At 45.0% G+C, this 144,179-nt stretch overlaps 1 long non-coding RNA gene across 1 annotated transcript; it reads right to left on the bottom strand.

Annotated features, from left to right (window-relative positions):
• Positions 1-60,757: 60,757 nt before the first annotated feature.
• On the bottom strand, positions 60,758-117,901 carry LOC130308297 (uncharacterized). The gene is made up of 3 exons (XR_008857288.1): positions 117,766-117,901; positions 114,716-114,783; positions 60,758-61,084 (listed from the first exon to the last, which is right to left on the bottom strand). It is a non-coding gene; the product is annotated as an uncharacterized LOC130308297 (long non-coding RNA).
• Between the last annotated feature and the right edge of the window lie 26,278 nt (positions 117,902-144,179).

Below are 144,179 nucleotides of genomic sequence, written 5' to 3'. Positions count from 1 at the left end.
AAATTACGCATTGCCCTGTAATGATTTCAGGGTCTGACTGTCACACACAGCTTTCAGGTGTCCGGGAAAGCTGTGTGTGACAGTCAGACCCTGTAATCATTGCAGAGCCATGAGTCATTACAGAGTCACACACAACTTTCCTCTGTTTCTGAATGGCAAGAAACATGTCAGTGCTATTCAGATCATGTGCCATTCAGAAGCCTGGAAAAACTGTGTGTGACAGACAGACCCTGTAATCATTACAGGACAATGAGTCATTAGAAAGGGTCTGAAAGTCACACAGCTTTCCCAGGCTTCTGAATGGCACATGATCTTAATAGCAACGACACATTCCTTGCCATTCAGAAGCCTAGGAAAGTTGTGTGCGACAGTCAGACCCTGTAATGACTCATGCCTTTGTAATGATTACAGTGTCTGACTGTCACACACAGCTTTTTGGGGTACCTAAATGTCAAGAAATTAGTCAGTGCTAAGCAGATCATGTGCCATTCAGAAGCCTTTGAAAGCTGTGTGTGACAGTCAAACCCTGAAATCATTACAAAGCCTTGAGTTATTAGATAGGGTCTGAATGTCACACACAGCTTTCCTAGGCTTCTGAATGGCACATGATCTGACTACCACTGACACATGCAGTGCTAAGCAGATCATGTGCCATTCAGAAGACTAGGAAAGTTTTGTGTGACAGTGAGACTTTGTAATGACTTAAGGCTTTGTAATGATTACAGGGTCTATCCTACACAACTTTCCTAGGCTTCTGAATGTGCTATTAAGATTGTGTGCCATTCAGAAGCCTGGGAAAGTTGTGTGTGACATTCAGACCCTATCTAATGACTCATTGCTCGTGATTACAGGGTCTTACTGTCACACACAGCTTTTCCAAGCTTCTGAATTACACATGATCTGACTAGCACGGACACATTTCCAGTCACCTCCAGAGCTGCATTCATTATTCTGCTGTTATATAACCTCTTATCCTCCAGTCACATCCAAAGATGTGCTTACTATTCTGCTCTTATATAAAGTCTTATTCTCCAGTCACCTCCAAAGCTGCACTCACTATTCTGCTGTTATATAATGTCTTATCCTCCATTCATCTCCAAAGCTGCAGTCAGTATTCTACTGTTTTATCACGTCTTATCCTCCAGTCACCTCCAAAACTGTACTCGCTATTCTGCTGTTACATAAGGTCTTATCCTCCAGTCACCTCCAAAGCTGTGTTATACACTGCTCAAAAAAATAAAGGGAACACTAAGATAACAGATCCTAGATCTGAATGAATGAACTAAGCGTATGAAATACTTTCTGTTTCTGACCGTTTGAGTGGACACATGCACATTTGCGGCCTGCTGGAGATCATTTTGCAAGGCTCTGGCTGTGTTCCTCCTTGCACAAAAGCGGAGGTAGCGGTCTTACTGCTGGGTTGTTGCCCTCCTACGGCCTCCTCCACATCTCCTGAAGTACTGGCCTTTCTCCTGGTAGAACCTCCATGTTCTGGACACTACGCTGATAGACACAGCAAACCTTCTTGCCACAGCTCGCATTGATGTGCCATCCTGGATGAGCTGCACTACCTGAGCCACTTATGTGGGTTGTAGACTCCGTCTCATGCTACCACTAGAGTGAAAGCACCGTCAGCATTAGAAAGTGACCAAAACATCAGCCAGGAAGCATAGGAAATGAGAAGTGGTCTGTGGTCAACACCTGCAGAACCACTCCTTTATTGGGGGTGTCTTGCTAATTGCCTATAATTTCTACCTGTTGTCTGTTCCATTTGCACAACAGCATGTGAAATTGATTGTTAATCAGTGTTGCTTCCTGAGTGGACAGTGTGATTTCACAGAAGTGTGATTGACTTGGAGTTACATTGTGTTGTTTAAGTGTTCCCTTTTTTGAGCAGTGTATATGACATCAGAGTTGTACTTACTATTCTACTTTTACATAATGGCCCTGATTTACTAAAATCCGAGAGTTCTTTCTGGAGTGTTTAAGATTTCACTCCTCTTTTTCTGGGAGCTGATTTACTAATGTGTGTCGGTTCATTTTGCATGTGTCGGTTCATTTTCTGTATGTTTTTTTTTTTGTGTCACACAGGAAAATGTTTTGCCCATACTCCGGGTTAAAAGAAAAAGACTAAAAAACAGGGGCAGAAGCAGGGGGGTTTGAATGAAAGCAGGGGCAGAAGCAGGGGGGTTTGAAAGAAAGCAGGGGCAGAAGCAGGGGGGGGGGGTTGAATGAAAGCAGGGGCAGAAGCAGGGGGGGTTTGAATGAAAGCAGGGGCAGAAGCAGGGGGGGTTTAATGAAAGCAGGGGCAGAAGTGGGGGCAGGGTTTAAATGAAAGCAGGGGCAGATGCGGGGCGGGGGTTGAATGGAAGCAGGGGCAGAAGCAGGGGGGTGAATGGAAGCAGGGGTGCGTGGTTGGGTGGCTGCGGGTGAATGGAAACAGTGGCTGGGGTGGATGGGTGGCTGCAGGGTGAATGGAAGCAGTGGGTGGCTGAGGGGTGAATGGAACCAATGGCAGGGAGAATGACAGCAATGGCGCTAGGAGGCTGGAAGCAACGTGGGTGGGTGGCTGCAGGCAAACGGTGAGAAGGTGGGTGGCTGGAGGCACTGTGTGTGTGTGGCTGCTGAGGACATTGTGGCTGCTAGGGGCATTGTGTGCATGTGTTAGGGCTGCTGGTGGCATTGTGCGCATGTGTGAAGCTGCTGGGGGCATTGTGTGCATGTGTCAGGCTGCTGGGGGCATTGTGTGTGTGGGAGGCAGCTGGGGGCATTGTGCGCATGTGTAAGGGCTGCTGGGGGCATTGTGCGCATGTGTGAAGCTGCTGGGGGTATTGTGTGCATGTGTAAGGCTGCTGGGGGCACTGTGTGCATGTGTGAGGCTGCTGGGGGCATTGTGTGCATGTGTGAAGCTGCTGGGGGTATTGTGTGCATGTGTAAGGCTGCTGGGGGTATTGTGTGAGGCTGCTGGGGGCACTGTGTGCATGTGTGAGGCTGCTGGGGGCATTGTGTGCATGTGTGAGGCTGCTGGGGGCATTGTGTGCATGTGTGAGGCTGCTGGGGGCATTGTGCGCATGTGTGAGGCTGATGGGGGCATTGTGTGTGTGTGTCAGGCTGCTGGGCACATTATACGCATGTGTAAGGGCTGCTGGGGGCATTGTGTGCATGTGTGAGGCTGCTGGGGGTATTGTGTGAGGCTGCTGGGGGCACTGTGTGCATGTGTGAGGCTGCTGGGGGCATTGTGTGCATGTGTGAGGCTGATGGGGGCATTGTGCGCACGTGTGAGGCTGATGGGGGCATTGTGTGTGTGTGTCAGGCTGCTGGGCACATTGTGCGCATGTGTAAGGGCTGCTGGGGGCATTGTGTGCATGTGTGAGGCTGCTGGGGGTATTGTGTGAGGCTGCTAGGGGCACTGTGTGGATGTGTGAGGCTGCTGGGGGCATTGTGTGCATGTGTGAGGCTGATGGGGGCATTGTGTGTGTGTGTCAGGCTGCTGGGCACATTGTGCGCATGTGTAAGGGCTGCTGGGGGCATTGTGTGCATGTGTGAGGCTGCTGGGGGCATTGTGTGCATGTGTCAGGCTGCTGGGGGCATTGTGTGCATGTGTGAGGCTGCTGGGGGCATTGTGTGCATGTGTCAGGCTGCTGGGGGCATTGTGTGTGTGTCAGGCTGATGGGGGCATTGTGCGCATGTGTGAGGCTGATGGGGGCATTGTGTGTGTGTGTCAGGCTGCTGGGGGCATTGTGCGCATGTGTAAGGGCTGCTGGGGGCATTGTGTGCATGTGTCAGGCTGCTGGGGGCATTGTGCGCATGTGTAAGGGCTGCTGGGGGCATTGCGTGCATGTGTCAGGCTGCTGGGGGTATTGTGTGTATGAGGCTGCTGGGGGCATTGTGTGTGTGTGACGCTGCTGGGGGCATTGTGTGAGGCTGCTGGGGGCATTTTGTGTGTGAGGCTGCTGGGGGTATTGTGTGTGTGAGGCTGCTGGGGGTATTGTGTGTGTGTGTGTGTGAGGCTGCTGGGGGCATTGTGTGCATGTGTGAGACTTATGGGGGTATTGTGTGCATGTGTGAGGTTGCTGGGGGCATTGTGTGTGAGGCTGCTGGGGGCATTGTGTGTGTGAGGCTGCTGGGGGCATTGTGTGTGAGGCTGCTGGGGGCATTGTGTGCATGTGTCAGGCTGCTAGGGGCATTGTGTGCATGCGTGAGGCTGCTAGGGGCATTGTGTGCATGCGTGAGGCTGCTGGGGACATTGTGTGTGAGGCTGCTGGAGGTATTGTGTGTGAGGCTGCTGGGGGCATTGTGTGCATGTGTGAGACTTATGGGGGTATTGTGTGCATGTGTGAGGTTGCTGGGGGCATTGTGTGCATGCGTGAGGCTGCTGGGGACATTGTGTGTGCGGCTGCTGGGGGCACTGTGTGTGAGACTGAAGGTATTTGTGTGTGTGTGTGTGTGTGTGTGTGTGAGGCTGTTGGAGGTATTGTATGTGTGAGACTGAAGGTATTTGTGTGTGTGTGTGTGTGTGTGTGTGTGTGTGTGTGAGGCTGTTGGAGGTATTGTATGTGTGAGACTGAAGGTATTTGTGGGAAAAAAGATAGGATGATGCTGGAAAAGTATGGAGCTTAATTGTTTTTTTTAAAAGGCTCTGTGGTGAATAGTTGTGACTAGAAGGAACCATCATGGCGGTCTGGGCCAGATGGAAAAGAAAAGTGAATGACTCCGATCAGAGAAGACATCACCTGTGAGTCCTGCATATAGCAACACTGTAATTTACATAGCTAACGGATATATATTCCTTCTTTTTAGCCATTTTTTCTTGCGCGTCAAATATTTTTCAGTAGGGGTGTTTTTTTTGCGAGGGGTGCACTGAGCCGCAAAAGGTTGGGAACCACTGCTCTAACATATCTTTAGATAAACACAATTGCTATATTTTGGGCCTAGAGACATCACTTTTCACTGAACCAGACCTGCAAACATCTCTATAGAATACAACAAATATTTTTGTGAACCATTACAGACTGGACATCAGAAAAGCTAGAAAAGAACCCTATGGTCTAGTGGTGTTACAGCGGCCATTTTCGGATGGTCCCTAACATACATTATGAGTCTAATACTCACAACTATCACCTCTGCTGTGCATATAGCCTCTTGACTGGGTGACATGCTAGATCAACCATCAATTTAAACATTTAAACTCCCTCCTGGGGAAAGGAGGAGGGGTGGATGGCTGGAGAGGGTGCCTTTCCCTCAAAGTAGCATACAACAAAAAACACAAATAGCCAGCACAACTACATGATATACGAGTGCATGCTGCTGTGGCAAATGCAAAGTATACAAACACAAAAATTTGTGTGCCGCTGCAATTTTTGTGTTTGTATACTTTGCATTTGCCACAGCAGCATGCACTCGTATATCATGTAGTTGTGCTGGCTATTTGTGTTTTTTGTTGTATGCTACTTTGAGGCTTGCTTTTTTACGCAGTACATTTTTCGGTAAAAATTGACACATTACCTTTATTCTGTAGGTCCATACAACTAATGTCACGATTCGGCTTACAGGTTGTGGATCCACTGTGTCAGCGAGGGATAGGCGTGGACCGTGCTGGTGGACCAGTTCTAAGAGGCTACTGGTGTTCACCAGAGCCCGCCGCAAAGCGGGATGGTCTTGCTGCGGCAGTAGCAACCAGGTCGTATCCACTAGCAACGGCTCAACCTCGCTGACTGCTGAGAAGGCGTGGGACAGAAGGACTAGGCAGAGGCAAGGTCAGACGTAGCAGAAGGTCGGGGCAGGCGGCAAGGTTCGTAGTCAAGGTGGATAGCAGGAGTTCAGGTAACACAGGCTTTGGACAACACTAAACGCTTTCACTGGCACAAGGCAACAAGATCCGGCCAGGGAGTGCAGGGGAAGTGATGTGATATAGCCAGGGAGCAGGTGGAAGCTAATCAGGCTAATTGGGCCAGGCACCAATCATTGGTGCACTGGCCCTTTAAGTCTCAGAGAGCTGGCGCGCGCGCGCCCTAGAGAGCGGAGCCGCGCGCGCCAGCACATGACACCCGGGGACCGGGACGGGTAAGTGACTTGGGATGCGATTCGCGAGCGGGTGCGTCCCGCTGTGCGAATCGCATCCCCGCCGGCAATGTCAGTGCAGCTCTCCCGGTCAGCGGGTCTAACCGGGGCGCTGCAGGGAGAGAGACGCCGTGAGCGCTCCGGGGAGGAGCAGGGACCCGGAGCGCTCGGCGTAACAACTAAAAAGATACCCTACATATACTGGCTTGATTTTGTCTTACTTCTGGAAAAAATCATAACTACATGCACGAAAATTTATATGTTTAAAATTTTAATCTTCTGACCCCTATAACGTTTTTATTTTTCTGCGAATGTGGTGGTACGAGGGCTCATTTTTTGTGCCGTGATCTGATGTTTTTAGCGGTACCATTGTTGTATTGATCGGACTATATATATATATATATATATATATATATATATATATCATGATATAAAAAGTGACCAAAAAATACGCTACTGGATTTTGGAATTTTTTTGCACATACGCCATTGATCGTGTGGTTTAATTAGCTATATATTTTTATAGTTTGGACATTTACATACGCGGTGATAACACATGTTTATTTTTATTTACACTGGTATTTTTTTAAATGGGAAAAGGGGGGGGGGGGGGTGATTCAAACTCTTATTAGGGAAGGGGTTATAGGAGACTATAACATACAGTACATCGATCTCTCATACTGTTCAATGTTATGCCATAGTATAGCATTGATCAGTGTTTCTGCCGCTTGACTTCTCCTACCTGGATCTCAGGCAAGGAGCAGTCATTCAGCGATCTGACAGCGAGGAGGCAGGTAAGGATCCTTCTCACATCCTGCAAGCTGTTCGGGACACCGCAATTTCACTGTGGTGGTCCCGAACAGCACCACTGAGCTAACCAGCAATGTTTACTTTTGTTTTAGACAGGGCAATCAAGTTTGATCGCAGTGTCTAAAGGGTTAATGCCGGACATCAACCCGATCGGCGATGTCCGACATTAGCCGTGGGTCCTGGTTGCTTATAGCAATCAGGACCGTCATACCTCGGGAGCCGCAGATGGACATTAATGAACGTCCATTTGCAGCAAGGGGTTAATGACTTTGCAAACAACTATGAGTTAAGAGACAGGTATCTTTTGTTTTATCTCCTATCTTTATCAGCTATCTGCTCATGTCTGTGGCTCTGAGAAGGATATAGAGCTGACAGAATCTCTGTAAGTTTTAACCCCTTTATTACGTATGTGTGGTGAGGGAGTGATGAGGGCAGATGGAATTACCCCAGGGGCAGATGGCATTAACCCCTTATGTTTGTGACGCCAGGGCGTGGTTTATCCTCTTCACCACCCGAAGGAATACCAATGGCTCCTGGGCTAGGTACATCGGGCAAATAATGACTCTGACGTCAAGTTGCGGAACAATGGCAGCTTTACTGAGTCAGATGTAACAGTCTATAAAGCTTGGCTGGGCCCAAGGAGGTGACCAGTGACTTCAGAGACCACAGGGCCTGATGGGACTTATAGTGGACTGGGACAATTTGCTGCAGAGCCACTCTGACTGAAGACAGATTGACTTGGACTGACTTGACTATGGCAGTTCACACTGAGGAATTCACGAGGAATGATTTTGGTCAGGAAATTGTTGCTTTCTCCATCAAGCGGAATTCAAGCGCAATTCAAGCGCAATTCAAGCAGAATTTCCATGAGGAAATGAAGAGGAATGAAGGAGGAGGCTATTTAATCTACTTTTCTGAATTCCACTTGAATTCCGCTCGAATTCCGCTTGAAAACGATGTCGGGCAGATTGGGCAGAATGGGCAGAATTTTTTTTACCATTGACTTTTATTGGATTCTGCTCCTGGATTCCGCTTGAAGAATGAACATGTTCTTTCTTCAAGCGGAGAGGAATTGAGCGTCGGAATTCTGCTAGCAGAATTTCCGCAGTGTGCACAGGACACCGGAAACAACATTAAAGGAGAACTCCAGACCATAAAAATTGTCCCCCATAGTGCCGGCAGTAGAAAAATAAAGATGTACATACCTTCCTGCGCTCCCCCGGGGCCTCCAGTAACCGGCTCCGGTCTCCGCCGTGATCCACTTCCTGGTTGCCGGTGGTCGGAGGAATCAGCCAATCACCAGCCGCAGCGCAGTCCGACTCGACCGGCGATAGGCTGAGCGGCAGTGTAACGTTTTCGGTGCCGGTGTAGTGAAGAATTTTGTGTCCTGAAGCGTTTTCACACTGCTGCTCAGCCTATCGCCGGCCGAGTCGGACTGCGCTGTGGCTGGTGATTGGCTGATTCATCCGACCACTGGCAGCCAGGAAGTGGATCGCGGGGAGACCGGAGCCGGTTACCGGAGGCCCCAGGGGAGCGGGGGAAGGTATGTACATCTTTATTTTTTTTTTTACTGCCGGCAGTATGGGCAACAATTTTTATATTCCGGAGTTCTCCTTTAAAGTCAATGGGCAGAGGGGATGTGCATTCATTTGGAGTGGAGAATTCAAGAGGAATAACTCGAGTAAATTCCTCTTGAATTACTCAGTGTAAACGCACCCTTAGACTGACTTCACCCCTTCTGTAGCTTACCAGGTTTTGACTTGACCTGTGGGGTACTGGACTTTAGGATCTGTGGCTGCGTGGTAGACGTTAGGCCTCTTTAAGACTCCAGACCCATACCTAGGACTTGACCTTGCTGCACTCAGCTAAGCAGGAACTAAGAGAGTGAGCTAGCTCCACCCAGGGCTTATATGGGGGAGACTAGGAGGGGTCCCATAGGTCACCCTTAGGTCACATGGTCACTGGTACCTTCCCTGGTTACCATCACATAACACATAACTTAACCCCTTAAGGACTCATGACGTACCGCTACGTCATGAGTCCGCTCCCGATCTATAACGCGGGGCCACGGCTAATAGGGCGCGGCATTGATCGCGCTGCCGCACACTATTAACCCTTCAGACTATTAACCCTCTAAAGTGAAAGTGAAAACATGCTGGCTAGCTCAGGGAGCTGTTCGGGATAGCCGCGGTGAAATCGCGGCATCCCGAACAGCTTACAGGACAGCAGGAGGGTCCCTACCTGCCTCCTTGCTGTCCGATCGCCGAATGACTGCTCAGTGCCTGAGATCCAGGCATGAGCAGTCAAGCGGCAGAATCATCGATCAGGGTTTTCTTATGAGAAACCAGTGATCAATGTAAAAGATCAGTGTGTGCAGTGTTATAGGTCCCTATGGGAGCTATAACATTGCAAAAAAAAAAGTGAATAAAGATCATTTAACCCCTTCCCTATTAAAAGTTTGAATCACCCCCCTTTTTCCCCTAAAAAAAACCAGTGTAAATAAAAATAAACATATGTGGTATCGCCGTGTGCGGAAATGTCCGAATTATAAAAATTTATCGTTAATTAAACCGCATGGTCAATGGCGTGCGCGCAAAAAAATTCCAAAGTCCAAAATAGTGCATTTTTGGTCACTTTTTATATCAAGAAAAAATGAATAAAAAGCGATCAAAACGTCCGATCAATGCAAAAAGGGTACTGCTAAAAACTTCAGATCACGGCGCAAAAAATTAGCCCTCACACCGCTCCATACGCAGAAAAATAAAAAGTTATATGGGTCAGAAGAGGACAATTTTAAACGTATACATTTTCCTGCATGTAGTTATGATTTTTTCCAGAAGTGCGACAAAATCAAACCTATATAAGTAGGGTATCATTTTAATCATATGGACCTACAGAATAAAGATAAGGTGTCATTTTTAACGAAAAATTTACTGTGTAGAAACGGAAGCCCCCAAAATTTACAAAATGGCGTTTTTTTTTCAATTTTGTCTAACAATGGTTTTTTTCCGTTTCCCCATAGATTTTCGGGTAAAATGACTGATGTAATTACAAAGTAGAATTGGTGGCGCAAAAAATAAGCCATCATATGGATTTATAGGTGCAAAATTGAAAGAGTTATGATTTTTCAAATGTAAGGAGGGAAAAACAAAAATGCAAAAACAGAAAAACTCTGAATCCTTAGGGGGTTAAAGGTATAACACATTTTATATACAATACTCTATATAACAAGCATAGATGCAGATATAGAAAGGAAAAGGTGGAGGGGGGGGGGCAAGGGGTCACTGTATGGAGGCTGCCTGACAGGGCAGTAAGGGTACAGGGGTGCAACTCCTGTACAGGGCCACCTCATATGTGTGTGCTTTACCCAGATTATTTGCACTAGAGGTTGTACTGGATTTATGTATAGGTTAAAATGGTTCAGATGAAGAAGTGTGATAAATAGGAGTGGTCCTATCCCAGCCCCCACCCCACTCTATTTTCTTTTTAAATGCTGCTTTACAAACACCTCGCCTAGTCCTTGTAGACTTTATGATACAGAGATAATCAATTCCCAATGTGATTTGCAGAAAAATGTCTTTATTCTCCTTCAGTCTTCGTGAAACCTGATATTTTGTCTAGTTGCCTTCCTGATGGCGGACGAATAAATCACTGAGCTTTGTGCAATAAAATACTTTGTGTTTTGTGGAAAACTCTTAACCGCCCTTCCTTTTCTAATCATTATGCAATACATGTCTGCGTTCTGTATCTGCATTGTTCATCAGAAATGATTCAGCATCTGGATTGTTTTACACAATAGGGGGAATTTACTATTACCTGGGTTTTTCTTTGAAACGACTACCGAGTAGTAATCCTTGTTTAGACAATATCCCACTGTATTTACTATGTATGTTGATGAATTTGAGCTTGTACAATGTGTTTTGCTGTTTTAACATGTTTTTGTTACACCATGTTTAGCGAAGTGTAATTTGTGCCTAAAAAATGTGTCATGTAAATGAATCAAGTTTTACTTTTTTGCTTTTTATAAAAATAAAAAAAAAACACAAAAATAAACAAAGCTTGTAAAAGTGTCACATTTTTAAGCCACCTACATCAGAAATGTTGGCATTTCAACATGCGCTAGATTTTGGTGCAGCATGGAACAGAATTATGGCGCAGCAGCCTTAGTAAATCCGGGCAAATGTGTTTCTTTTGACAAAGGCCACAGAGTACTTAATGTTAAATCAAACAACATTTGTTCTAGAATGTTTCCCCTCATGCTTCCTCTGCCACTCATCAGCATTTCTACACTATTATTCTGTTGCCATCGCTTCAATGTTAAAAGTAGTGTTTACAAGATGTTCTGGTCACATACACAATACAGTGATGATTAGGCCTTTTCTTCCTCCGAGGTGTACGTGAGACTGTAAGTGTAGGCAGCTTATTATCCATCTACGCTTCATATATGACATCACTGTGGCTGTACTGGAATAAAGAAACCTATACTTATATATACAGTCAAGTCCTTATTACCCCATCATTTATGTACTGAACACTGACCGATAGAAGGGAAAATGCCTGTGAGTGAGATATTTCCCCATGTATGGCTGGTTTAAGAAACATCTCTATAGACTATAGATCCTGAAACACTGGGTCCTTTGTGTACTATTGCCAAAGTAGATGCCATTGCAATTCTTCAAGATCTTGTTCTTAGGAATAGCCAGTGTTAACAATGCATGCAAAGCCTTTCAGTCTGGAACACTACTTTAATCTGATATATCAGATAACCTAACTAGCTTATGCAAAACTATAGCGCTGCTTACTGACCTGGTCATGCTGAAATGTAGGACAACACACTATAGCGTATACGTATGGATACATTTAATGTTGTGCTGTCACATGCTACTGACATTTTATTCATTCGTGTTTATAACTATATATACAGATGTATAGTAGCTCAATTTAAAATTATACATTTGCATTACAACCAAATCCATCTATTTGCAGACAGATAAGGCTGAACCTGATACTGTATATTGATGTTGCATTAAAAGTATATGGCAGAGGCCACGGCCACTTCTACCTCCAAACTGCAGGGAGCTGCAAAAAGGGAAACTATTAGCTGGAAATTCTGTCCCAGTGGCTCATAGGCTGCAGGCCTGAAAAGAGTGAGAGAGAAATAGCCACTCCATTTTTTCATGGGAACTGGGCTAGGTGATTATTATTAATGTATACTGTATATACTCGAGTATAAGCCGAGTTTTTCAGCACGATTTTTCGTGCTGAAAACACCCCCCTCGGCTTATACTCGAGTGAACTCTCTGCCCTCAGTGGTCTTCAACCTGCGGACCTCCAGAGGTTTCAAAACTACAACTTCCTGCAAGCCCGGGCCGCCATCGGCTGTCTGGGCTTGCTGGGAGTTGTAGTTTTGAAACCTCTGGAGGTCCCCAGGTTGAAGACCACTGCGGCCTTCGACATCATCCAGCCCCCCTCTCACCCCCTTTAGTTCTGTACTCACCTCCGCTCGGCGGGACGGTGCTCCGCTGGTGCGGTGCTGCAGGACTGTCCGGTGGGGAGGTCGTCCGGTGGGATAGTGGTTCCGGGCTGCCATCTTCACCGGGGGGCCTCTTCTCTGTGCTTCGGGCCCGGAATAGTCACGTTGCCTTGACGACAACGCGGGGGGACGTTCATTACCAACGTCCGTCTGCGTCGTCGTCAAGGCAACGCCTCTATTTCGGGCCCGAAGCGCGGAGAAGAGGCCCCCCGTGAAGATGGCAGCCCGGAACCACTATCCCACCGGACGACCTCCCCACCGGACAGTCCTGCAGCACCAGACCAGCGGAGCACCGTCCCGCCGAGCGGAGGTGAGTACAGAACTAAAGGGGGTGAGAGGTGGGGGGGGGGGGTCTGGATGATGTCGAAGGCCGCAGTGGTCTTCAACCTGCATACCTCCAGAGGTTTCAAAACTACAACTCCCAGCCAGCCCGGACAGCCGATGGCTGCCCGGGCTTGCTGGAAGTTGTAGTTTTGAAACCTCTGGAGGTCCGCAGAAGACCACTGTATCAGACATTGACAAGCGGTAATGATGAAGGTGGGGGGGGGGGCTGATGACAAGGGAATGATGAAGGGGGGTGGGGATGATGACAAGGGGATGATGAAGGGGGGTGGGGATGATGACAAGGGGATGATGAAGGGGGGGTGATGACAGGCGGTGATGATGAAGGGGGGATGATGACAGGCGGTGATGATGAAGGGGGGATGATGACAGGGTGATGATGATGAGGGTGTTAATGATGGGGGTCTAGATGTTGACAGGGTGGATGATGTATTTCCCACCCTAGGCTTATACTCGAGTCAATAACTTTTCCTGGGATTTTGGGGTGAAATTAGGGGCCTCGACTTATATTCGGGTCGGCTTATACTCGAGTATATACGGTAGTAGGGGACACTAAGGGGGACATCAATACTCAGTGGGGGAATTAAGGGGGTTGTTATTACTAAGTAAGGGGAAATAACAGGGGTATAAGTTGGGCATATTACACTAAGGTGGGGCATAAATATTTAGAAGGGGCACTAAAGGCAACATTTTGGCTCAATCCAGGGCACTAAGTGTTGCAGTGGAAGACACAAAGGGAGGGGGGAAATATTACTGATTGGGGGCACTAACAGGCAATATTGCAGAGTGGGAGTACTAAAAGGCTTGATTAAAGGGCACTAAGGGGCATTATAATTGAGTGGGGTGGCAATAAGTGAAGTTCTTGCTATGTACTGTGTTCTGAGATGGGGGCATTGGGAGGGGCACAGATACCGAGAGGGCAAGCATTTTGGTGCAGAGTTATTGAGTGTGGCCATTAAATGACAGTGTTACTGATTAAGGGCACTTGGGGGCATAATTACTTAGTGGGGCACTAAGCAGTATAATAACTTAGCAGAAGACACTAAGGAAATAGTGGAGGCACAGTTATTGCAGAAAAGCACCAAAGGGGGCACTTCTCCTATGAGGGGCTGTAGGGAGCCTTTATTTCTGTGTAAGATGCTATGAAGGACAAAATTACCTTGTCAGGTAGGCACTAATCTGCAGAGATAAGTCATGATTGGAAGAAGTCTTCACAATGTTCTAGGCCAGATGCAGGTAAAATAGCACGTGAACAACTCAGATCAGAGAAGACATCACAGTATGTAGGTGCATTCATAGCCAATAAATTCCTACATCTGTGATTTCCTCTTCTAACCATGTTACCACATTGAAGAACATGAGGTGGTGAGAGTCTGATGGTTGGTTAATACCTTGAAGTAACACCTATATCATCCATTACTAATAAGTAGTGATTCATACTTGCTGAGACCTAATCACTTTACTTTTACTGTGTGCGTTGCGTACTACATTCCTGTTTTCACTCTATGAGAACATCTTTACTTTTATGTTTATTTGACCTTTAGACAGAGTTTATTTGTCATACTTACACGGAATTAATAACCTGTGGTACAATAGATGTTAGTGCTCAAATGTATCATGTGTCCTCTTAGAGCACATTCTGGTCTATAAGAAACTTTTAATAAGAGGGTCACTTTTTTTTTTTTTTTTGTAAATCCACACCATTATTAACATACAGTTACTGATCAAAAAGGCCACAAGTAATGGTTGTAAAAGGAAGTTCTGACTAAGCATGAACTACCACTCCAGCCTAAATATAGTTAACAGGACTTCTTCCCCCTGTGCCTACGTGCAGAGCCAGCAAGTCTTTCAGCTGTGATGACGAAATGCCATACATTTCTTCCTGGAATAGGACAGATGAAAGGCCTCTTGTTATGCTGAGGTTTCAGAGCTTACAAAACACAGTGTCAGAAATCTACTGGGTGTGTTTAGTCACTTCTTAGCAAGATTTTATGGAAAATAAAAAGCAGGAGATCAGAAGGAACAAAGAATCGCCCATAAAGTGTTTCAGACTCTAATGTTATTTGCTTTTCCTTCATTCAATGGAAGAGAAGCACGTTTTAATAAACTACAAGTCTCAGCGGCGCTCTCCAAATATACTGTAAAAGGACAGGAGGACAATTTCTTACATAGGGGAGAGGTCCCTGCCTACAATGTCCTGCATCAAGCAGGTTTTTTTCAATGCAGTTTGATCCTTTGTTGTTTTATTACACTGCTTTTTTTATTTGGCATTGGAGCTCCTTTAGAGCTTAGATGCCACATTCCAAATAATACAGAACTGGAAAATTTGGGAGGCAAGCTACCTCCATTAGCATCCATGTAGCTTTTTCTTGCAAAACCACAGAGTTCTAGCCACAAGGTTCTGTATACAGTAAAACTGCTTTGAGAAGACCACCCAAAATTGCATTTAAAAGTGGTCTGGAGTGGCCTTCTCAAGGAAATTGGGCACTATGAATAAAGCTTATCAGAATAAAAATCACAGCAAACCATGTCTTCTCAAAAGTTGATCTTTTAGACTAAATAAATAACTCAACACAACACACAGCCATTATTGTCTACACCTTGGCAACAAACTGAATACCTAAGTGAAAATGTTAAAATTGGCCCCGATTAGCCATTTTCCCTAGCCAATGTCATGTGACTTGTTAGTGTTAAAATGTATCAGGTGTGAATGGAGAGCATGTGTCTTAAATGTGGTGTTATCACTCTCACACTTTCTAGTAGTGGTCACTGTTATTTTAACATGGCACTTCGTGGCAATGAACTCTCTAAGGATTTGAAAAAAAGAATTGTTGCTCTACATAAAGATGGCCTATACTATCAAAAGATTGCCAAGACCCTGAAACTAAGCTGCAGCATGATGGGCAAGACCATACAACAGGGCAAGACCATACAGGGTTTAAAAATAATAATACTAGTCTAGTGCTGTGTGTGATGGGCACCATCCAAATTTGAGTGAACGCTTTGTGATAGCCCTTGGGGGGTGTATAGTAGTGGGAATGTTGTATCGGTATATGAGGGGTTAATGTTAACCCTATAGTTCGTGACGCCAGGCTGAGGGCTAGTATGCTGAGGTAATTCTCCGGCCTATCGCCGCCCTTCCCAGTAACGATAGGTGCATGAAATGACTGAAGGTCCACAAGGAGATTTAACTTGAACTTGAACAACTTTACTTAAGTGCTTGTTATACATCCAAGGCACAGTAACAGTCTAATATAACAGTCCTTATATTGCTCAGTGACTGACAGTTGTTGCGGACCTTGAGGTATTTAGAAAGTCTCTGAATTTAGGGAAGATATAGCAGTTCCGTCCGGATTTAGGGGTTAAATTAGGTCCGGTGATGCTGCAGAGTGTCTGGGGACTGATACACTCTCGATTTAGTATTGATCAGCCGTCGCCGCAAGGCTCAGGCCAAACTCACTGCAAGAATAGCTGCGCAGGTCCTTCTTGGTAGACAGCCCAGGAAAAAGAGGGATCCTTACTGCTTGGCTGCGCAGGAACAAGAGAGAGAATAATGGCCGCTGCTCCCTTATATGGGCAGGGGCAGGGTGAATCTGATTGGTCCGAATACCTGTCATTCACTCGTACACAGAATGATGGGATTGCATACGTCATAGGGACCTCCACAGGACCTCAAGCAGAAATACCATAAAGTTCACCTAGTCACGTGACCCGCAGGTCCTGGTACGCTACGCGCAGGTAATTAACTATTCATTTACATTTATATAACTATATTTACATAAACCTTGCATAAGTTACTGGTTTACTAGATGGAATAGAGGTGACAAGGGGTAGACTATACAACATGGACCCCTACGTCCTAGGGACTCTTGCTATGGGGACCCATACACATAAAGGGACCGCAAAGGATGCAGTACCGAGACACCACAGCTGTTTCATGTGGCACACTACCCTTTTTTGGATTATGATTTAGGACTATTATCCGTATCGGTTGAAAACATCAGTAGTCCCTATTTCTGAAGTGGTAAATAACTGTATATAACTGCCTTAAAGGAAAACTGTCAGTAAACTCCCACCGCACTAACCAGAGGTACTGGCTGGTAGTGCGGGGGACGCTGATCAATATACTGATCCATGCCCGGATCCGCCCCGTCGTTCACCTGTTATCTTCATTCTTCTGGATATGCAGATGAGCTGCTAACTGGCACGGGCAGGGTTACAAGGCTCCTTCTGGCACTCTGACGTCAGCGCAGCTCATACACAGCGTCGCCCGGCTTATGAATATTCATAAGCCGGGCGGCACTGCGGACGAGCGTCGCTGACGTCAGAGTGCCAGAAGGAGCCTTGTGACCCCGCCTGTGTCAGTTAGCAGCTCATTTGCATATCCAGAACAATGAAGACAACAGGCGAATGGCAGGGCGGATCCGGGCATGGATCAGCATATTGATCAGCGTCCCCCGCACTACCAGCCAGTACCTCTGGTTAGTGCGGGGGAGTTTACTGACAGTTTTCCTTTAAGTGCTATTCTCTGAAGGGATGTAGATTTCCAGTCATGATGATATAAGCAGCTTCTTTGGTAACCAGGCTGTGAGTCAGACATTTTAGAATTTCTTATTTCAGAAAACTAATAACGTCATTCAGTGTGCACTGAGATCTATGGGATCTTGGAGGCCAACGTGTCAGAACAGGACAGATTGTCTGTATAGTTTCCCAAGGAACATAGTCTTCATATCTATACTGTATATTAGGTCATTCTTCATAATACATTGTTAACAGACATGTCATCTAAACCTTATACCAACAGTGATCTTTTCTTTTAGAGTCATGAGTATATTGTGTAAGATAAACCTTTTAGATTTTTTACATAGAGATATGTTTATGGTAGTAAAAAAATTTTTCCCCACTTAATGTCACGGTCTGAAACCAATAACATTATACCATCACCCTGTCTAGATGGGTTAGAGATCATGAAGGAACTTTAGGGCCTATTAGATGTTATAAGACTTTAGGTAAAGCCTGGACCCTACATCTCTCATACCAGTTCAGTATATTGATTATATTGGGCACTAAATGGATGGATATCGATGCGTTGGGCTGTAATAGCTACCAAAATAACATTTTCAGTACAGACTCTGGATCATTTTACACCTGGAGAATTGCATAAACTGCAGCCCTCTAGAATGCTGCAAAACTACAATTTTCAGAATGCCCAGATGCTGGATATTGCAGTTTTGCAACATCTGGAGACACACATCTTTTCAAAGAAGACAGACACAACCGTGCTGTAACCCCCTCCCCGTAAATAGGCATTTTGAGAATAGAGTAGGGAGCCTTCTTTTCTAGAAACAGTGCCACTCTTGTTTATAGGCTGTGCCTAGTACTGCAGTTTAGCCTCATAAATAAACTCCAGTACCAAACATAGCCGGTGGATAAGAGTGGTGCTGTTTCTGAAAAAAAAAAGTACCCGTTTAAAAAATAATAATAGTTTTAGACAACTCCCTTTGTATCTCCTTGACCATATGAAATGGAAGGAGGTACGTGTATGATACATTAACACTTCACATTACTAGTTTTATGGACTATCCTGATATATAGACAACCCGGCATTAGTCATCAGACTTCCTGTCCACTTCACTGAATTGCTGTTTCCTGGTTGTACTTCATTTAGCTCCCACACTGCTTACACCTTTTTCTGTATAAAGGCATTCACAGCTTAAACACCTTTTTCTGAGAAATAAGAAGACATGCTCTCGATAGCTGGAAAGGGATTCATTGAAAAAAAAAACATAATTTCTGAGTGTTTCACATATTTAAAAGAAATTGCTGAGGCAGGTTATCTTCAGAGGTACAATTGTCTATATATATATATATATATATATATATATATATAGCAAAAAAAAAAATGGAAGAGAGCTGCACTCCAGCATTCAGTGAAAACCCAGAGTGGGTGTATTTATTCACACATCTGCAATACACGCGATGTTTCGGCCCGTCAATAGAGCCCTTCTCGTGCTTAAGAAAGGCTCTATTGACGGGCCGAAACATCGCGTGTATTGCAGATGTGTGAATAAATACACCCACTCTGGGTTTTCACTGAATGCTGGAGTGCCGCTCTCTTCCATTTTTTTGCTACATTTACTTGGGGCCTGGGTCTGACCCTGGAGCTGAGCACCCACGTGGATCTTAGAATCCTTGGTTACAGCCACGCATGGTGCTCCTTCCTCTCCATTTTTTTCTATATATATATATATATATATATATATATATATATATATATATATATATATATATATATATTTCCTTTTCTTCTGAATAGAAAGTTTTTTTTTATTGGATCCTTCATCAGTACTTCCCTAAAAAGAGTTACCTGTTGCTAACAAAAAACTTTTATATAATGCAGATAATACCATTATATGTATCTTTGTAATATACATTGATTAAAAATGTTTTAATTGAAAAAAGGCTGTTCTGCAGCTGTTGCATGTGGGTCTCTATGAGAAGTCCAAATACGGGAAGTGAGGGCAAGACAAGAAGGGCTCTGTGTAGGCTCCTCAGTGTACAGAGCCCTGCTTGTCCTCAGTGTACAGAGCCCTGCTTGTCCTTAGTGTACAGAGCCCTGCTTGTCCTTAGTGTACAGAGCCCTGCTTGTCCTCAGTGTGCAGAGCCCTGCTTGTCCTCCGTGTAAAGAGCCCTGCTTGTCCTCAGTGTACAGAGCCCTGCTTGTCCTCCGTGTACAGAGCCCTGCTTGTCCTCCGTGTACAAAGCCCTGCTTGTCCTCAGTGTACAGAGCCCTGCTTGTCCTTAGTGTACAGAGCCCTGGTTGTCCTCAGTGTACAGAGCCCTGCTTGTCCTCAGTGTACAGAGCCCTGCTTGTCCTCAGTGTACAGAGCCCTGCTTGTTCTTGCGTGTACAGAGCCCTGCTTGTCCTCAGTGTACAGAGCCCTGCTTGTCCTTAGTGTACAGAGCCCTGCTTGTCCTCCGTGTACAGAGCCCTGCTTGTCCTCAGTGTACAGAGCCCTGCTTGTCCTCAGTGCAGAGAGCCCTGCTTGTCCTCAGTGCACAGAGCCCTGCTTGTCCTCAGTGCACAGAGCCCTGCTTGTCCTCAGTGCACAGAGCCCTGCTTGTCCTCAGTGTACAGAGCCCTGCTTGTCCTCACTGCACAAAGTCCTGCTTGTCCTCAGTGCACAGAACTCTGCTTGTCCTCAGTGCACAGAGCCCTGCTTGTCCGCAGTGTACAGAGCCCTGCTTGTTCTCAGTGCACAGAGCCCTGCTTTTCCTCAGTGCACAGAGCCCTGCTTGTCCTCAGTGCACAGAGCCCTGCTTGTCCTCAGTGCACAGAGCCCTGCTTGTCCTCAGTGTACAGAGCCCTGCTTGTCCTCACTGCACAAATTCCTGCTTGTCCTCAGTGCACAGAACTCTGCTTGTCCTCAGTGCACAGAGCCCTGCTTGTCCTCAGTGTACAGAGCCCTGATTGTCCTATGTGCACAGAGCCCTGCTTGTCCTCCGTGTACAGAGCCCTACTTGCCCTCAGTGTACAGAGCCCTGCTTGTCCTCCGTGTACAGAGCCCTGCTTGTCCTCAGTGCACAGAGCCCTGCTTGTCCTGAGTGCACAGAGCCCTGCTTCTCCTCAGTGCACAGAGCCCTGCTTGTCCTTAGTGCACAGAGCCCTGCTTGTCCTCAGTGCAAAGAGCCCTGCTTTTCCTCAGTGCACAGAGCCCTGTTTGTCCTCAGTGCACAGAGCCCTGCTTGTCCTCAGTGCACAGAGCCCTGCTTGTCCTCAGTGTACAGAGCCCTGCTTGTCCTCACTGCACAGAGTCCTGCTTGTCCTCAGTGCACAGAACCTTTCTTGTCTTCAGTGCATTGAGCCCTGCTTGTCCTCAGTGTACAGAGCCCTGCTTGTCCTAAGTGCACAGAGCCCTGATTGTCCTATGTGCACAGAGACCTGCTTGTCCTCCGTGTACAGAGCCCTCCTTGTCCTCAGTGTACAGAGCCCTGCTTGTCCTCCGTGTACAGAGCCCTGCTTGTCCTCAGTGTACAGAGCCCTGCTTGTCCTAAGTGCACAGAGCCCTGATTGTCCTATGTGCACAGAGCCCTGCTTGTCCTCCGTGTACAGAGCCCTACTTGTCCTCAGTGTACAGAGCCCTGCTTGTCCTCCGTGTACAGAGCCCTGCTTGTCCTCAGTGTACAGAGCCCTGCTTGTCCTCAGTGCACAGAGCCCTGCTTCGTCTCACTGTACAGAGTCCTGCTTGTCCTCAGTGTACAGAGCCCTGCTTGTCCTCAGTACACAGAGCTCTACTTGTCCTCACTGCACAGAGCCCTGCTTGTCCTCAGTGCACAGAACCTTTCTTGTCTTCAGTGCATTGAGCCCTGCTTGTCCTCAGTGTACAGAGCCCTGCTTGTCCTAAGTGCACAGAGCCCTGATTGTCCTATGTGCACAGAGACCTGCTTGTCCTCCGTGTACAGAGCCCTACTTGTCCTCAGTGTACAGAGCCCTGCTTGTCCTCCGTGTACAGAGCCCTGCTTGTCCTTAGTGTACAGAGCCCTGCTTGTCCTAAGTGCACAGAGCCCTGATTGTTCTATGTGCACAGAGCCCTGCTTGTCCTCCGTGTACAGAGCCCTACTTGTCTTCAGTGTACAGAGCCCTGCTTGTCCTCCGTGTACAGAGCCCTGCTTGTCCTCAGTGTACAGAGCCCTGCTTGTCCTCAGTGCACAGAGCCCTGCTTCGTCTCACTGTACAGAGCCCTGCTTGTCCTAAGTGCACAGAGCCCTGATTGTCCTATGTGCACAGAGCCCTGCTTGTCCTCCGTGTACAGAGCCTTACTTGTCCTCAGTGTACAGAGCCCTGCTTGTCCTCCGTGTACAGAGCCCTGCTTGTCCTCAGTGCACAGAATCCTGCTTGTCCTCAGTGCACAGAGCCCTGCTTGTCCTCAGTGCACAGAGCCCTGCTTGTCTTAGTGCACAGAGCCCTGCTTGTCCTCAGTGCAAAGAGCCCTGCTTTTCCTCAGTGCACAGAGCCCTGTTTGTCCTCAGTGCACAGAGCCCTGCTTGTCCTCAGTGCACAGAGCCCTGCTTGTCCTCAGTGTACAGAGCCCTGCTTGTCCTCACTGCACAGAGTCCTGCTTGTCCTCAGTGCACAGAACCTTTCTTGTCTTCAGTGCATTGAGCCCTGCTTGTCCTCAGTGTACAGAGCCCTGCTTGTCCTAAGTGCACAGAGCCCTGATTGTCCTATGTGCACAGAGACCTGCTTGTCCTCCGTGTACAGAGCCCTCCTTGTCCTCAGTGTACAGAGCCCTGCTTGTCCTCCGTGTACAGAGCCCTGCTTGTCCTCAGTGTACAGCGCCCTGCTTGTCCTAAGTGCACAGAGCCCTGATTGTCCTTTGTGCACAGAGCCCTGCTTGTCCTCCGTGTACAGAGCCCTACTTGTCCTCAGTGTACAGAGCCCTGCTTGTCCTCAGTGTACAGAGCCATGCTTGTCCTCAGTGCACAGAGCCCTGCTTCGTCTCACTGTACAGAGTCCTGCTTGTCCTCAGTGTACAGAGCCCTGCTTGTCCTCAGTACACAGAGCTCTACTTGTCCTCACTGCACAGAGCCCTGCTTGTCCTCAGTGCACAGAACCTTACTAGTCTTCAATGCATTGAGCCCTGCTTGTCCTCAGTGTACAGAGCCCTGCTTGTCCTAAGTGCACAGAGCCCTGATTGTCCTATGTGCACAGAGACCTGCTTGTCCTCCGTGTACAGAGCCCTACTTGTCCTCAGTGTACAGAGCCCTGCTTGTCCTCCGTGTACAGAGCCCTGCTTGTCCTCAGTGTACAGAGCCCTGCTTGTCCTAAGTGCACAGAGCCCTGATTCTCCTATGTGTACAGAGCCCTGCTTGTCCTCCGTGTACAGAGCCCTACTTGTCCTCAGTGTACAGAGCCCTGCTTGTCCTCAGTGTACAGATCCCTGCTTGTCCTCAGTGTACAGAGCCCTGCTTGTCCTCAGTGCACAGAGCCCTGCTTCGTCTCACAGTACAGAGTCCTGCTTGTCCTCAGTGTACAGAGCCCTGCTTGTCCTCAGTACACAGAGCTCTACTTGTCCTCACTGCACAGAGCCCTGCTTCTCCTCAGTGCACAGAGCCCTGCTTGGTCTCACTGTACAGAGTCCTGCTTGTCCTCAGTGTACAGAGCCCTGCTTGTCCTCAGTACATAGAGCTCTACTTGTCCTCACTGCACAGAGCCCTGCTTTTTCTCAGTGTACAGAGCCCTGCTTGTCCTCAGTGTACAGAGCCCTGCTTGTCCTAAGTGCACAGAGCCCTGATTGTCCTATGTGCACAGAGCCCTGATTGTCCTCCGTGTACAGAGCCCTACTTGTTCTCAGTGTACAGAGCCCTGCTTGTCCTCCGTGTACAGAGCCCTGCTTGTCCTCAGTGTACAGAGCCCTGCTTGTCCTCAATGCACAGAGCCCTGCTTGGTCTCACTGTACAGAGTCCTGCTTGTCTTCAGTGTACAGAGCCCTGCTTGTCCTTAGTACACAGAGCTCTACTTGTCCTCACTGCACAGAGCCCTGCTTGTCCTCAGTGTACAGAGCCCTGCTTGTCCTAAGTGCACAGAGCCCTGATTGTCCTATGTGCACAGAGACCTGCTTGTCCTCCGTGTACAGAGCCCTCCTTGTCCTCAGTGTACAGAGCCCTGCTTGTCCTCCGTGTACAGAGCCCTGCTTGTCCTCAGTGTACAGCGCCCTGCTTGTCCTAAGTGCACAGAGCCCTAATTGTCCTATGTGCACAGAGCCCTGCTTGTCCTCCGTGTACAGAGCCCTACTTGTCCTCAGTGTACAGAGCCCTGCTTGTCCTCAGTGTACAGAGCCATGCTTGTCCTCAGTGCACAGAGCCCTGCTTCGTCTCACTGTACAGAGTCCTGCTTGTCCTCAGTGTACAGAGCCCTGCTTGTCCTCAGTACACAGAGCTCTACTTGTCCTCACTGCACAGAGCCCTGATTGTCCTCAGTGCACAGAACCTTACTAGTCTTCAATGCATTGAGCCCTGCTTGTCCTCAGTGTACAGAGCCCTGCTTGTCCTATGTGCACAGAGCCCTGATTGTCCTATGTGCACAGAGACCTGCTTGTCCTCCGTGTACAGAGCCCTACTTGTCCTCAGTGTACAGAGCCCTGCTTGTCCTCCGTGTACAGAGCCCTGCTTGTCCTCAGTGTACAGAGCCCTGCTTGTCCTAAGTGCACAGAGCCCTGATTCTCCTATGTGCACAGAGCCCTGCTTGTCCTCCGTGTACAGAGCCCTACTTGTCCTCAGTGTACAGAGCCCTGCTTGTCCTCAGTGTGCAGATCCCTGCTTGTCCTCAGTGTACAGAGCCCTGCTTGTCCTCAGTGCACAGAGCCCTGCTTCGTCTCACAGTACAGAGTCCTGCTTGTCCTCAGTGTACAGAGCCCTGCTTGTCCTCAGTACACAGAGCTCTACTTGTCCTCACTGCACAGAGCCCTGCTTCTCCTCAGTGCACAGAGCCCTGCTTGGTCTCACTGTACAGAGTCCTGCTTGTCCTCAGTGTACAGAGCCCTGCTTGTCCTCAGTACATAGAGCTCTACTTGTCCTCACTGCACAGAGCCCTGCTTGTCCTCAGTGTACAGAGCCCTGCTTGTCCTCAGTGTACAGAGCCCTGCTTGTCCTAAGTGCACAGAGCCCTGATTGTCCTATGTGCACAGAGCCCTGATTGTCCTCCGTGTACAGAGCCCTACTTGTTCTCAGTGTACAGAGCCCTGCTTGTCCTCCGTGTACAGAGCCCTGCTTGTCCTCAGTGTACAGAGCCCTGCTTGTCCTCAATGCACAGAGCCCTGCTTGGTCTCACTGTACAGAGTCCTGCTTGTCTTCAGTGTACAGAGCCCTGCTTGTCCTCAGTACACAGAGCTCTACTTGTCCTCACTGCACAGAGCCCTGCTTGTCCTCAGTGTACAGAGCCCTGCTTGTCCTAAGTGCACAGAGCCATGATTGTTCTATGTGCACAGAGCCCTGCTTGTCCTCCCCGTACAAAGCCCTACTTGTCCTCAGTGTACAGAGCCCTGCTTGTCCTCCGTGTACAGAGCCCTGCTTGTCCTCCGTGTACAGAGCCCTGCTTGTCCTCAGTGTACAGAGCCCTGCTTGTCCTCCGTGTACAGAGCCCTGCTTGTCCTCCGTGTACAGAGCCCTGCTTGTCCTCAGTGCACAGAGCCCTGCTTGTCCTCAGTGCACATAGCCCTGCTTGTCCTCAGTGTACAGAGCCCTGCTTGTCCTCACTGCACAAAGTCCTGCTTGTCCTCAGTGCACAGAACCCTGCTTGTCCTCAGTGCACAGAGCCCTGCTTGTCCTCAGTGTACAGAGCCCTGCTTGTCCTAAGTGCACAGAGCCCTGATTGTCCTATGTGCACAGAGCCCTGCTTGTCCTCCCCGTACAAAGCCCTACTTGTCCTCAGTGTACAGAGCCCTGCTTGTCCTCCGTGTACAGAGCCCTGCTTGTCCTCAGTGTACAGAGCCCTGCTTGTTCTTAGTGTACAGAGCCCTGCTTGTCCTTAGTGCACAGAGCCCTGCTTGTCCTGAGTGCACAGAGCCCTGCTTGTCCTCAGTGCACAGAGCCCTGTTTGTCCTCAGTGCACAGAACCTTTCTTGTCTTCAGTGCATTGAGCCCTGCTTGTCCTCAGTGTACAGAGCCCTGCTTGTCCTAAGTGCACGGAGCCCTGATTGTCCTATGTGCACAGAGCCCTGCTTGTCCTCCCCGTACAAAGCCCTACTTGTCCTCAGTGTACAGAGCCCTGCTTGTCCTCCGTGTACAGAGCCCTGCTTGTCCTCAGTGTACAGAGCCCTGCTTGTCCTAAGTGCACAGAGCCCTGATTGTCCTATGTGCACAGAGCCCTGCTTGTCCTCCGTGTACAGAGCCCTACTTGTCCTCAGTGTACAGAGCTCTGCTTGTCCTCCGTGTACAGAGCCCTGCTTGTCCTCAGTGTACAGAGCCCAGCTTGTCCTCAGTGCACAGAGCCCTGCTTGGTCTCACTGTACAGAGTCCTGCTTGTCCTCAGTGTACAGAGCCCTGCTTGTCCTCAGTACATAGAGCTCTACTTGTCCTCACTGCACAGAGCCCTGCTTGTCCTCAGTGTACAGAGCCCTGCTTGTCCTCAGTGTACAGAGCCCTGCTTGTCCTCAGTGCACAGAGCCCTGCTTGTCCTCAGTGCACAGAGCCCTGCTTGTCCTCAGTGCACAGAGCCCTGCTTGTCCTCAGTGTACAGAGCCCTGCTTGTCCTAAGTGCACAGAGCCCTGATTGTTCTATGTGCACAGAGCCCTGCTTGTCCTCCCTGTACAAAGCCCTACTTGTCCTCAGTGTACAGAGCCCTGCTTGTCCTCCGTGTACAGAGCCCTGCTTGTCCTCCGTGTACAGAGCCCTGCTTGTCCTCAGTGTATAGAGCCCTGCTTGTCCTCCGTGTACAGAGCCCTGCTTGTCCTCCGTGTACAGAGCCCTGCTTGTCCTCAGTGCACAGAGCCCTGCTTGTCCTCAGTGCACAGAGCCCTGCTTGTCCTCAGTGTACAGAGCCCTGCTTGTCCTCACTGCACAAAGTCCTGCTTGTCCTCAGTGCACAAAACCCTGCTTGTCCTCAGTGCACAGAGCCCTGCTTGTCCTCAGTGTACAGAGCCCTGCTTGTCCTAAGTGCACAGAGCCCTGATTGTCCTATGTGCAAAGAGCCCTGCTTGTCCTCCCCGTACAAAGCCCTACTTGTCCTCAGTGTACAGAGCCCTGCTTGTCCTCCGTGTACAGAGCCCTGCTTGTCCTCAGTGTACAGAGCCCTGCTTGTCCTTAGTGTACAGAGCCCTGCTTGTCCTTAGTGCACAGAGCTCTGCTTGTCCTGAGTGCACAGAGCCCTGCTTGTCCTCAGTGCACAGAGCCCTGTTTGTCCTCAGTGCACAGAGTCCTGCTTGTCCTCAGTGCACAGAACCTTTCTTGTCTTCAGTGCATTGAGCCCTGCTTGTCCTCAGTGTACAGAGCCCTGCTTGTCCTAAGTGCACGGAGCCCTGATTGTCCTATGCACACAGAGCCCTGCTTGTCCTCCCCGTACAAAGCCCTACTTGTCCTCAGTGTACAGAGCCCTGCTTGTCTTCCGTGTACAGAGCCCTGCTTGTCCTCAGTGTACAGAGCCCTGCTTGTCCTAAGTGCACAGAGCCCTGATTGTCCTATGTGCACAGAGCCCTGCTTGTCCTCCGTGTACAGAGCCCTACTTGTCCTCAGTGTACAGAGCCCTGCTTGTCCTCCGTGTACAGAGCCCTGCTTGTCCTCAGTGTACAGAGCCCAGCTTGTCCTCAGTGCACAGAGCCCTGCTTGGTCTCACTGTACAGAGTCCTGCTTGTCCTCAGTGTACAGAGCCCTGCTTGTCCTCAGTACATAGAGCTCTACTTGTCCTCACTGCACAGAGCCCTGCTTGTCCTCAGTGTACAGAGCCCTGCTTGTCCTCAGTGTACAGAGCCCTGCTTGTCCTAAGTGCACAGAGCCCTGATTGTCCTATGTGCACAGAGCCCTGCTTGTCCTCCGTGTACAGAGCCCTACTTGTCCTCAGTGTACAGAGCCCTGCTTGTCCTCCGTGTACAGAGCCCTGCTTGTCCTCAGTGTACAGAGCCCTGCTTGTCCTCAGTGCACAGAGCCCTGCTTCGTCTCACTGTACAGAGTCCTGCTTGTCCTCAGTGTACAGAACCCTGCTTGTCCTCAGTACACAGAGCTCTACTTGTCCTCACTGCACAGAGCCCTGCTTGTCCTCAGTGCACAGAACCTTTCTAGTCTTCAGTGCATTGAGCCCTGCTTGTCCTCAGTGTACAGAGCCCTGCTTGTCCTAAGTGCACAGAGCCCTGATTGTCCTATGTGCACAGAGACCTGCTTGTCCTCAGTGTACAGAGCCCTACTTGTCCTCAGTGTACAGAGCCCTGCTTGTCCTCCGTGTACAGAGCCCTGCTTGTCCTCAGTGTACAGAGCCCTGCTTGTCCTCAGTGCACAGAGCCCTGCTTCGTCTCACTGTACAGAGTCCTGCTTGTCCTCAGTGTACAGAGCCCTGCTTGTCCTCAGTACACAGAGCTCTACTTGTCCTCACTGCACAGAGCCCTGCTTGTCCTCAGTGCACAGAACCTTTCTAGTCTTCAGTGCATTGAGCCCTGCTTGTCCTCAGTGTACAGAGCCCTGTTTGTCCTAAGTGCACAGAGCCCTGATTGTCCTATGTGCACAGAGACCTGCTTGTCCTCCGTGTACAGAGCCCTACTTGTCCTCAGTGTACAGAGCCCTGCTTGTCCTCCGTGTACAGAGCCCTGCTTGTTCTCAGTGTACAGAGCCCTGCTTGTCCTAAGTGCACAGAGCCCTGATTCTCCTATGTGCACAGAGCCCTGCTTGTCCTCCGTGTACAGAGCCCTACTTGTCCTCAGTGTACAGAGCCCTGCTTGTCCTCCGTGTACAGATCCCTGCTTGTCCTCAGTGTACAGAGCCCTGCTTGTCCTCAGTGCACAGAGCCCTGCTTCGTCTCACAGTACAGAGCCCTGCTTGTCCTCACTGCACAGAGTCCTGCTTGTCCTCAGTGCACAGAATCTTTCTTGTCTTCAGTGCATTGAGCCCTGCTTGTCCTCAGTGTACAGAGCCCTGCTTGTCCTAAGTGCACAGAGCCCTGATTGTCCTATGTGCACAGAGACCTGCTTGTCCTCCGTGTACGGAGCCCTGCTTGTCCTCAGTACACAGAGCTCTACTTGTCCTCACTGCACAGAGCCCTGCTTGTCCTCAGTGCACAGAGCCCTACCTGTTCTCAGTGTACAGAGCCCTGCTTGTCCTCCGTGTACAGAGCCCTGCTTGTCCTCAGTGTACAGAGCCCTGCTTGTCCTCAATGCACAGAGCCCTGCTTGGTCTCACTGTACAGAGTCCTGCTTGTCCTCAGTGTACAGAGCCCTGCTTGTCCTCAGTACACAGAGCTCTACTTGTCCTCACTGCACAGAGCCCTGCTTGTCCTCAGTGTACAGAGCCCTACTTGTCTTCAGTGTACAGAGCCCTGCTTGTCCTCAGTGTACAGAGCCCTGCTTGTCCTCCGTGTACAGAGCCCTGCTTGTCCTCCGTGTACAGAGCCCTGCTTGTCCTCAGTGTACAGAGCCCTGCTTGTCCTCAGTGCACAGAGCCCTGCTTGTCCTCAGTGCACAGAGCCCTGCTTGTCCTCAGTGCACAGAGCCCTGCTTGTCCTCAGTGTACAGAGCCCTGCTTGTCCTAAGTGCACAGAGCCCTGATTGTTCTATGTGCACAGAGCCCTGCTTGTCCTCCCCGTACAAAGCCCTACTTGTCTTCAGTGTACAGAGCCCTGCTTGTCCTCCGTGTACAGAGCCCTGCTTGTCCTCCGTGTACAGAGCCCTGCTTGTCCTCCGTGTACAGAGCCCTGCTTGTCCTCCGTGTACAGAGCCCTGCTTGTCCTCCGTGTACAGAGCCCTGCTTGTCCTCAGTGCACAGAGCCCTGCTTGTCCTCAGTGCACAGAGCCCTGCTTGTCCTCAGTGTACAGAGCCCTGCTTGTCCTCACTGCACAAAGTCCTGCTTGTCCTCAGTGCACAGAACCCTGCTTGTCCTCAGTGCACAGAGCCCTGCTTGTCCTCAGTGTACAGAGCCCTGCTTGTCCTAAGTGCACAGAGCCCTGATTGTCCTATGTGCACAGAGCCCTACTTGTTCTCACCGTACAAAGCCCTACTTGTCCTCAGTGTACAGAGCCCTGCTTGTCCTCCGTGTACAGAGCCCTGCTTGTCCTCAGTGTACAGAGCCCTGCTTGTCCTTAGTGTACAGAGCCCTGCTTGTCCTTAGTGCACAGAGCCCTGCTTGTCCTGAGTGCACAGAGCCCTGCTTGTCCTCAGTGCACAGAGCCCTGTTTGTCCTCAGTGCACAGAGTCCTGCTTGTCCTCACTGCACAGAACCTTTCTTGTCTTCAGTGCATTGAGCCCTGCTTGTCCTCAGTGTACAGAGCCCTGCTTGTCCTAAGTGCACGGAGCCCTGATTGTCCTATGTGCACAGAGCCCTGCTTGTCCTCCCCGTACAAAGCCCTACTTGTCCTCAGTGTACAGAGCCCTGCTTGTCCTCCGTGTACAGAGCCCTGCTTGTCCTCAGTGTACAGAGCCCTGCTTGTCCTAAGTGCACAGAGCCCTGATTGTCCTATGTGCACAGAGCCCTGCTTGTCCTCCGTGTACAGAGCCCTACTTGTCCTCAGTGTACAGAGCCCTGCTTGTCCTCCGTGTACAGAGCCCTGCTTGTCCTCAGTGTACAGAGCCCAGCTTGTCCTCAGTGCACAGAGCCCTGCTTGGTCTCACTGTACAGAGTCCTGCTTGTCCTCAGTGTACAGAGCCCTGCTTGTCCTCAGTACATAGAGCTCTACTTGTCCTCACTGCACAGAGCCCTGCTTGTCCTCAGTGTACAGAGCCCTGCTTGTCCTCAGTGTACAGAGCCCTGCTTGTCCTAAGTGCACAGAGCCCTGATTGTCCTATGTGCACAGAGCCCTGCTTGTCCTCCGTGTACAGAGCCCTACTTGTTCTCAGTGTACAGAGCCCTGCTTGTCCTCCTTGTACAGAGCCCTGCTTGTCCTCAGTGTACAGAGCCCTGCTTGTCCTCAGTGCACAGAGCCCTGCTTGGTCTCAGTGTACAGAGTCCTGCTTGTCCTCAGTGTACAGAGCCCTGCTTGTCCTCAGCACACAGAGCTCTACTTGTCCTCACTGCACAGAGCCCTGCTTGTCCTCAGTGTACAGAGCCCTGCTTGTCCTCAGTGTACAGAGCCCTGCTTGTCCTCCGTGTACAGAGCCCTGCTTGTCCTCAGTGTACAGAGCCCTGCTTGTCCTTCGTGTACAGAGCCCTGCTTGTCCTTCGTGTACAGAGCCCTGCTTGTCCTCTGTGTACAGAGCCCTGCTTGTCCTCAGTGTACAGAGCCCTGCTTGTCCTCAGTGCACAGAGCCCTGCTTGTCCTCAGTGCACAGAGCCCTGCTTGTCCTCAGTGCACAGAGCCCTGCTTGTCCTCATTGTACAGAGCCCTGCTTGTTCTCACTGCACAAAGTCCTGCTTGTCCTCAGTGCACAGAACCCTGCTTGTCCTCAGTGCACAGAACCCTGCTTGTCCTCAGTGTACAGAGCCCTGCTTGTCCTCAGTGCACAGAGCCCTGATTGTCCTATGTGCACAGAGCCCTGCTTGTCCTCCCCGTACAAAGCCCTACTTGTCCTCAGTGTACAGAGGCCTGCTTGTCCTCCGTGTACAGAGCCCTGCTTGTCCTCAGTGTACAGAGCCCTGCTTGTCCTCCGTGTACAGAGCCCTGCTTGTCCTCCGTGTACAGAGCCCTGCTTGTCCTCAGTGCACAGAGCCCTGATTGTCCTCAGTGCACAGAGCCCTGCTTGTCCTCAGTGCACAGAGCCCTGCTTGTCCTCAGTGTACAGAGCCCTGCTTGTCCTCACTGCACAAAGTCCTGCTTGTCCTCAGTGCACAGAACCCTGCTTGTCCTCAGTGCACAGAGCCCTGCTTATCTTCCCCGTACAAAGCCCTACTTGTCCTCAGTGTACAGAGCCCTGCTTGTCCTCTGTGTTCAGAGCCCTGCTTGTCCTCTGTGTACAGAGCCCTGCTTGTCCTCAGTGTACAGAGCCCTGCTTGTCCTTAGTGTACAGAGCCCTGCTTGTCCTTAGTGCACAGAGCCCTGCTTGTCCTTAGTGTACAGAGCCCTGCTTGTCCTTAGTGCACAGAGCCCTGCTTGTCCTGAGTGCACAGAGCCCTGCTTGTCCTCAGTGCACAGAGCCCTGTTTGTCCTCAGTGCACAGAGTCCTGCTTGTCCTCAGTGCACAGAACCTTTCTTGTCTTCAGTGCATTGAGCCCTGCTTGTCCTCAGTGTACAGAGCCCTGCTTGTCCTAAGTGCACAGAGCCCTGATTGTCCTATGTGCACAGAGCCCTGCTTGTCCTCCGTGTACAGAGCCCTACTTGTCCTCAGTGTACAGAGCCCTGCTTGTCCTCCGTGTACAGAGCCCTGCTTGTCCTCAGTGTACAGAGCCCTGTTTGTCCTCAGTGCACAGAGCCCTGCTTGGTCTCACTGTACAGAGTCCTGCTTGTCCTCAGTGTACAGAGCCCTGCTTGTCCTCAGTACACAGAGCTCTACTTGTCCTCACTGCACAGAACCCTGCTTGTCCTCAGTGTACAGAGCCCTGCTTGTCCTCAGTACACAGAGCTCTGCTTGTCCTCACTGCACAGAGCCCTGCTTGTTCTCAGTGTACAGAGACCTGTTTGTCCTTAGTGTACAGAATCCTGCTTGTCCTCAGTGTACAGAGCCCCGCTTGTCCTCAGTGTACAGAGCCCTGCTTGTCCTTTGTGCATAGAGCCCCGCTTGTCCTCAGTGTACAGAGTTCTGCTTGTCCTCAGTGTACAGAGCCCTGCTTGTCCTAAGTGCACTGAGCCCTGATTGTTCTAAGTGCAAAGAGCCCTGCTTGTCCTCACTGCATAGAACCCTGATAGTCCTCAGTGTACAGAGTCCTGCTTGTCCTCAGTGTACAGAGTCCTGCTTATCCTCAGTGTACAGAGCCCAGTTTGTCCTCAGTGTACAGAGCCCTGCTTGTCCTCAGTGTACAGAGCCCTGCTTGTCCTCAGTGTACAGAGCCCTGCTTGTCCTCAGTACACAGAGCTCTACTTGTCCTCACTGCACAGAGCCCTGCTTGTCCTCAGTACACAGAGCTCTACTTGTCCTCACTGCACAGAGCCCTGCTTGTCCTCAGTGTACAGAGTCCTGTTTGTCCTCAGTGTACAGAGTCCTGTTTGTCCTCAGTGTACAGAGTCCTGCTTGTCCTCAGTGTACAGAGCCCTGCTTGTCCCCAGTGCACAGAGCCCTGCTTGTCTTCAGTGTACGGAGCCCTGTTTGTCCTCAGTGTACAGAGCCCTGCTTGTCCTTCGTGCATAGAGCCCCGCTTGTCCTCAGTGTACAGAGTTCTGCTTGTCCTCAGTGCACAGAACCCTGTGTGTCCTCAGTTCACAGAGCCCTGCTTGTCCTCAGTGTACAGAGCCCTGCTTGTCCTAAGTGACCAGAGCCCTGCTTGTCCTCTGAATACAGAGCCCTGCTTGTCCTCAGTGCACAGAGCCATGATTGTCCTCACTGCACAGAGCCATGCTTGTCCTCAGTGCACAGAGCCCTGCTTGTTCTCACTGTACAGAGTCCTGCTTGTTCTCAGTGTACAGAGCCCTGCTTGTCCTCAGTGTACAGAACCCTGCTTGTCCTCAGTGTACAGAGCCCTGCTGGTCCTCAGTGTACAGAGCCCTGCTTGTCCTCTGTACACAGAGTTCTATTCGGTTACCTCAAATGCGCACCCCGCTCAGGTGGGGAGAGAGCGCTGTGCATTTGAGGCAACTGCAATTCCCCAATGCTGTTGACTCTGTTTTCCATGACCCATTTTTTATGGGTAAAAAAAAATGTATCGGGGGTATTGGCAAAGAGGTTTTTTTTTTGGGGGGGGGGGGGGGGGGTTGTTTTGGTTTTAAATCCAAATTACTTTGGAGTCGAATTCTGGGGAATGAAAATCAAGTGAAAGGATTAAAAAAAACTCCATGGAAGTGTGATACTCCCTGAAGCAGTTTTTAATGCAGAGGCCCGGATGATCGGTGGTGTCCTTCCCAATCCCCCTCTTGCGACACACTGTATTTTTTCTGGGATCGTTCCTTCTTTCTAGTGTGAATGATTTTAGCAGGCATCCTGGTCCGCCGAAAATCGGTCTGCAGCTACCTCCCTACATTTTTCATCATTGAAAATCGGTCTGAATTGACAGGCGATTTCCGTCGATCGCCGACATGGGGGGTCTCAGGACCTCCTCGGCAATGTGCCGATATGCCTGCTGAATGATTTCAGCAGGTATCCCGGTCTGGTCCCCGACCGGTTAGCGTTGGGGACCGGATTTCCCATGGGCGTACCCATATGCCCTACATCCTTAAGGACTCAGGATGCAGGGCATCTGCATACACCCTGTGTCCTGAAAATGTTAAGTACTGTGTCTACCATGTGCAAGATCAGATCAGAAGCTATGTTACGTTGTGAAGTATTGCCTGTACCTGCAAGGGTTAAAGATGTGCCAGAGAAGCGCGCAACAATGTCCCGGGCTGGTCAACATCCCGCCCCTGGGTGTGGAAACCATGTTGCTGTATCGATGCCAAAATGGACCTTTAAAGATCCACCCCTTGTTGCCGGGGGGAGCGGAAGTCAGTGCTGCACCGCTGATGCACTTCCGGCCTGCGGCCATTTTCCCAAGACCTTGCATAAAAGGAGCATCGCTGCTGGATCCTCCCAGATTGCCAGAAGTCAGTAGTGGAGCAACGTGGCGGAACAGGCAAGCACACGTGCAGAGAGTCCCAAGATGGCACTGGAGGCCCGGAAAGTCGCCTGTTTCAAGAGTTATCTGACCGTCTCCAGAAGATCTCCATTGGGGCCAAAGAGGCCTGCTACTAAGTCCCGTTGCCCGAGGACAATGGAGACTGGCCACCAACCCCGGCAGAGGGAACGCCAGCATCTTCTCGTGCATCATCGCCAGTGAGGCTGTCTCCTCACCATGGGACCTGGGGATCCTTGGCCGAAATTCACACCGAGGAGTCAGAAGTGAGTCCCCCGGCTGCGGCCGCTTTCTCTACCCTCCTTCTACCCCTAGCCCAGGGCAAACCCCCCCAGGCCCAGAAGTCTGCCACACATTCCCGGTCACCACCATCACCTAAGTGGTAGTTTGGCGATGAGCCGCAAGTTATCCAATATCTGTGACAGTATTTGCTACCCTTACTGTCCCCTAAAGCCAAAGGCATCTGTCCAGAAGAAGATAAATATTTGCCCGAAGTGCCTGTTATAGTACCAAAGTATCTACCACAGTCGTCTGTGAATGTGCCCAGGCCTACTCCTGTGGTCAAGGAGGTTTGGCCTAACCAGCAGGAACCAACTGAAGTGCCTTGGCCTACTCCCGCAGAGGAGGTTTGGCCGACCCAACAGGTACCGACTGCTATTCCCCCAGTGACGCAAGCCGCTGCAGTACAAATGGTGGTCACCATCAGCCCCACCAATACAGAGTCTACTTTGTCCCGGGTGAACTGGAACACTGAGTCCATTAGTGGGGGGCACAGTCCCGCGGAGCCCGCTACATTTCCCAGCCTCGGAAGCAGTCTGACAGGCTAGGCTGGGATGGCAAGTTCCCAAGTTAAAGAAGCCTACCAGTGATAATTCTGCTATGTGTCACTAACTTTACTTTGTGAAGTACTTTTGCTGTCTACAGGTTAAGCAACGTTTAAGAAGAAGTGCCTGGCGAACTTGTCAAGTAGTTTATTTGTAACCATTTGTGTAAGTGTATGTGCCCGGCTTTTAGCCATGATTCTTTACTAAGAACTCTAAAGACTACCAGAACTGTGGAGCAGTACTAGGAACAAAAATAATAATATATGCACATGCCGTTAGAGCAATATGTTTTGCTATTAACTTTGTGCAAGTGAGTATTCGTGTAAGTGTACTATAATGTTTATGGTGTGCTGTAATAAAATGTATATAATATGTTTGTACAAAAATGTCAAGGTGTAAAGTGTCTTTTGTTCATGGCAATTTATATAGGAGGTATCCTGACCAGATCAGGAGAAGCGTAGCCACTACCTTACTGCCATGACAGTTACCCACTGTATATAGGGAGTAAAAATAGTATCACACATAGTTCAACTAATTTAGTAAGTCCATATAACGTGTATATGAGTTAGACAAAATGTCTAGTCAGGACTATATCTAACGTGTCCATTAACAGTCCATATTATCGAAATGTTTATATGTATCTAACATTTTTCCTGTCCCCGTGTACAGGGTGCTCTTCCTGGCCAGAAGGTTCCCCTGCAACTTAAGTAAAGCACGTAGAGTGACAGAAATGCTGTATATATAGAGATAACAATGGGGAGTTGTATAAAATATGTATAGAATTCAGCTACGGCATTAGGTAGATAGCCTCCGGCAGCCCAATCCGCAATGTATATGTTTCAGTGTATAAAGTGTAATGAATCCCGTGTGTCTACCAATTTATTTCCCAAAAGGAGCATGTATGGAAATTTCTAAAGTGCCACATGGACTCATACCCTGTTGTTATTAAAGGGGTACTCCCGTGGAAAACTTTATTTTTTTTTTAAATCAACTGGTGCCAGAAAGTTAAACAGATTAGTAAATTACTTCTATAAAAAAATTTTTAATCCTTCCAGTACTTTTTAGGGGCTGTATACTACAGAGGAAATGCTTTTCATTTTTTCATAGGAACTGTCCAGAGCAGGAGAAAATCACCATAGCAAACATATGCTGCTCTTGACAGTTCCTAAAATAGACAGCAGAGGTCAGCAGAGAGCACTGTGGTGGTGGTTACAGAAGAGAAATCCAAAAAGAAAAGCATTTCATCTGTAGTGTACAGCCCTTAAAACGTACTAGAAGGATTAAGATTTTTTTATCGAAGTATTTTACAAATCTGTTTAACTTTCTGGCACCAGTTTATTAAAAAAAAAAAGTTTTCCACGCGAGTACCCCTTTAACTATCCAGACCTGTGAAGGAAATTTTATACCAATATGCCCAAGGGACTGTCACTAGGCCCCATTGGCCACTTCTAGTCATCCTCCCTCCAGGACTGGGCACCGAGAACGGCTGTGCTTAAGAGGGGGAGTTTGTGGTGGCCCAGTACGGGAGGTGTTACCCCGTACTCTTGCTGCCCTGCCAGGCAGCCTCAGCAGAGGTCAGCAGAGAGCACTGTGGTCGTGAAAGAAGAGAAATCCAAAAAATAAATGCATTCCCTCTGATGTCATGACCACAATGCTCTCTGCTAACCTCTGCTGTCCATTTTAGGAACTGTCCAGAGTAGGAGAAAATCCCCATAGCAAACATAGGCTGCTCTGGACAGTTCCTAAAATGGACAGCAGAGGTAACAGCTGGATTAGGTAAGTATAGCTTGTGTTTTATTTTAACTTAATAACAAGAAGCATGTAATTTTATTTTTATTTTTGCAAGAATATCCCTTTAACCCCTTCCCGCAGAATGTCATATATAAACGCCGGGTTGTGCAGTGCGTTCGCGCATCCCGGCGTTTATAAATGACATGCAGTTAACCCGGCGATGCGCAGCATCGCACGGGTTAACTGGCAGAAGTCCCGCTGTTTCCAGCAGGGGACAACTTCTGCTTCACCCCCAGGACCATCAATTGATGGTCCTGGTCAGCGATCACTGTGATTGGTCCCTGTGGACCAATCACAGTGATCTGGGGTGAAAGTTCAGATCCCCCGCACTGCCCGCCCCTGGAAGTCGGGCAGAACGGGGGACGAAGACTGCAGGGGCTCGCGGGGACCTGCGGCATTCGGGGGGAACACGTGGGGACCGGCAGACTTACCTGATCCAGCGGCGGGACCGAGGAGCAGCGCGGGACCGGCCACGTGGACGAGCAGCGACAGGTAAGTATGTGGTCCTCAGAGGCAGCAGTGAAGATCTTCACTGCTGCTTCTAGGAGTCTGAAAACTACAACTCCCAGCATGCCTAGACAGCCTTTGGCTGTCCTCAGTACACAGAGCTCTACTTGTCCTCACTGCACAGAACCCTGCTTGTCCTCAGTGTACAGAGCCCTGCTTGTCCTCAGTACACAGAGCTCTGCTTGTCCTCACTGCACAGAGCCCTGCTTGTTCTCAGTGTACAGAGACCTGTTTGTCCTTAGTGTACAGAATCCTGCTTGTCCTCAGTGTACAGAGCCCCGCTTGTCCTCAGTGTACAGAGCCCTGCTTGTCCTTTGTGCATAGAGCCCCGCTTGTCCTCAGTGTACAGAGTTCTGCTTGTCCTCAGTGTACAGAGCCCTGCTTGTCCTAAGTGCACTGAGCCCTGATTGTTCTAAGTGCAAAGAGCCCTGCTTGTCCTCACTGCATAGAACCCTGATAGTCCTCAGTGTACAGAGTCCTGCTTGTCCTCAGTGTACAGAGTCCTGCTTATCCTCAGTGTACAGAGCCCAGTTTGTCCTCAGTGTACAGAGCCCTGCTTGTCCTCAGTGTACAGAGCCCTGCTTGTCCTCAGTGTACAGAGCCCTGCTTGTCCTCAGTACACAGAGCTCTACTTGTCCTCACTGCACAGAGCCCTGCTTGTCCTCAGTACACAGAGCTCTACTTGTCCTCACTGCACAGAGCCCTGCTTGTCCTCAGTGTACAGAGTCCTGTTTGTCCTCAGTGTACAGAGTCCTGTTTGTCCTCAGTGTACAGAGTCCTGCTTGTCCTCAGTGTACAGAGCCCTGCTTGTCCCCAGTGCACAGAGCCCTGCTTGTCTTCAGTGTACGGAGCCCTGTTTGTCCTCAGTGTACAGAGCCCTGCTTGTCCTTCGTGCATAGAGCCCCGCTTGTCCTCAGTGTACAGAGTTCTGCTTGTCCTCAGTGCACAGAACCCTGTGTGTCCTCAGTTCACAGAGCCCTGCTTGTCCTCAGTGTACAGAGCCCTGCTTGTCCTAAGTGACCAGAGCCCTGCTTGTCCTCTGAATACAGAGCCCTGCTTGTCCTCAGTGCACAGAGCCATGATTGTCCTCACTGCACAGAGCCATGCTTGTCCTCAGTGCACAGAGCCCTGCTTGTTCTCACTGTACAGAGTCCTGCTTGTTCTCAGTGTACAGAGCCCTGCTTGTCCTCAGTGTACAGAACCCTGCTTGTCCTCAGTGTACAGAGCCCTGCTGGTCCTCAGTGTACAGAGCCCTGCTTGTCCTCTGTACACAGAGTTCTATTCGGTTACCTCAAATGCGCACCCCGCTCAGGTGGGGAGAGAGCGCTGTGCATTTGAGGCAACTGCAATTCCCCAATGCTGTTGACTCTGTTTTCCATGACCCATTTTTTATGGGTAAAAAAAAATGTATCGGGGGTATTGGCAAAGAGGTTTTTTTTTTGGGGGGGGGGGGGGTTGTTTTGGTTTTAAATCCAAATTACTTTGGAGTCGAATTCTGGGGAATGAAAATCAAGTGAAAGGATTAAAAAAAACTCCATGGAAGTGTGATACTCCCTGAAGCAGTTTTTAATGCAGAGGCCCGGATGATCGGTGGTGTCCTTCCCAATCCCCCTCTTGCGACACACTGTATTTTTTCTGGGATCGTTCCTTCTTTCTAGTGTGAATGATTTTAGCAGGCATCCTGGTCCGCCGAAAATCGGTCTGCAGCTACCTCCCTACATTTTTCATCATTGAAAATCGGTCTGAATTGACAGGCGATTTCCGTCGATCGCCGACATGGGGGGTCTCAGGACCTCCTCGGCAATGTGCCGATATGCCTGCTGAATGATTTCAGCAGGTATCCCGGTCTGGTCCCCGACCGGTTAGCGTTGGGGACCGGATTTCCCATGGGCGTACCCATATGCCCTACATCCTTAAGGACTCAGGATGCAGGGCATCTGCATACACCCTGTGTCCTGAAAATGTTAAGTACTGTGTCTACCATGTGCAAGATCAGATCAGAAGCTATGTTACGTTGTGAAGTATTGCCTGTACCTGCAAGGGTTAAAGATGTGCCAGAGAAGCGCGCAACAATGTCCCGGGCTGGTCAACATCCCGCCCCTGGGTGTGGAAACCATGTTGCTGTATCGATGCCAAAATGGACCTTTAAAGATCCACCCCTTGTTGCCGGGGGGAGCGGAAGTCAGTGCTGCACCGCTGATGCACTTCCGGCCTGCGGCCATTTTCCCAAGACCTTGCATAAAAGGAGCATCGCTGCTGGATCCTCCCAGATTGCCAGAAGTCAGTAGTGGAGCAACGTGGCGGAACAGGCAAGCACACGTGCAGAGAGTCCCAAGATGGCACTGGAGGCCCGGAAAGTCGCCTGTTTCAAGAGTTATCTGACCGTCTCCAGAAGATCTCCATTGGGGCCAAAGAGGCCTGCTACTAAGTCCCGTTGCCCGAGGACAATGGAGACTGGCCACCAACCCCGGCAGAGGGAACGCCAGCATCTTCTCGTGCATCATCGCCAGTGAGGCTGTCTCCTCACCATGGGACCTGGGGATCCTTGGCCGAAATTCACACCGAGGAGTCAGAAGTGAGTCCCCCGGCTGCGGCCACTTTCTCTACCCTCCTTCTACCCCTAGCCCAGGGCAAACCCCCCCAGGCCCAGAAGTCTGCCACACATTCCCGGTCACCACCATCACCTAAGTGGTAGTTTGGCGATGAGCCGCAAGTTATCCAATATCTGTGACAGTATTTGCTACCCTTACTGTCCCCTAAAGCCAAAGGCATCTGTCCAGAAGAAGATAAATATTTGCCCGAAGTGCCTGTTATAGTACCAAAGTATCTACCACAGTCGTCTGTGAATGTGCCCAGGCCTACTCCTGTGGTCAAGGAGGTTTGGCCTAACCAGCAGGAACCAACTGAAGTGCCTTGGCCTACTCCCGCAGAGGAGGTTTGGCCGACCCAACAGGTACCGACTGCTATTCCCCCAGTGACGCAAGCCGCTGCAGTACAAATGGTGGTCACCATCAGCCCCACCAATACAGAGTCTACTTTGTCCCGGGTGAACTGGAACACTGAGTCCATTAGTGGGGGGCACAGTCCCGCGGAGCCCGCTACATTTCCCAGCCTCGGAAGCAGTCTGACAGGCTAGGCTGGGATGGCAAGTTCCCAAGTTAAAGAAGCCTACCAGTGATAATTCTGCTATGTGTCACTAACTTTACTTTGTGAAGTACTTTTGCTGTCTACAGGTTAAGCAACGTTTAAGAAGAAGTGCCTGGCGAACTTGTCAAGTAGTTTATTTGTAACCATTTGTGTAAGTGTATGTGCCCGGCTTTTAGCCATGATTCTTTACTAAGAACTCTAAAGACTACCAGAACTGTGGAGCAGTACTAGGAACAAAAATAATAATATATGCACATGCCGTTAGAGCAATATGTTTTGCTATTAACTTTGTGCAAGTGAGTATTCGTGTAAGTGTACTATAATGTTTATGGTGTGCTGTAATAAAATGTATATAATATGTTTGTACAAAAATGTCAAGGTGTAAAGTGTCTTTTGTTCATGGCAATTTATATAGGAGGTATCCTGACCAGATCAGGAGAAGCGTAGCCACTACCTTACTGCCATGACAGTTACCCACTGTATATAGGGAGTAAAAATAGTATCACACATAGTTCAACTAATTTAGTAAGTCCATATAACGTGTATATGAGTTAGACAAAATGTCTAGTCAGGACTATATCTAACGTGTCCATTAACAGTCCATATTATCGAAATGTTTATATGTATCTAACATTTTTCCTGTCCCCGTGTACAGGGTGCTCTTCCTGGCCAGAAGGTTCCCCTGCAACTTAAGTAAAGCACGTAGAGTGACAGAAATGCTGTATATATAGAGATAACAATGGGGAGTTGTATAAAATATGTATAGAATTCAGCTACGGCATTAGGTAGATAGCCTCCGGCAGCCCAATCCGCAATGTATATGTTTCAGTGTATAAAGTGTAATGAATCCCGTGTGTCTACCAATTTATTTCCCAAAAGGAGCATGTATGGAAATTTCTAAAGTGCCACATGGACTCATACCCTGTTGTTATTAAAGGGGTACTCCCGTGGAAAACTTTATTTTTTTTTTAAATCAACTGGTGCCAGAAAGTTAAACAGATTAGTAAATTACTTCTATAAAAAAATTTTTAATCCTTCCAGTACTTTTTAGGGGCTGTATACTACAGAGGAAATGCTTTTCATTTTTTCATAGGAACTGTCCAGAGCAGGAGAAAATCACCATAGCAAACATATGCTGCTCTTGACAGTTCCTAAAATAGACAGCAGAGGTCAGCAGAGAGCACTGTGGTGGTGGTTACAGAAGAGAAATCCAAAAAGAAAAGCATTTCATCTGTAGTGTACAGCCCTTAAAACGTACTAGAAGGATTAAGATTTTTTTATCGAAGTATTTTACAAATCTGTTTAACTTTCTGGCACCAGTTTATTAAAAAAAAAAAGTTTTCCACGCGAGTACCCCTTTAACTATCCAGACCTGTGAAGGAAATTTTATACCAATATGCCCAAGGGACTGTCACTAGGCCCCATTGGCCACTTCTAGTCATCCTCCCTCCAGGACTGGGCACCGAGAACGGCTGTGCTTAAGAGGGGGAGTTTGTGGTGGCCCAGTACGGGAGGTGTTACCCCGTACTCTTGCTGCCCTGCCAGGCAGCCTCAGCAGAGGTCAGCAGAGAGCACTGTGGTCGTGAAAGAAGAGAAATCCAAAAAATAAATGCATTCCCTCTGATGTCATGACCACAATGCTCTCTGCTAACCTCTGCTGTCCATTTTAGGAACTGTCCAGAGTAGGAGAAAATCCCCATAGCAAACATAGGCTGCTCTGGACAGTTCCTAAAATGGACAGCAGAGGTAACAGCTGGATTAGGTAAGTATAGCTTGTGTTTTATTTTAACTTAATAACAAGAAGCATGTAATTTTATTTTTATTTTTGCAAGAATATCCCTTTAACCCCTTCCCGCAGAATGTCATATATAAACGCCGGGTTGTGCAGTGCGTTCGCGCATCCCGGCGTTTATAAATGACATGCAGTTAACCCGGCGATGCGCAGCATCGCACGGGTTAACTGGCAGAAGTCCCGCTGTTTCCAGCAGGGGACAACTTCTGCTTCACCCCCAGGACCATCAATTGATGGTCCTGGTCAGCGATCACTGTGATTGGTCCCTGTGGACCAATCACAGTGATCTGGGGTGAAAGTTCAGATCCCCCGCACTGCCCGCCCCTGGAAGTCGGGCAGAACGGGGGACGAAGACTGCAGGGGCTCGCGGGGACCTGCGGCATTCGGGGGGAACACGTGGGGACCGGCAGACTTACCTGATCCAGCGGCGGGACCGAGGAGCAGCGCGGGACCGGCCACGTGGACGAGCAGCGACAGGTAAGTATGTGGTCCTCAGAGGCAGCAGTGAAGATCTTCACTGCTGCTTCTAGGAGTCTGAAAACTACAACTCCCAGCATGCCTAGACAGCCTTTGGCTGTCTGGGCATGCTGGGAGTTGTAGTTTTGCAACATCTGGAGGGCCTCAGTTTGGAGACCATTGTATAATGGTCTCCAATCTGTGCTCTTCCAGCTGTTGCAAAACTACAACTCCCAGCATGCACTGACTGTCCATGCATGCTGGGAGTTTTAGTTAAGCAACATCTGGCCCTTCAGATGTTGCCGAACTACAACTCCCAGCATGCCCTTCAGCTGTCTGGGCATGCTGGGAGTTGTAGTTTTGCAACAGCTGGAGACACACTGGTTGGGAAACATTGTTTCTAACTCAGTGTTTCCTAACCTGTGTGCCTCCAGCTGTTGCAAAACTATAACTCCCAGCATGCACTAAAAGACCATGCATGCTGGGAGTTGTAGTTTTGCAACATCTGGAGGGCCCCAGTTTGGAGACCATTGTATAATGGTCTCCAATCTGTGCTCTTCCAGCTGTTGCAAAACTACAACTCCCAGTATGCACTGACTGTCCAGGCATGCTGGGAGTTTTAGTTCAGCAACATCTGGCCCTTCAGATGTTGCCATACTACAACTCCCAGCATGCCCTTCAGCTGTCTGGGCATGCTGGGAGTTGTAGTTTTGCAACAACTGGAGACACACTGGTTGGGAAACATTGTCTGTTTCTAACTCAGTGTTTCCTAACCTGTGTGCCTCCAGCTGTTGCAAAACTATGACTCCCAGCATGCACTAACAGACATTCACATGGGCGAGGCTTTTACAGTGGGTTTCTCGCATCTTGAGATGCAGCAAATTTTGCGCTGGGAAACTCGCTGTAATCCCCCGCCCATGTGACTGTACCCTAAAAACACTACACTAACACAAAATAAAATAAAAAGTTAAAAACACTACATATACACATACCCTTACACAGCCCCCCTCCCCCAATAAGAACGTCCGGTACACCACTGTTTCCAAAGCAGAGCCTCCAGCTGTTGAAAAACAACAACTCCCAGTATTGTCGGACAGCCGTTGACTGTCCAGGCATGCTGGGAGTTTTGCAACAGCTGGAGGCACCCTGTTTGGGAATCACTGGCGTAGAATACCCCTATGTCCACCCCTATGCAAATCCCTAATTCAGGCCTCAAATGCACATGGCGCTCTCACTTTGGAGCCCTGTCGTATTTCAGGGCAACAGTTTAGGGCGACATATGGGGTATCGCCGTACTCGGGAGAAATTGCGTTACAAGGTTTGGGGGGCTTTTTCTTCTTTAACCCTTCATGAAAAGGAAATGTTGGGGTCTACACCAGAATGTTAGTGTAAATTTTTTTTATTTTTTACACTAACATGCTGGTGTTGCCCTATACTTTACATTTTCACAAGAGGTAAAAGGGAAAAAAGCCCCCCAAAATTTGTAACGCAATTTCTCCCGACTACAGAGATACCCCATATGTGAGGGCAAAGTGCTCTGGGGGCGCACAACAAGGCCCAGAAGGGAGAGCGCACCATGTACATTTGAGGTGATTTGCACAGGGGTGGCTGATTGTTACAGCGGTTTTGACAAACGCAAAAAAAACAAAACCCCACATGTGACCCCATTTCGGAAACGACACCCCTCACGGAATGTAATAAGGGGTGCAGTGAGAATTTACCCCCCACAGGTGTCTGACGGATCTTTGGAACAGTGGTCCATGAAAATGAAAACTTGTACAGCCCACTGTTCCAAAGATCTGTCAGACACCAGTGGGGGGCAAATGCTCACTGTACCCTTTGTTACGTTCCTCAAGGGGTCTAGTTTCCAAAATGGTATGCCATTTGTGTTTTTTTTTGCTGTTCTGGCACCTTAGGGGCTTCCTAAATGCGACATGCTCCCCGAGCAAAATTTGCTCTCAAAAAGCCAAATATGACTCCTTCTCTTCTGAGCATTGTAGTTCGCCCATAGTGCACTTCAGGTCAACTTATGGGGTACCTCCATACTCAGAAGAGATGGGGTTACAAATTTTGGGGAGTATTTTCTGCTATTAACCCTTGCAAAAAGGTGAAATTAGGGGGGAAACACACATTTTAGTGGAATTTTTTTTTTTTTTTTTACATATGCAAAAGTCATGAAACACCTGTGGGGTAATAAGGCTCACTTTATTCCTTGTTACGTTCCTCAAGGGGTCTAGTTTCCAAAATGGTATGCCATGTGGGTATTTTTTGCTGTTCTGGCACCATAGGGGCTTCCTAAATGCGACATGCCCCCCGAGCAAAATTTGCTCTCAAAAAGCCAAATATGACTCCTTCTCTTCTGAGCATTGTAGTTCACCCATAGTGCACTTCAGGTCAACTTATGGGGTACCTCCATACTCAGAAGAGAAGGGGTTACAAATATTGGGGGGTATTTCCTGCTGTTAACCCTTAGAAAAATGTGAAATTTGGGGGGAAACACACATTTTAGTGAAAAAACAAAATTTATTTTTACATATGCAAAAGTCGTGAAACACCTGTGGGGTATTAAGGCTCACTTTATTCCTTGTTACGTACCTCAAGGGGTCTAGTTTCCAAAATGGTATGCCATGTGAGGGTTTTTTGCTGTTCTGGCACCATAAGGGCTTCCTAAATGCAACATGCCCCCAAAAACCATTTCAGAAAAACGTACTCTCCAAAATCCCCTTATCGCTCTTTCCCTTCTGAGCCCTCTACTGCGCCCGCCGAACACTTTACATAGACATATGAGGTATGTGCTTACTCGAGAGAAATTGGGCTACAAATATAAGTATACATTTTCTCCTTTTACCCCTTGTAAAAATTTAAAAATTGGGTCTACAAGAACATGCGAGTGTAAAAAATGAAGATTGTGAATTTTCTCCTTCACTTTGCTTCTATTCCTGTGAAACACCTAAAGGGTTAAAATGATGACTGAATGTCATTTTGAATACTTTGGGGGGTGCAGTTTTTATAATGGGGTCTTTTGTGGGGTATTTCTAATAAGAAGACCCTTCAAATCCACTTCAAACCTGAACTGGTCCCTAAAAAATAGTGAGTTTGAAAATTTTGTGAAAAATTGGAAAATTGCTGCTGAACTTTGAAGCCCTCTGGTGTCTTCCAAAAGTAAAAACTCGTCACTTTTATGATGCAGACATAAAGTAGACATATTGTATATGTGAATAAAAAATTTTTTTATTTGTAATATACATTTTCCTTACAAGCAGAGAGCTTCAAAGTTAGAAAAATGCTAAATTTTCTAATTTTTCATCAAATTTTAGGATTTTTCACAAGGAAAGGATGCAAGTTACCACAAAAATTTACCACCATGTTAAAGTAGAATATGTCACGAAAAAACAATCTCTGAATCAGAATGATAACTAAAAGCATTCCAGAGTTATTAATGTTTATAGTGACAGTGGTCAGATGTGCAAAAAACGCTCTGGTCCTTAAGGCCAAAATGGGCTTGGTCCTGAAGGGGTTAAGGTAACAGCTTTTGCAAATCTCCAAAGGATGTGCCAGGTGACCCACTGTGCTGGATTTTCCACTCAGGCCCCACATCACACATGTTGACCTTTAACCTTCTGCCTCCCCTGCGATGAACAAGATGTTGTGGCTTTTCAGTCCACTGTCATTTCTTTAGAAAACAAGTCCACATTGTCCTACAGTTCAATTTCACTTAGGCCAAGCAAATGTACAGATCAAGTCTTGTCAGCTGAGAGATGGGTCATATTTGTTGTCAGCTTACTCTTTATGGGCAAGGAGGTGGTGCTGAACATCAGAGCTTGCCAGTCTAGTAACAGGAATTAAAGGGACACACCCAAACAACATCATGACAGTATGGGTTCTTGTACATGAGCTATACAAGGCATAAACAAAGCAATAAATGGTTTCCTAAACTGTTGAAGAGCTGACATGTATTGAATAACTATAATTGTCTTTAGTTTGTTTGTATAGGGTTAGATAAATATATGGCTGCTTTCTTCTGGAGATGAGAGAAATTGGTTGGGAAAAGTTTGTGTCAGCTGATTCTCCGAACCCTGAAAAAAAGTAATGGTTCAGACTGATTTACCAGTAGGCCAAAAACTTTTTCTGCTTTTTACAAGTGGTCCAAATTGCTTTTCCAAAGTTGTCTAAATAGCATCCCTATTTGGGAGTAACAACAAGATTTGTACCTGGAAAGTGAAGAAACAGTGGTTGTTTACAAGTTGTGAAAAATGTGTGGCGGCATAATTGAAAATGCACAAAAGTGACACAAGAGCCTCTATGCTTTTTCACAATTGGTGTTTAAAAAAAGAAAAAAATAACTGGCACACCTAGAACACTCTCTGCAGTGCTGCATTACTAAATTTATTATGCAGGGTGGGCCATTTATATGGATACACCTTAATAAAATGGGAATGGTTGGTGATATTAACTTCCTGTTTGTGGCACATTAGTATATGTGAGGGGGGGGGGAACTTTTCAAGATGGTTGGTGACCATGGCGGCCATTTTGAAGTTGGCCATTTTGAATCCAACTTTTGTTTTTTCAATAGGAAGAGGGTCATGTGACACATCATACTTACTGGAAATTTCACAAGAAAAACAATGATGTGCTTGGTTTTAATGTAACTTTATTCTTTCATGAGTTATTTACAAGTTTCTGACCACTTATAAAATGTGTTCAATGTGCTGCCCATTGTGTTGGATTGTCAATGCAACCCGCTTCTCCCACTCTTCACACACTGATAGCAACACCGCAGCAGAAATGCTAGCACAGGCTTCCAGTATCCGTAGTTTCAGGTGCTGCACATCTCGTATCTTCACATTATAGGCAATTGCCTTCAGATGACCCCAAAGATAAAAGTCTAAGGGGGTCAGATCGGGAGACCTTGGGGACCATTCAACTGGCCCACGAAGACCAATCCACTTTCCAGGAAACTGTTCATCTGGGAATGCTTGGACCTGGCACGTTCCCTGAGTTTTTCCAGCAAGATGGTGCACCACCACATTATGGGTGTCAGGTCCGACCATTCCCATTTTATTAAGGTGTATCCTTATAAATGGCCCACCCTGTATATTTGTGGTCCTGCTCCTATCTGAATTGTTTACTGCTTAGTGTCCCTCACAGAGATCTTCACCTAACACCAGCTATCTCTAAAATTTCTGCTAAGCTATCTGCATATGTTTTTATAGTGGCTTAAACATCATCCCTATATTTCCTCCTCATTGGCTGGGAGAGCTGTTTAAAATGCATTATGGGATTCCCTAAGGTCATGGGATGCTTCCTTTTACTATTTTAGCAGGTATTGTCAAACAGAATCCCTTAGATTTTAAGTTCTAGCAGAACCTTTTAGCAAAGTTCTGACCAAACTCAGTTTTTACTAGCTTGGTTTGCTCACCTCTATTTTTTATAAAACTGCGGCCAGTTCTGTCTGTATTTTTTGAAGAAAGTAGCCATTTTTTTCTTTGCCAGCACAACCTCCTTAATAGATTCACCAGTGTGCTGTACTACTACTAATAAAGAAAAGTGTTGGTTACAGCCAAAGCTCATTTGTGTTTCATCTAAAGATCACAGTTTGATCTATTTGCAGAGTGTTTGTAACAGTGTTCCAGAAATTCTATGTAAGTGACCTCATCTCATTTGGTTTTCTCTGTGTGCATATAACCTACTAAATATTGCAGGAACAATGTTCTCCTTGTTATTCTCAGACATTTAGACTAGCAGACCTTCTTATGTAAGCGTTTTCATGACACAACATGCTGTAAATGACGGGAATCCTGCTGTGACGGAACACTGAAGCCCCGGGCACACTCAGGCATCCTCACACTCTCCTGAAGTAATTAGCAATACAGTTCAGCCTCCCTGTTAGATAATGGCTGCTTATGATGGCTTGTTACTGCAGCAGGAAACTAGACTGGATGCCCGCACCGGCAACAAGCAGCTGCACAGCCTTCATTCATACATGGCCTATGGGCCAGTCTGAAATGTAGCCTCCTTCTGCTGCAGTGGTGGCCTTATTGAGTAATTTTTCTAATCTGATTTGTCACTTCATGTGAACATAACTTTACTTATACAAGGTATTCCATATGTCTTTCTTTTTTTTTAGAATGTATGAATTTTTTTTTTTAATTCCCAAATATATGAAACCACTTTACTCAAACACAGGCTTTGAAAATGAACACATTTTTTGGTGGATTTTTGGGACTCTCTTTCTTCTTCATTAGGAAATTTCCAGGCAACCATTTAGGTTCACAGATTTCTTGAGGTGCCAAAACATAAGAAACACCGCTCAAAAGACGTGATTTTCCTTGTTTACATCTCTCAAGGAATTCATCTGGGGTTGTAATGAGCAATTTGACTCCACATGTGTTCCATAGAATTTTTTTGCATTGAGTTTTGAAAAATAATGTTACACTGTATGTAGCTTTTTCTGAAAATTATTCATTTTACAATGAATTTAGGAGAAGTATCCAATTTGTTAGGCAATTTCCCAATATTCTCTATATTTCTATACTATAGAAAGTGTCCACATGTGGTTGTAAACTGCTGATTGGCCTCATGGCAGGATTCACAAGGGATAAAAACCATGGCTTTTGAAGCACAATTTGCTGTGTGCCATGTAGCTGTAACATTGTGATCCCACTGGTGTTTTTCAGAAATTCATGGACAGTGGATAGGGAAAGTGAAATCTGCATTTTTCTCACAGATATGCCATTTAAAGTGCATAGATCACATGATTTCCACCTGTTGAACTGCCGACACAGTCTAGCAGGGCTTAATGTCCCTATTCAAGAAACAACCTTGTTAGTGAATTTGTTGTCTTAATTTCATATAAAAGTTTTTATACAGTTCCCGAGAGTTTGAGAGTTGTGGATGAGGGTCCGCTGTACCCCAGAGCAGCAATGCTTCTCTTCTCTTAAGTCAACTCGGTTCTACCTGTTTATTGACAATGTGGATTAACAATCTGTCTTACAGGTTGAGAATCAGATTCACTGCGCATGGATCACAATATCTAGAGGCAGAGATCTCGCCCCCTGCCTCTATTGACTTCTCTGCATGTGCTGCTGATCTTGGACACTTTGCTTTAGTTACTTGAAATGTAACTGAGGAAGCCTACAGTGGTGTGTGGTTCTCTTGATAGTGATGACAATCCTCTTCATTGGGACTGGCTTTGTGTGCAGAAAGACCTGTCACTAGAGAGAGGGAGCAAGCCCCCTAGCTATTGTGATGCAGCATGGTGGTCAGAATCACTGGCAATGCCCTGCAATCCACATTGATGGTGCATGCACAGCCAATCCAGGAGCAGGCAATCAATGTGTAGGCCAGCATTGCGGCCTTGGGGCATAGTGGACTCTCGTGGCCCCCTGTAAAGTGAGCAAAGATGCATTGCTGTCAGGAACAGCAGTCAACTTTACTTGGTCACCAAACCTTTAGACAGTGATCCCATCCTGCCGTGCCATTTCAGTACGGCTTTTGGCAGTACAATCTCCTCAATAGTGGCATACATATACTTCAGATTTCAGAAAAGAGTTAGTCCAGGTATGGAGGGTATTGCCTGATAAGTAAAAATTTTTTTATACATGCTGTAGTTCTTAAAACCTGTTGTTTAACAACCATTCTTGCAAATGCCTGTAGCACTTTGCCTAGAACTGATCATAATAATAACAAATCATAATAAAATAATAAACATATTAACTCCATTAACATCCAATACCCAGCTCAAGAAGGGTCCAGAACTTTCTTTATTAAGAGTTTTCTGCTTTCTTTAGTTGTAATCCGTAACGCAATCACATTAGTCAGAATAACTGCTGACACATTTCAGACTGTTAGTCCTTACTCATAATGCATATTATATATGCACTATGATGTAATTTCCATTCTGTCGCTGCCTTAGTTGTCTGCCATATCTTGTTTACCTCGTTTACCTGACTATAGCAGCTGAACTACAGACTTACATCACTGTGGCAGTCAACAAATGGCTTTTTAATCATATATCAATAATTTACATAAAAGTCATACCACTGGTTACCGGCAGGATGTCGGTGCAGAATTTAAAGGGAATCTATAATCAGTATCACCCACACTGACCTGCCCTTACCTCAACAGAACGTATATCTTGCTTATGGTTTGTGTAAACCAACATGTAACCTGTTTATGCGCAATATTGTGAACCACTAAATATTGCATCACCTTAACACCCCTTTGTTTATTACACTAACGTGTGGTATAATTTCACATTACAAATATCCTGCGTAGACTATTGATGCTCTGGAAACAATTATGACATTAGATGCAGTAAGAAGCATTATGTAGAGCTACAGTAAAGGACGGAATGGTTTGATCTCCTGAGGATTTTTTATGTCTGTCCACTGACAAGAAATGATCAGTCTATAATTTTAATGGTAATTTATTTGAACTGTGAGAGACCAATAATAACAAGACACCCACACTGCGGCCAGTTATTGGCTCTAATGTGTTCGGAACATAATCAGGAGAGCAGGGAGAGTGTATCATCAGGGGAAGCAAACAGAGGCACTGGAATCAACAAAAAGGGTACACTCTATTTTTTGTAAAACCCCATTTAAAGGAAACACAATGACGTATATGAGTTAATATAAATAATTAAATCCTTTTAGGTGTATTAAGGCAAAGACAGTCATAGAAACATAGAATGTGTTGGCAGAAAAGAACCATTTGGCCCATCTAGTCTGCCCAATATTCCCTATACTATTAGTAATCCTTGGCCCTATCTTATATCAAGGATAGCTTTATGTCTATCCCACATATGCCTAAACTCCTTCACTGTATTTACAGCGACCACTTCTGCAGGAAGGTTATTCCATGCATCCACTACTCTCTCAGTAAAGTGATACTTCCTGATATTACTGCAGAATCCTTTGCCCCTCGAATTTAAAACTATGTCTTCTTGTGGTAGTTTTTTTCCTTATTCTCATTATTTTCAAACATCTTCTTCTCCTTTACTGTGTTCATTCCCTTTAAGTATTTTAAAGTTTCTATCTTATCCCCTCTGTCTCTTCTTTCTTCCAAGCTATACTTGTTAAAGGGGTATTCCAGGATTTTTTTTTATTTGACTATGCTACAGGGACTGTATAGTTAGTGTAGTTCATAATATAGTGACTATACCTGTGTGTGACGGTTTTCTCACAATTCTTCTGTGATTTTCACTCCAATATTTATTTTTATCAGCATCAAAAATGTCTGTTGACTCAGATTTTTCCCAGCTTGCAATGTGGCCGAGACCTGACTCACTAGTCAGCTGATGACAGGGAGCCTGTCTGCTTCAATGGGTGAAGGGATCGCTTGGTGGGAGAGAGATCAATCTGCAACAGCTGTAGGCACCCTGATTGAAAACCACACTGATTTGAATGGATGCAGCTCATTTGTGTTTCAATGCGTGGGGTGGCTGATGTGTGGGAGGGAGAAAGATGGAATTGGGGGATTTGTAGTCAAAAAAAGAAAAGTCAAACAGGAAATACTAGTTCACAAACAGCTAGCCACAGTGTTAAGGTAATCTCACAACATAGCCATTTAGCCCCAAGACAAGCGCAGATTCTTCTTAAGCATGTCCATTACTGTCTGCCAGGTATGTACTAAAATCACCTTATGGTGGATAACCCCTTTAAGGTCCTTTAATCTTTCCTGGTAAGTTTTATCCTGCAATCCATGTACTAGTTTAGTAGCTCTTCTTCTGAATTCTCTCCAAGGTATCCATATCCTTCTGGAGATATAGCCCCAGTACTGTGCACAATACTCCAAGGTGAGGCCTCAAAGATTGTCTCTCCCAATCATCCATATAATGAGACTGATTATGGATATCTAGGTTAGTGAATCCCCCCACCAGTCCATCTGATCTGCTCATTTACCATTGATTGATAAGCAGTTGAAAGCAATACAAAAGGAGACTTAAAGCAGTATTCTAATCTCAAGAGGTTATCCCCTCTAGTTGATAACAAGCTGATCTGTTGTAGAATCCCAAAAATGGGGACAAAAGTTTCCCTTGAGAGTGATAAACTTTTTGCTATTCCCACTTGTCAAAAATACTATCTGCTTTTTTTTTCTACTTATTTTCTGCACTGTGCATTGTTTGCAATTTTATAATTTTTTGGCCCCAATTTTTTTACACCTCATAGATTGCAGATTGCACCCCATCTTTTTTTAAGCCCCATAGATCACATATTCACACCAATGCATGCTCTAGTATGTAAATGTGATATCTATACATGGTACGCACACTGGCCCAGATTTATGAAACTGTGTGAGAGAAAAAGTGGAGTAATTTTCCCACAGCAACCAATCACAGCTCAGGTTTCACTTTACCTCAGCTCGTTACCTGAGCTGTGATTGGTTACTGTAGGAAAATCCCTCCACTTTTTCTCACACAGTTTGATGAATCTGGGCAAGTCTGTGATGTGGCAGTACAATACTAGATTATGACCTTGGGGCTACTTTGATGGAATTTGCTTGAATAGGGGCTTTCAGGAACTTAGATATCCATAGTCAGTATCAGTATATGGATATATGGGACAGACAAGTTATTCACGCTGTCATCTTAATGGGAACAAGTAGTATATTTCATGGTGTTCATAAGAAACAGTTAAATGACACATTCAGCTCGGCTACATGTATGTGTGGAAAATCCTGGACACTAAATAGGAAAACATCAAAGCAAGTAAAAAATCCAACTGAGCCACATTGTTATGTAATCCATTGCTTTAGCTGAGTAAACATTACTATGAGAGAGAGCAAAAAGCAGAAGCTGCTGACCTGTTATCTGGACCACTGTTCTCCATTCTCACTCACATTCCATGTATTGAGCTAAGAACAGTAAATCCTTACCACAACTGACAATAGGATATTTACTAGGGCTAGTCTGTTGCTAGTTTTAGATTTTATTGTGAAAGATGAGGTTGAACTGAACATGTGCATGGTCGCCATTGTGGTTGTTTTTTTTTTTTTTTGGGCTGTTAATCTGTGAAATCCCCACAACTAGATGGTCTCCATGTTGGAAAATGCAGTCCGGTGTACATCTTGTGCAATGTATACAATCCTTGAACAGCGGTTTGAGGGTGCACATTGTTGTACAAGATGTGTTCGAGTTGTTCATTTGGAAGCCCAGATCCTGGATCTAGAGGAGCAACTGACAACACTGAGATGCATTAACAACTTGGAGAGGAGTCTCCTGCTCACTGAGCAAGTACTCTCTGGGGTGGAGGTGGGGGAAGATAGGCTGACAGAGGTGCAGGACAGTGAGGCAGCTAGCTGGGTTACAGTTAGAAAACGAAGTAGAGGAAAAAGTGTCAGGGAGGCTAGTCCTGATCTGACACACCCCAACAAGTTTGCCCGGTTGGCAGATGAGGGGGATGCTATTTCAGAGCTAGCAGTACTGCAGCACGACTCTGCCTCTGACAGTCAGGGGGGTGTCTGCTCCAGTAAGGAGGGAAAGAGGAGTGCAGGGCAGGCCAGACAGGTACTGGTAGTGGGGGACACAATTATTAGGGGACAGACAGGGCGATCTGTCACAAAGACTGGGATCGCCGAACAGTGAGTTGTCTACCTGGCACTTGAGTTCGGCACATCGTAGATCGGGTTGACAGGTTGCTGGGTGGGGCTGGAGAGGACCCAACGGTCATGGTACATATTGGCACCAATGACAAAGTAAGAGGTAGGTGGAGTGTCCTTAAAAATGATTTCAGGGACTTAGGCCACAAGCTTAAGGCAAGGACCTCCAAGGTAATATTTTCTGAAATATTACCTGTACCACCAGCCATACTAGAGAGGCAGCAGGAGATTAGGGAGGTAAACAAGTAGCTGAGAAGCGGATGTAGGAAGGTGGGGTTTGGGTTCATAGGCCGACTTTGCTGTCGGATACCAGCTCTACCGTAGGGGGAGGGTGCAGCTGTACTTGGGGAGAAGATGGCTAAGAGGGTGAAGGAGTGTTTAAACTAGGGACTGGGGGGGGGCAACATAGAGGGGGAAGATAGTGTAAATAGAGAGGGGAAACTTATTAATATACCTGGGGTGTAGTGGAGGGAGGGGTTAGAATAGTTAATAGGGATAGGCTTCATAGGTAAAAAACATACACCACTGAACTGCATGTTGACTAATGCCAGAAGTCTGTCCAATAAAACTGACGAACTGGACTTGATAATGTCTGAAGAAAATTATGACATAGTGGGTATAACAGAGACTTGGTTGAACGATAGCTGTGACTGTGTGATCAACATACAGAGTTATAATCTATTCAGGAAGTATCAGACAGAATGGAAAGGGGGAGGAGTTTGTCTTTATGTAAAGTCCAGTCTTAAGGCCGCACTGCGGGAGGATATACGGGAGGAAAATGATAATGTGGAGTCATTATGGGTAGAAATATATGGAGATAAAAATAAAAAAAATTCTGGGGTTTACTATAAGCCACCAAATATAATGGAAGATCAATTACTGAGGCAAATAAACAAGGCAGCAAATCAGAATGAGGTGATAATAATGGGGGACTTTAACTATCCTGATATAAACTGGGAGACTGAGACCTGTGAATCTAATAAAGGAAATAGGCTTCTGACTATGGCTAAAGACAATTATCTGTCCCAAATGGTGCAGGGCCCGACCAGAGGGGGCGCCCTGCTAGACTTAATATTTACCAACAGACCTGACAGAGTAACTAATGTGCAAGTAGAGAGACACCTAGGAAATAGTGATTATAATATAATACATTATAACAAAAACAATGAACTTTAGGATGGCAAAGTTTGATCAACTCAGAGAAGCCCTTAACAATATAAAATGGGATAATGTCCTCAAAAACAAGAATACTGACACTAAATGGGAGACTTTTAAGAATATTAAAAATTTTCACTATAAGAGGTATATACCTTGTGGGAATAAAAGAAAACCAATATGGATGAATAAAAATGTTAAGGGGGCAATACATGACAACAATAAAGCATTTAAACTACTAAAACAGGACAGCAGTGGAGAAGCATTAAAAAGCTATATGTAAAATATGTAAAAAAATAAAAAAAACTGATAAAAGCCGCAAAAATAGAGACAGAAAGACTCATTGCCAAAGAGAGTAAAAAGCTTATATATAAAACAAATTCTTCTCCACTGTATTCACTGAGGAAAATTTCATACAAGGTGAAATATAGCGAGATAAGGTAAACTCCCCATTACAGGTCACCTGTCCAACCCAGGAAGAAGTACAGTGCCGCCTACAAAAAATCAAAATAGACAGTTTGCCAGGTCCAGATGGCATTCACCCCCATGTTCTAAAGGAATTAAGTAATGCAATAGACAGACCCCTATTTTTAATATTCAGGGACTCCATAGTAACAGGGACTGTTCCCTAGGACTGGCGCATGGCAAATGTGGTGCCAATATTTAAAAAGGGGTCAAAAGGTGATCCCGGGAACTATATACCTGTTAGTTTAACCTCTGTTGTATGTAAATTGTTTGAGGGTTTTCTAAGGGATGCTATTTTGGAGTATCTTGATAAAAATAAATGTATGAATTTATATCAGCCTGGCTTTATGAGGGATCGGTCCTGTCAAACTAACCTGCTCAGCTTTTATGAGGAGGTGAGCTCCAGACGGGACCAGGGTCATTCGCTTGATGTCGTATATCTGGATTTTTCCAAAGCATTTGATACAGTGCCACATAAAAGATTGGTGCATAAAATGAGAAGAATTGGGCTGGGGGAAAATGTGTGCAAGTGGGTAAGTAACTGGCTCAGTGATAGGAAATTGAGGGAGGTCATTAATGGTACTTATTCTGATTGGGTGACTGTTACTAGTGGGGTACCACAGGGTCAGTCTTGGGTCCTATTCTATTTAATATATTCATTAATGACCTTGTAGAGGGGTTGAATAGTAAAGTAGCAATCTTTGCAGATGATATTAAGCTCTGTAAAGCGGTAAACACAATAGAGGACAGTGAACTGTTACACAAATGGATCTGGATAGGTTGGAGGTTTGGGCTGGGAAATAACAGATGAGGTTCAACACTGATAAATGTAAGGTAACGCACATGGGGAGGAAAAATCTGGGCTGGGATTATGTATTAAATGTGAGCACAGTTGGGACGATTGACATGGAAAAGGACTTAGGAGTCTTAGTTAACAGTAAATTTAGCTGTAGTGACCAGTGTCGGGCAGCTGCTGCCAAGGCAAATGAAATCATGGGGTGCATCAATAGGGGTATCAATGCCCACAACACGGAAATAATTCTACCGCTGTACAAATCACTAGTCAGACCACACATAGAATACTGTGTACAGTACTGGGCACTGGGTTCAAAGACGGGCAACCAGAGTAATACGGGGAATGGGAGGACTACAGTACCCAGAAAGATTTTCAGAATTAGGGTGCGTTCACACTGAGTAATTCAAGAGGAAGTTACTCGAGTAATTCCTCTTGAATTCTCCTCTCCAAATTAATGCACATCTCCTCTGCCCATTGACTTCAATGTTATTTCTGTTGTCCTGTTCACACTGCGGAAATTCTGCTAGCAGAATTCCGACGCTGAATTCCTTTCCGCTTGAAGAAAGAACATGTTCATTCTTCAAGCAGAATCCGCGAGCAGAATCCAACAGAAGTCAATGGAATTCGAGCAGAATTCAAGCGGAATTCCAGTAGAATTCAGAAAAGTAAATTAAATAGCCTCCTCCTTCATTGCTCTTCATTTCCACATGGAAATTCCGCTTGAATTCCGCTCGAATTCCACTTGAACTCCACTTGATGGAGAAGGCAACAATTTCCTGACCGAAATTATTTCTCATGAATTTCTCTTGAATTCCTCAGTGTGAACGCACCCCAAGGGTCATTTAGTTTAGAAAAAAGAAGGCTAAGGGGCGACCTAATAACTATGTATAAATATATCAGGGGGCAGTACAGAGATCTCTGCCATGATCTATTTATACACAGGACTGTACCTATAACAAGGGGCATCCTCTACGTTTAGAGTAAAGATGGTTTCTACACCAGCACAGATGGGGGTTCTTTACTGTAAGAGCAGTGAGACTGTGGAATTCTCTGCCTGAGGAGGTGGTCATGGTGAACTCTGTAAAAGAGTTCAAAAAGGGTCTGGATGCATTTCTGTAGGGTAATAACATTACTGGTTATGTATACTAGATTTATAGGGACAGAACGTTGATCCAGGGATTTACTCTGATTTCCATATTTGGAGTCGGGAAGGAATTTTTACCTCTAGCATAAGGTATTTTTTTTGCCTTCCTCTGGATCAACTCAGTAAGGACTCATTAGGCATATAGTTTGAACTTGATGGACTCTGGTCTTTTTTCAACCTCATGAAGTATGTTACTTCCCATTGAAAATGCCTTTCTGGGTAGTGATCTTATTCTGACCTCTATTTTCCCGTAATGTACCTATGGACTGCATTGTTATTAACAGTATTGACGATACAGTAAATGACTACCATAAACCATTTCCCAACAGGGTTTCCATCATGGTTATGATGGAAATAGTTTTTTACAACCCCTGGCAAAAATTATGCAATTGCCAATCTTTAAGGATGTCCTCTGAGCTTTTCCAAGAACGTCATATCCTAACATGGAGTCTTACCTTTTTCAGGATAAATAGCCTAACTTTTACTTTTTTATTGAAAAAAAAAAAAAAATATATATATATATATATATATATATACACAAAAGAAAAGAGTTGATTTGCCAGCTCCCAATGAACTTGATCAAAGTCCCAAAATTAATTTGTTTTGTTTGTTTTAGGTAAACTATGGCGTTGAATCTGGATGGAGGAGGAGGAACATCTCATCAGTTTGAATATCACCATGAAACTAATGTAATTTGATACTACCACTATATGAATTTTTCTGTATCGAATGGAGAACTGCCATTCTATTTGATTATAGACTAATAAAACACCCTTTTTTTTACATTTTTCTCCACTTTTCAGTTATGATGCAGTTGATGGACCATTGTGTGTAGATAGGATATACATCTCTTAGAGGGATACAATTAGATTTTTTTTTTTTTATATTTTTATTATATAATTTTATTTATTATATAATTTTGTTTTCTTTTTTTGAGCCATTTCTTGACAACTCTGTCTTAAAAATAATAAAGAGCAAAAAGAGGGGGACCCGCCCAGTTTGATATGTCGCTGCTGAAATAGCGGGCGCGCTCCATCATTGGGCTATGGGGAATAGAGCCTCTGGACGAGGGTCTAGCGACACAACTCTGGAGACTTTTTCTTTGAATGGTGTCAGGGGATACATTGATAGTGTGCCCCCGGGCACTGGTCCCATGGCACTAGGAGTAATTATTAGGGATTCTATATATGGGTCCCCCATATTCTGAGAGACCCAGAGACCAGTGGGTGTCAATGTGGTTATCCATGATCAAGTGACTTTATATATTTTATTTTATTATTCTTTCTTTTATATACCATTTTTCGCTTTATTGTTATTTTTATTTTTATATTATTATTATTTTTATTTTTTTTCATATTTTTTTATTTTAATTTTAGAATTTTTTTATTTTTTTCTTAATTTTATATTTTTGAGGTATTTTATTTTCATTCATTTTTTTTTTATCAATGTTTTATTTAGTTATTGGTATTTCCTGTATGACTCTGGGATGTATCGAGTTTTGCCCACATAGGTCCAACATTACTGCATCTTGACATTCTTTCACATATACATTTTTTTTTACATATTTCTTTATATATTTGTATAATATTACACATAATTGTATTCATTATATATTTTGTAGCCACATACATGGATTAGATACAAATGATATGGCAAATCTCCTGGTATACTAATACATGATAGATTATGCTTGGACCGGGTTTCATGGAGAGAGCGCAGGTTGGCGTCACTCATCTCCATGACGACGGACATGTGATACAAGAACAAGACAGTGACGCGGAACACGTGATCGGGTGAGTCAGCTGACATCCCCACACGGACCCCGTCACAGCTCTCTGCATTTGCGCAGTAGAGATTGCCTCACGCTTGCCGGCGCCATTATGCATTACAACAGGTGAGCGTTCCTCCTTCTCCAGGTCAGCATTTATGATTTATGTTTGCCGCACATGCGTATGATTATGCAATATGACAGACATGTGTGTGCAATTAATTATGTTTGTATAATATCAACTGTATTTTTCAAGCTGTTTTAATGATTTTAATGCACAAGTAAGTAATATGATGCACTAAATATGCACTTTTTGTAAACTTTTTTGCTAATTGTCACTATGATTGTTGTACCATGATTGAAATGTTCACTTGGGTATATATTACCCCCTAATGTGTGTTTGTATGAGCTTGAAAAAGGATCCTGTGTGATCTGAAACATTGCTATGCCTTTGATATGAAGTGAATAAACCTTTTTGCACCTTGGATTATCTTATGGAGTGCTGCACCATTTCTTTGGAGATATATATATATATATATATATATATATATATATATATATATATATTTTTTTTTTTTCTAGATCAAGCAGTGGAAGACATTATAAAGTTATTTGCTGTGAAAAACATCTAGAATCACCTTGTAATTACAATTTCAAAGCAAACACAGGCACAAGTCTAAAAATGTAAATTATTCTTCAGATATAAGGGAAAGTACTTCCAGACCTTACTGAACTGTGGGACATGGTTAATTGATAGAGGACATATCCTTCCTCAGGACGATTATAGCACTTGTGGGGCAAAAAATGTTTGTTGTTCCCAGTCAGCGGTGTATAAAATTTGTCAGTGTAAACAAAATGGAAAAACAGATTTCTGCTCTGCAGGCTTTATCTAAAATTTTCATTTGTCCATGAGCTGGTGGATAGAACCTAACATGTATAGTGTCTGACATACATTGCACACACAAAAATGTTGAGATTATGCACTTCGATGTCTCTGAGCACAGCCACAGCATGAGCAGTCAAAACTATATATGAAGCCCTGGGATGAGATGTCTTACTTATAGTACATTCATACCATAGTTTGTTGACTAGGACTATTAAAACCGTATAAGGTAAAACCATACAAAACCGTATACACATACAGTTTTATACAGTTCTAATTGACTACAATACTATAAAAAGCCATATAAAGTAAATATACGGTTTTGAAACAGTAGACATAATTGTGGTAGGACCTGTTATTTTATTTGGCAAAAAAACGTACTTAACCGCAACCGTAAAAAATGGAAGCACTTTTTAATACGCCAGTAATTTTTAGTAATGCCAGTCTATGAAAATACAGTTCAACACAGTTTTATAATATAAAGCTGTTTACAGTTGCTATATAAAATGTGGTGTGAATTCACCCTTACAGAAATATCTCTTTACTGTCTGTCTGCGGCGTATGTTTTCAGGCACTACCATCTCCCTTCTCTTCATTCCATAGACCTGTATTGCTTGTAATTTAATCCCTGAGTGAGCAGACACAGGACATAGCTGAGTTGATTTTCAGAGTAGAAGTGTTTTCTCTAGTAAGATATATTAAAAGTTATATTCAAAGTTTGTTTAAATGACAATGCATATTTAAGACAATGCACATTAAAAAAGAAAAATGCACAATGCAACATATAAAAATCAAATACACAGAAACAGAAGCCAGTATTTATGACAGAAATGTAAGTAATCGGCTCTATGAAAAGGGTTTTACATATAGTAATTCCAAAGAAATCTATGATTAACACTTTAACAGAAAAATGCAAGGATACATTGGGCTAAAGAGAAACAGTCATGGAGAATGGAGGATTAGAAGTGAGTCATATTCAGTGATGTATCACCAATCTACATTGACCAAGGAGATGATGCTGGAACTTTTATCCGGTAACATTCAAATAAAATAAAAAAGATGACGCATGAAGAAAAGAATCACATTTCCCCACTAATTTATGATATAGGGTTATGTGTCGTGTAAAGGACATATTGCCTACTTTGGCCTGCTTTCTTCCTGTAGAACTTCCTGGTGTCAACCCTTCTCAGGGTTAGAGAGGCAAATGCACTCAGGATACCACATGATTAGAGATGAATCCTACAAAGAGCCGATTGAATCGAATATACGTGCAAAAATTAAGACAATCTATATTAAAGTTAAACAACAAATAAAATCACGTAAAAATTACACAGCAAATGACAAACAAGTGCCTGCAGAGAATGGTTGGACAGACTGAGTAGAAAAATATAGTTTTTTTCTTTTGGACTAAATAGATCAAAAGCTAAAGTGCCACATGCAAATTATATATCCATACTGGGAGGGGGGACAAAGGAAGCAAAGGCAATGTAAACAAGTATAAGTGCATCAATGCAAAACATGACAAAGTAGCAGTACAGTACGTATAAAGGTATTGCACTAACAAAATATTGCACAAAAGGTTAGGCCTCCCAAGACACAACAGATACCATCCAAATATATGGATATATCCTATCATGGTTCTAATAGAACTCCCAAGCACATGCTACACCACCCCACCACTACAAAGGGGGAAGTCCCATCAGTCTCCAAACACTACCTGCAGGTACACAGGAACACGCCACCCTAACGCACGTTTCACATTTTTGCTTGCTCACAGGGCCACCTGTGCCCCTTTGAGCAAGCAAAAACGTGACTGCAGGCACTTGTATTTCATGTTCTGTGTAATTTTTACGTGATTTTATTTGTTGTGTAACTTTAATATAGATTGTCTTCATTTTTGCACGTATATTCGAGTCTACCGGTTTTTGTAGGATTTGTGTGATTATGGGTAGCAATACCGCTTTGGCGGATTTTTTGTAGGATTTATAATGATTAGAGATGAGCGAATTTCTGAAAAATTTTATTTGGCCAATTCGCCAAATTTTCCTTAAACATTTTGTTTAGTCCGAATTTATAGCTATTTCTGTTCTACAGAGAGGCTCAATAGGGGTGTAGAAAACTTTGCCTTGTGCTAACCTGCATAGAGAGTGCGCTGTGTTAGTGAAATAATACTGTTATTCAGTTTGACATGCAGATTAACATCGCTATTAGAATCACTACCGCAGAGCATCTGGATGTGGCAGATTTTTTAAGTAATTTTAATTTTATCTAATTTAATTTGAATTTACTTTAATTTTTTGATTACCCATTCTGGTGAGCATCGAGCTGGCTGTCCTCTGACAGACGAGATACCACTTGTTCCAGCCCCTGCCTCTCAGCGCCCCCCTGAATGTGAAAGTGCGAATGTTTCATTTAATCAGTTATGGTTCATTGTTATGGCTCCAAGCTGTTTCATTGGATTCCTGTGATAATTCCACCGATAATATAATGTCGACGACCATAGGGTCTCAATCTTGAATTCGATTTTTTAAAATTAAAATGTAAGATTTATATTAGATTCCCAAGTTTAATGTCTCGGTGTTTACTTTGAACTACTATTGTATGACCACAAAACCCAATCTAACAAGGAGTCACATGGCGGCACAATGGCAGAGCCTAGAGGTGGTAGCAGCATGAGGAGACCATAACCTGGCAGAATGACAAAGCCTGGAATTGGCGGCAGCAAGAGGAGACCATATAGTGGCTGAATGACACAGCCTGGAGTTGGCAGCAGCGTGAGGAGACACTAGGGCATCACAATCCCTAAGATTAAAAGGTAAATTTTCTAATTTATATTGAAGATTTATGGTAGCTAGTGCTACCATAAAATTTTTCCGGCAATATCCCAGGCCCAGCAGAATGAGTAAACCATATAATGGCTGAATGACACAGCCTGAAGCAGGCGGCAGCATGAGGAGAAAATATGGCTTCACAATCCCTAAGATTAAAAGATGAATTTTCTCATTTAAATTGAAGATTTATGGTAGCTAGTGCTACCATAACATTTTTCTGGTAATATCCCAGGCCCAGCAGCATGAGTAAACCATACAGTGGCTGAATGACACAGCCTGGAGGTGGCAGAAGCATGAGGAGAACATATAGTGGCGGAATGACACAGCCTGGAGTTTGTGGCAGCAAGAGGAGACCATATAGTGGATGAATGGCACAGCCTGGAGTTGGCGGCAGCATGAGGAGAACATATAGTGGCTGAATGGCACAGCCTAGAGGCGGCAGCATGAGGAGACCTTATAGTGGCTGAATTGCACAGCCTGAAGGTGGCGGCAGCATGAGGAGATCATATAGTGGCAGAATGAGACAGCCTGGAGGTGGCAGCAGTAGCATCAAGAGTCCTGAAAGTGACCCGGTGACAGAGTGGTGGGGTGGGTGGCAATTCCAGTACTCGGTGATGAAAGTGGGTGAAAAAAGGTCTGATGCGGAGGATTGTTTGTAACTGGGAAGCAGCGCCTTAAATCTGTTTGGCACCATCCATATTTGTGAATAGTGATGAGCGGCATAGGCCATATTCGAATTTGTGAATATTCGTCATATATTCGTGAAATTCACATATTTGTTATATTCATTAATTTTTCTATGTGCATTTGCGAAAATTTATGTGCATATGCGAAAATCGATGCCCAAATGGTATAGGGAACTAATGGGCTAGTGCATTAACACTGTGATTTTTTGCCCATTGAAGCCAATAGGCCCATTGTGGTCTATGGGTATCTCATGGTATGTAAAACTGTAAGATAAGCAGGAGGGTCTGGGCAGTACAGAGGATGGGAGACCGTGTGGTGGCTTGAGTCCCGGGGTGGGAAAGAGTGTTACAGTGTTGTGGTTAAACATTACTTTCCTGGAAAAGCTGCTGAGTTGCCCATAACAACCAATCAGATTGCTTCTTTCATTTTTCACAAGGCCTCTGCAAAATGAAAGAAGCAATCTGATTGGTTGATATGGGCCACTCAGCAGCGTTTCCAGGAAAACTAAACACCCACTCTACTGGCCGGGCAGGACTGCTTTTCCAGGGCAAACTCTGCTGGTTGCGGCCACAAATCAAGTTTGGCTGCCCAGAAGTCCCGCGGATCTTCAAGGTGTGTTGGCATGGGCATGTCAAGGTATGTTACCACCTGCTGGTTCAGGTCCTGCTTCAGGTCTACCTGCTGCTAATGAGTTGCTTCACTATGCGGGGGAAGTAAGGTACTCATCAGTGACTGTGGCAGCCATGGCAGTGGAAGATGAGCCCAGTGGGCCCCCCGAATCAGACCTGCGAGAGGACGGACGATGGCACCGATAGGCATCGGCCAACTGACTACATAGGATGTCTCTACAGTAGGTCAGTTTGTCCACACTCTCAGTGGGTGTAAAAAAGGCCCCCATTTTGTGCCGAGGGTCCAATAAGGTGGAGAGCCAGAAGTCATCCCGCTGCCGAATGGTGACAATTCGATGGTCACTACGCAAGCAACTAAGCATGCATCGTGACATTTGTGCAAGTGACTCGGAGGGACTCCCTGCCTCCATCTCCTCTGCATACTGCCACTGGCAGGACTAGTAGTGGATCCTCTAGACCAGAGAGACGATGGCGCTGGTTGTACTGGAGGACCGGTTCTAAGTAGTTTCTGGTCTTCACCAGAGCCCGCCGCAAAGCGGGATGGATTTGCTGCGGCGGTAACTACCAGTAACAACTCGACCTCTCTTGCAGCTGATATGGCGTGGTACACAGGGAGCAGACAGGAGCGTAGTCGGACATAGCAGAGGTCAGGGCAGGCGGCAAAGGTTCAAGGGCGAGTAGCCGGTAGCAATGGGTTCGGCAACAGGCAAGGCAATATAACACAATAGGGAACACTTTCTTAAAGGCACTAGGGCACAAAGATCCGGCATGGGCAGGAAGGGGCAGGTTACATAAATAGAGAAGTAGCCAGAGGTCAGGGACCAGCGCACCAATCAATGGCGCGCTGGCCCTTTAAATTTACTGAAGGCGGCGCACACGCACCCTAGAGAGCGGGGTCGCGCGCGCCGGGAGGCAGAGACAGACGGCGCAGGGAGCGGGGAGCCAGGTAAGGCAGATAGGGACGCAGCGCGTGAGAGGGGACCAGCCTTCACGGCAGCCGCGTCCCCACACAGGGGAACCCGTGCTCCCGGTCAACGTGTCTGACCGGGAGGTGCCGGGATCCCGAAGAAGGAGGCCGAGGGAGTGGGCGCTCCGGTCCGGGGGAGGGGACCGGAGCGCACACTGTGACAGCCACGGTGTGTCTGTCCTCTGTCTCGCCTTCCTCATAACCCTCTAGCTCCTCTGGCTGCTCCTGCTCCTCCTCTCCTGTCACATGATTAGAAAATCCGCCCATTTTGCAAAACCTAAATGTGCTCCACTGTGCCCCTTGACCTCCTCCTCCGCCAGTTCAGCCCCCACAGGGCTCATGTGGCCGTGAGATATAGGTGCCACATCTCCAGTTCCCTGTCCAGCCATCGTTTCAAACACGTGTTGTATGAAATGAAGCAGTGGAATGACGTCGCTCATCCCGTAATCCTGGCGACTAATAAGGTGGCTTCCTTAAAGGGCCTGAGCAAACGGCAGGTGTCACGTATGAGCTACCACTGGTTGACATTGAAGTTACACAGGGGAGTACCCCTATCCGCTTGGATCATCAAGAAACCTGTGATGGCTTTTCTCTGTTCATATAGTCGGTCAAACATATGGAGGGTGGAATTCCAACGTGTGGCAGCATCGCAAATCAGACTATGTTTGGGGATACCATTCTGACGCTGCAGCTTAAGGAGGGCATGCTTTACTGTGTACGAGTGGCTGAAGTGTATTCAAAGTTTCCTTCCCATTGTAAGAATATCTTAAAAATGGGGGTAACACTTCAGGAACTGCTTGACAACCAGATTGAACATGTGTGCCGTGCGTGGAGGAGGAAGCGGCGCGCCCTGTCTAAGTTGGTGTTGTGGCTGTACAGGACCACATTCATCCAGTGGGCCGTACAGGACATGTATTGTCCCTGACCATAGTTACAGCTCCAGACGTTGGCGCTGCCGTGCACTTTGGTACACACTGAAAGGCTCAAGGACTGGCCCACCTTCTCTTCCACAAAATTGGCAAGGGCTGGTACTGGCTTCTTGGGACTCTCCACTTCGGCTCGGCACAAGCCATCAGTTCTCTGAAAGGTGCAGAGTCTACCACTTGAAAAAGGAGGGACTGCAGCACCGGCAACTTGGACAGGAGTACATTCAGCTTCTGTGCCGTTGGATGAGTGGGCGCATACTGTGGTCTCTTGGACATGGCTTTGCCGATGGATTGTTGGTGGAATGACTGACTAAAAGTAGGAGGAGCAGGAGCATCTGGAGCGACAGAAGGAGAGTATGACACACAGTTCCCTTTGGCTGAGGTGGTAGAGCCTTGGCTGGCTTAAAGAGGGAGCGGCATATGTTGATGCAGGGCCATGGGGCCAACATTGGGACCCTGGCCAAGCTTCACCTTCTGCTGACACATCTTGCATGTGGCTATGTTAACCTCATCCGGATGCTTGATGAAAAACTGCCATACTACCGAGTAACTGATTTTCCAACCAACAGTCCGCACTAATTGACTGTTACTGCCGCCGTTTCCAGGAACAACTGTTCCACTACCTCCCGGGAAGGTAGGCTGTTGCGGAGCAGGTGGTCTCCCCTGGGCACGTTTGGACCCAGAATTTCCATTTCTGCTACCTTGCTGACTGCCAACCATGCTACCACCTTTTTGGCTCAGCTGCTGCATCCTCTTCTCCTGATGATGAAGCCCCTTCTGCACCCGGCTCCCAATTGCTATTGGCTTCATCATCATCAACAAGTGTCTGCACGTCACTGATGTCCTCCTTAGGTTCCTCAACAGTTTCTGCTTCAGGACCCTGAATGCTGGCAATACCACCTCCCACGTCACTCTCCTCATCACTGTTTACCAGCCTAGCGGAGGAAACGGCGGATGTCTCCTCCACTTCTTGGCTGGGCAGTAGCTGCTGACGGTCCTCTATTAGATCATCCTCACTGAATAGTGGAGCTGAACTCACAGCATAAGATACTTCTGTAGGGGGAGGGAACAGCATAGGACAGGGACTGCTCCCAAGCCATGCCAACTTAGTGTTGTTTCTGAGGAACCCATTGACTGTTGACTGGGGGTACCAGATGTCACTTGTGATGAAGTGGATGACCGTGTTAACCAATCGATGAGGGCAGATGGGTTGCTGGTCGAGACAGGACCGCTAGCTGATACCGGGAGATCAGGACTCTCGCTGCGACTCCTGCTGCCACTCGCCCCTAGTCTGCTGCAACCTTTGCCTGTGCCTTATGAATTTAGGCCTCTGCCACTCCTCTGTGCACGTCTTGGCACTTCTCTGCCTGACATACTTAGTGCGTATATAAGGGGAGTACAATATGCTTCACTACACTTAAAACAGTATTTGTCTAGAACAGCAGCAGGTGTGTACTTTTGGTTGGCCTTTTCAGTAACTAGGCCCTTAAGACTTCATTAGGAACAAAATGGTATAACACTTAGATGTATGTATGTAGTATGCACTTATGAGGGTAGAAGAATGCGCTACAGTACTCTTAAAAAAGTATGTGTACAACACCAGCTGGTGAGTACTTTTGGCTGTCCTTTCACAGTATCTAGGCCCTTGAGACTTTATCAGGAACAAAATGGTACAATACTTAGATGTACGTATGTGGTATGCACTTATGAGAGCTGAAAAATGCGCTACAGTATGCTTAAACAAGTTTTTGTGTACAACACCAGCTGGTGAATACTTTTGGCTGTCCTTTCACAGTATCTAGGCCCTGAAGACTTAATCAGGAACAAAATGGTACAACACGTATGTGGTATGCACTACAGTATGATTAAAAATGTATTTGTACAACTCCAGCCTGTAAGGGTCACGGCAGGTGGTGGATCCTCTGGGCCTTTGTGGATGATGACATGAGCCTTGCCAGGGAGTGGTCTAAGGTGCCACAGGTTTTCACCAGAGCCCGCCACAAAGCGGGATGGTCTTGCTGTGGCAGACGGCATCCAGGTCGCTACCCATGGCACAACTAGTCCACACAGGTTGCTGTGATGAAGTGTGGTACAGAAGGATAAGACAAGACATGGTCAGGATAGCTGAAGGTCAGGGCAGGCGGCACAGTAGCAGGGTAAGGTCACAGAACAAGGATTAGGTACACGGATAACCATGAACATAGGAAACACAGTAGCTTTCTCTCAGGCACAAAGGCAACAAAGATCGGGCCCAGGGCAGGGGGAGGAGCACACCCTTAAAGGGAAGGAACAGGTGAAGACACTAATTAGGGCGTACTGGCCCTTTAAATCACATAGCTCTGGCAGGTGTCCTAGGAAGCGGGGGCACACGCGCCGGGACTGAGAACACGGAAGACCACGGAAGAGATGCTTCTCATCTCAGTCTCTCTAGCACTCAAACCCGAACAACCCTTTACAATAGGCCTTCCTCCCTAGCAATCAGAACAGGAAGCCTCACCTGAGAACACCTTGGATTAGGGAAACCCATAGTGGACTAGGGGTGTGGACTGGAGCACTCCCACTTCCAACCTGTTCTCCAGTCAAGGAATTCCAACCCATGTAACTTAAACAAAAGAGCCCTAGCAGACTATGCTCTGCTAAAGCAGCATATAACCTTCTGGATTTCCTTTATCGTGTCTGGCTGAGTGAAATATACACTCCATCCACCACTTTCCTGTACACTTTACCACATATCCCCCCGCCTCTTCATCATACCAGAGGTTTTTTGTTACCATACAGTGCACCTTGGACAATGCATCCGCATTCCCTTGTAATCTCCCCGGTCTATGTTCCACTTTAAAACTGAAATTTTTTAAGGAGAGAAACCATCTGGTCATTCTTGTATTTCTCTTTTTATTTTGTTTCATCCAGGCCAGAGTTGCATGGTCTGTCACCAACACAAATTCTCTACAGAGCAGATAATGTTTCATGGACTCCAATGCCCACTTGATGGCAAGACACTCTCTTTCCATTATGTCATCATTTTTCTCTGCTGGGGTCAGTTTCCTACTCAGGTACTGGATGTTCTTTCCTATTTACCACTTGTGACAGGCCTGCTCTCAAACCTGTATCAGACGCATCCGTCTGGACCAGAAACTGTTTGCTGAAATCTGGGGAAACAAGCACTGGCTGTTCACACAGGGCAGACTTTAGGCTCTGAAAAGCCTTTTATGCCTCTGGGTGCACTTCATCATTACTGACTTACCACCCTTTTTTAAGTCTGTCTATGGTGTAGCAATTGAGGCAAAGATGGGCACGAACCAATGGTAGTACCCACTTATGCCAAGGAAGGTCTTCACCTGTTTCTTTGTTAATGGCCTGGGCCAGTTCTGTATCATCTCAGTCTTGTTGATCTGGGGTTTAACCAGCCCTCTACCAATAATATTACCAAGGTATTTTGCTTCCTCTAGACCCACTGCACATTTCTCAGGGTTTATGGTTAAGCCTGCCTCACTGACACATCCTGTACCTTACAGAGCTGACTTTTCCATTCAGATGAAAAAATTACCACATGGTCCAGGTTAGCAGCGGCATAATCACGATATGGTCTCAAGATTAGATCCTTCAGCCTCTGAAATGTAGCAGGGGCCCCATGTAACCCAAATGGCATGACAACATACTGAAACAGGCCTTCTGGAGTGGAGTCTTCTCTTTAGCCTTCTCAGATAATGGTATCTGACAATAACCCTTTTTAAGGTCAAGTGTTGTGATGTACCTTGCCTTCCCAAGCCTCTCAATAAGTTCATCTTCCCAGGGCATGGGGTATGCATCACATTTTGAGACCTCATTTAATTTTCTGAAGTCATTACAAAATCTCAACGTCCCATTGGGCTTTGGGATTAGCACAATGGGACCTGACCATTCACTAGTAGACTCCTCAATGACACCTAATTCAAGCATGACCTCAGAGGACACTGCCTCCCTACTCGCTTCTGGAATCCTGTATGGATTTAGGTTTATTTTACTGTGAGGCTCAGTTTTAATATGGTGTTTTTTTTAGGTGAGTAGGGCCCGGTAGGTCAGAAAACTTGTGTCTGTTTTCCTGCAGGAATTCCTTCACCTCCTGCTTCTGGTGCACTGACAATGTCTCCCCTTTTGTTACTGAGGGAACTGGTTTTGATCAGGTTTATGTGGTAAACCTGGAAGGGTTTTCTCTTGTCTGCTTGATGGACTTTGTAATTCCCCTGACTTATCTTTTCTACAATCTCATAGGGACCCTGCCACTTTGCTAGAAACTTACTTTCGATGGTGGACACTAAACCAGGACCTGTCCCCAGGATTGAAGGCCCACACCCTGGCAGATCTGTTATAAATTTTGCTCTGAGCCTCTTGAGCTCTCTGCAGATGCTCTTTGACTATAGGCATCACCGTCGCTATCCTGTCCTGCATTTGGGCCACATGTTCCATAAAACTTTTATATGGGGTGGCCTCAGTCTCCCAGGTTTCTTTGGCAACATCTAATAAACCCCTTGGATGCCGGCCACAGACTAACTCAAAGGGCGAAACCCCTGTAGATGCCTGGGGAAGGTGCCCCCTGATGGAGAACATGAGGTAGGGTAATAGACAGTCCCAGTCCTGGCCATCTCTTTCTACTACCTTTTTTAGCATATGTTTTAGAGTTTTGTTAAACCTCTCTACTAACCCGTCCATTTGAGGGTGGTACACTGAGGTACGGATGTGAGTGATTTTAACCTCTTAAGGACCCAGGACGTACGGGGACGTCCCCGCACCCTGGGCCTTAAGGACCCAGGACGTCCCCGTACGTCCTGGCGTTTTCCGGTCTCTGCCGCTCGCCGGGCAGAGATCGGAACTGGATGCCTGCTGAAATCCTTCAGCAGGCATCCAGGGCAAACGCCGAGGGGGGCCATGTAGGCCCCCCATGTCGGCGATCGCCGCAAATCGCAAGGGAAATCGCCCTTGCGATCTGCGGCGATACCGGGCTGATCGGGTCTCTGGGACCCGACCGCCCGGTAATTTCGCATGATCCCGGCTGTCACAGACAGCCAGGACCATGCTGGAGTATCGGAGCGAGGTGGCAAGCCTGCCACCTCCTCCGATCCCCTGCGATCTGTCGGTTAGTTAACCGACCAATCGCAGGAGGGGGGGCGGTTACTTCCTCCCGTCCTGCCCGGCCCCTGAAAGTCCGGAGAGGACGGGAGGAAGACCGGAGGACGCGGCGGGGGACGGGGGAGTGCTGGGGACCGGCCCCGGTACTTACCTCGTCCCTGAAGACCCGGATCCAGACGATGAAGACGGCGGCGGCGGCGACAGGTGAGTTCCTCTTCAGCCGCGGTCGGGCCCTTTACAGCAATGCACGTCGCCGTAAAGCGACATGCATTGCTGTAATAGGACCCTGTAAACTACAACTCCCAGCATGCCCAGACAGCCCTTGGCGTCTGGGCATGCTGGGAGTTGCAGTTTTGCAACATCTGGAGGTCCACAGTTTGGAGACCACTGTGCCCTTCCAGATGTTGCAAAACTACACATTCTCAGCATGCCCTTACTGTCCAGGCATGCTGGGAGTTGTAGTGCTGTAACATCTGGCCCTTCAGATGTTGCAGAACTACAACTCCCAGCATGCCTGGACAGTTTTGGCATACTGGGAGTTGTAGTTTTGCAACATCTGGAAGGGCACAGATTGGGAACCACTGTATTAGTGGTCTGCAAACTAGTCCTCCAGATGTTGCAAAACTACAACTCCAAGCATGCTGGGAGTTGTAGTTCGGCAACATCTGGCTCTAAAGATGTTGCCGAACTACTACTCCCAGCATGCCTGAGAATGTTTGGGAGTTGTGGTTTTGCAACAGCTGGAGGCACACTGGTTGGGAAACATTGTTTCCTAACTCAGTGTTTCCCAACCCGTGTGCCTCCAGCTGTTGCAAAACCACAACTCCCAAACATTCTCAGGCATGCTGGGAGTAGTAGTTTTGCAACAGCTGAAGGTCCCCCCCGTGAATGTACAGGGTACACTCACATGGGCAGGCGGCTTACAGTGAGTATCGGGCTGCAAGTTTGCGCAGCAGCAAATTTTGCGCAGCAGCTCAAACTCGCTGTAACCCCCCGCCCGTGTGACTGTACCCTAAAAACACTACACTACACTACCACATAATAAAATAAAAAGTAAAAAACACTACTACATATACACATACCCCTACACAGCCCCCTCCCTCCCCAATAAAAATGAAAAACGTCTGGTACGCCACTCTTTCCAAAATGGAGCCTCCAGCTGTTGCAAAACAACAACTCCCAGTATTGCCGGACAGCCGTTGACTGTCCAAGCATGCTGGGAGTTTTGCAACAGCTGGAGGCACCCTGTTTGGGAATCACTGGCGTAGAATACCCCTATGTCCACCCCTATGCAAATCCCTAATTCAGGCCTCAAATGCACATGGCGCTCTCACTTCGGAGCCCTGTCGTATTTCAAGGCAATAGTTTAGGGTCACATATGGGGTATCGCCGTACTCGGGAGAAATTGACTAACAAATCTTGGGGGTCTTTTTCTCCTTTCACCCCTTATGAAAAGGAAAAAGTTGGGGTCTACACCAGCATGTTAGTGTAAAAAAATAAACTTTTTACACTAACATGCTGGTGTTGCCCTATACTTTTCATTTTGACAAGAGGTAAAGGGGAAAAAAGCCCCCCAAAATTTGTAACGCAATTTCTCCCGAGTACGGAGATACCCCATATGTGGGCGCAAAGTGCTCTGGGGGCGCACAACAAGGCCCAGAAGGGAGAGTGCACCATGTACATTTGAGGTGATTTGCACAGGGGTGGCTGATTGTTACAGCGGTTTTGACAAACGCAAAAAAAAAAAAAAACCACATGTGACCCCATTTCGGAAACTACACCCCTCACGGAATGTAATGAGGGGTGCAGTGAGAATTTACACCCCCACTGGTGTCTGTCATATCTTTGGAAGAGTGGGCTGTGCAAATTAAAAATGTTGTACAGCCCACTGTTCCAAAGATATGACAGACACCAGTGGGGGGTAAATGCTCACTGTACCCCTTGTTACGTTCCTCAAGGGGTCTAGTTTCCAAAATGGTATGCCATGTGGGGGTTATTTTGATGTCCTGGCACCATATGGGCTTCCTAAATGCGACATGCCCCCCGAGCAAAATTTGCTCTCAAAAAGCCAAATATGACTCCTTCTCTTCTGAGCATTGTAGTTCGCCCGTAGTGCACTTCAGGTCAACTTATGGGGTACCTCCATACTCAGAAGAGATGTGGTTACAAATTTTGGGGGGTATTTTCTGCTATTAACCCTTGCAAAAATGTGAAATTTGGGGGGGAAACACACCTTTTAGTGATTTTTTTTTATTTTTTTTTTACGTATGCAAAAGTCGTGAAACCCCTGTGGGGTATTAAGGCTCACTTTATTCCTTGTTACGTTCCCCGAGGGGTCTAGTTTCCAAAATGGTATGACATGTGTTTTTTTTTTGCTGTCCTGGCACCATAGGGGCTTCCTAAATGCGACATGCCCCCGAGCAAAATTTGCTCTCAAAAAGCCAAATATGACTCCTTCTCTTCTGAGCATTGTAGTTCACCCATAGTACACCTCAGGTCAACTTATGGGGTACCTTCATACTCAGAAGAGATGGGGTTACAATGTTTGGGGGGTATTTTCTGCTATTAACCCTTGCAAAAATGTGAAATTTGGGGGGAAACACACATTTTAGTGAAATTTTATTTTTATTTTTTTACATATGCAAAAGTCGTGAAACACCTGTGGGGTATTAAGGCTCACTTTATTCCTTGTTACGTACCTCAAGGGGTCTAGTTTCCAAAATGGTATGCCATGTGGGGGATTTTTGCTGTTCTGGCACCATAGGGGCTTCCTAAATGCAACATGCCCCCCAAAAACCATTTCAAAAAAACGTACTCTCCAAAATCCCCTTGTCGCTCCTTCGCTTCTGAGCCCTCTACTGCGCCCGCCGAACACTTTACATAGACATATGAGGTATGTGCTTACTCGAGAGAAATTGGGCTACAAACATAAGTATACATTTTCTCCTTTTTCCCCTTGTAAAAATTCAAAAATTGGGTCTACAAGCACATGCGAGTGTAAAAAATGGAGATTGTGAATTTTCTCCTTCACTTTGCTGCTATTCCTGTGAAACACCTAAAGGGTTAAAACGCGGACTGAATGTCATTTTGAATACTTTGGGGGGTGCAGTTTTTATAATGGGGTCATTTGTGGGGTATTTCTAAAATGAAGACCCTTCAAATCCACTTCAAACCTGAACTGGTCCATGAAAAATTGTGAGTTTGGAAATTTTGTGAAAAATTGGAAAATTGCTGCTGAACTTTGAAGCCTTCTGGTGTCTTCCAAAAGTAAAAACTTGTCAATTTTATGATGCAAACATAAAGTAGACATATTGTATATGTGAATAAAAAAATAAATTATTTGGAATATCCATTTTCCTTACAAGCAGAGAGCTTCAAAGTTAGAAAAATGCAAAATTTTCACATTTTTCATAAAATTTGGGGATTTTTCACCAAGAAAGGATGCAAGTTACCACAAAATTTTACCACTATGTTAAAGTAGAATATGTCACGAAAAAACAATCTCGGAATCAGAATGATAACTAAAAGCATTCCAGAGTTATTAATGTTTAAAGTGACAGTGGTCAGATGTGCAAAAAAAGGCCGGGTCCTGAGGTGTAAAATGGCTGGGTCCTTAAGGGGTTAAACAACTTGCATATAGTTCTTTCATGACCTTTGACATAAAGGGCATACCCTGGTCAGTAAGGATTTCTTTAGGAATCCCTGTGCGTGAGAACATGTAAAACAATTCCCTAACAATACTTCTGGAGGCCATGATACTTAACTCCTTAACGATGAAAGACGTATATTTACGTCCTCCACCGACTCCCGTGATATGTCGCGGGGTCACGCGGTGACCCTGCATCATATCGGGTCGGTCTCGGCGGCCATCAACGGCCGGGACCCGAGGCTAATACAGGAAATCACTGATCGCAGTGATTCCCTGTATTAACCCTTCAGACGCGGCAATCAAAGATGACCGCCGCGTCTAAAGCGGAAGTGAAACTATCCTGGCTGCTCAGTCGGGCTGTTCGGAACCACCGCGGTGAAAACGCAGCATCCCGAACAGATTACAGGACACCAGGAAGGACCCTACCTGGCTCCTCGGTGTCCGATCGGCGAATGACTGCTCTGTGCCTGAGATGCAGGCAGGAGCAGTCATGCGCCGATAACACTGATCACAGGCGTGTTAATACATGCCAGTGATCTGTGTAAAAGATCAGTGTATGTAATGTTATAGGCACCTATGGGGGCTATAACATTGCAAAAAAAAGTTAAAATAAAGTGTTAATAAAGATCATTTAACCCCTTCCCTAATAAAAGTTTGAATCACCCCTCTTTTCCCATTAAAAAAAATGAAAACAGTGTAAATAAAAATAAACATATGTGGTATCACCGCGTGCGTAAATGTCCAAACTATAAAAATATATCATTAATTAAACCGCACGGTCAATGGCGTACACGTTAAAAAAAATTCCAAAGTCCCAAAAAGCTTATTTTTGGTCACTTTTTATAACATTCAAAAATAAATAAAAAGTGATCAAAAGTCAGATCAAAACAAAAATGGTAAGGTTAAAAACTTCAGATCACGGTGCAAAAATTGAGCCCTGATACCACTCTGCACGTGGAAAAATAAATAAGTTATAGGGGTCAGAAGAGGACATTTTTGAACGTATACATTTTCCTGCATGTAGTTATGATTTTTTCCAGAAGTATGACAAAATGAAATCTATATAAGTAGGGTACTATTTTAACCGTATGGACCTACAGAATAATGATAACATGTCATTTTTACCAAAATATGCACTGTGTAGAAACGGAAGCCCCCAAAAGTTACAAAATGGCATTTTTTCTTCAATTTTGTCGCACAATGATTTTTTTTTCTGATTCGTCATGGATTTTTGGGTACAATGACTAATGTCACTGCAAAGTAGAATTAGTGACGCAAAAAATAAGCCATAATATAGATTTTTAGGTGGAAAATTGAAAGGGTTATGATTTTTAAAAGGTAAGGAGGAAAAAAGAAAATGCAAAAGCTGAAAAACTCTGTGTCGTTAAGGGGTTAAGGGTACTGCCTCCGGGTACCGGGTAGTATAATCCAATACCACCAATATGTATTGGTGTCCCCTTGCAGATTTAACAATGGGCCCCACCGGATCCATGGCAATTCACTCAAAGGATATTTCAATAATGGGAAGTGGCACCAAGGGGCTACGGAAGTGTGGTGTTTGGGCACTTAATTGGCATGTGGGGCATGACTCACAGTACCTTTTCACTTCTTCATACACCCCAGGCCAAAAAAACCTTTGGAGTATCCTCTCTTGTGTTTTGTTAGTCCCCAAATGTCCCCCAAACACATGGTTATGAGCTATGTCCTGAACCATGCGGCGGTATTCTTTAGGCACCAGAAGCTGTTCCACAATTTCATTGTTAACTTTGGTGATCCAATACACTAGATCCCCATTCATGGCAAAATGTGGAAATTTCTGGTCAGCTTCTGGTTCCTGTGGTACACCATTTACTACTGTGACATTTTCCCATGCAGTTCCCAAAGTGGGGTCTCCCACTTCCCCAGCTAACACCTGCAAAGGAAAAAGGTAATCACTAAACATTTCAGGTGGGCCCACATTTTCATTTTGCCCCTCATTGTTACCCTTGACTTCAATGTTTGTCTCACATGACTCATTATTAACAGGGAGAAGTACAAATTCTGCCGGAGCTTCTTCCCCAGCTATAGAAGTAGCACCGTTTTTCCACAACTCCCAAAACATTGGAAATCACGGCCTAATATAACTGCATACATAAGTCATTTTATGACCCCGACATCATGGGTCACAGTTCCAGATGGAGTCACCAACTTAACAGGGGCCACAGGGTAAACTACAATATCTCCGTGGATGCATAGCACTCTTATGTGTTTGTTCGGCACATTGTCCCTAGCCACAAAGCTTGGCCGAACCAAAGATACCAGGCTACCCAAGTCCAAAAGGGCCTTCACGGAGAAGTAATTTATCTTTACCATACATACATGTGGCTTAGTCTCTGACCCTGGAATGGCTGCACAAGCAGGTTATGCAAATAGCGACTGTCACCAGCCAGCGCCACACACCATGGGCTTTGGGGAAAGAGGGAAATAGGCGGCTATGTTTCTCCACTCATGACACCTCCAACATTGGGGGGGGGGGGGGCTGGCCTCGTTAGCATGGAGTCATTTCTAGGACTGGGAAGCCCCTGGGGTTCATGATCTTTTGCCCTCGCCCAAACTCTAGAGCCCTGCTCCCTTTCACACTTTTCCACACACCTCCAGCTGGAACTCTCTTACCCACAGATGTCACAGGTTTGACAGTCCTGGAAGGTGTTGGTGCTGCAGGGACATCAGGGAGGTAGTCCTTAGTCACTATAAACCTTTCCACCATGTTGATGAGCTGCTCAGCAGTCTGGGGGTCTCCTTGAGCAACCCACCGTTGTAGCTCTGCCGGGAGGGTCCTGAAATAATGGTCCACTATGATCTTTTCCATGATCTAGGTGGGTCTCTCCTGGCATGAACAGCTGGTGTAACACCAAAGCAAGCAAGCATCTCCATTTTTTATTTAGCATAGTCCCAGACATACTGCTCCCTAGGTCATAGTAGGCCTTTTGCGGTTCACCTGTCAGAAATCACGTCTGCCTGCTCTGCAACTGGCAGTCTCTCTCTCTCCGCCACTCTCTCAAATACGGTGAGGTAGGCCTCAACGTCATCATCAGGTGTCTTTTTGTGTAAGACCCGCTGAACGGCCCTCCTCACATTCACAGTTTCAGGGGGGGCTGCTCTCCTGAGGTCTTAGACAGAACAGTCTCCTACTGTTCTGCCATGTACTGCTCAGGTCTCAGGTTAGCCTGTATCAGCTACTTTTTCACCTCTTCCATTGTGGTGGATGGGACTTGCAATGCAGCAGCAGCAGCTTTCACCCAGCACATTTGCTTTTGGCCCTTTAAATGTTCCCAAAATTCAAATGCAGCGTTTTGTCATGCCATTGCCCCTACCAACAGGTTGCCCGCATCCTCCACCAATTGTAGGGAACAGCTAGCACGGTGGGGTTCGCAATGACAGTATTCACACAGGCAGCAGTTTTCAAATGTCCAAGAGGATGTTTATTTAAAAGATTTTAGGCACAAAGCCCAGTGCAAACAAAACCTAAGCCTGTCTGGCTCTAACAAAATATCAGGATACCTCACTATCCCACTGTGGGCCTAATGTCTGGCCCCGAGCAAACTCACAAAACGTCCATACAGAAAGGTTCAGACCTGGTAGGTTGGAACTGCAGTTCTTTCTGTGGCTGCTTCTCATCTCAGTCTCTAGCACTCAAACCAAAACAGCCCTTTACTATAGGACTTCCTCGCTAGCAATCAGCAAAGGAAGCCTCACCTGAGAACACCTTGGATTAGGGAAACCCGTAGTGGACTAGGGGTGTGGACTGGAGCACTCCCATTTTCAACATGCCCTACAGTCCAGGAAATGCAGCCCATGTAACTTAAACAAGAGCCCTAGCAGACTATGCTCTGCTAAAGCAGCATACAACCTTCTGGATTTCCTTTATCGTGCCTGGCTGAGGAAACCAGGTGAAATATACACCCTATCCACCACTTTCTCATACACTTTCCCACAGTACCAATAACTTTTGACAATTTGCTGGTTGCCCCTACAACTACTAACCACCTCATGCCAGGAACACAAGATCAGACCTGCCACTTGGAGATGCCCAGGCTAAGCTGTCTAGACATCACAATTTATTTATTGTCGGAGATGTTTAGATCCTTACACTTGCCCATTTTTACTTATTCCAACAGATCAATATATCAATATGTCCCACCCCTTGACAGATGTCATTGTCACAAGATAATCAGTCATTCACTTCAGCAGTGGTTTTAATGTGAAGGCTGATTCCTGTGTATTAGATTTTTTGCATCTTATGCAATTGGGGAATTAATTGTGCTCAACTGAACTAAAACTATTATAAATACATAACAATAGAATATATCCACACAGATTTTCTTCTAATAACTTATATATAATAAACATTTATGGCATTGTGTATTTGTGTTCCTTATAACAAAGCCATGCAACGTATTTTTTACCTTATTCAGCCAAACTGCTGCTCAATGTTCCCCTCTAGAGGAGTGAAGTAGTGCTGCAGTCTACCTTTCCAGGAAAGTTGCATGCAATACATTAGATATGTGTAAGACCATTATGGCTAAGGTGTTTAAACAACTTCTCTATTTCATCTAAATTTCCCAATCCAATTTCAGGAATCTTACAAAATTATATAGAAATTTATGTAACCGATTGAGTCACTGGTACTTAGTTTGAATGTGTTTACTGAGAAATAAATAGCACTTGCTTTATTGTGAATACTATTATGTAAATAAGGCTTCTTACTATCATGCATAATAGCAGTTACTTATAGCACTCACTGCTGCATAACCTTTGGCTTGTCATTTACCATAACCAGTCATACAGTATTCGGGATTTATACTGGTGGAACCATATAAGCCTTACAGTGTTACTGTGTTCTGCTCCTGCTGCACACACCTCATGCCCCCTTTTGTATCTGCATCTCCTTCCGAACCAGGGGATAGAAGAATATATTTCTCAGTTTGAACATATTGTTTTGTTTTTTAAGTTATTTCTCTTAGGAACCTTGGGGTCCTAGATGGGCTACATACCTGAGTATACCAATGACACAACCATGAGTGGTAGATATATAGGATAAGTATTATAATACTTATCATTGGCACCATACAATGCCAACATAACAATGAATGCCATTTAAATACAGATATACCACTAGGTAATAGCTATACAATGTTGATAAAACATTAAAGTTCAGTGTGCAAATAATATTGCCATAAAGTGCATACTGCTGCTATTTAATCTCAACATAAATTTAAAATACCATGGTACTGCCATACAGTGCTCAAATGATACAGTCAAGGGTGGACTGACAAATCATGGGCCCCCGTGCTCCATATATTATAGTATATACTCAACCACACACTTGATATTATACTGTATACCAGGGGTAGGCAACCTTTTGGTATTGCTGTGTCCCCAAAAAATGTTAAGCCGCTTGGTGGGCTGGCAATATGGATTTTTTTTTTAAAATCTTCCCTACATACTGTTCTCACTGTAAGGACCTTACAGTGCTGACAACACCAAGGGAGGAGATTGCACACAATAGCTATTAAAGGGGTACTCCTGTGGAAAACTTTTTTTTTTTAAATCAACTGGTGCCAGAAAGTTAAACAGATTTGTAAATCACTTCTATTAAAAAATCTTAATCCTTCCAGCACTTTTTAGGGGCTGTATACTAAAGAAAAATACAAAAAAGAAATGCATTTCCTCTGATGTCATGACCACAGTGCTCTCTGCTGACTTCTGCTGTCCATTTTAGGAACTGTCCAGAGCGCATTATGTTTGCTATGGGGATTTTCTCCTGTTCTGGACAGTTCCTAAAATGGACAGCAGAGGTCACCAGAGAGCACTGTGGTCAGGACATCACAGGAAATGCATTTCTTTTTTGCATTTCTCTTTAGTATATAGCCCCTAAAAAGTACTGGAAGGGTTAAGATTTTTTAATAGAAGTTATTTACAAATCTGTTTAACTTTCTGGCACCAGTTGATTTAAGAAAAAAAAAAAAAAGGTTTCCACGGGAGTACCCCTTTAAAGTTTCTGTTCAGTAGTGTTGCTCACGAATATTCGCAATGCGAATTTTATTCGCGAATATCGCATATTCGTGAATTTGCGAATATTTGCAAATATAGCACTATATATTCGCAATTCCGAATATTCATTTTTTTTTTCACAGTACACATCAAAGTGAACATCCCTCGCTGCTTCCAGCTTGTGTGGTGTAAAGAAGGCTCTAATACTACTGTGTGAGTCTGGCGTACAAATTTTTGCATATGTGAATTTTCGCTTATGCTAATTTTTGCATATGCTAATTTTCACATGCGAAAATAGAATGCGAATATTAAGAATATGCGAATTTAGCGAATATATGACGAATATTCGTCCATATTTTTGTGAAATATCGTAAATTCGAATATGGCCTATGCCGCTCAACACTACTGTTCAGCATGGATAACCCTATAATCTAGGCCTACATAATACATCTCCATCTGGCCCGGACTTCCATGAAGACTTCTCTCAGCTATGACTTGTCTCTGCAGAATCTGACAGACACACATTTTAGGCTTCTTTCTCAAGTACCATCCCCACCTCTATACAAACTTCCCATCAATATTGCCTCACATAGTAGTAGTGCCCACTTTGTGCCCCTATACACAGATACAGCCCCCATACTCCCGCACGCACAGCCTCCATATAAGTAAATACCTAATCAGTGATATGTGATGCCAGCTGCTCCACTCCTTTATTGCGGGCACTGGGTAGGGAGAGGGAGCGACACGTCAGCTGACTTCACTGGCCGGTGTCTTAGTGATGGTGGTGGGCCTCCCCTCTGGTCCAAACCTTTGGGCTGTGCATGAATGCCTGACTAGTTAGTCCGCCCCTGGATACCGTTATTGAGTCAATGTACTGTTTGCACACATACATGATCACATATTCACACTCAGTATTCACAAGTATATTTTCATACTCACTGCACCTTTGCATGCCAATATAGGCTCACTGTCACGATGCCGGCTGGCAGGAGGTGGATCCTCTGTGCCAGAGAGGGATTGGCGTGGACCGTGCTAGTGGACCGGTTCTAAGTCACTACTGGTTTTCACCAGAGCCCGCCGCAAAGCGGGATGGTCTTGCTGCGGCGGTAGTAACCAGGTCGTATCCACTAGCAACGGCTCAACCTCTCTGGCTGCTGAAGATAGGCGCGGTACAAGGGAGTAGACAGAAGCAAGGTCGGACGTAGCAGAAGGTCGGGGCAGGCAGCAAGGTTCGTAGTCAGGGTGGATAGCAGAAGTTCTGGTACACAGGCTTTGGACACACAAAACGCTTTCACTAGGCACAAGGGCAACAAGATCCGGCAAGGGAGTGCATGGGAGGAGGTCAGATATAGTCAGGGACCAGGTGGAAGCCAATTAAGCTAATTGGGCCAGGCACCAATCATTGGTGCACTGGCCCTTTAAGTCTCAGGGAGCTGGCGCGCGCGCGCCCTAGAGAGCGGAGCCGCGCGCGCCAGCACATGACAGCAGGGGACGGGAACGGGTAAGTGACCTGGGATGCGATTCGCGAGCGGGCGCGTCCCGCTGTGCGAATCGCATCCCCGACGGCCATGACAGTGCAGCGCTCCCGGTCAGCGGGACCGACCGGGGCGCTGCGGAGAGAGAGACGCCGTACGCGCTCCGGGGAGGAGCGGGGACCCGGAGCGCTAGGCGTAACAGTACCCCCCCCCTTAGGTCTCCCCTTCTCTTTGTCCGGTAACTGCCCCCCCTGGGATGAGGACACCGGGAAAGGATGGAGGGATTCCTCAACGGCAGGCAGTACAGCAGGAGTGGGAATGGGGAGGGAGGGCAGAGGGCGAGGCCTGGCACGGGGCAGTGTGACACCAGGACGAGGGCCATGAGGAGGCACCGAGGCTTGCCTGAGTGGACTGGGAGGGGGGGAGAGGCACTTCTTAAGGCGGGCAGAGTCCATAACGACCTTAGGGAGACCGGATACAGGAGGAACCACAGGGTCACGGCAGGGAGTACTGGGAACCGGTTTAAGGCAGTCCTTGAAGCAAGAGGTACCCCAGCTCTTGATCTCCCCTGTGGACCAATCCAGGGTTGGGGAATGGTGTTGAAGCCAGGGTAGTCCAAGGAGAATTTCAGAAGTGCAATTGGAGAGGACCAAAAACTCAATTTTCTCATGATGAGGTCCGATGCACATTAGGAGGGGCTTCGTGCGGAAACGCACGGTGCAATCCAACCTGGCTCCGTTGACCGCGGAAATGTGGAGTGGCTTGACAAGACGGGTCACCGGGATGCGGAATTTATTCACCAAGGACTCCCGAATAAAATTCCCAGAGGCACCAGAGTCCAGGCAGGCCACGGCTGAGAGGGAAGAGCTGGCTGAAGGCGAAATCCGTACAGGCACCGTGAGACGTGGAGAAGCCGACTTAGCATCAAGAGACGCCACACCCACGAGAGCTGGGTGTGAGCGTGCGTTTCCCAGACGTGGAGGACGGATGGGGCAATCCACCAAAAAATGTTCGGTACTGGCACAGTACAGACAAAGATTCTCTTCCTTACGGCGATTCCTCTCTTCCAGGGTCAGGCGAGACCGGTCCACTTGCATGGCCTCCTCGGCGGGAGGCCTAGGCGCAGATTGCAATGGAGACTGTGGGAGAGGTGTCCAGAGATCTAAATCTTTTTCCTGGCGGAGCTCTTGATGCCTCTCAGAAAAACGCATGTCAATGCGAGTGGCTAGATGAATGAGTTCATGCAGGTTAGCAGGAGTATCTCGTGCGGCCAGAACATCTTTAATGTTGCTGGATAGGCCTTTTTTAAAGGTCGCGCAGAGGGCCTCATTATTCCAGGAAAGTTCAGAAGCAAGAGTACGGAATTGTATGGCGTACTCGCCAACGGAAGAATTACCCTGGACCAGGTTCAGCAGGGCAGTCTCAGCAGAAGAGGCTCGGGCAGGTTCCTCAAAGACACTTCGAATTTCCGAGAAGAAGGAGTGTACAGAGGCAGTGACGGGGTCATCGCGGTCCCAGAGCGGTGTGGCCCATGACAGGGCTTTTCCAGACAGAAGGCAGACTACGAAAGCCACCTTAGACCTTTCAGTAGGAAACTGATCCGACATCATCTCCAAGTGCAGGGAACATTGCGAAAGAAAGCCACGGCAAAACTTAGAGTCCCCATTAAATTTGTCCGGCAAGGACAGGCGGAGGCTAGGAGTGGCCACTCGCTGCGGAAGAGGTGCAGGAGCTGGCGGAGGAGATGGTTGCTGCTGCTGTAGCTGAGACTGAATCTGCTGTAGCTGCGACTGGAGTTGCTGAGTCATGGTGGTCAAGTACGACAGCTGGTGGTCTTGTTGGGCAATCTGTTGGGCTTGCTGGGCGATCTGTCGGGCTTGCTGGGCGACCAGTGTGGGAAGGTCGGCGACAACTGGCAGAGGAACTTCAGCGGAATCCATGGCCGGATCTACTGTCACGATGCCGGCTGGCAGGAGGTGGATCCTCTGTGCCAGAGAGGGATTGGCGTGGACCGTGCTAGTGGACCGGTTCTAAGTCACTACTGGTTTTCACCAGAGCCCGCCGCAAAGCGGGATGGTCTTGCTGCGGCGGTAGTGACCAGGTCGTATCCACTAGCAACGGCTCAACCTCTCTGGCTGCTGAAGATAGGCGCGGTACAAGGGAGTAGACAGAAGCAAGGTCGGACGTAGCAGAAGGTCGGGGCAGGCAGCAAGGTTCGTAGTCAGGGTGGATAGCAGAAGTTCTGGTACACAGGCTTTGGACACACAAAACGCTTTCACTAGGCACAAGGGCAACAAGATCCGGCAAGGGAGTGCATGGGAGGAGGTCAGATATAGTCAGGGACCAGGTGGAAGCCAATTAAGCTAATTGGGCCAGGCACCAATCATTGGTGCACTGGCCCTTTAAGTCTCAGGGAGCTGGCGCGCGCGCGCCCTAGAGAGCGGAGCCGCGCGCGCCAGCACATGACAGCAGGGGACGGGAACGGGTAAGTGACCTGGGATGCGATTCGCGAGCGGGCGCGTCCCGCTGTGCGAATCGCATCCCCGACGGCCATGACAGTGCAGCGCTCCCGGTCAGCGGGTCCGACCGGGGCGCTGCGGAGAGAGAGACGCCGTACGCGCTCCGGGGAGGAGCGGGGACCCGGAGCGCTAGGCGTAACACTCACTATAGAAGATCTTTGTGGCTAATATGCAGTTACTCATACATTTTGCAATCAATAACATTCCTAATCTGTAAATTTCTATATAAGAAAAACACTTTAGCCTAAATGGGTTGTAATGAGATATTTCAGAACCTGAGGATTCTTTTGTTTAAATAAAATAGAATCTAGTGAGAGATACAATTGCAAAATCTCATGTTTCATAACAGTTAATAGAACCAAATTACATAAACTTACACTATGAGAAAATAAAACATCAACATTTCAATTAAAAAAGCCAAATTGCAATATAAGAAGCCTTAAATTTTTAGGGACTTTCACCTAGGGAAAGTAGAGCAGTGACTACACAATCATATTCACTTCTTGGTAATACATGATTTTGGAAAAGAAGCACGTCATCATTTACATTGAGAAGTTACAGGATTATTTTTATTTCTAGAAGTATTGACATTTTATGATTTTTTTTACTCCATTTTGACTAGGGTGACAGTGTCTCAACAAGAGTTGAGCAGCTAAAGATTGCTGTATCTAACCACACTAAGGTAAGTTAATGGGGTTACATTGCAATCACAAGTGGTTTTGAGTTGTGACCAATCCCTAATAATTGCAAAAAATCTATATGGGATACATTTCTTGGAACTACTGGGTCGTGGTTGCAGAAACTAGTGGTCTTGTTGCATGGCAGTGCCATTCACTTGCATTACCTGTGGTACAAAACTACTGTGTGACATGTTGATCTTTGGCTGCACAACCTTTACCATGGCCAAGTGTTGCCCTAGCCTTTTCTGGATATGCCACAGCAAAGATGTACTAGAAATCCGTAAACCCCTTCACTACCCCTCACATTTTTATTTTGTGGCTTACATTTTCTTCTTCTAAGACCCATAACTTTTTTGTGGTACAAGTTATACTTTTAATTGGCGCACTTTATTTTATCATATAATGTATTATGAAGCTAGAAAATTATATGTAGGACAAAACTAAAAATGGAATTGGGGCAATCATTTTTTTGGAGTTCACAACTGACATGCTAAATGTATTCTATCAATACTTAATAAAAACAAAATAAAAATGTGTTTGTTTCTGTGTTCTATCCACTTAAACTTTTTTATTTTTCCACCTACAGAGCTGTGCTAAGGTTTTTTTTATAACACATATCAGTCCATCTCCAGGAGCCACCATTTATTAGGGAGCCAGGAAGAAAACAAATGAAAGAAAATGCAGGATTATCCAGCTCCCAATGGGAACACCATTAAAAGAGCAAACAAAAAGTAGTTACTAAATCATTAAAAAAACGCACCAGAAACACTGTCACATTTTGAACCACACAGTTCTTAGTCATGGCATATATGTAGAGAAGACACAGAGGAATTGGTAAGGTCCTGGGCTTCCCCAGGAGCCCATAGGACCCACCCCCTGTGATGTAATGTGCCAATGGGACCACTTACTGGCACATTACTGGAATATCATGTTTAAATGCTGCGTTCTGTAAAGATTGCAACATTTATCCATTTAAATGTCGGACATCAAAGCGATCTCCGATGTCCGTCATTATTGGCAAATATTAGCTGCCTGTTACGATGTGGATCTGACTTGCGAACCTGCGCCATGTTCCCCTTTTCCGACCCTTGACTTACTAGTTTGTCAAGGACCAGGAATGGGTTAAAAGGGTACTCCACTCAAAGGATAGGGGATAAGATGTCTGATTGCAGGACTGTAACGTGGCGATCCTCCAGCCCCTGCATTGCCAGTCATCATGCATGGAGTGAAGCATGGGTGCTGCAGGAGAGATCCCGGGGGTTCCCAGTGGCAGGGCCACCACGATCAGACATCTTATCCCCTATCCAATAAGATGTCTAGGGGCGGATTACCCCTTTAAATAGCATATTCCCTTGGATATATTTTCAAGATGTTTTTATTCCTGCCAAAGATAGGTACATATCCCAGCCATTGAAACATAAATGAGCTGCATCCATTCAAATCAGTGTGGTTTTCAATCAGGGTGCCTCCAGCTGTTGCATTAGTTGCAGATTGATCCCTCCACCCATTGAAGCAGACAGGCTCCCTATCATCAGCTGACTAGTAAGTCAGGTCTCGGCCGCATTGCAAGCTGGGAAAAATCCGAGACAATGGTCATTTTGTGTGCTAGTAAAAATAAATATTGGGGTGAAAATCACAGAAGAATTGTGAGAAAACCGTCACACACAGGTACAGACACTATATTATGAACTACTCTAACTTTACAGCCCCTTGTAGCATAGTCAAATAAAAAAAAATCCTGGAATACCCCTTTAGATCATACACCACCCACTACATCAAATTGGTCTGCATGGCTGTTGCCCCAGAATAAAGTATCTTCAAAAGATGATACACAAGAAAGCCTCCAAACAGGTTGCTGAAGACAAGCAGACTAGGGGCATTGATTACTGGAACCATGTCATGTGGTCCGATGAGACCAAGATCAACTTATTTGGTTCAGATGGTGTGTCTTGCCTACAGTCAAGCATGGTGGTGGGAGTGTCAGGGTCTGGGGCTGCATGAGTGCTGCTGGCACTGGGGAGCTAAAGTTTATTGAGGGAACCATGAATGCCACATGTACTGTGACATGCTGAAGCAGAGCATGATCCCCTCCCTTCGGAGACTGGGTCACAGGGCAGTACTCCAACATGATCACCCAAAACACACCTCCAAGATGACCACTGCTAAGAAGCTGAGGGAAAAAGGTGATGAACTGGCCAATCGTATCTCCAGACCAAAACCCTACTGCGCATCCGTGGGGCATCCTCAAATGGAAGGTGGGGGAGCAAAAGGTCTCTAACATTCACCAGTTTTGTGATGTCTTAATGGAGTTGTGGAAGAGGACTCCAATGGCAACCTGTGAAGCTGTGGTGAACTCCATGTCCAAGAGGCTTAGGGCAGTCCACAAAAAAAATGGTGGTCACACAAAATATTGACACATTGGGTCCAATTAGGACATTTCCAATAAGGGGTGTAGCCACTCTTGTTGCTAAAGTTTAGACATTAATGGCTTGTTTTGTGTTGAGTTATTTTGAGGGGACACAACATTAAACACTGTTATACAGGCTGTGCACTCACTACTTTACATTGTAGCAGACTGTTATTTCTTCAGTGTTGTCACATGAAAAGATATAATAAAAAACTTTACAAAAACCTGAGGTGTGTACTCACTTATGTGAGATACTGCATTAGCTTCACAAAGGACCCTGGGATGACGCAGGCAATTCTATAAAGACTATACTCGGACCAATGGCCTGCTCCCATCAGAAAGATCACCATTCAATATGTATTGGACTTCCTCTGTTCCTTACTTCATTACTGCTTTGCCCCATACTATGTGGTGTCTTCCTGCATCAGTCACATGATACGGCATGTGATGATAAAGAAACCACTTTGGAACGGCACGCATCACAGCAAGCCCCGGCGCATGTGAATCTGAAGACATAAAGATACTGCTTACTGCTACTTAATATGTAAGAAATATGTCTACAATGCAGAAGATCCCTTAAATAATAAACAATAATATATATATATATATATATATATATATATATATATATATATATATATACATACATATACTGTATATAACTTATTTGCATTTCACTGCTTTTAAAATAATTTTAAATGAGTATGGTAAAAACACTTAACTATTCTTTATTTTTCATTTTTGTAAAAAATTTTTCACTTCTTCCCTACCATTATATTCTGTCATTTTCCCTTGTCTACACATAGACATATTCTTATTCGCCTGTGTACCCATGGCCGTTATGTGTATGGCCATGTCTTTTTTCTGTGCTTCTCAAGTTTTTCTGTGTTCCTTGCAGTGTGCGTGCGGATTTGCACTCACCTGTTTTTGGGATGCGAGGACCACATACTTGTGCGTGCATTCTTTCATAGGGTGCACATGTAATATTGCTATTTATGCCCTTTATTTATATAATTGATCATTATTTTACTTATGCACGTTTACACTTCATATTTACCACTATACACTATATTTGTGTACATCATATTTACTATTCCTGTAATATATACCACACAATATTTTTTTTATAATATATCTATACATTTACAATTAACATATATATATAAATAATATATATATATATATATATATATATATATATACTGTATATTATGTATTGATTAATAAATTGTATGTGCAACACAAATATATATGCATATTGTAAATATATATTTCATAGCAATATATATATATATATATATATATATATATATATATATATATATATCCAAAAAGAAGACAGCAGCACTCCAAGAAGTAGTGAAAAAACATGAATAGCCTTTATTCCATCAAGTTCAAAAGGGCAACATTTCATCTGCGTACATGCAGTCTTTTTCAAGCAAATACACAGTGTTACTGGGGTTGTATAAATATGGTGGAAGCAGTGACATCACTATTACATCATACATTAGCATAATTACAATAACAACAGTGAAACCATAGGTGATCACACGATCGGGATATTTACAAAGTAATACGGTCACACAAATACTACAGTGACACAAATGGTAGTTCATACAGTGATGAGTGTCATCAATTGTGCGTATACAATAAAAGAATAACACAAATATATATATCTAATAGACTCACTGAGACTGGAGCTCTGGGCGGAACCTGCTTGATGTGTAATGGGGGCGCCGGCAGCTTCATCAGTATGTGACAGACGCAAGCATGGCGTACACAGGATTGAGCGGAAGCTCAGAAGATCAACCGGAAGGTTGCGCATTAACGCATGCGTGGAGTGGCGGGGAACGCTCTGCAGCCATGACGGTCATGGGCAAAAAGCAGGGCAATGTATACCAGTGTATACAAGGAGACCGTAAAACTGAAACAGATGCTAAGGTGAAATGGAAATGGTACAGATGAATAATATGGGAACAAATGAGAATATGGGGACAAATGAAAATAGAAATGGGAAAAATAAATGTGAATAAAAGAAAAGGGAAAAAGAAATAAAAAAAAAAGAGAGAAAAATAAAAAGTAAAGGAAAATACAGCGGGCACTTGTACACTCCAAGGTGGTGATAGTAGAGGCGTAAAATGTTTGGGGACAGGGAGATCCAATTCACCGGTGGTTTTGGCGACGTACAATAAATTGCATGGGCAGAGGAGCACATATATCACAAAATTGGATATGCAAGTAAGATAATGTCTGATCGTATATGTTTTACCCTACTTTGGGTGTGTAAAAGTTGGCCCTTTTAACATTCTGGAACAATTTATGCAGTGGCAGCAGGGAAAACAGCCCCTGCTTTTGACTGTCAGATACTGTTGTCTTGTTGAAGCCTTAGTCCCTATATGCGCCCAGACAAGCTTTTCACGGAGGTTGGGTACACGTTTGTAGGACATCAAAGGTAATGATTGAAAGTAACTGATATTGGGAAATGCACGTCTAAGAATATGCCAATGTTGTTTTACAATCCCTGTAATAAGGTGCGATTGATCATTATATTGGGATACAAATGCAATGCCATTGTGAGAGCATTTCGGAGAGGTATCTGTAATCAGTTTCTTGCGATCAAGGGTGAGTACGGTGTTTTTACGTTGTGAAACTAATTTGGTGGGGTATCCTTGCTGGATGAAGTCAGAGGCAATGCCATCTAGGGTGGAGGCAATGAAAGGTTCCTCACTGACTATACGTCTTGCCCTGAGCATCTGGCTCTGTGGCAGGGATTTAATTATAGACCATGGATGTTGACTGGTGAAATGTAATTCAAAAAAGCGCAAAGGAGTCATTTAATTAAAGTATAAAATATATGTAATTTTATTGATAAATATTAAAAACATGCAATTCATAAAAGATAAGGGGAAAAAACTACAACCACTGGGGGAGGTTGAACAAAAAGGGGCGATACTACCTGCTTGTGCATCAATTCATTACAATAAATAATGTGTATGACAGGTAAACAAATTTAAAGTGCATAATAGGGGCTTGCAGCAGCTTCCATAAGGTGCATTAACATGAATAAATACCAGCATACATACCAAAGTACAGATGTAAAAATGTAATGGCAAAACCAAGCAGGAGTGACCCCACCCCAACGATCGTTTCGGTGATACCCCCAGGACGAAGGTATCACCGAAACGATCATTGGGGTGGCGTCACTCCTGCTTGGTTTTGCCATTACATTTTTACATCTGTACTTTGGTATGTATGCTGGTATTTATTCATGTAAATGCACCTTATGGAAGCTGCTGCAAGCCCCTATTATGCACTTTAAATATGTTTACCTGTCATACACATTATTTATTGTTATGAATTGATGCACAAGCAGGTAGTGTCGCCCCTTTTTGTTCAACCTCCCCCAGTGGTTGTAGTTTTTCCCCTTATCTTTTATGAATTGCATGTTTTTAATATTTATCAATAAAATTACATATATTTTATACTTTAATTAAATGACTCCTTTGCGCTTTTTTGAATTATTTTGTCTTTGTGGAGATCATATATAAAGCCGTATTCACTTTAGTAATTTTTGATAATTTTGTAGACATCCATGATGTCCTAATGATAGAATATAGTTACTATTGTGCATCTGCTGCTGGTCACGTTTATACTGGTGAAATGTAGTATAGAATTACAATAGGTGGGTTTAGTGAATAAGCCGGTAGAGAGTTTATGTGAATCAACAGAAACTAATGTGTTCAAAAACTGAATAGAAGTGCGTGATAAATTTAATATGAACTGGATGTGTGGACAGATGCTGTTAAGAAAATTGTGAAAGTCAGAAAGAGAATCGCCGGAACCGCTCCAGATGAGAAACACATCATCTATATATCGCCACCACCACAGGACATGCCTGAAGTGGTGGGACACATAGATGTGTGACTCCTCCAATGATGCCACGAACATATTGGTGTACCTTGGGGCCACATTGGTCCCCATGATGGTTCTGGAGATTTGTGCATAAAACATGTCGTAAAGTAAAGGTAAAGTAATTGTTGGATAACACAAATTCAAGTAATGAAACAATGAAGTGCACTTCAGTGGGTGAAAAATCAGAGGAAATCATGGAGGCAACAGCTGCAATGCCCAAATCATTGGGGATTGATGTGTACAATGATACAATATCGAACGATGCCAGGATGACATTGTCCGGAATTGTAACCGAATCCAACTTCTGTAAAAAATGAGAGGTGTCACGTAAAAATGATTTAGCTTTCGTTGTGTATGGGCGTAATAGTTGGTCCAAGAAGATTGATGCATGGCTGGTGATCTAATTGCGTCCGGAGACAAAAGGTCATCCGGGAGGATCAGACAGAGATTTGTGAACTTTTGGTAATAGATATAAAATCGGTGTAACTGGGTTAGGGACCTTAAGAAAATCATAAAGAGGTTCATCAATGAGATGGTGGTCACGTGCATTTTGTAAAATGTGATCAAGTTTAGCTGCAATGTCTCTTGTGGGGTCATGTGCAAGAGCTAGATATGTATTGGAGTCACTTAATTGGCGTTGGGCTTCACGAATATATTTGCTACGATCCAGGACTACAATCACTCAGCCTTTGTCGGCAGGTTTCAGAATGAGATTGTGGTCCTGGATCAAAGAATTCAGTGCCTGCAATTGAGAACTGGTAAGATTAGGATAAAAAAGCTGTTGTCTTTTGGATATTAAGTTGGCAATATCATGACTTACGAATGAGCAATATGTATCCAATGCACAAGATGAAATAGATGGCATAAATTAACTTTTTTTCGGTAAATCATAATTAGCAAATTTGAAGGATGCTGAGGCTGAGGGGATGGAGGCTGACGCGGGCATTTGATTGGCCAGGTCAGCGAACCAAACTCTCAGTGTGAGCTTGTGAAAGAACTGATGTAAGTCAACCTCTAAGGAGAACCAGTCAACATAATTAGTGGGGCAAAAACTCAAACCCATACTTAATAAGTCCAACTGAGCAGGATATTTACCACGTTTTGTTTTGTTTCCTCCCTAATGGCTTCGGAGGAAAGGTCTTGGGTGGACGGCCTCTGGTTCTTACGGGACCGCCAGTGGTGGAGTCCTCCCCGTCTCGTGGGTCGGTGGATGCTGGGAGTATCTCTAAAAAAGGCTGTTGTTTGGCTGTATTCCATCATTGGAAGTATTAGATGGTCGATAGGGTGATGTGGGATGAGATCTCATATTGTTACTTTTGAAGTCTCTAATCCTCTTAGAACGTTTGTTTGAAAGTTCACTCCATGAGTAGACACGTGCATTTTCATAATCAAGACAATTACGGTGCCATTTATGAGGTTTATAATTTTCCTTTTCACCTCTTGATTTTTGAAGGGATGTTATCCGTTTTTGAAGAAATTAGTCCACTTTATTGGGTGGTAGGGAAGATTTGAGGGAATCTTCCAATGAAGACATTTTAGTACGAGTGGTGATGATGTCCCTTTGTATGAAGTCGATGTTGAGAAGAATGAGTTCCAAGGAAAATTTGTTGGAAATGGCCTCATATTTTGATCTGTAATCTGGATCACTGGAATATGAATTCTCTTGTGGTTGAACCCGCAAACCGTGTGGGATCCGCTGTGTCTTGTAGTACTCGCCCATAGTGGTCAAATGAAAGGTGAGGAAAAGCATCTTTTTCAATTCGGCCACATATAATCGTTGAATGCCGATACATGAAGGGGTGTGAAGAAAAGTCGCATTGCCTTTGATGCAGGACAGACTGTCGATGTCACTCGCAGAGTATGCTGATGAGCTAGATGGTGCTGACATACCGTTCGGTATGGTTGTAGAAAATGAATCCATCTTAACGAGAAGTAAAGTCCACTGGGTGCCGATTCCGTGGACCAGTAATAGGAAAACCAAGAAGGAAGCAGCACACCTATAGATGTGGGTGCTATCGGTGCAGATCCCCGGTCACAGGATGTGCATAAATAAATCCAAAAAGAAGACTGCAGCACTCCAAGAAGTAGTGAAAAAATGTGAATAGCGTTTATTCCATCAAGTTCAAAAGGGCAACGTTTCAGCTGCGTACATGCAGCCTTTTTCAAGCAAATACACTGTGTTACTAGGGTGGTATAAATTCCGGTTGATCTTCTGAGCTGCTGCTCAATCCTGTGTACGCCGTGCTTGCGTCTGTCACATAGTGATGCCGGTGCCTCCATTACGCATCAAGCAGGTTCCGCCCAGAGCTCCCATCTCAGTGAGTCTATTATAGATATATTTGTGTTATTCTTTTATTGTATACGCACAATTGAGGACACTCATCACTGTATGCACTACCATTTGTGTCACTGTATTACTTTGTAAATATCCCGATCGTGTGATCGCCTATGGTTTCACTGTTGTTATTGTAATTATGCTAATGTCTGATGTAATCGTGATGTCACTGCTTCCACCATATTTATACCACCCCAGTAACACTGTGCATTTGCTTGAAAAATGCTGCATGTACGCAGCTGAAACGTTGCTCTTTTGAACTTGATGGAATAAACGCTATTCACGTTTTTTCACTACTTCTTGGAGTGCTGCGGTTTTCTTTTTGGATCTATCCATTCTACATCCTGTGATCGGGGATCTGCACTGATAGCACCCACATCTATAGGTGTGCTGCTTCCTTCTTGGTATTCCTATATATATATATATATATATATATATATATATATATATATTGTGATGACTCGCTCTTGCAGACAGGTTCAGTTGCAGTATAAAGGCATGGAAACCTGACTTTTCAAATCAGTTCAGTGTTTTATTCACACTTGGCAAGCAGCAAAGTCTTAAATGCAGATCAAAGAAAAAAGTAACGAAAGTCCACCTGCATTCCATAGGTGTTTGCTCACACCTGAGTCCATGCCATGCGGCATCAAGCAAGTCTTTTCCAAGCCTCCAGGCACTCTGCTCACCAGCTTCCACACTCTCAAGGAAGATCTCCAAACTCAGCTCTCTGGCAGTGTGAGCTCCAACATGCAAATCCCCCTCAGCTGGTGGAGCAGCCTGCCTTTAAGGCCAACAAAAGGTGGCCTGGATTGTGGGGAATGGCCCCCACCTAAGACTTGACCATTCCCAGTAAGAGCCGTCCCGGATTGGCTTTCCAGCCATATTACAACAACAGTGTCAGTCTGCATCGCAGCACAGACACTGGACAATTATCGGCTCTTACTTCACCAAGGCCAGGAGCCTTGGTGACACATACTGACCATCAACTACAATGCCCTTCACCTTCTCACAATATATATCAATAGACAATGTACGTACAATGTATTATTTATTAACTAATTTATATTTATTGATCTAATTTATTATTTACAAACCTGTATATTTATCTATTCATTGGTTCTATATATTAACGGTCCTTCTGCATAGTATACATGTTACTTATAAGTAGCAACAAGTAGTGTCATTATACTTGGTCTTCAGATTCTTGAAGCCTTGGTTGTGACTTGTGCGTATGCACTGGGGCCCCCTGTGATGTGTGCAGTTCTGGAATGGCACCTTTATGCCTTGTGATCACATGACCTTATCATGTGATTGATGGCATGATGCTGACACCAGAAGACACCACACAGTAGGGGAATGGCAGCCTTGTGTTGAGAAAGTCATTTATCAGGTAATACATATCAATAGTAACAACGCTGGTGAGAGTGGACTATCATTCTGAGTTTAGTATTTATAGTATTGCCTGCTGGGGAGACACTACCCCCTGGAAGAAGGTTGGCACCGAAACACACCTAGGGGTTGCATCATCCCAGAGTTCAATGTGCAGCTTATACTGTAGGTCTGTATATCATTTATCTTGGCATTGGGGTTAAATTAGCACTTTTCTTGTACTTTATACTAGTGTCTGTTATACATACAGTAGTATGGGAGGCATTGGTATTGTGCTATGTGAATAAGATGTACTTGTTTACAAGGGAGAGCATTGTGATATATAGAACATATTCTTTTTACTTCTATTACTATAATCTATTGACAGCGTCCTTGGGGTGTCGCATCTGTATCCCATTGTTTGCTATTTCTTCCCCTTGTTTATACACATTTTTATGTTTTGTTTATGAACAATGATTGTTCATACTTTATATGTACAAGTGGCTCTTTTTTGGTTTTATTGTGATACAGTTGAATACATCTGGTGGACTATACCAAACAGTTCTGCTTAATGTCATTTCTTAGGTAACCTCATTTAGCATTGGGGGATCGCTTTTGCTGTTATCAGAGTTTATGTACTGTACTATTCCAAGTCAGTGTAATAAGCGCTCCACTTTGATACAAGAGTATTGAAGTTGAACTAATATGAGTATATAGACACACACAAAATAAAAATTAGTGACGTCTGCTACAGCTGAAGCCACACTCTGTTTTCAACAAGCATATGGTAATTTTTGAAAACCATTACTATTTATGCTCAAAACAGATGTAATAAATCCCTAAAATAGAGTGAAAGACATCATGCCCCGCAGAAATATGTTGTCAGCTTTTTCTTTTTACTCAGCTTGGCGAAAAACAAATCTGTCAGCAATTTCTTTGGGTTAAACTATATGTACACATGTGATTCTTTTAGGAAAGCTTTTAAGGACTTGTTTAATTGAGTACACTTAAAGATTTAAGTGTCAACAAATTGCCATCTGTTGTTGTAGAAACGCTATTTATCAAATTAGATGAGCTCGGCAGTCTGCTTAATGTTTTACAGCAATTATGTGGCTCCTTACCTATGAATTGCCACTTACCAGCTGAATGTGGGATTTGAAAATCATATTGTGCTCCGATGGCATTTACACAAAGTTTTAAGGGGGGAAATTAGATTCAATTCACTGTTAAAGGCACCGTGTGCATCAACTATACTTCTAAGTGTGTAATGCTGTTGTAGGCCTTATATGCATGGCTGTATTACAACTACATTTTGAATAAACTTGTGTCCCACAGGGGAACCCTATAAAGCCGGAGGTTGGGTGTTGCATGTGCTTACGTGTTTAAGACTGCTTCGGACTCGTAAAAACTTTACACTATAATCTGTATTTTGCTCTCCACAAAGAGGAGGTCAGTTTAGTTTGCGTTTCAAGCTGTTCAGGCAAGTTCTATGTATGAGTACAGGAGGAAGAGGAATAAGGTTAAGCTTTGCCTGTGAGCGAAAGATGAACAGAGACCCCATAGATTTATATGAGGATCCAAGTCGGCTTCTGGGCAGGCTGAATGCAGCATAGCCTACTCTTCACGAAATTTAGAGATCTGCTCCCCACAGCTGGAAATTGCAGCACTGGTTAGACAAGCAATGGTCATCCTTGCCTTTGAGTTACAGTGTGGGGGAAGCAGATGAGAAATCCTGCCTGTGATCTACACTGTAATAGAAAAACAGAGAACTGTGAGCCAAGTAATTTATTACCTGCATCAGAGATGTCACGATTCGGCTGGCTGGAGGTGGATCCTCTGTGCCAGAGAGGGATTGGCGTGGACCGTGTTGGTGGACCGGTTCTAAGTTGCTACTGGTATTCACCAGAGCCCGCCGCAAAGCGGGATGGTCTTGCAGTGGCGGTAGCAACCAGGTCGTATCCACCACCAAGGGCTCAACCTCTCTGACTGCTGAAGATAGGCGCGGTACAAGGGAGTAGACAAGAGCAAGGTCGGACATAGCAGAAGGTCAGGGCAGGCAGCAAGGATCGTAGTCAGGGGCAACGGCAGGAGGTCTGGAACAAAGGTTAGGAACACACAAGGAAACGCTTTCACTGGCACAATGGCAACAAGATCCGGCGAGGGAGTGCAGGGGAAGTGAGGTATAAGTAGGGAGTGCACAGGTGAACACACTGATTAAGCCTGCTGCGCCAATCAGTGGCGCAGTGGCCCTTTAAATTGCAGAGACCCGGCGCGCGCGCGCCCTAAGGAGCGGGGCCGCGCGCGCCGGGACAAGACAGACGGGGAACGAGTCAGGTACGGGAGCCGGGATGCGCATCGCGAGCGGGCGCCTCCCGCATTGCGAATCGCATCCCGGCTGAGAGGGATATTGCAGCGCACCCGGTCAGCAGGTCTGATCGGGGCGCTGCAAATGCGAGGACGCTGCGAGCGCTCCGGGGAGGAGCGGGGACCCGGAGTGCTCGGCGTAACAGTACCCCCCCTTGGGTCTCCCCCTCTTCTTGGAGCCTGAGAACCTGAGGATAAGACTTTTGTCTAGAATGTTGTCCTCAGGTTCCCAGGATCTCTCTTCTGGGCCACAGCCTTCCCAATCCACCCAAAAAATTTTTTTCTTTCTGACAGTCTTGGAGGCCAGAATCTCCTTCACGGAGAAGACGTCAGAAGAACCGGAAACAGGAGTGGGGGAATCAAGTTTGGGAGAGAAGCGGTTAATGACGAGTGGTTTAAGGAGAGAGACATGGAAGGCATTGGGAATACGAAGAGAAGGAGGAAGAAGGAGTTTGTAAGAGACAGGGTTAATCTGGCACAAGACTTTGAAAGGGCCAAGATAGCGTGGTCCCAGTTTGTAACTGGGGACACGAAAGCGGACATATTTAGCGGAGAGCCATACCTTGTCTCCGGGAGCAAAAATGGGGGGAGTTCTTCTTTTCTTATCGGCAAATCTTTTCATCCGGGATGAAGCCTGTAAAAGAGAATTTTGGGTCTCTTTCCATATGGTGGAAAGATCACGAGTCACCTCATCCACAGCGGGCAAACCAGAGGGCAAGGGAGTAGGGAGGGGGGGAAGAGGGTGACGGCCGTACACCACGAAAAATGGGGATTTAGCAGAAGATTCTGAGACTCTGAAGTTGTATGAGAATTCGGCCCATGGTAGAAGATCTGCCCAGTCATCCTGGCGGGAGGAAACAAAATGCCGTAAATAGTCACCCAGGACCTGATTAATTCTTTCTACTTGCCCATTGGATTGGGGATGATAAGAAGAAGAGAAGTTTAATTTGATCTTGAGCTGTTTACAGAGGGCCCTCCAGAATTTAGACACGAATTGGACGCCTCTATCCGAGACGATATGCGTGGGCAAACCGTGAAGGCGAAAAATGTGTACAAAAAATTGCTTTGCCAACTGAGGCGCTGAAGGAAGACCAGGAAGAGGAATAAAATGTGCCATCTTGGAAAATCGATCAACGACCACCCAAACAACTGTGTTGCCACGGGATGAGGGTAAGTCCGTAATAAAGTCCATACCAATCTGTGACCAAGGCTGTTCGGGGACAGGCAGAGAATGAAGGAGGCCAGCAGGCTTCTGGCGAGGAGTCTTATCCCGGGCACAGACAGTACAGGCCCGCACAAAATCAACAACATCAGTCTCCAGAGTCGGCCACCAATAAAAACGAGAGATGAGTTGCAAGGATTTTTTGATGCCCGCATGGCCTGCGAGGTGGGAGGAGTGTCCCCATTTGAGAATCCCGAGACGCTGGCGTGGAGAAACGAAGGTCTTCCCTGGAGGAGTTTGCCTGATGGAGGCTGGAGAAGTGGAGATCAGTCAGGAGGAATGATGTGTTGCGGAGAGACCTCTACTTCCGGAGCGCTCGGCATAACAAGAGAAAGAGATATCCGGCTATTAACTAGGATTCTGTCTGCACTCTGTCCATGTTTCCTGATGATCCATGTATGCCACCGCTCCATTGATTGTCTATGGCGGCTCCCATAGGCAATGAATGGAACAGCAGCGCACATGTGCAATCTGTATGGGAGACTGGGATACCTGTTCCCAAGACTGAGTTGGGCCCCAGTGGTCAGATGCCCGTGATAAGCTAGTTATCTCCTATTCTGTGGATGGCAGATAACTCTGTCAGATGGGAAAACCTCTTTAAACGTCTTGTGGAAACATTGCTACTTTCTTCCAGAAAAAGGCATACTTGTCCTCAGGTGGTGTGTGGCATTACAACTTAGCTCCGTTCACTTCAGTGATGCATGGAGTTTTGCCCAACACTCTAGCTAATATATATTTTTTTGATCAGATACTTTCCATAATATCATTAAAAAATTAAATATAGAGACTACCAAACTTCAATTCTAGAAACAGTTCTTGAGTATGACAATTTATTAATCCTACAAATGTAAACTATAAACTTGAATATTTGATTGTCCTCAATGCTGATGGCTATGCTTTAGGGTGAAACAGCAAGTTGAAAAGTTTTCTTACAAAGATAAAACTTAAAGGGAGTTGTCCAGGAATAGAAAACCAGAGCTAATTTCTTCCAAAAACAGGGCCACCCCTGTCCTTAGGTTGTGAGTGATATTACAACTTGTCTCCATTCACTTCAATGGAACTGAGCTGCAATACCTCACCCAACCTGAGGACAGAGGTGCTGTTTTTGAAAGAAATTAGCTCAGTTTTTTTTCCCCTGGGCAACCCGTGTAACTTTTAATACATTAATTTAATGTTCATGCCAAGAATATCAAAACAACAAATAATTGCAAAAAAGCTAAAAGTCCAGATAGGATAGATATGCCCACCTATGGTGCCACTCTGATAGTATTGCTCCCCACACCATCTGGAGATGCTTCTCTACCTCAGAACAGAGGATTGTTTATGTAGAAGTCACTAATTTTACCTTTGGTATTTAAGGAATATTAACATAAGGATTATGTTGGGCCCCTATACAGCGGGAATCTCATTTGGAATAATCCACCCTTAGTGTTTTCTGTAATTCCTTACACCTTTCACCTGGCTCATCAGGAAGATTAGTTTTCAGGCTCTTCACACGCTTTTAGCAATATCTAACATGCAATATACTCTTTTGTGTGTGAAATTGAGTTTTCAGTGGGAAAACACTCATCATGCACTCAAAAACTGCTTGCTTTACAATATACAGTAAACTTTACATCATTACAGTAAAACACTTGGAAATCTCACCAAAGCTACATGTTTATTAAGCACTGAATCAGTTCCACGCAAGTGTTTTAGTGTCGACTCTTAACAATTGCAGTTTATGTCATCTTTCTAGCTTACAGCATTTATGGGATCATACCCCTTAAATTATCGGAATTTACTGCATATGCAGCTTGGCAGTGCAAGTACTAGATGGAAAAGGGTCAGTGTTTCATAAGATTTCACGGTTACAAATATTTTATTGCATAAACCCAATTTCCTTGAAAACAAATAACAACACAGACCAAAGTAAATGTTGAGTAAGCCATACTTCTGAGAACTGTACAGAAATCCAAGCTGTTCTTGTTACACAACTTCATTACACAGATTCATTCTTGCAAAATGCATGATATGTATAACATCGCAAATAAGCACAACATCTGGATATTCTTAGAAGCAACGTCTTTTCCAGAAACTACAACATTACATTCTTTTTGATTGTGCAAGGAAATTCCCTTTTTTTTTTTTTTTTTTTGGGAAAGAAAGTGTTTTCAGAAACTACATTTACTTAGATCTACAGATATTAAATAAATGGATATTATCAGGTTTCTTCAAATATCAGATCTATAATGCAGAATGTTCTGAATCTATGGCCAATAGATAGAGTGCTTGACTCTAGTGCTAATACATCTGATCTTGTCCATATTATATAGTATCAAGTATCAATATATGAATATGTACCAGTTGTAAGAGTTTAGTTAGGTAAAGACAGACAAGCAACATTTCACCGCTGTCAGGGACAGTCACACAGTTCATGTAGGGCTTCTCTTACTCTTCATTCGCATAAAAGGCAATATACAGCAATATATTCACACTGGCAATATAAAATATAAAAGGCAATATATTCACACTGGCACAAAATAAAACAAATCTGCTCTTCGAAGGACTAGCAACGCATATTTACTTGTCCTCACTTTACAGATGAATTAACAAAAAAAAAATCCCCAAGGGCACAGGACTTCTTTATGAACCCTTCCCTAAAACTTAACATTTATTGTGCTTATTATAAAATATATATACCGTATTTTTCACCCTATAAGACGCACTTTTTCTTCCCCAAAACTAGGGGGAAAAAGTCGGTGCGTCTTATACGGCGAATACACCCCTATCGCGGCGGTCCCTGCGGCCATCAACGGCCGGGACCTGCGGCTAATACAGGACATCACCGATCGCGGTGATGCCCTGTATTTACCCTTCAGATGCGGCGATCAAACCTGACCACCGCGTCTGAAGGGAAAGTGACACTAACTCGGCTGTTCAGTCGGGCTGTTCGGGACCGCCGCGATTTCACCAAGGCGGTCCCGAACAGCCCAACTGAATAGCCGGGTTAGTGCTTATAGGACACCGGGGGGACCTTACCTGCCTCCTCGGTGTCTTCTCCGTTTAGGGATCCCCTGTATGCCGGTGCTCTCCTTCCTCGTCATCACGCCATCACGCCGTCGCGTACGTGCGTCGGCGTGCGTAATGACGTGATGGCGGCGACGGAGAGCGAGGATACCCGGCCGGCAGCAGAGACGTTCCAGAGCGACGGGGACACGGCGACAGTGATGGAGCGACATCCAGGGCAGCGGTGATGGGTCCGGAGCGGCGGGGACACGTGAGTATTACCTCCTCCTGCAGAGGTCTTCAATCTGCGGACCTCCAGATGTTGCAAAACTACAACTCCCAGCATGCCCGGACAGCCAACGGCTGTCCGGGCATGCTGGGAGTTGCAGTTTTGCAACATCTGGAGGTCCGAAGGTTAAAGACCACTATTGGGTTCAAAATCTTTATTTCTTTAGATTTTGCCCCTAAAAATTGGGTGCGTCTTATACGCCGATGCGTCCTATAGGACGAAAAATACGGTAATAAGATATATATATATTTTTTATGTAGAGCACAATAAAAGTAAAATTTTAGAGAAGGATTCATAAGGGAGTCTTGTGCCCCTGGCATTTGTGCCCTGGGTTACTGATGGCTTACTACCAGTTACCCCAAGGTATGCCACCTCACACAAAATCCAATGTCCCATACAGGCTAGAAGACCTCTGTATCACAGCCTCCATACCAAAGGTCCTGTTCTCTCACAGCTGCTCTATATGCACTTGTGTACAATCTTTTCTAGCTCACTACCAAGTGACTTTCATCACCTTTTTTTGTGAACATGGACTTACACTGACATGTAACATGTGAGGTTGTGCCTCTGACATGGCCTGTTACACAGCCATGACAGACACATAGGCCTTTGTGAGGGCTCGGATGCCATTGCAACCAATGAGAACTGTGATCACGTTTAGGGAGTGCCAACATGGAGAGAGCCTGCCACAGTCACTATTGACCATGGCATATGAGGGGTTACTCTGCACCAGAATCTGACTCATCTTCAATCCTGGAATTGTAGCAGGGTCTTAGTATTAGGAGATTCCCACCTAGATAGGTAGGGTCTCTAGTGTAGGCACTCACCTGTATCCTCCCCCCCTCCCCTCCATCCAAGCACTTTCTTGTATATTATTTTATATCTAAGTAAAATTTGGTTTTGATGCTATCTGAGCCTAATTGGTGACTCTCTATGAATGTATATTTTGTGCCTCTAACCAAGGGACATTTATATCAGACTGGTCTTAAGGTGCCAGTTATCGTCCACCCATTTGGTGTAAAACACCCCACAAGATCTACTTTTTCTAGCCACCACATTATAATGATTGTCAAAGTCACCCAGTTTTATTTGTCTAGCTAACTCATTATAAGGATTGTCAAAGTCAGTCAGTTCTGACTTCCACTGGAATACCCCTTTAAACAGCATAATGATTATGACAAAACATGATCGTATTGAGTGAAGTAACAAAAAAATTAGTAAAAAGAGTTGATCAACAAATAAGCTACTACCTTGCTGCAAGGTTTTGTTTGAAAGGCCTTTAAATCAGCAGTCTACATATAAAGAACATAACCTTTTTTGTCATTCAATCCAAAAGCTGCCATGAACACATTATCATCCTGCATATTCGATCACGGCCTACAGGTGGCACCCTTTCAAGCAGGCAAACACTATTATGGAGTAAGGACCCAAGAAGGCATAATTGGATGGTAACATAGATAATGAATGAATCGGTGACAGCTTCTGTAATTGGAATGTCCGGACTAATGCTTCAAACTTTGCATTTAGATTAGTAAAAAGGCAAAATAAAATCTTTATTGAGAAGAAATGTTAATTGGTTTTTAAAGCCTACATTTAAAGAAAATCACTTAATTTGCTTTTTCTTACATTAACCAAATGTGAAGCTCTTCAATTAAATATAAAAGAGAATAATTATCTTGCAGAAAAGACTTTTGTAACAAAACATTATGACAATCCCACTTAAATGAAATGCACGCTCTTTAATGTTGCTGTTTGCTTTGCATTTTTATATTTGTGATTAAAAGAATAAAGATTATCATGTTTGCATAGAATACAGAGGAATGTGCCTTCTTGCTATCGTGCAAGTGATCTTAATGCCTGAATAACATTTCCATACTTATTAGGTGTATTCCAGCTTCATAAAGTTTTTGGTGTTCTGTTTGTATCATGTCGTTATTAATTGTCAAAGTTCTCTGCATTTACATCTGCATAGCATTTTTTTTAAATCTGAGCATAATAAAAAGCTATTTGTCTTATACAGTGTGTGAGATAATTGTGTTTGTAAAATAGAATGTAAAAGCCTTTGTAGCTAAAGTAAAAAGCCGTATATTAAAAGAGTATATATAGCAGCCAATGGAAGTAGAGCTTCTGAACCACTGAAAAATGACTAGGTTTGTTTCAGACTACCCTAGACTACCTGTAGGCACTGAAGGTAAGCAGTAATCACAGAGCCCAGACCTGCCCAAATGGGCATGAGCTAAAAAGCAACCAAGCAGTAAGTGCTGGAAAAAAAATTACAGGTAAAAATATCCCACCAACTTACATATAATTTTAGCCCACAACTAGATGTTCTTTATAAAGGGATTCTAGCATTATTTAAAGTGGTACTCCGTTGAAAAACCATTTTTTTCATATCAGCTGGCTCCAAAATGTTAAACAGATTTGTAAATTACTTCTATTAAAAAAATCTTAACCCTTCCAGTACTTATCAGCTGCTGTATGTTCCAGAGGAAGTCTTTTTTCTTTTAATTTCCTTTCTGTCGTACCACAGTGCTCTCTGCTGACACTTCTGTCCATTTTAGGAGCAAATCCCCATAGCAAACCTATCCTGCTCCGGACAGTTCCTAAAATGGACAGAGGTGTCAGCAGAGGGCACTGTGGTCAGACAGAAAGGAAATTCAAAAAGAAAATAACTTATTGTGTAGCATACTGCAGCTCATAAGTATAGGAAGGATTAAGATTTTTTAATAGAAGTAATTAAAAAATCTGTTTCCAGTGGAGTACCCCTTTAACCCTTCCAGTACTTACGGTATCAGCTGCTGTATAGTACAGAGGAAGTTGAGTTGTTCTTTTCTGTCTGACCACAGTGCTCTCTGCTGACACCTCTGTCTGTATCAAGAACTGTCCAAAGTTGGAGCAAATCCCAAAGGCAAACCTCTCCTGCTCTGGACAGTTCCTGACATGAACAGAGGTGTCAGTCGAGAGCACTGTGGTCAGACTGAAAATAACTACTCAACTTGCTCTGTAGTATTCAGCAGCTGATATGTACTGGAAGGATTAAGATTTTTTAACAGAAGTAATTTACAAATCTGTTAAACTTTCTGGCATCAGTTCATTTGAACAAAATTGTTTTCCACCAGAGTACCCCTTTAACCCCTTAAGGACCCAGCCATTTTACACCTCAGGACCCGGCCATTTTTTGCAATTCTGACCACTGTCACTTTAAACATTAATAACTCTGGAATGCTTTTAGTTATCATTCTGATTCCGAGATTGTTTTTTCGTGACATATTCTACTTTAACATAGTGGTAAAATTTTGTGGTAACTTGCATCCTTTCTTGGTGAAAAATCCCAACATTTTATGAAAAATTTGAAAATTTTGCATTTTTTTAACTTTGAAGCTCTCTGCTTGTAAGGAAAATGGATATTCCAAATAATTTTTTTTTTAATTCACATATACAATATGTCTATTTTATGTTTGCATCATAAAATTTACGTGTTTTTACTTTTGGAAGTCACCAGAGGGCTTCAAAGTTCAGCAGCAATTTTCCAATTTTTCACAAAATTTCCAAACTCACAATTTTTCATGGACCAGTTCAGGTTTGAAGTGGATTTGAAGGGTCTTCATATTAGAAATACCCCACAAATTACCCCATTATAAAAACTGCACCCCCCAGAGTATTCAAAATGACATTCAGTCCGCGTTTTAACCCTTTAGGTGTTTCACAGGAATAACAGCAAAGTGAAGGAGAAAATTCACAATCTCCATTTTTTACACTCGCATGTTCTTGTAGACCCAATTTTTGAATTTTTACAAGGGGAAAAAGGAGAAAATGTATACTTATATTTGTAGCCCAATTTCTCTCGAGTAAGCACATACCTCATATGTCTATGTAAAGTGTTCGGCGGGCGCAGTAGAGGGCTCAGAAGCGAAGGAGCGACAAGGGGATTTTGGAGAGTACGTTTTTTTAAAATGGTTTTTGGGAGGCATGTTGCATTTAGGAAGCCCCTATGGTGCCAGAACAGCAAAAATCCCCCACATGGCATACCATTTTGGAAACTAGACCCCTTGAGGTACGTAACAAGGAATAAAGTGAGCCTTAATACCCCACAGGGGTTTCACGACTTTTGCATATGTAAAAAAATAAAAATAAAATTTCACTAAAATGTGTGTTTCCCCCCAAATTTCACATTTTTGCAAGGGTTAATAGCAGAAAATACCCCCAAACATTGTAACCCCATCTCTTCTGAGTATGGAGGTATCCCATAAGTTGACCTGAGGTGTACTATGGGTGAACTACAATGCTCAGAAGAGAAGGAGTCATATTTGGCTTTTTGAGAGCAAATTTTGCACGGGGGCATGTCGCATTCAGGAAGCCCCTATGGTGCCAGGACAGCAAAAAAAAAACACATGGCATACAATTTTGGAAACTAGACCCCTTGTGGAACGTAACAAGAAATAAAGTGAGCCTTAATACCCCACAGGGGTTTCACGACTTTTGCATACGTAAAAAATAAATAAAAAAAATCACTAAAATGTGTGTTTCCCCCCAAATTTCACATTTTTACAAGGGTTAATAGCAGAAAATACCCCCCAAAATTTGTAACCACATCTCTTCTGAGTATGGAGGTACCCCATAAGTTGACCTGAAGTGCACTGCACCCCTCATTACATGCCGTGAGGGGTCTAGTTTCCGAAATGGGGTCACATGTGGGGTTTTGTTTTTTTTGCGTTTGTCAAAACCGCTGTAACAATCAGCCACCCCTGTGCAAATCACCTCAAATGTACATGGTGCACTCTCCCTTCTGGGCCTTGTTGTGCGCCCCCAGAGCACTTTGCGCCCACATATGGGGTATCTCCGTACTCGGGAGAAATTGTGTTACAAATTTTGTGGGGCTTTTTTCCCCTTTACCTCTTGTCAAAATGAAAAGTATAGGGCAACACCAGCATGTTAGTGTAAAAAGTTTATTTTTTTTACACTAACATGCTGGTGTAGACCCCAACTTCACCTTTTCATAAGGGGTGAAAGGAGAAAAAGACCCCCAAGATTTGTAAGGCAATTTCTCCCGAGTACGGCGATACCCCATATGTGGCCCTAAACTGTTGCCCTGAAATATGACAGGGCTCCAAAGTGAGAGCGCCATGTGCATTTGAGGCCTGAATTAGGGATTTGCATAGGGGTGGACATAGGGGTATTCTACGCCAGTGATTCCCAAACAGGGTGCCTTCAGCTGTTGTAAAACTCCCAGCATGCCTGGACAGTCAACGGCTGTCTGGCAATACTGGGAGTTGTTGTTTTGCAACAGCTGGAGGCTCCATTTTGGAAAGAGTGGCGTACCAGACGTTTTTCATTTTTATTGGGGAGGCAGGGGGGCTGTGTAGGGGTATGTGTATATGTAGTGTTTTTTACTTTTTATTTTATTTTGTGTTAGTGTAGTGTAGTGTTTTTAGGGTACAGTCACATGGGCGGGGGGATTACAGCGAGTTTGAGCTGCCGCGCAAAATTTGCTGCATCGCAAACTTGCAGCCTGATACTCACTGTAAGCCCCCTGCCCATGTGAATGTACCCTGTACATTCACAGGGGGGGGACCTCCAGCTGTTGCAAAACTACAACTCCCAGCATGCCTGAGAATGTTTGGGAGTTGTGGTTTTGCAACAGCTGGAGGCACACGGGTTGGGAAACACTGAGTTAGGAAACAATGTTTCCCAACCAGTGTGCCTCCAGCTGTTGCAAAACCACAACTCCCAAACATTCTCAGGCATGCTGGGAGTAGTAGTTCGGCAACATCTTTAGAGCCAGATGTTGCCGAACTACAACTCCCAGCATGCTTGGAGTTGTAGTTTTGCAACATCTGGAGGACTACAGTTTGCAGACCACTAATACAGTGGTTCCCAATCTGTGCCCTTCCAGATGTTGCAAAACTACAACTCCCAGTATGCCAAAACTGTCCAGGCATGCTGGGAGTTGTAGTTCTGCAACATCTGAAGGACCAGATGTTACAGAACTACAACTCCCAGCATGCCTGGACAGTAAGGGCATGCTGAGGATGTGTAGTTTTGCAACATCTGGAAGGGCACAGTGGTCTCCAAACTGTGTACCTCCAGATGTTGCAAAACTGCAACTCCCAGCATGCCCAGACGCCAAGGGCTGTCTGGGCATGCTGGGAGTTGTAGTTTACAGGGTCCTATTACAGCAATGCATGTCGCTTTACGGCGACGTGCATTGCTGTAAAGGGCCCGACCGCGGCTGAAGATCTACTCACCTGTCGCCGCCGCCGCCATCTTCATCGTCTGGATCCGGGTCTTCAGGGACGAGGTAAGTACCGGGGCCGGTCCCCAGCACTCCCCCGTCCCCCGCCGCGTCCTCCGGTCTTCCTCCCGTCCTCTCCGGACTTTCAGGGGCCGGGCAGGACGGGAGGAAGTAACCGCTCCCCCCCCCTGCGATTGGTCGGTTAACTAACCGACAGATCGCAGGGGATCGGAGGAGGTGGCCGGCTTGCCACCTCGCTCCGATACTCCAGCATGGTCCTGGCTGTCTGCGACAGCCGGGATCATGCGAAATTACCGGGCGGTCGGGTCCCAGAGACCCGATCAGCCCGGTAACGCCGCAGATCGCAAGGGCGATTTCCCTTGCGATTTGCGGCGATCGCCGACATGGGGGGCCTACATGGCCCCCCTCGGCGTTTGCCCTGGATGCCTGCTGAAGGATTTCAGCAGGCATCCAGTTCCGATCTCTGCCCGGCGAGCGGCAGAGACCGGAAAACGCCATGACGTATGCATACGTCATGGGTCCTTAAGACCCAGGGTGTGAAGACGTATGCATACGTCATGGGTCCTGAACAGGTTAAGGAGATATCCTTAAAGGGGTACTCCACTGCTCCAGCGTTCGGAACTTCTCTCTAATAAAAATAAAATAAAATAAAAAACAGCTCAATTGTATTTTGTGTTTACAAAACAGACTAGCAGATCACTGTTGGATAAGGTAACGTTGCTACAACTCTATGGAAAAAGTGAAAAGGTAGAAGGGGGCTTAACCCCTTAAGGACCCAGCCATTTTACACCTTAGGACCCGGCCATTTTTTGCACATCTGACCACTGTCACTTTAAACATTAATAACTCTGGAATGCTTTTAGTTATCATTCTGATTCCGAGACAGTTTTTTCGTGACATATTCTACTTTAACATAGTGGTAACATTTTTTGGTAACCTGCATCCTTTCTTGGTGAAAAATCCCAAAATTTTATGAAAAATTGAAAAATTTTGCATTTTTCTAACTTTGAAGCTCTCTGCTTGTAAGGAAAATGGATATTCCAAATGTTTTTTTATTATTCACATATACAATATGTGTACTTTATATTTGCATCATAAAATTGATGTGTTTTTACTTTTGGAAGACACCAGAGGGCTTCAAAGTTCAGCAGCAATTTTCCAATTTTTCACAAAATTTCCAAAATCACAATTTTTCAGGGGCCAGTTCAGGTTTAAAGTGGATTTGAAGGGTCTTCATCTTAGAAATACCCCACAAATGACCCCATTATAAAAACTGCACCCCCAAAGTATTCAAAATGACATTCAGTCAGCATTTTAACCCTTTAGGTGTTTCACAGGAATAGTAGCAAAGTGAAGGAGAAAATTCCCAATCTTCATTTTTTACACTCGCATGTTCTTGTAGATCCAATTTTTGAATTTTTACAAGGGGTAAAAGGAGAAAATGTATACATCTATTTGTAACCCAATTTCTCTCGAGTAAGCACATACCTCATATGTCTATGTAAAGTGCAGTAGAGGGCTCAGAAGGGAAGGAGCGAAAAGGGGATTTTGGAGAGTACGTTTTTCTGAAATGGTTTTTGGGGGGCATGTTGCATTTAGGAAGCCCCTATGGTGCCAGAACAGCAAAAAAAAAAAAAACATGCCATACCATTTTGGAAACTAGACCCCTTGAGGAACGTAACAAGGAATAAAGTGAGCCTTAATACCCCACAGGTGTTTCACGACTTTTGCATATGTAAAAATTAAAAAAAAAAATGTCAATAAAATGTGTGTTTCCCCCCAAATTTCACATTTTCTTAAGGGTTAAAAGCAGAAAATACCCCCAAAATTTCTAACCCCATCTCTTCTGAGTATGGAGGTACCCCATAAGTTGACCTGAAGTGCACTACGGGCGAACTACAATGCTCAGAAGAGAAGGAGTCATATTTGGCTTTTTGAGAGCAAATTTTGCTCGGGGGCATGTCGCATTTAGGAAGCCCCTATGGTGCCAGGACAGCAAAAAATACCCACATGCCATACCATTTTGGAAACTAGACCCCTTGAGGAACGTAACAAGGAATAATGTGAGCCTTAATACCCCACAAAAAAAATTCACTAAAATGTGTGTTTCCCCCCCAAATTTCACATTTTTGCAAGGGTTACTGGCAGAAAATACCCCCCAAAATTTGTAACCCCATCTCTTCTGAGTATGGAGGTACCCCATAAGTTGACCTGAAGCGCACTACGGGCGAACTACAATGCTCAGAAGAGAAGGAGTCATATTTGGCTTTTTGAGAGCAAATTTTGCTCGGGGGGCATGTCGCATTTAGGAAGCCCCTATGGTGCCAGAACAGCAAAATAACCCCCACATGGCATACCATTTTGGAAACTAGACCCCTTGAGGAACGTAACAAGGGGTACAGTGAGCATTTACCCCCCACTGGTGTCTGTCTGATCTTTGGAACAGTGGGCTGTACAAAAAATTTTATTTTCACAGCCCACTGTTCCAAAGATCTGTCAGACACCAGTGGGGTGTAAATTCTCACTGCACCCCTCATTACATTCCGTGAGGGGGGTAGTTTCCGAAATGGGGTCACATGTGGGGTTTTGTTTTTTTTTCGTTTGTCAAAACCGCTGTAACAATTAGCCACCCCTGTGCAAATCACCTCAAATGTACATGGTGCACTCTCCCTTCTGGGCCTTGTTGTGCGCCCCCAGAGCACTTTGCGCCCACATATGGGGTATCTCCGTAGTCGGGAGAAATTGCATTACAAATTTTGGGGGGCTTTTTTCCCTTTTACCTCTTGTCAAAATGAAAAGTATAGGGCAACACCAGCATGTTAGTGTAAAAAATTTATTTTTTTACACTAACATGCTGGTGTAGACCCCAACTTCACCTTTTCATAAGGCAATTTGTAAGGCAATTTCTCCCGAATACGGCAATACCCCATATGTGGCCCTAAACTGTTGCCTTGAAATACTACAGGGCCCCAAAGTGAGAGCGCCATGTGCATTTGAGGCCTGAATTAGGGATTTGCATAGGGGTGGACATAGGGGTATTCTACGCCAGTGATTCCCAAACAGGGTGCCTCCAGCTGTTGCAAAACTCCCAGCATGCTTGGACAGTCAACGGCTGTCCGGCAATACTGGGAGTTTTTGTTTTGCAACAGCTGGAGGCTCCATTTTGGAAACAGTGGCGTACCAGACGTTTTTCATTTTTATTGGGGAGGGGGGCTGTGTAGGGGTATGTGTATATGTAGTGTTTTTTTACTTTTTATTTTATTTTGTGTTAGTGTAGTGTAGTGTAGTGTTTTTAGGGTACAGTCAAACGGGCGGGGGATTACAGCGAGTTTCCCGCTGCGAGTTTGAGGTGCGGCGCAAAATTTTCTGCATCGCAAACTTGCAGCCTGATACTCACTGTAAGCCCCTGCCCATGCATTCACAGGGGGGGGGGGGGGGGGGGGGGGCGGGACCTCCAGCTGTTGCAGAACTACAACTCCCAGCATGCACAGTCTATCAGTGCATGCTGGTAGTTATAGTTTTGCAACAGCTGGAGGCACACGGGTTGGGAAACAGTGAGTTAGGAAATAGACAATGTTTCCCAACCAGTGTGCCTCCTGTTGTTGCAAAACCACAACTCCCAAACATTCTCAGGCATGCTGGAAGTAGTAGTTCGGCAACATCTTTAGAGCCAGATTTTGCCAAACTACAACTCCCAGCATGCTTGGAGTTGTAGTTTGCAACATCTGGAGGACTACAGTTTGCAGACCACTAATACCACAGTGGTTCCCAATCTGTGCCCTTCCAGATGTTGCAAAACTACAACTCCCAGTATGCCAAAACTGACCAGGCATGCTGGGAGTTGTAGTTCTGCAACATCTGAAGGGCCAGATGTTACAGAACTACAACTCCCAGCATGCCTGGACAGTAAGGGCATGCTGAGGATGTGTAGTTTTGCAACATCTGGAAGGGCACAGTGGTCCCAAAACTGCGGACCTCCAGATGTTGCAAAACTGCAACTCCCAGCATGCCCAGATGCCAAGGGCTGTCTGGGCATGCTGGGAGTTGTAGTATACAGGGTCCCAATACAGCAATTCATGTCGCTTTACGGCGACGTGCATTGCTGTAAAGGACCCGACCGCGGCTGAAGATCCACTCACCTGTCGCCACCGCCTCTGTCTTCATCGCCGGGATCCGGGTCTTCAAGGATGAGGTAAGTACCAGGGCCGGTCCCCAGCACTCCACCCGTCCCCCGCCGTGTCCTCCGGTCTTCCTCCCGTCCTCTCCGGACTTCCAGGGGCCGGGCAGGGGGCGGGAGGAAGTAACCCCCCCCCTGCGATTAGTCGGTTAACTAACCGAAGAATCGCAGGGGATCGGAGGAGGTGGCAGGCTTGCCACCTTGCTCCTATACTTTAGCATGGTCCTGGCTGTCTGTGACAGCCGGGATCATGCAATATTACCAGGTGGTCGGGTCCCAGAGACCCGATCAGCCCGGTATCGCCGCAGATCGCAAAGGCGATTTCCCTTGTGATTTGCGGCGATCGCCGACATGGGGGGCCTACATGGTTCCCCTCGGCGTTTGCCCTGGATCCCTGCTGAAGGATTTCAGCAGGGATCCGCTTCTGATCTCCGCCGGGCGAGCGGCGGAGACCAGGTAAAGACCATGACGTATGCATACGTCATGGGTCCTTAAGACCCAGGGTGTAATGACGTATGCATACGTCATGGGTCCTTAAGGGGTTAAAGGAGTATTCCAGGCAAAATCTTTTTTTTTATATATATCAACTGGCTCCGGAAAGTTAAACAGATTTGTAAATTAAGTTCTTATGAGCCAGTTACAAGAATATAACCCCCCCCCCCACCACACACATAAAAAAATAATAATAATTATATTCAAGGTATTAGCATGCTGCATAATAGCTGAGAGATCCATGCTTTTAGATATTTTCAGGTAGAGACACTTACTTTTGTAAATTTGTAAATTACTTCTATTAAAAAATCTTAATCCTTCCAATAGTTATTAACTTCTGAAGTTTTCTGTCTAACTGCTCAATGATGATGTCACGTCCCGGGAGCTGTGCATGCTGGGAGAATATCCCCATAGGAACTGCACAGCTCCCGGGACGTGAGTCATCAGAGAGCAGTTAGACAGAAAACAACAACTCAACTTCAGAAGCTAATAACTATTGGAAGGATTAAAATTTTTTAATAGAAGTAATTTACAAATCTGTTTAACTTTCCGGAGCCAGTTGATATATATAAAAAAAGTTTTGGCCTGGAATACCCCTTTAATACATCTTAGACTTCTCAGTACTTCTCTATAATATCTTCCATGTTGCTGCTGCTTCTTGGGTTGTACTATAAAGACATAAAAGAGCAGGATCTTATCTTCTGTATGTGTAGTGTATGAAGCCAGCAGAGAAGAAATCTGGTAATGCAATAAAGAAATAAGAGTGCTTTTACACCGTCTTATTGCTGTCAGTTTAACGGATACATTTTATTGTAAAAGACTGTACCTGTTAACTGATGCTGAAAATGGATGCTGCTGTATGCCATATACCATAATCCATTTTCCATTGACTTACATTATAAGAAAAAACGGATTATAACGTTTACTTTTTTGGCATGCATACAGCACAATTAAACATACTGTAACAGAAGCAGTAAAATGATGACAAGTACTCAGTGTGAACCCACCATTATATAATGGTCACAAATGCTGCTCCTGTCATATTCACACGTGACTGCTCATCCTGATATGTTACCTGAAACAATAAATATTATTTAAGCTTCATTTACATTCAGTTTTTATTTTATTTGTATTCATTTTATATTGTATAATAAATAGGTCCATATTTAACGCTATAGCTGATAATAAAAAAAACAGCAACAGTAGTGGAACGTAAGTGTATTGGCTTGGGTAGGTAATCACTCCACCTATTTACTGTGAATTGCCATGGATTTGCCAAGGGGTTACTGCATGTGTGATTTTCTTTGTAAAAATGCAATGCAAGTATGTGGCAATTCATGATAAAACACATTCAGTTTTGCAGTTTGATAATTGTGTTTAAGGGTTTCAGTGGATTTTTCTGCCCATTGACTTCAATGGGCAGAAAAATCTGCAGCAGCAAATTTGCAGCAGATCTGCAGCAAAAATATGCACCTGTAAAGTACCCTAACAGGAAATCTGTCATCAGTATCACCTGCACTAACCTTTCATACAGACTTGTAGTGCGGGTGATACTGATCAAAATGAAACTTACAGAGTCCCGATCGGTTGCTGAGTTCCAATGTAATTCATGTTTTTCTGTTTATGCAAATTACATGCTTGGGCATGGGCGGAGCTACAAACCATGCTCCGGGCACTGCGACGTTATCTTCGCTGGGCCGGCGCTCTGCCCGGCTCATTCATATTAATAATCCCACTCCCTGCTCGCTCGGCCCGTGTTACTGTACGGCACATGCGCAGCTTCCAGGTGTACCTTGACGTTGCACCGAGGCTACTAACAGGTCCAGAGTGGCCATGGGAATAAAGCTGAACCGATCACCACTTTCAGGTGTACATAGATAGCGGCGCATGCGCCGTACAGTAACATGGGCTGAGTGAGCAGGGAGGAAGATTATGAATATGGATGAGGCGGGCGGAGCGCCCGCCCGGTAAAGATGATGTCACAGTGCCTGGAGCATTGTTTGTAGCTCTGCCCATGCCCCAAGCAAGTAATTTGCATATACAGAAAAACATGATACATACCGTTGTACATATAATTTTAATCGGTATCACCTGCACTACAAGCCTGTATGAAAGGTTAGTGCGGGTGATACTGATGACAGATTTTCATTAATATAAGCAGTGTTGAACATTGATGAAAGAAGGGCCTAAAATGGGACCCCAATTATGGTGCTGTATTTCACCAGCCAGAACAAAGAGGTCTGATATTTTCCCCTCAATGTCCCCCTCAAGTCCCCAAAGCAATGCATTTACTCTGGAGAGTCCAGCATAGGTTCCCACTCCTCTCTAAGAATTGTTTTTTTTTACAACCCAGGGATGATCCTCTTTTCTTTAAAGGGGTACTCCCGTGGAATTTTTTTTTTCTTAAATCAACTGGTGCCAGAAAGTTAAGCAGATTTGTAAATCCTTTCTATTAAAAAATCTTAATCCTTCCAGTACTTTTTAGGGGCTGTATACTAAAGAGAAATCCAAAAAAGAAATGCATTTCCTCTGATGTCATGACCACAGTGCTCTCTGCTGACCTCTGCTGTCCATTTTAGGAACTGTCCAGAGCAGCATATGTTTGCTATGGGGATTTTCTACTGCTCTGGACAGTTCCTAAAATGGACAGCAGAGGTCAGCAGAGAGCACTGTGCTCATGACATCAGAGGAAAGGCATTTCTTTTTTGGATTAAGATTTTTTGGATTAAGATTTTTTAATAGAAGGGATTTACAAATCTGTTTAGCTTTCTGGCACCAGTTGATTTAAAAAAAAAAAAAAGTTTTCCACGGGAGTATCCCTTTAAAGGCTTCATAGCAACCACATAGTCTGTCTCTATAGTATGTGCACCCTTTCTATATATAACCATTGCCGTGCATAAAGCCAAGGAAAATAGGGGCATTCTCACTAAAAGAAATAAACTCCTTCACTACAGACAGTTTAGGTAGATGTTTTACCACTAACCTAGCCCTAGACTATACTCTATTTGCTATACTTATTGCATTATAAAATGCCCATACTTTACTTTTATAACATAGAAGCTTGCAGTCAAATTGAGTTCACGTTTTTACTATTTTACGATTTTATGCTGGGAGATGAACCATTGTATTAACAAGTAGAAATAGTCCCCCGTTGCCCGAAATAGGATGAAAAGTTTTCAGTGCTTCCATTCACTCTCACACCTGTTCCCTTCATTGGACATGAAATCTCTCTAAGCAGACAGATGAGTGAATATGCACCTCAGAGGTATCATAGGATGAGAGAATGCATTTTACTACCCAGTAACAAACAGAATGGAGGAGGGAAATCCTGGCAGTCTGTAGCAATGATCGTTGCTTCTGATTAATTCTCATTTCTTTCTCTATTTTGGGATCCTCTCAGGGACTTTAGGAATGTGGAGACGTGCTGTTTAGAAAGAAGTGCCTAAAAAAAGGATGTGCTTGAAGAAAATGAAGTATACTTTAATGGGAAATATTTCACTTCCCAATAAGAAAAAAAGTCCCAAATGCTTCACACGAAAAGCTCAGACTGGGTCATGGAAAGGCATGTGCGCTGCGTACAAATGTTCAACCAGTTCAAATGGTATTATCTGTCAAACCCATCATCAATCTTGCTGAGTGTACTGTGCAGTACGTGCAATACAGAAGGAGCACATTAACCTTAGTCATAAATGTCACTGTTCTCTGGACTGACATTATGTAACAAAAAATACTCAAGTATAATTCATGTCACTGTATATCTATAACTAGCAGTGAGGTCCTAGTAGAGCAAAGCCAGCATTCCTCAAACAGCAAACAAGAACAAAAACAAAAAGTATAAAATAAAGTAAGGAATAAAATGGTTCCAAATTAAAAGTGAGATCTATATTTTGGATGCTTGCACTCTAATGTCCAATGGCTTATAGGAAACATATGCAATTGTGTGGCATGCAGTTGCATACTTCAGAGGCACTCATGGTATACAATGACCAGCTATATGACCTGTTCTGTTTGAGATGCTGTGATTTAATCCCCAATGATCATCTATACATATTTTTACCTCAGGGGCATTAGGATAGACAGCTTCTTTTTATGCCATTAGCCTACCCTCCTGCCACTGGCCTTCTGTGCAGTGTGTAAGGAATATTTGGGGCTCTCTGACCTCATTGGCAGCCAAGTGACACAATGGGTTTCCATGGCAGCCAAGTTACACAATCAGTTTCTATGGCAGCTGATGGGTTTCCATGACAGCCAGGGGCCTTCTCTAGGCCCAAAACCTGACATGTATGTGCCGCCATACAACCATGTCAGAGGATAAAAGGCATAATACACTGCGCTACTATACAAATTAAGACAATTATCCCAATTTTTTCATTATTTGAACAATTTTTTGTATCATTTAATCAGTTAGTTTTATGAACCCCAAAATACAGTATTGCCATTAAAAAGCACAGCTTGTCCTGCAAAAAAACAAGCCCTCATGTCATTGAAAAACATAAAAAAGTTAGAGCTCTTAGAATGTGACAATGTAGTCCAAAAAGTATTTGGCCAAGAAGGGGTTAATATATCCCAACCTTTAATAGATGATTAGTGATAGTGATTATCAATACTCTTCCCTTTACCTTTCAGTGGCTTTCGGCTATGTTCATACAGTGAGTTTTTCTGTGTTTTAAATGTAAGTTCACCAATCAAACAAAAAACACATTTTAAAAACGTAAAGGCATTGTGTAATCAGAAAATTACCTATTGTTTAAATCCGGTTTTAATGTTCAATAGCTTTTTGAAAAGTTTTTGGTCATGTTTTTTTTTTCACATGTTTTTATACATTTTTCTATAATTATATTAGAAATTTTTTTTTCATCATTTATATTTTATAATATTCCTAAAATCTTGACGTTTCCATTCTGACTACTAGGCCTAAAACTAAGCAGAAACTTCCTGTTTTGTTCAAATTATTTCCCAGTAATGTCTTTTTTTTCTTATTATAGACAATGAAAGGTGACACCAGGAGAGCAATAACACTGGATCCACCACCTCTACCTCCCTGTAGAATGACCTCTGAAAAGCGGGGTGTTTTAAACTTTAAATATGGAAGAAGAAAAGGAAAAGAAAAAACACGCCAGGGTGCTCCCTGTTGTGATGTTCCTAGGAACTTTAAACCCGCCATCACATCACTGGTGCTATACTGAACTTGGCGGACTGAACTTGATGACTGGGTACAACCCAGGGTTTATTTAGTATGGCAGTATGCAGCTCCAGGACCTTGTTTATATACCCTAGGGAGCTGGAGAATATTGGAAAAAGCAAAGGAAAAAAGGGGATCTGGTACAAGTGCTGCTGTTAAGTTTGCATAGGAAGTATGGAATCATCAAAAATACACAGGACTTGATTTATTCAGGACAAATGGACAACACACTTAAGCGCTTACTTGCGCCTTCCTCAGGTCCAACAGCAGGGCCAGATAAAAGCTGCCTGGAAGACGTAGCACTTAATTTTGATGCGCCCCCCCCCCCCCCCCCCCGACAGTTCTCCCATATTAGGTGCAGTATAGTTCCCCCACATTAGGTGCAGTATAGTTCCCCCACATTAGGGGTAGTATAGTTCCCCCGCATTAGGTTGGCAGTATAGTTCCCCCACATTAGGTTGGCAGTATAGTTCGCCCGCATTAGGTTGTAGTTCCCCCACATTAGGTTGGCAGTATAAGTCCCCGAACATTAGGTTTCAGTATAAGTCCCTGCACATTAGGTTGGCAGTATAAGTCCCCGCACATTAGGTTGGCATTATAAGTCCCCACACATTAGGTTGGCAGTATAAGTCCCCGCACATTAGGTTGGCAGTATAAGTCCCCGCACATTAGGTTAGCAGTACAGTTCCCCACATTAGGTTGGCAGTACAGTTCCCCCACATTAGGTTGGCAGTACAGTTCCCCCACATTAGGTTGGCAGTACAGTTCCCCCACATTAGGTGCAGTACAGTTCCCCCACATTAGGCACAGTATAGTTCCCCCACATTAGGTGCAGTACAGTTCCCCCACATTAGGTGCATTATAGTTCCCCCACATTAGTTGCAGTATAGTTCCCCCCATTAGGTGCAGTATAGTTCCCCACATTAGGTGCAGTACAGTTCCCCCACATTAGGTGCAGTATAGTTCCTCACATTAGGTGCAGTACAGTTCCCCCACATTAGGTGCAGTATAGTTCCCCCACATTAGGTGCAGTATAGTTTCCCACATTAGGTTCAGTATAGTTCCCCACATTAGGTGCAGTATAGTTGCCCACATTAGGGGCAGTATAGTTGCCCACATTAGGTGCAGTATAGTTCCCCACATTAGGTGCAGTACAGTTCCCCCACAGACCTACAGCCTTCAGCCATATACAGTGTATGGCTGGAGGCTGTATGCATGTTTACTGACCCACTTCAGTGTTCCGACCACCGCTCCACCGGTCCGGGGACCCCGGGGACCGGGGTCACGATCTACTGCTATGGTCTATGGGCGATAGCAGTAGGTCCCAGGACCGGAGGAGCGGAGGTCGGAACACTGAAGATGACATGTCGCTGGTAACTTACCATGCACGAGCGTCCTCCTCGATGCTCTGCTCCGCTCCGCTTTTCTCCTATGGGCGCATGCATGGGACGTCAGTGACGTCCCTGCGTGCGCTACCTCCCGGCGGCCCCATGCGTTTTTAAAGTTAACGCGGGTGCCGCCGCAGAGAGATAACTGCCGGGACATCCTTGTGTCCTGAAAAGATTTTTCGGGACACAGGGATGTCCCGAATGTGACTGGGGCTCCCTGCGGGCCCGAGGCCCGGAGCAGGTGCTCCATGAGCGCCAATGATGATCCAGCCCTGTCCAACAGTATACAATAAAATAAATAAATGAACACACATTTTATATATATATATATATATATATATATATATATATATACACACACACACACACAAAATCCCAGGAGAGCTGCACAACTCAGAAAGTAAATGCGTAAATGGTGCACGCTGGTTAGGAGCCTTGGTAAGTGGCCCACAGCTTCATATCAATACCAGATACTAGCAGCACATGGAACTTAGTGCAACATTGGTGAAAATGTATTGCATCATTCCAGTGTTATACAGAAGCAACACTTCTGTGACCTCTCGTCGCCATTTTCAAATAATTGAACATGGGGTTCAAACATTTTGTGAGATTCATATAGTGGAAAACTATATTTTCCATAGGGCTTATAATAATATTGTGTAAATAAATGTACACTGTATTACATACAGGATGTTAATTAGTAAATCAAAGGTAATAATAGATGAAGATCCAATAAATATAAAATCTAATCAACTGTATGTGTCAGACATACTAATTGATCTATATACAGTAAATACAAAATGAATTGATAAAAGACAATAAAATACTACGGCATGTACAAGCAGCATCAGTAACTGTACATATAAGCAAGAAAATGTAAGCATGAGTTTATAGCAGCATAGCTTATCAGTATAAATTCTATTGGTGGAAGCACAAGCTGAATAGCAGAGCAATAAATTCCTTATAGGTGGGGAAAAAAACACTGTATAGAGCCGGGCCAGTGGGCCAGTTTGACCTCCCCAGTTCAAATAGTTACATATCTATCGATCTATCTATCTATCTATCTATCTATCTATCTATCTATCTATCTATATGTTAATGTTATGTTTATTTAGTGTGCACTGTTGGATCTGCACAAGTAAGCACCAAAACATGTTGTCCATTTGTTCCAAATAAATTGTTAGGTCCTGTGTGTTTGTGGTGATTCCATACTTCCAATGCAAGCTTAGCAGCAGCGCTCATACCAGATCCCCTTTTTTCCTTTGCTATCTCTAATATGAAAGGGGTTATTGTATGTTTTTTAAACCTTTATTAAACTTTTTATTACACATTATTAGTCCCCTTAGGGGACTTTTAGGAGGAATCATTAGATTCCTCAAAAAGATAAATTCGGGGTGGTTTGGAGGGATGGTGCGAAAAGAACCCTGGGTGATAGATGAGTGCTTAGGTTTTATGTCAGAACAATATTTCTCTTTTCTATGTATATGATTTATTGTGTGTGCCCAGTAACGCTGATGCTGGAAGGTAAAGCAAGGGTTAACCACACTACTCACACGTGATGCAGAGGTCACACTGATGTTAGGTCAACTTTAAAGGAGAACTCCAGGCAAAATGTATTTAGCCCCTATCCACAGGTCCGACAGTTGAGACCCCCATGATCTCTGGAATGAGACACCGGCTCTGAGTGAAAAGCGTGTGTCGTCTACCGGTAGAAGACATGCGCTCTATTCAATTCTATAGGAACGCTGATGATAATTGAGTACTGTACTTCGGTCCTTCTGCGCTCCCATAGAAATGAATGGAGCACGTGCCATCTGCAACATGCACTCCTCACTGAGAGCCGGGGTTCCGTTCCGGAGATCGCAGGGGGTCACAGCGGCCAGACCCCACAAAATCAGCTACCTTCACCCTATCCTGTAGATAGGGAATACGTTTTGGTTGGAGCTCTTCTTTAAGGGCCAACATCACATGACAGGTATAGGTCTCCGTTGATATGGAATCCTGTGCAGAAGACAATTAAAGGGGTTATCCAGGAAAAAACTTTTTCAATCAACTGGCTCCAGAAAGTTAAACAGATTTGTAAATTACTTCTATTAAAATGTTTTAATCCTTTCAGTACTTATGAGCTTCTGAAGTTAAGGCTGTTCTTTTCTGTCTAAGTGCTCTCTGATGACACCTGTCTCGGGAAACGCCCAGTTTAGAAGCAAATCCCCATAGCAAACCTCTTCTAAACTGGGCGTTTCCCGAGACAGGTGTCATCAGAGAGCACTTAGAAAAGAACAACCTTTACTTCAGAAGCTCATAAGTACTGAAAGGATTATAAATAATTTACAAATCTGTTTAACTTTCTGGAGCCAGTTGATATATATAAAAAAGTTTTTTCCTGGAATACCCCTTTAACTACTTCAGTTACACCCCTTTGAAGCCTCTGCTTCGGTGAGCACCTTTTGAGATTACACTAGAAAGCCCAAAAGTCTTATACAGCAATCCCCCGACCTACGATGGCCCCAACATACAATCATTTCAACATACGATGGCCTCTCAGAGCCCAGACCATCATATGTAGAAGGCAGCATCAACATACGCTGCTTCTGTGTGTCGGGGCCATCGCAAAAATGGCTATAGGCAGCGCTGACTGCTTCATCTGCCACCGGATAGCCGTTTAATGTGCCCCATGTGCCCTGCTGAATGATACTTACATGTCCCCGCCACTTTGGCCTGTCATTTCGCCACTCCTCTGCTGCTGCTGCCCTGCGCCGTTGCTCTCTGTCGCCGTCATCACATGATATGGTAGCAGAGGAGCGGCGAACTGATGGACCGGAGTGGCGGGGACATGTGAGTATAATCCATGGTACAAATCCCTCAACATATGATGGTTTCAACAAACGATGGTCCGCCTGGAACCAATTACCATTGTTTGTTGAGGGACCACTGTACTTATTCAGAACAAGTCGGGATCAGGGACCAATTCATATCCTGGGATAGACCCTACTGCCAAATCCAAAGCTCCTTAACAAGTCAATCCATATTCCAAGTCAAGTTTACTTAAAGGGGTACTCCAGTGGAAAACTTTTTTTTTTTTAACAACTGCTGCCAGAAAGTTAAACAGATTTGTAAATTACTTCTATTAAAAAATCTTAATCCTTCCAGTACTTATTAGCTGCTGAATACTACAGAGGAAATTATTTTGTTTTTGGAACACAGTGCTCTCTGCTGACATCACGAGCACAGTGCTCTCTGCTGGCATCAGTTGTAAAAAATATCTAAAAATTCCAACGGAGTACCCCTTTAATCACTAAAATATTGCAACAAACACTTTTCCCCTGCACACTGCCTTGACCCTTGCAGCGCTTACAGCCTTGGACTTGCAATGAACTGTTACTGCTGTTTACATCTGAAAGTTTTAGACTTGCGTTGGACCTTCTGCTTTTCTCCCTTTGTTTGGTTAACTGCAAGCACCACAGAACAAGGGGCACCTTACCAACATCAACATCGCACAGTATACTGGAACACACCCTGAGGGATTTACACCAACTGCAGCCCTCTATTGATAAAGCTGTGCACACCCAGGGCCAGATTACATTGGACTTCCACATCTCTAGCAGCACTAATGACATACTAGGAGCACTACTACTCCCAGCAGACAACACCCAGGGCCAGATTACATTGGACTTCCACATCTCTAGCAGCACTAATGACATACTAGGAGCACTACTACTCCCAGCAGACAACCCCCTGGGTCACCACTTGTGCACTACAAAGACGAGCCCTAAAGCACTAGCGTGTCTGTACAATACAACAGACAGTGCTTGTGTGAGTCACATTTACCTTCTTTCTTAGTTTTGAGTTTGAAGAATAAATTTATCAGGGTCAGAAGGGTAACAAAAAACCTAGTGCATTTCTTGCTGTGAGAGTAAAACTTAACTGGCACTTTGTGTGCCCCTTTTAGATAGATACAATGCCACTGATTAGACAATACTATGACCACCCCTGCTTACCACTGGCTACATTTACCACTAGTCCACTACCTTTACCTGCTATCTGATGGTTACAACTACCACTAGTCCACCACCATCTGCTCTCCGCTGGCAACATCTACCACTAGTTTATCACTGTCTGCTCTCCACTGGCTACAACTACCACCAGTCCATAACCCCTGCTCCCTGCTGGCTACAACTACCACTAATTCACCACTGTAAGACTCACGTTTCAGAAGACAGGAACCCCGGTGGATGTGGATCCGCTGGACCTGTGTGGCAGATGACTCAGACTATACCAGGGAGCAGAGTCTAAGGTGCCACTGATTTTAACCAGAGCCCGCCGCAAAGCAGGATGGACCTGCTGCGGTAGGTGGCACCCAGGTCGCTACCCCTGGCACGGCTCGACCACACAGGCGGCTGAGGAGATATGAGGCACAAGAGGGATAAGACAGCTTAGGTCAGCAAGGTCAGGTCACGAAGTAGAGGATCAGATACACAGCAAGGCAATAACAGGAATGCTTTCTCTCATGCTCAAGGCAACAAAGATACGTCAGGGAAGGTAGGAGGGTGGAGGAATTTATCAATGAGCCACAGGTGAATTACACTAATCAGCGCACTGGCCCTTTAAATCTTAAAGCTCCGGCACGCGTGCCCTAGGGGACGGAGACACGCTCGCCGGAGCAGGGAGGCAGAGGCGGGGGCAAGAGAAACACCAGGTGAGGCTCCCACGCGATGCGAGTCCCAGCCCTGCCGGCAGCAGCAGATAACAGGACCATGCGCTCACAGCCAGCGTGTGTGGCCGGAGCACATAATGTAACAGTACCCCCCCTTTGGTCTCCCCCTCCTTTTACGAGTCAGAAAACTCCTGAGAAGGTCACAGTCTAGGTTATTCTCCTCAGGCTCCCAAGATCTCTCCTCAGGACCATAACCCTCCCAGCCCCCCAAAAAATTGTTTACCTCTCACAATTTTTGTAGCAAGAATCTCTTTAATCTTGAAGATGTCAGAAGAGCCGGAGACATGTGTAGGGAAAAGATTCTTCTGAGAAAACGGGTTTATGACAAGAGGCTTGAGGAGAGAGACGTGGAAGGAATTCGGAATATGTAACGTAGCAAGTAGACAGAGTTTGTAGGAGACAGGGTTGATTTTGTGTAGAATCTGGAAGGGACCAAGGTAGCGAGGACCGAGCTTGTAACAGGGGATCTTGAAGCGGATGTACTTGGATGAAAGCCACACCATGTCATTAGGAGAGAAGGATGGAGGAGGTCTTCTACTTTTATCCACTTGCGCCTTCATGCGTGAAGAAGCCTGGGATAACGACTGTTGGGTCTATTGTCAGATGTTAGAGAAGTCACGGACCAGCTCATTAACAGCAGGCACACCGGAGGAAACTGGGAGAGGAAGAGGAGGACGGAGATAGAGTCCGTAGACAGCAAAAAAGGAGGATGACCTCCATGACTTGGAATCCTTATGATTATATGAGAATTCAGCCCAGGGGAGAAGGTCAACCCAATTGTCTTGGCAAGCTGAAACAAAATGCCGAAGATAAGTCTATAGGATTTGATTAACCCTTTCACCTGACCGTTGGACTGAGGGGGGTAGGCCGAGGAGAAGTCCAGACTGTTACAATCGGCTCGCCAGAACTTAGAGACAGACTGCACACCTCGATCCGAAACAATATGATGAGGAAGACCATGTAAACAAAAGACATGCAACAAGAAGTACTTTGCCAGCTGTTGGGCAGAAGGAAGACCTGGTCGAGGAATGAAATGAGCCATCTTGGAAAACTGATCTACAACGACCCAGATGAAAGTGTTAATATGAGATGGAGGCAAATCGGTGATGAAATCCATGGCGATATAAGACCAGGGAGTTACCGGAATGGGTAAAGGCTGTAAGAGTTCTGCACGTCTCTGTCGAGGAGTTTTCTCAAGGGCACAAGTTTCACAGGAATGAACAAAGTCAGAAACATCAAGTTAAAGATGGGGCCACCATTAGTGCTGGGAGATAAGAAGTAGAGTCTTGCATATTCCAGGATGTCCTGCTGTCAAGGAAGAATTACCCCATTTCAGGACCTTGTTTCTCAATCTGGAAGGCACAAAGGATTTTCCTGGAGGAACTTTCTGAATTTCGGCAGGAGTGTCAAGAATCAAATGGTTAGGAGGAATAATATGCCTAGGCATGGAGTCCAAACCAATGACATCAGCGGACCTGGAGAGAGCATCAGCCCTGATGTTCTTGTCTGCTGGACAGATGTGAATGAAGAAGTTGAACCTAGAAAAGAACAGTGACCACCTTTCCTGGCGGGGGTTCAAATGCTGAGCAGACTGAAGGTATAGAATATTCTTATGGTTGGAGTAGATGCTGACCGGATGAGAAGAACCTTCCAATAAATGTCGTCATTCCTCCAAAGCTAGCTTGATAGCGAGGAGTTCACGATCTCCTCTCAGCCAGAGAGAAGGTCTTGGAGAAGAACCCTCAAGTAACAGTCTTGCCCTTGGCATTTTTCTGAGTAAGAATGGCACCCGCTCCAATAAATGAGGCATCAACCTACAAAGCAAAGGGCCTCTCGGGATCAGGTCTTGTAAGTACGGCAGCAGAGGCAAAGGCAGACTTAACAGGAAAAGGCCTCTTCATCTTCTTGAGGCCAAGACTTAGGATTAGATGCCTTCTTAGTGAAAGCCACAATTGGAGCAACCAAGGATGAAAAATGTGGGATACATTAACGATAATAGTTTGCGAATCCCAGAAAGTGTGGAATAGCACGTAGGCCCGAAGGATGAGGCCAATCCAACACTGCAGACAAGTTATCTGGATCCATCTGCAGGCCCTGAGACAATGTAGCTAAGAAATGGAAGACTAGATTTCTCAAACATGCATTTCTCCAGTTTGCCGTAGCGATGATTCCTCCGTAGTCGCTGAGGAACCAGACAAACATGAGTACGATGCTCCTCTAAGTTGGAAGAGAAGATCAGGATATCATCTAGGTATACGACAACACAGGTGTAGAGAAGATCACAGAAGATATCATTGACAAATTCTTGAAAAACGTCTGGAGCATTGCAGAGACCAAAAGGCATTACGAGATACACAGAATGTCAGTCACGAGTATTGAAGGACATTTTCCATTCATCTCAATTGCGGATACGAATGAGGTTATACACTTCATGTAAGTTCAACTTGGAGAAGACCTTTGCACTGTGTAGACAGTCAAAAAGTTTTGAGATAAGAGGTAGAGGGTAACGCTTCTTGACCGTGATTTTGTTAAGTCCCCTGTAGTCGATGCATGGACGGAGTGAGCCATCCTTTTTTCCAACAAAGAAGAAAGTCCCTTTTGGAGATTCTCCTGGATATACTCAGCCATGGCTTTGGTCTCAGGAACCAATAAAGGGTGTATTCTTCCACGAGGAGGAGTGGTATCAGGCAGTAGATCAATAGGGCAGTCATAAGGACGATGTGGAGGCAGAGACTCAGCCTGTTTCTTGCAGAAAACATCAGGGAAATCTTAGTAAGATGGTGGCAGGCCAGGTGAAGGAGGAGGACGAAAAACAATTTTAGACTGAACTGATTGGATGCAAAGATTTTGACAGGATTGTCCCCAATGAATAATCTCTCCAATTCTCTAATCCAGTTACAGAGAATGGCGTTGCAGCCAAGGAAAGCCAAGAAGAATCTCTGAAGTACAGCGTGGCAGAACATAGAATTCAATCTTTTCTTTGTGCAATACTCCCACCACATGACAAGAGATTCAGTACAGAAGTGAACCATACAGTCCAGATTTTGTCCATTAACAGAGGAACAAGGGCTTGGCAAGCCGAGAAAGAGGAAGATGATACTTGTGGGCCGGACCAAAGAAGCATCAATAAAGTCACCTGCTGATCCAGAATCCAAAAATGCTGTAGCACTGAAGGAAGACTTGGCTGAAGTGAAGACTTGTACAGAAATCTTTAAGCGTGGAGGGGTTGTATTCACACCCAGGGACGCCTTTCCCACAAACCCTAGGTGCGAGCGTTTCCCGGACACTTTGGGCAAGCTGTACAGTCCTTAAGGAAGTGCTTGCACAATACAAGCACAAATTCTTACTACGTTGTTGTGACCTCTCCTGTTGCGTAAGACGAGAACGATCCACTTGCATAGCCTCTTCGGCAAGAGGTGCAGGAAACTGAAGAGGTGGACGTTGAATCAGAGGTGCTAGACGAGGATATCTCTTTGTTCCGGCAGTTCCTCCTGTCTCTCAGCAAAAACGCACATGAATGCGAGTGGCCAAGTGGATAAGTTCAGTCAAAGAGGATGGAGGATCACGTGATGCGAGGACATCTTTAATCCTGCTTGACAGTCCTTTTTTTGAATGTGGCACACAAGGCTTCATCATTCCATGCAAGTTCAGAGGCAAGAGTGCGGAATTGAATCACGTAGTCACCAATGGAAGAATTCCCTTGACAGAGGTTCAGCAAAGCCGTCTCAGCTGAAGAGGCACGTGCGGGTTCCTCAAAGACGTTGCGAAATCCTGCCAAGAAGGCCGGCAAATTGGAGGATACCGGATCACCACGGTCCCAAAGGGTTGTAGCCCAGGCCAGGGCTTTTCTGGACTAATGACAATGGCCACCTTAGCATGTTCCATCAGAAACTGTTCAGACATGAGCTCCAAGTGCATGGAGCACTGTGTAACGAAGCCTCTGCATGACTTGGAATCCCCATCATAATTGGAAGGCAGTGGAAGACATAGCTGGGAGCCAGAAGACACTGCAGGAACTGGTGGTGGGACTGGGCCAGGTTGCGGCACCTGCTGCTGTTGTGAGGCCAAAAGCTGTCGTTCCCTTAAAAAAATAAAAATTAAAAAATTAAAAAGCTCCCTTAAAAAAATAAAAAAAAAAATAAAAAAAAAACGCCAGAAGAAAAAGCTGTGTGGAAACTTAGCCTGATGGTGTGAAATTCTTGCTCTCCAATACTTTATTCTTCTTAACAGAGAAAAGGGCCTTGAAAGAGAATTCACAGGTGAAGAATTTTCCATCATCCCTATTTGTGAGTGAACAGCTTCAACAACCCCTACTAAAGACGCATTAAATGACTGGCACTGCAAATATAGAAACAACAAGAAAAATACAAAGACCAATGTGCCATGTGTACTTTTACTTTTAAGTTTAAAGGTTTTTAATTTTAAATAAACTAAAAGCTACATTAAATGCATAGAAAAGAAAAGAAATAAATCAGAAAATTCATAAGGAAAACAGTTTAGACTATGCAGAATTTTTTTTTTTAAATTGAAGACCAAATTTGGTATTTTTGGAATTTTTGCATAAAACACCAGAGGAGGCTGTAACTTATGTATGTAATGAAAACAGGATTGTCATAGAACAAGGATTATATGTACTAGATCATAATAGAAGGATAATACATATAGTGATATCACAGCATGGGAATACAAAGCATAGCATCATAATGCAGGTGCCATGTTTACGGGAGGGAGGAATGCAAGAATTATAAAATTATTAAAAAGATAAGAACATGGCCCTTAAAACCAATGCAAAATAATACTTGATCTCAGACCACCCTTTAAAGGGGTACTCCGGCACTAAGACATCTTATCCCCTATCCAAAGGTCACGGGGGCCGGAGCATTGTGACTTCACGGCCCCGCCCCCCTGTGACGTCACGCTCTGCCCCCTCAATGCAAGCCTATGGGAGGGGGCGTAACAGCTGTCCCCAGTGGCGGGACCCCCGTGATCAGGCATCTTATCCCCCATCCTTTGGATAGGGGATAAGATGTCTTAGCGCCAGAGTACCCCTTTAATCATTACACTTGTCTCTAATAAATAAGATCTGCTCACTTTACAAACAGTATTATTTTGCTGTTTCTCTAACTGCTCTGACTGTGCTCATATAATGGAACCTGCCTCTCACCGATTGTTCTCGGGCTCAATCTACCGCAATGTAACAGGGCACATTTCCCTTTCCTTTGGAAGATCAAAGGATGGCAATAATTTACTACAAATAGTATATTTATTGTATCTATTTGGTTTATAAGTCTTTCAGAGTTAATGCACATAATATCTCCCAAGAGATGATATGAATGGGAAGTTATCATGGCTCATTTTACACAGCCCTGACCGGAGCTTACTGGTAGAACATCTTGTAGATTATGTTTAGGTGGGAGATTTGAATATCTTATCCCGGGTATCACGGGTGACGGTAGACAGGATTGCTGGTAGGAGCTGCTGATCTGTAAATCTGTAGTGTACAAGGTACAGTCTCCTAACTGGAGGAGAGGGCACAATAACAAACCTCCACACGTACGCACTACAAGATAATATAAATGAGTTTCCTGCTTTTATGCAAATGAAACTTATGCAACATCCTAATATATCGTGTTCTTTAATTCCTCCTGTATTTGATGTCTATATTTATCATTGTATGGAAACTTTTTAACGTTCAGAGGTTGACAAAATCTTTCCAAGATTGCAGCATATTAATCAAAATAGGGCACTTGAAGAATGCTTTCTTTCACAGACAGCAAGCAGATGGTAAGAAAAAAACATAGTATATTAGAAAGCTAGACTCCCTTTCATTATACAGGCATTCAAGGAAACCTGCCATCACTTTCGTTCTGCCTGAAACATGCTGTCACCGGGGAGGTCACATGATGCTTCTGCTTGCCTCTTCAACCTTGATTGATAGATTTCTCCTTATTTCAAAACAATGGGAGATCTGTCATTCAAAGCTGGTGGGGCTGGTATAAACCGCCGAGGACAACACTGATGACTCAGGCAGCATGAAAGGGATGGCAGTTTCCCTGCTCTATTTACTAACTGGACAAATGTGTGTAGGTTCATAAAAATAAAAGAAGCAACATCCTGCTTAATAAATTTCTCCCAACTATAGCTAACGATATATATATTGATTTCTGGGGTTAACACACACTTCAGTGTGCAATAAAAGTATTTATACATTTTTTTAAAGCTTGTCTCAATGTAAAGTGGTAAAATTATGAGTCTCCCTTATAAATAAAGCAATGCCATACAAATCATTGATACATGCAAAAACTCATCTGACTGTAAGCCATGGGCGTACCTAGAGCATTTGGCACCCGGGGCGGACCCTTTGTTTGGCAAGGTCTGTCATGGAGTCAGGTTATTTGGGTGTCAGTTGGCTAACAGTTTGTGTTTTTGGCTTCTAAAAACTAAAGTAGGGATTGGATAGGGCAGTGTCAGGGCTGACAGGTAGCGTTCAGTTTCCCTTGGCTTATTTCCCAGGTCAGTATGTTTAGCTAATATGCGGGCCTGGTCATAAGTCAGTGTTGGCTTATTCTTCAGAGCAAGCATAGTGGCCATAGATAGTCCTTACCAGGCAGCACCTTCCGCCACAACTAGTTAGTAGATTCTATTGTCATAGGGTCCAAATTAGGGTCATGAGGGTCAGGGTAGTTATGGTGGGGTATGGTTTGGAGGTTTCTGCATTTCTACTAATTAACCTACCAGGTTATATGTTCTGTTATATGTTCCTCTAAAGGCCTGCCCTCGGTCGCGGTTATGGGCACAATTCAACCGCTGTTTTTTAGGTTTAATCTTTTCATGCAGGTACGTAAACGTTTGCGACACGAACTCGAGTGGAAGCCCTGAACACAAGTGTTAAGCCTATCAGGCTGTGTTTGTGCAAGGGGCTGGAATATTCTGCCCCTAAACTAATAGGCGGGCTATAGGGGTTTTGGGTGGGGGCAGGTTTATATAACACTTCCTGCTCCCACTAGCAGGGCGTGCGTGACATTTTCCGGATCCCTCCCAACCCGCGCTATATTTTTCAATTTCTTTAATTTATTATAGGGTATGCCCTCTAAAGGCCTGCCCTCGGTCACGGTTATGGGCACAATTCAACCGTTGTTTCTTAGGTTTAATCTTTTCATGCAGGTACGTAAACGTTTGCGACACAAACACGAGTGGAAGCCCTGAACACACAAATGTATTTTAATTTTTTATTTTATTTTTTTACTTCAGTCCTGGTAGTGCGGCAGGGTCCCGGCTGTGTTTTACAGCCAAGTCCCTGCTGCGATCTCGTGGGTGCACTGGGCAGCAGCTGTGGAGCTGGGGAGAGGAGCCACCCTCCAGCCACCATCTTGACTCATCAAGCCCCCATGGTTGGGCTGCAGGTGTCTGATGAGTCTATTAATGCCCCCTAATATTTCAGATACCTAAAGAGTTACTGGGGCATCAGCGCAGATATTAAGTACTAGTGTAAGTAGCAAGTACCAGGCAGTCAAGGAGTACAGGTACATCCTGGCTCCTCTAGGGACATCTAATGTTTCAACCTAATATACACAATTTTATATGTACAATTAGGCTACACAAAAAGTGTTAAAAAGTTGAAATAATAATAAAAGTAAACTTCAAGTTTTAATATTGGCTTTAATTGCTATATGTTGCACCATATACAATTATTTATATAAAATAGAGTTTTTGTTCTGAGCAGAATTTTACTTGCTTTTTCCACCTGACAAGTTTATAATGTTAGTCTTTACATCTGTACAGATGATAGCAATCACCCTCTTGAAGATGGAATTAATAATAGTTGGAGGCAGTGTGAACAGCACAGACAAAAATATAAACTCTAAGGATGATGAGAATAGTAGAAAGGGGATTCCTGAAACATGCTGTTTTGTTCCTATTAGCTTAGCTCAGCTACAAGCAGAATCTTGTAATATAAAGAAAAAAAGCTGAAGGCCATAAAGGATTCAAGAATCACAAACTCCCATGCATTGTAACAAATTACTAAAAACAAAGAATATTTAATTATACCTAATTAACACTAGAGAAATGAAATGTGTTTGGAAGATAATTTACATCTTTGTTATGTACACGCATCTTAAGCTTGATATATGGCAGAAAGAAAAGTTCTTGCCATCCATTGGTTACTTACTGCATATAGTTGTATTTAATTCTCTTGTAAGTTGTGGATACATGTAGAGAGTCTACAACTCTTAGCAAGAATTATAGAATCACCAAACTCAGAATATGTTCACCAGCTTTTTTTTTTCTTCATACAAAATCCACAAATCCCCAATATAACATAAATCAATGCTCGATTAACCTCTTTTGGACCTCCCATATGGATCTTTATGGCTACTACTGAGCTACTGAGAAAAGAGCTTAAGGAGGCACTGAAGCATGTCTAGCCAAACCAACAGGTACATATCAACCACTTAATTGCGATACCACTGTGAGGAAAGTCTTATTGAATCATGGAAAATCCAAACCCAATTCAGGAAGCCTTCTCAAGAATGGGTCAATTGACAGTGGCAGTTGGGGTAATTCACAGACCATGTGCAGGGTAGGAATTATACAATGGCAATTTACACTGCACCAGCTGGAACAGTCCAAGAACTGGGCGGGATGCACATAAACCATTGAGGATCTATAAATTAGAGTTCCTGACTCAACATTAGTCTTTATTAAGAAACTGTATATACAACTGAGAATAAGGCAATTTGGGGGACACTTCTACATTATTAATGTACACATTATAATCCATGTAATTAATTATGGTTTTCCATTGTGTCTATAAAACATGTCAGATGTCCATGACTTTTAAATACATTGTCAAAAAACAAGTGTGGTGGCCCAGTACAGGAGTTGCACCCCTGTACCCTTGCTGTCCTGTCAGGTGGTCTGTATTGCGAGTCCCTCTTTACCCTATGCAATTTAAATGGTTAAACGGGGCAGGATACACTACCTGTATAGGGGGTATTGTGAGCTCATTTGAATATTTAATTTAAATGGTTAATTAAATCTAATATTATCTATTGTAATGTATATATACTATTATGTGCCTTTAATTACTGTTGCCATGTGTTGTAACCAAGGAAGGTACCAGTGATCATGTGACTTATAATGTGACCTGTGGGACCCCTCCAAATTCTCCCCAAATAAACCCTTGGAGGAGCTAACTAGTGAGTTCTATGCATGCTTAGGAACAGTAAGATCAAGTCCTGAGAGAGTGTCTGGTGTTCTGTGGAGGCCCAAGGCCTACCACGCAGCCACGCTTCCACTAATCCAGTACCCCACAGGTGTACATCAAAACCTGGTAAGCTACATATGGGGTAAAGTGAGACTAGTCAAGCAAGTCAAGATCAGTCTGTATACAGTCAGGATGGGCCTGCAGCAAATTGTCCAAATCCAATATAAGTCCCAGCGAGACCTAGAGTCTCTGAAGTCACTGGTCACCTTCTTGGAACTAACTGAGCTGTCAAGACTATTACACCTGTCTACCTTAGTAAAGCTGCTGTTGTTCCGTAACTTGGTGTTGGAGTAATAATTTCCCCCGTGCCTAGTCCAGGATCCATCAGCATACCTACGGGTGGTGCAGAGGATAAACCACGCTCTGGCGTCACGATCACAAGGGGTTAATGCCATCTGCCCCTAGGGTAATAACATCTGCCCTCATCACACCCTCACCACACAAGAAGAAAATGAGGTTGGCAACCTTGCTAGTATTATTAGTAGTTATGCTGATGGAGACACCTATGAAGCTATAGATACTAACAGCTTCGATTTAGTCTCATTTCTACTTTCTTCTCAACTCATGATCATGGTTACACTCTTTCCAAAGGCCAGGTGTGATGTCATAAGAGTATTTTTACAATTGTTTTGCATATTTGTAGTTTATAGGCAAGCCTCATTGGTTGAGAACAACACTTTGTATTCTTCACATTTGATATCTGGTGAACTGGCTTTACCTTGCATGTCTGTCACATTTACATTTTATTACCTTGCATCACCCAAGGCACGTACATGTCTCAAACAAAGTCTTTATTCAGCACATATGAACATTTTGCACTGTGTCAAGCCAGGTTTCATTGATAAACAGCTTGATAAAAGGCTTTAGTGCTGAAAAACATGAGTTGTATTTCCTCATTCTACACTGAAGGAATCAATTTTGCTGGCTTCATATCTACTATCATGTGACTTGACAGGAAGACTGAGCTTGGTACTGAATGATAAACAGTCATAACATATTCTAATGAAATATCCGCATATCTGTGCATTTCCATTAAGATGCAGTAGTAGGTCTTTGCTAAGAAACCCAGAGGCAGCTAGGCATTTCATCTACAGCAGCTGTTTGGAGATGACCTAATTTTAACCGCTTATCAGTCCTGTTTGTTGGTTGATATAATTTAGATGTGTGGTGCTGGCCTGGGTAGAAATTGAAGAAATAGATGAACCACAAACAAATACTTATGGGCATTTATCTGTACACTTTATTAACAAGCTACTTTTGCAATAAACCCTTTAGGAGCTCTGTTTTATATTTTCCTGCAGACATTCAGATTCTAGAGCTGTACATGCTGTATTCAAATCAAACTACGAACCATTATAGTAAAAATGTATAGAACATAATTTTGCTTTCCTTGAGTCTGAAGGCAGCACAGAAAGGTTAATAGCTTCATCCAGGACCACCCAACTAAAAGAACAATGAAGAATTAACCAATCCCAGGCCATGCCTGGTTACATATATCCATCAGAACCCCTTCCACTCCGTGTTAATGAATAGACTCAGTTCTGATGCAGCAAACAAAGGGGGGGGGGGGGAATACTTAATTAATTAAATGCAGCATTAAGCGCCCCTGTGCTAAAGGCTGGATGCGTGCCCTGGATGTCTAGCCTGTAGTTCCTCACGAATTTCAAACTTGTTGACCACAAAGCCGCATTACATATCTCCTGGATAGACACCTGCGCTCTCTCCGCCCAAGACGTAGCTGTGGCACGGGTTGAATAAGCTTTAATGGAGACTGGGGGGCTCAACTTCCGCTTTGTTGTAGGCCTCTAGGATTGTGGATTTCAGCCATCTTGCCAGAGTATCCTTGGCAACTTTTTTTCCTTTCCTGGCTCCAGCAAATTCTCGTCCACCCAGAACTGCTTTGTCCTGTATAGGTAACACACTAGAGCTGATGAGACAGCCAGGTTTTGGAAGAGTCTCTCTTCTTCATTCTGTGGTTCTTGCAGGAATCTTGGTAGGAGAATCTCCTTGTTAACATTCACCTCTGAAGTCACCTTGACTCCTTCTGGCACGAACCTGAGGAACAGATCCCTTGATGAAAGGGCTTGGATCTTCCCCAGCCGCTTAGCCGATGTTCTGGTGACCAGAAACGAAACCTTGTATGACAACCACTTTAGGTCTACTTCTTGTAGAGGCTCAAAGGTAGGCGTTGTCAGATCCTTTAAGATGAGGGTGAGATCCCACGCAGACACTGGAGGCTGGATTACTGGTCTCAGTTGCTTCAAAGCCTTGAAGAATCTGGCAATCACCGGATGACCAGCAAGTCTTCCATCCGCAAAAGAGTTGATAGCTGTCAAATGAACTCTTAAAGTGTTGGGTCTCAAACCATTGTTGAAGCTGTCTGGCAGGAACTCCAAGATCACTGGCATGGACACCTCATCCCGACTCTTCTCCTTTCTCCAAGACGTGAACTTTCTCCAAAGCTTGGAGTACAGGGCATTGGTGGATCTTCTCCTTGCTGCTAGAAGAGTGGATATGACTTCATCCGACAGACCAGTCATCCGGAATTTAGCTCTCTCAAACTCCATGCAGTTAAGTTTCTCTGGCTGTGGATGAAGAAAACCTTTCTGGATCAGGAGGTCTCTGTGGAGAGATACCTGCCCCTCGACATCCGAAGCAGTATTGGAAACCAGACTCTTCTCGGCCAGTAGGGAGCTATCAGGATGACATCTGGCTTGTCCACTAAGATCTTCCTGATCACCCGACCTATCATCACTGGAGGAGGAGAGAGATAAATATGGAGACCTTTCCAGGATACCATGAGGGCATCCAAGATGTCCGGATGGTCCTGATGATTCAGAGAAGCAAAACTGGAGATCTTCCGATTTTCTCGTGTGGCCATCATGTCGATGTCCGGTAGACCCCATCTGTTCACCAACTGTTGGAAATATACCATATTCAGAGACCATTCATTCGGGCTCAACATTGACCGACTCAGATGATCCGCCCTCACATTCAGGACGCCCTTTATGTGCACCGCTGAGATGCTGGGAACAGTCCTCTCTGCCCCCCCCCTGCTTGTTCAAGTAAAACACAGTAACCGCGTTGTCTGTCTGAACAAGCAGGGGTTTGTTTCTCAGCAAAGGGCTGAAGTGTAGCAGAGCTAATCTTACCGCCCTCATCTCTCTCAAGTTGGATGACATCTGCGACTCTTCCTGGGACCAGCACCTCTGCACCCAATGGTCTGCTACATGGGCTCCCCAACCCGACTTCGAGGCATCTGTTGTAACCAGGATGTTGTCTGAAGACTTGAAGCTGCATCCTGAAGTAAGGTTCTTCTTGATCAGCCACCATCTGAGACTGTTCCGCGTATGCTGAGACAACCTGAGGGAAGAAGATAAAGATTCTCCTGTCCCAGGCAGCCAAAACTTCTTTCTGGAGGTCTCTCATATGAGACTTGGCCCAAGGCACCGCCTCTATTGCTGCAGTTAAGAGGCCTAAAGTTCTCATCCCAACTCGAATGGACACCTGCGGAGCGTCTATGACCTGAGCCACCTGTGAGGTAAGGAGAGTGATCTGTTCTGGAGGCAGGAACAACTTTGGTTGCTGGGAGTCGATGATAAACCCCATGAATCTCTTCCGGGTTGCTGGTGTCAAGTCGGACTTCCAGTAATTGATCAGAAAACCCACCTCTTGTAGCATTCGCAGAGTCACCTGAAGCGGATAGTTCAATTCTTCTGGAGACTTCACTATCAGGAGCTAGTTGTCCAGGTAGGTGACCAGGTGTATCCCTTGCAGACGAAGGGCTACTACCACTGCTATGGCCACCTTTGTGAACACCATGGGTGCAGAGGACGGTAGAGACCGGAATTGGTAGTGCTGTATGTCTTGATCCATCTTGATGGGCACCCTGAGATACTTCCTCGAAGTGGGATGAATTGACACGTGTAGATAGGTGTCCATAAGATCTATGTATGCTATGTAAGAACCCTTCTGTATAATATGGACTGTCGATTTTATAGTCCCCATATTGAACTTCTCTTTCTTCAGAAACTGATTGACGAATCTGAGATCGATCACCAGCCGAAACTTGTTTTGTGGCTTGGGAACTGGAAGGAGTAGATGCCTTGTCCTCTTTCTTCTTGAGGTACTTCTTCCAAAGTTTCTTTTTGAAGGAACTCCCGAATTAACTGAAAAATAACCGGATTTTCCATATAATTCAACACAAACCTCGGCCGAGGACAATGGAGGAGAACCAGCTTGTATCCCGCACTGATAATGCTTAGGACCCACTTTTCTGTTGTGATGTTTTCCCAAGCTGGCAGGAATCCTAAAAGCCTTGAGCCCAATGTGGACTGACCTTTGGCATCAGAAATCCTGTTTGGACTGGGAGCCTTCTGACTGCTTCTTTTTGCCTTTGGCCTGCTGTCCCCTTCTGAATCTTCTGTCCCTATTCTGGAACTGTCTACTTCGGAAAGTGCTTTGACTTTTGGGCCAAAAGGACAGAAAAGGCTTGCACTTCAGAGGCTGGGGGAAGGAAAACCCCTTACTTTCTTTAGCAGACTCCAGGATCTTCTCCAACTGCAGACCAATCAAAAGCTTTGGTTGAACAGGAAGTGCACACAAATTCAACTTTGAGGCTACATCTCCTGACCATGGCTTCGGCCACATGGCTCTCCTGGCTGCGTTGGTCACTGCTAAGTTCTTGGATGATACATGCAGGACGTCCAGAGGGAAATCACACAGGAACTCTGCTACCATCTTGAGTGAAGCGACTTGCCCGGATAACTCCTCCCTAGGCGCTCTCTGCTCGATGTCTCGACCCAGTTGACTGAGCTACAATCTCAGAGCTCTGGACACCGGAACCGTGGCAAGCAATGTTTTACACAGCACAGCTGAATTCAAGTAACCTTTTTTCAACAAGATATACATTTTCCTGTCAAGGACATCTTTAAGAACAGAAGAATCTTCAGACGGCAACAGCGTTTTTTTTTTCTTTTGGAAAGTTTCGCCACAGCAGCATCAATTTTTCCAGGGGTTTCCCACTGTTCTGATTTTAGCACCGGATGGCATGAGAATGCCCTGGATTTCTTCTTTGGGAAGTAAAACAGGCTCTCCTTGTCCTGTGTTGAAGACTCATCCTGCTTTACCTCCATAATGTCCTTCACTGCCTTAATCAATTTATCGATCTGTTCTTTCTTGAACAGGTAGTTGTCCTCGGTGATGGCATCCTCTGAGTCAGATGATGATTCTGAAGTCTCAGATTCCGAGGAGGAGGACTCAGATACTTGATGGCTGGAGTGTGGCTGACTCCTTCTCCTTTTACGTACAGGCTCCTGACTAGCCATGTGCTGCCTAAACTAGGAGAAAAATTGCTTGGCTTCTGTAAGAAAAGAAGATGGATCCTTAGCAGGGGAGCAAACAAAGCACATATTAGACTCCGACCCATCTGGAAGTACCTGGAGGCAGGAAATGCAGCATACAGTAGTGCAATTCTGGCATATATCTCCCGAAGTATAATCCGGCTATGTTGGGCTGCATGCCGAGCATACTCTGTTCTTGGATTTAGATCTTCTCTTGCGAGAACTTGTCCCAGAGTGGCTAGTTATCTGTAAGACATAATACGCACAATAAGTTACCAAATACGCATGGACTCATGCAGGGTAACCGTACAGCAATAACCAAGACAATAGTGTTTTAGTAAGCACAGCATTACACACTATAATAATGACAGGAATCAGCTCTTTTTTTAAGTGATATGGCGAGTAAGGCATATCAAAACAGTATGCTGCTTACAGTATAACAATGAGAACCGTCATCACAATATACATAGAATCCTAAGTGTTATAGTGAGTCTACTGCATCACCCACTTAACCTGCCAAGAGATTTACAGTGAGACTTGCACACTAACTCTGCACACTGCCGCTGGGGGACACTGGTCAAGCCTATCCTAATTACACGGCTGAAAAAGCTCTGTCTGCCGGCACATAAATACATGGAGAAGACTAGCCAAAAGAACACAGCCTTCACCTGGAGAATTCCAAAATTAGCCTGACATGCTATAGATTGGACATGCAAAGATAATTAACAATGCAACAACCGAATGGTACATGCAGTAAAGAAAGGTACATGTAGAATAGTGCAATAATAGAACATGTAGCGATAGAAAGGTACATGCAATAACAGAATGGCATCTGCAGTGATGAAACAATACCATGCAGCCAAGAAAAGATGCACACATGCAGCAATACATTGCACCTAAGTAGCAAGCTAGTGAAGCAAAATACCCCTGAATTGCAACATAGCAACAGGCATGACAAGGAATATATCCAGAACCTCGGCTGGTAGCATGGTAAAAACAATAAGGACCCCCATGCATATATACATGTGACCGGCAAAACAGCCCTCCATACCAATTTCCAGCATAAGCAGTGTCCACATACCTTATGTGGGTGGAGGGATATAATGTAACCCTGCAGCGGCCGATTTATCTGCACTTAAGGCCATAACATGTCATGGCCATGCAGAGGGGTCCCACGAGTAATTCCCCCCAGTCAGACGACCCCGCAGGTTCACTGAGACTGCGCTTAGGGACCAAATCTAAGAGAAGTTAGGAAGGAAAAGAAAACACATTAGTTGGTGGGCAATAGAAGGCAAGAGCCTGATACTTGTCCCAGAACTGGAGGACAGAAAAAAACACGGAGAGGAAGGGGTTCTGATGGGTGTATGTAACCAGGCATGGCCTGGGATTGGTCAATTCTTCATTGTTCTTTTAGGTGGGCGGTCCTAGGATGAACTGGATGAAGCTATTAAAGGGGTATTCCAGACAAAACCTTTTTTTTATATAAATCAACTGGCTCCGGAAAGTTAAACAGATTTGTAAATTACTTCTATTAAAAAATTGTAATCCTTCCAATAGTTATTAGCTTCTGAAGTTTTCTGTCTAACTGCTCAATAATGATGTCACGTCCCGGGAGCTGTGCAAGATGGGAGAATATTCCCATAGGAACTGCACAGCTCCCGGGATGTGAGTCATCAGAGAGCAGTTAGACAGAAAACAACAACTCAACTTCAGAAGCTAATAACTATTGGAATGATTAAGATTTTTTAATAGAAGTAATTTACAAATCTGTTTAACTTTCCGGAGCCAGTTGATATATAAGAAAAAAGTTTTTGCCTGGAATACCCCTTTAACCCTTCTGTGCTGCTGGAAGAAGAAAAATGGAAAGATACATTTTTTCATGGTGTAAAAACACGGCTTTACTTGCTGTGTTTGTACAACACAATACCACGAAGAGTGTGATATATCCAGCATTTGGCTGAAACGTCTGGTTAAGCAACATGGTGCCAGGGAATTGTGCCATGCTGCTGTTAAGAAGTAGCAGGAGCTAGTATGGTAAATAGTAAATAATGTGTGTGTGTGTTTGGGGGGGGGGGGGGGGGTCATTTGACTGTTTGTGGACAAGACCCCATGCTTGCATTATAGGGGCAGCACAAAAGTGGTAGCGATAATGATGTTTGGCAAGAAAAGTTGTGCTTGGCCAAGGAAGCCTGGAAGAAAAGATGAGAACTCATGCTGGTACAGTAGAGATAATGGCACATAGAGTGTAATGTTGAGTTGAAAGTGAAAAAAGTTGCAAGTTTTTAAGATGACTATGCTGTAAATGAAAGAATTGCTGTGTTGGCCTTCGATTGCAGCAAGAGAGCATCTGTCAGAACGCCTATGGCGTAGAGGTAAGTATGTGATGGGCAATGTTCCATTGTAAAGGAGTGTGCCCATCCTGGGAGTGCCAGTGACTAGAAATGGGAGAAATCTATAAATCTAGAAAGAGCTCCTGGACTAGGGATCAAGTGAACTGTGGGTAGGTCTTTAAACAAGAGACATTGGGGGAGATTTACCAAAATCTGTCCAGAGGAAAAGTTGCTGAGTTGCCCACAGCAACCAATCAGATTGCTTCTTTCATTTTGCAAAGGCCTTGTTAAAAAGGAAAGTAGCAAAGTGATTGGTTGCTATGGGCAACTCAGCAACTCTTCCTCTGGACAGGTTTTGATAAATCTACAACATTGATTGTATATACTGGATTCCCTGGTCACAATGGTTCTGTCTCAGCACTGAGTTTGGGTGTATTGTAAGCCTCTGGAAGCAGTGTCTAAGACTTTAACCCCTTAAGGACCAAGGACGTACCGGTACGTCCTTGGTCCTGCTCTTCTGATATAACGCGGGGTTACACAGTAACCCCGCGTCATATCATGGCGGGCCCGGCATCATAGTGAAGCCGGGACCCGCCTCTAATAGCGCGCAGCGCCGATCGCGGCGCCGCGCGCTATTAACCCTTTAGCCGCGCGCTCAGAGCTGAGCCGCGCGGCTAAAAGTGAAAGTTCCCGACTAGCTCAGTCGGGCTGTTCGGGATAGCCGCGGCTAATCGCGGCATCCCGAACAGCTGACAGGACAGCGGGAGGGCCCCTTCCTGCCTCCTCGCTGTCCGATCGCCGAATGACTGCTCAGTGCCTGAGATCCAGGCATGAGCAGTCATGCGGCAGAATCGTTGATCACTGGTTTCTTATGAGAAACCAGTGATCAACATAGAAGATCAGTGTGTGCAGTGTTATAGGTCCCTATGGGACCTATAACACTGCAAAAAAAAAGTGGAAAAAAAAAAGTGAATAAAGATCATTTAACTCCTCTCCTATTAAAAGTTTGAATCACCCCCCTTTTCCAATAAAAAAAAAACACAGTGTAAATAAAAATAAAAATAAACATATGTGGTATCACCGCGTGCGGAAATGTCCGAATTATAAAAATATATAATTAATTAAACCGCTCGGTCAATGGCGTGCGCGCAAAAAAATTCCAAAGTACAAAATAGTGCATTTTTGGTCACTTTTTATATCATTTAAAAATTAATAAAAAGTGATCAATAAGTCCTATCAATGCAAAAATGGTACCGTTAAAAACTTCAGATCACGGCGCAAAAAATGAGCCCTCATACCGCCCCATACACGGAAAAATAAAAAAGTTATAGGGGTCAGAAGATGACAATTTTAAACGTATTAATTTTCCTGCATGTAGTTATGATTTTTTCCAGAAGTCCGACAAAATCAAACCTATATAAGTAGGGTATCATTTTAATCGTATGGACCTACAGAATACATAGCAGGTGTCATTTTTACCGAAAAATTTACTACGTAGAAACGGAAGCCCCCAAAAGTTACAAAACAGCGTTTTTTTTTCAATTTTGTCGCACAATGATTTTTTTTCCCGCTTCACCATAGATTTTTGGGCAAAATGACTGACGTCATTACAAAGTAGAATTGGTGGCGCAAAAAATAAGCCATCATATGGATTTTTAGGTGTAAATTTGAAAGAGTTATGATTTTTTAAAGGCAAGGAGCAAAAAACGAAAATGCAAAAACGGAAAAACCTCCGGTCCTTAAGGGGTTAAGTTTGATAATGTCACAGGGGAACAGCTAGCTTACTGTCATACCAAACTTTGTGTTACTTTGGGAGAACCACCAATCATTCTGTACCTTGTATATATGCTACTGGACATGAGAAGCATAAGCACGTCTTGCAAGCGATGCCTATGTTAGTCCTTTATTCTGAATGAACCGTGCATGCTTTTCTGCTGTGCCAGCTCCTCCAGCAAGGCAATACGCATGTAGGGTGGTGGGAATAGAAATAGTGGCCACCTTGTAAAAATGTACGCAATGCTGCCTCCCTTTATTCATCATGTTCCTGTACAGTGTGTTTTCACAGGTTGGTGGCTGAGCTCTGCATGCCAGCCTGTTGTGATATTCCCACCTTGACCTCCAGTTGTCCTAACCTTGTGGAACTGCCATCTACTCTGTTGGGGAACAAGTGCATTGTAGCTAAGTCATGTGACCAGAATTCTAAACCAAGTGTAGGACAAGTCTTGTGGAGAGGAGATTGTTGAAAAG

This window comes from Hyla sarda, chromosome 1 (assembly GCF_029499605.1).
Source record: "Hyla sarda isolate aHylSar1 chromosome 1, aHylSar1.hap1, whole genome shotgun sequence".
NCBI classification, from domain to species: domain Eukaryota; kingdom Metazoa; phylum Chordata; class Amphibia; order Anura; family Hylidae; genus Hyla; species Hyla sarda.
This window is presented reverse-complemented; position numbering and strand designations above follow the sequence as displayed.